This window comes from Rhopalosiphum maidis, chromosome 1 (genome assembly GCF_003676215.2).
Source record: "Rhopalosiphum maidis isolate BTI-1 chromosome 1, ASM367621v3, whole genome shotgun sequence".
In the NCBI taxonomy this organism is placed as follows: domain Eukaryota; kingdom Metazoa; phylum Arthropoda; class Insecta; order Hemiptera; family Aphididae; genus Rhopalosiphum; species Rhopalosiphum maidis.
In genome coordinates, this window is record NC_040877.1 from 74,765,277 (window position 1) to 74,906,175 (window position 140,899).

Below are 140,899 nucleotides of genomic sequence, written 5' to 3' on the forward strand. Positions count from 1 at the left end.
CAGTGATCAACTAATTTATAGATTTGATCTTCTTCTCTCCAAATTTTGGGCTAAGTACGCCACTGTTTTCCAGTTTCTGATAAAAAACGTACAATATCAAGTAGGTATTAAAATGTATGAGATTAATCGAAAAAAGTTTGGTATGTATTATAAACATGTCTTCTTATAAGTTATAACTTTCATAATTCGATATGACGTATAAGCTGGAATACTCAAACTACGTCATAGTTGAACAAATTTAAGAAAAACTAATTAAGTAAAAATGCATCTCGTTAACATAGTTTATTAATTTATTAAACCTACTATAATTAGCATTTATCAGTTTGATTTATTTAAACCATTTGGTTTAAAATTTAAATACACTAGCTGTGTAATCAATACAATAAGGAAACGTAGAAAACTGTAATTACTTAATTCAAATTATTAGTACCTTTTTATTTTAATCTTTAGCGTTGATTAAAAGTCAAATTAAAATTATTTGATATCTGTTATGTGTCTACCTTGGAAGTTCAAATTAAAATATCACATTAAAATAGTTATAGTTATTTTATAATAATACTTCATCAGCTGCAGGTTAAAAATTAAAATAATTTGTCCTTGGAGTAGAGGTATTTTGGCCGAATTAAATAATTATCTACACACCTATTATTCATATCACCAAAGTAGAACAATAAGTCAATAATTATTCAAAGGATAAAATGCCTTCTAGTTTTCATAACTTTAAAAAATCAAATGCTTATTAGTAAATATGTTACATGATATTTGATAGTTATTATAATCTATAAATAATAATTATTTACAATGCAGAAAATATGTATGATTTTAACAATATAATTTAAAATAAAAAAATATGTTTGTATTTGTAAATTCGACTATTATTTGAAATTATAACTTCTCCGATTTTTCAACAATACATACATAAATATGTCTTATAAATATATATAGTATAATATATTATTTTATTTATATTTGTGATGTTAATACAAACATAATAATAATCTATATATTATATAAAAATAAAATGTTCGTTGGTAAGTATATAACTTGAGATCGGATGGACTGATTGGGCTCATTTTTTTTTAATGTTTGTAATAGTGTGAATATGATTTTTATGGAAAAAAAAATGAAAAATTTTTTTGGAAGATTAAAATATTTGGGAAAAACTGAAAGTGTATATTTTCCAATGGGATTTTTGTATTAAGTCACGACCATATGCGTGTAATATGAATAAAGTTTGCTAGGTTAGCATCATATTATTAAATATAAGAATAAAATAGTTTTTGACTTGGCAATAAGAAAGTTTACTTAAATTGTTAAGTAAATATTTGTGTCGTGTACGGTGCAGATTTCTGATTCTGATACGTTTCTGTAGCAGTATTTCACTTTCGCTCTAATTCTACTTGACCACTTACGCTGTAATTTGACGATTGTCAATGCATATTGCCAAATTTCCTTTGGCCGGCTATACCACAATTTATATGGCCAGTATAGTCCGCTGGTGGTGGGAGAATTTATGTTTAAATGTTTTACACATGACACGTCAATTATTAGGTACGCCTTATCTGTTCGAGTCATGTCGTTTTATCAACCTAATGGTATTTATTAATTAATTCCATGGATTTTATTTTCTTTGAAGTGTATATACGAGTATATAATATATATCATATACTATGTACGGAATTCCTATATTGGCAGACTTTACTTCCAATCGTTTTTCTTTCATCGAGTTATTTAACTTTACTTTTTTTTATACTGATGCTTTTTACGCGTATACAATTTTTTTCACGTGTTTGAACATTATTAGGTTTTTAATTTGTTATTTTTTAATTTATAATCCAAATACTTAATTGAGTTTTTGTAATCCGTAGTATTGGTATCAATCTCTCGGTTTGGTTTGATATAATGATACGGTATAGAAATATTTACTCACGAACTACAAGATATTTTGAATTGCAATACCTATACTCTTGTAGATGCCTGCATATAACAGAATGAAAAATCTTAGTATATTCAATATAGTTCTAGGTTGAACTAACGACGTTTTGGAGAACTTATTAATTGTTATAGTTTGTTAACAGCTGATTAATAAGATATTAGATACTTTAAATATGACATAAAATTAACAAAATTTTTTAATTTTATAGATAAGATACTGATGATAATATACCTTAGAGTTGTCTCTCACTTTTCTTAAGAAACTTGAAAACTACATATATATTCTGTAATTGATTTGCTAAAATATGCTAAGCAATAGTCATAATTCATATATAATGGTTTTTGGAGGTGGTCCTAACTTAATAATAACATTCTGTAGCTTAAAATATTTTTTTGATAAAATAGAGGTTTTGCAATTTCTTAAAATTTCTTGGCAAATTTTTAGTCAATTATTTGTATATTTGTTAAATTAACATGAAAAATTGGTAGAGAAGAGAGTAACTATTTATAGAAGTGGTTATGATACTATACTAAATTTATTACTTATTGTTTTTATTCCATGTTAGAATAATTTTATAACTGTAATTATCAATTTAAAAAATACTATAGCAAAAGTACATAATAGTAATTTTATTATTATTGAAATATTGAGCTCGAGATTTTGTTGAATTATAATAATATGTATTATTTAAAAACCCGGCTTACAATTTATAATAATTTCCTATGTGTATGTGGCACTTTAAACCGTTATAGAATTTTGGTTTAGTGTCGTCATTAAAGTATGTTCACTAAACGACTTCCGTAAACGAACCATAAGCTTCCGCTAGTGTATTTTGGTAATTTTATTAACTCGTAGAAAACTAGGTAATATGGGCCATGAGTTATTAATGAGCTCTTGGACGCCTATATAAACATAAAACCTTCATCGCAAGAGAAATATGTGAAGGTGTTATACCGACATATCATATATACAAACAAATTTACATTAATTAAAACGTGACAAAATGTACATACAAAATATGTAAATTTATTTTATTTGTAAAAATAAATTTACATAAATGGATATCTATCAATAGTTTGAAGAATGAATAATTTTAATTTATTTAATTTTATTACGAACGCCCGCATATTTATGACTGTTGATGTATTAATAATAATTATAATATATTTTATGTTTAAAATAATTAATTAATAAAAATTACCTACCTGTGTTTCTTGAAATGCCTTCGCGTACTACTAGTAGGAACAGAAAGCTTAATAACCATACAGGTACATTGTTGCATGCATTTTATAGAAGCATTTTTTAAAAATGCTTGGATGACAAGAATAAATCTATACGAAAAATACAAAAGTAAATGATTTATCATAATCGGAAGGAGATATGACGATGTGTATTATAGCGTGTATACTGCGTAGTAAACCGCGATTTGACGACGGATTTTACTTTAGAGAAAAAAACATTTGCGTGAAGATAAAACTAGCAACGTATCGTTCGTACTATACAATTTATAACGTAGATAATAATTATTTATTACATTTATGAAAAAACTTTATCGTAATTCACTGTCATAGGTATTTATGTATTTTATTTTTAAACCTCTATAATATAATATTAATATGACAATGAAATACAATAAATATGTAAACATTAAAATAAAATATATAAAATTATATTAAAATATTATGTAGGTATTTGCTAGAAATTCAGATCCATACTAATCAGACAATTATTTTTGTTAAGTAAAAACTACTGTTCCCACATCCCAGTTATAAGTTTTAACTAGGGTATGGAGATTGGATATCGAATAAAAATATTTGAACATCTATGTAGATATCGAAAATGAAATTAGATGCAAACATAATTATCTATATATATATGAGTTATAAGTACATATTAGGTTAAAAAAACAAATCTTTTGTTAGTTATAAATAACTTAGGAATTGTAGAATTGTAAATTGTAATAGTCTCATAAAAAATATCAGCGCATAAAATTACATACAATTACCTATTGGGTAAAGGTTATATAGTAAAATACACTAAAAATAAAAAATGCGTTTTATTTTTCTTTATATTATGATATTCATTGTTGATACAAATTTAAGAAAATATTTATTATCATATAATAAATTATATGTTAATCTTTTGGTAAAAGTAGAGTAATAGCGTGCTATGTATGATAAAAAGAAAATTTTGGCGATGAGCAATGCACAGAAGAAAAAAAGTTCAAGAGTTTTCAGTAAGGATAACTGCACCCCTTGGTTTTAGTCCCTCTGTCATCAATGCTCGACAGTGACAGCTATTTTCTTATTACATATTAAGTATAAAACAACTTTACTTCAAAGTAATTTCATTGATTTTCTTTATCATACATAACATTTTAAATGCCATGAAATAATAAAATATTTTAAACCAATTTTACTGTGTTTTTTTCAAATAGACGATTCTAAATCTTAGTAAAAAACGTGAGCCGTGTGGTCTGACTGCCTGGGTTCTGCCTGCTCTCACTAAGAATGGTACTGCACACATTGGTAATTGAATATGGATAGAATTTTAAACAGGTAGTTTTACAAGTTGTCTGATTGTTTTAAAAAAATTACCAAGCTACAAAAACCAAAATACTTGTTAACAGTTTAAAAACACTATTACACTCGTACTATGTTCATGTCCTCAATTCACGTTACTATCCACCACACCAATTTATTTTATTAAATTAAATAAATATCTACAGGTATGGTATACATAGAATTTATTTACATATAATAATCATAATATACGATATTTCATAATATTATTGTAATTTTATTTAATAAAATAGTAATTATTAATATATTTTATGTCATACTATATTAATACAATTATAACTTGTTATAGGTACATAGATTTTTCACTGTGCTGTTAGATATTATACAATATGATTCCATATTATGAGGACAGAATGACAGGTATTAAATATATTATATAATAAGAGTTAACACAATGCAATTAATATAGTTCTCTTAATTAAATAAACAGTTTTTATGACCTTTTCTTATATTTGATTTGTTCTGACGTTTTTATTTTTACAGCTGCTTATATTATGTAGAACAACCGGTGTGAATACGAATCACATGCTATTCGTCTTCCGAGTAGATACGATTAGTTGCACACCACACACATATTATTTATATTAAACATCTTTCAATAAAGCTTTACAAAAATGTACATTTACATTATAAATCTAAATTACCATAATTTACAGCACGCAAACACGAATACAATTTTATATTACACTTTATTTTTTTTATATTACTAAAATTATTGTGTTATAAATAAAATATATCAATAAATGCCACAGTTTTGTAATTGGGCTATATACTCCTGTTCTAAAGATACTACTATCACCTAATTATTAATATAAGTTATAACACAATGTATTGTGCACCAAAATCAATAATAACTAATAACGATTTCATATAATAGCATATAAATTTATGAGAGGAAAAAAATATTTTACCATAGATTGGTATTTGTTTACATAATAATATAAATCAGTTCTAATTAAAAATAGTTGTTCAATTCGTTCGGGTTAATACTATTTTAAAACTAATAAAAAATAATAATTAAAGATTGAGATTGTAGATTGTATAGTATTAAAATCTCATTGTTTAGGTTTTCAATACAATCGTTGGGGTTGACATCTTATGAGTTATTTCTACTCTGTAATATATACTTTTATATCGATCAATATGTGATATAATTCTTGAAACATTACAAAATATATTTGAATTAGAATCATTAATTTTTTATCAGTAAAACAATATATAAATACCGTGGTAATGTGTTGTATTTTATATATTGACGATTTTAAACGTTTATAACATGAAAATAATATTATGACGCATTTTTATATGCAATGTGAATTAAATTGTTATGTCGTCTCAAATGTATCGAGATTTAAAATAAAAAACAAGTTACATTTTTACTTGTAAAGTTATTAGCCAATGTAATTTGGAAAAAAATTTCTCAGTTGGCATTTCAAATACTTTTGAAGTAATATTTAATAAATGTCAGCTATAATTGTATTATAATAAATTTACATTACAGATTATTACAGAAATAGAGTTTACAATTATTTAAAAATAAAATTTAACGAATTGATTACTTATCTATATATTGTATAAAATGTAATTGATTTTTTTAAACAATTTGTTTAAGATAATTAATAATTTCATTTAATTAGGTAATATTGTACAAGCATAAAGTGTGTCGTAATTGGTATGTGCTTTAATGACGAATTATAAAATGATAAAAAATAAATAAATAGTATTCACACAGTATTTATATAAAATATAATTGTACGGTAATTGCCTATTATTGACAATACATTTTTAAATTAAAATTCCTTTTAATGTAATGTAAGTGTAGCGTTGCGTTATAGTAGATATATATTTATTATATTATATCATATCATGATTATTTATTGGTAATATTTGTGTGATATAATAGAATTTCGAATATGATTTATAATGTGTGTTTATGTTGGACGCGTCCTATAAAACATTTTAACACAAATATTTATTTGTATGCAATGCAGACTAATATATTTTTAAACAGTCGCATATTATAATGCATTTTATAAATTTTATCGGTGCCTGATGGCGAATTTAAATTTATTTTCTTGTATGAACACACATGATATGTTATAAATATGCCTTGTGCGATCGTGTGAATATAGAATACCATAGATATTCAGCCTTTAGTATACATATGGTGTGCGTGGTGGCTTAACTTTTTATTGGAAACGGGACGTGGGACAGTATGGAATGTTTATTATGCCTTCGAGTCAAAAAAACCTTAGACAAGTCATATTCATAGGATGAATTTCTTTTCGAAGAACTAAAATTCTTAGAACTTAAGAATTATGATGATATGCTAGAATGAAAATTAATTTTTAATACAAATCTAGTTTAAATGACTAATAAAATAAATAATAATAGACAATACGAGTATTAATAATGACAACAATAACTGCACCAGTGTACCTACCATTTATTAAAATTATAATTTTTGGTATTTTAAAGTACCGTATTTTTAAATAGTAAAGAGTGTTCTGTAGTGTTACAAACTTCATTTTTTCAAAGTCAACACCACATTTGTATTATAAATTGTTATAAAAAGATGTTTTTTAAAAATTTTGATGCGCATAAATCGAAATTTGAATTAGTACTTTCCAAGTTATTAAACTTAATACAAATAAGGATAATAGATTAAGAAAATAGGGGTCTACGATGATTAGAAAATAATAGTAATTAATATAAATCGGTTATAATTCTATGATTTGTAAAAATTGCCCAAGTATAATAAGTAATAGCTTATAAGAATCTTAGACTAAATATTATATTTAGTTATTTATTTTATGTATTAAAATTGTTAAGCCATTAAGAATAAAGAGTATTATTTATATGATACACAATTAAATAACTCAAAAATTACTTGTTTAAATTTAAATTTAGAAACATCAACATTAAAAAAAAATATCTAATTAACAATTTATAGTAAAAAGGGTGTCCATTTGTATCACAATAATAATTCTTAAACGGCATAAAAAAATATAAGTTCTTGAAAAATATGGTATGTAAGTATACTTCAAAATTAAAAATATAAATATAATTTGAATAAATACATTATTAAAGGATAGCCTTTGAGTGAGTATGGTTGGTGAATCATCCTGTTTATGACGTTTTAAACTAGACCCATAGTTTTCTTTCCCTTTTGCATTTCATTATAAACACTAGTTCATTTGATCCCGCATATGACGCGGGTACATATGAAATAATGCTTGGTGGATTACTCTGCGTATATAGCAATAAGTTAATTAATTTACATTGACATTTTACATTAAATTAAATATATTTACCGATAAACAAATGTAATAATATTATAATGGTTTTTTTAATCAAGCAATGCAAGTTAATTTATTATACCTTTTAGATTTTGTATCATTTATATAATTATACAAAATGTGTTTTCTTGTATGATATATGTATACAAAGTGCATAGAAATAACTGAGAGATGAAAGTTATATTATAATCAATATGCCATTTTTTTTTTATTCCATTATTAATAATCAGGTATTTAAAAATATTGATTGAAACAAACTTTATTACAATATTAGTTAGTTACATTTATCAGAACTTTCTGTTACATCCTGTGTAAAGGTATACAGAAAATCAAAATAACTAAAAATAGGCAGTTATTGTAGTTTATAAATGAGTATTTCGTACAACTTAGGTACATCGTTCAACTACGACTATTCGACTATACGTTGATATTGTTAAACATTTTCATTGATATTTTTTCAATCTACAAACATATTGTGTCAAAAAAAACAAATTAAAATATTTGATTATTAGTGTTATTAGAAAAACGTTTGCTTACCAATTATTTAAATGCAATATTATAATTTTAAATAATATGGACACGTGTTATGACGTCATTGCTTATTAAATACTATCCATCGGTGTTATTTTGGGGGTTGGATTTAAATTTTAAATGTAATTTGTAAGACATATTTTTAATATTGCTTAAGAACACTATATAAGTGAAAGTAATTTTTAGATATTTTAAGTACCTGATTATTTTTATGTTAAACTGAAAAAAAATAAATTTTTGAGAACAGTTTAGGATGAAATGCATAAATAGTGCGGGTAATACATGTTTTTCTGCGTTAAGTATAATTATACATATTTTTTCATTGGGCAAATTAATGAAATATCAAAAACAACATTTAAAGTAGATAATTATTATGATATTAAAAATATAATGCATTAATGCATTTGTTTTTCAATGGAGTGGTTTAATGAAAAATTGTAATTTCACATGTACTTAAATATTTTTTATTTGGTCAGAATTGATCAATTGAACAATTAGGTTTATGAGAAATTAATTAAGTATGAGAATATTATATATAGATGGAGTTGATATACGCATGAATAAATTGTCTACAAAATCAGTTTAATATATAACTATGGATGGAATGTTATCGAGTTATTACGTATAAGTGTATAACGATAAATAATAATAATAATAATAATAATAATGATATACTATATTATACATTATACATAAACATCGCTGAAATGTCGAAGTGTGGCTTGAAGTACATTTAATTATTGTGTATCTAATGTAAAAAAGAGCGGTGTATATAGCAAAATCGAAATCAATAAATATTGCAATAATCGTATATTTAACATAATATTATAATTTTTTATATTTTTACATACACGCTATACCCACGCATAGATAGGTTGGTACTTGATGCGATTGAAGTTTAATGCGCATCAGTGGCGATATTTTTACAGTTACTTAAAATTGTTATTATTTCAATTTTTTTTTTATTGCTAACTTTCCAGACTAAGGGTTATTTTTTTTCAGAGGATTACTGCCAAAACTACTAACCATGGGTTTAATATAATGAAATATTTGTAATTTTGGTTATATATTGTTACGATGATAGACTATATTGGTTGATTTTTTTAAAAAAAAGTCTATTATTTTTTCAAAAAAATGAGTATTATTCGATAAAAGAATCTATCAGTAGATATAGTGTGATGTACTAAGCATACTTACTCTTTTAAAAACTTATTATTAAATATTCTAAAAATTGGAATTTTTTAGAATACTTAAAAATCATATTTCCAGATACTAGGATATGTTTTAATATCATTCAGAGTGTCATATGATGATAAGAATTTCTTTTTTTTCAAATGAATATTAGCATTTTTTTTTTTGTTAATTGTGAAGTACATGTTTGTTTTTAAGCTTTGATGCATGATCGAAATTTGAATGAGCAGTTTCTTAATTAAAATAATAATTTTTCTACTATATAAAAATGTTTCGTCAAAGGAAATCAATATTAGAGTTATTTTTATATTCTTACGATATTTACACATAGACACATAGTAAATTGCTATACGTTGAATTTTCACGATATAAAAGACGCAAGGTACTTAATTAATAGTAAAAATATTACATTTGATGAGTCATTACAGTAAATGTGTGTATTATATTTAAAATGTTAATCATGTTTATGATGTTTGCATTATTTTCATTTAGATTTTGTATAATAGAATTAAAAATTATCAGTTCTAAAAAAAAAGAATTGAAGGGGAATTGACGAGTGAAGTGAGTCTCCTAGCGGATTAACATAAAATATAAACAGCCTTTATATTTTTAAATCTATGATTTTTTAACCTTAGTACATAAAATTTAATAATTCAGAAACTACTAGTTCAAATTTTGATTAATGTATATCAACGTTTTAAAAAGAAAATAATTTATTTAAAAGTTTATGGTAAAAATTGCGGTTCTGATTCAAAAAACAGATGTTAGTATCGCGCTATCACAAGACACTCCTTATAAATGGCATAAAATATATAAATATTTGAAAATGTGATTCTATAATATACGAGTATAATTTAAAATTTCAATTTAAAATTTTTATTTGGCCTGTATAAAAGGTTTTCGACGACGAGAAGAGTAACGCGCGCAACACGCACTTATCATATGTACACGCACAATATTCTATTACGATTTCCGTCTGGTTCTGCCTGCAAATCCGCGTTAAATGCAAGTCTCCACTTCGGCGCAATGCGGGTTTTCGGTTTGTGTTTCGCTGCAGCCCTGCAGCTGCAGTTTGCTGTTGCAGTTGCCGTGTTGCGCAGTGGCGGCGGTGGCGGTGGGCTTGTTGTCTGAGCCCTGCACGGTCACCCTGAGCAACGTTTTGTAGCACTGCGCATTGCCGTTTACCGGTGAGATCATCACCAGCACGTCGGAGGCCGTCGCGGGCGGGCGGCCGACACTGCAATCGTCGGACGACGGTGCAGCCGCATAATGATGATGATGCTGCTGCTGGTGCTGCTGGTTATACGGTGGTTCGGTCTGCTGCAGGTTCCTTGTGGACCGGTGCACTACTGATTTGCGGCTGCACTCGGCGGTGCTAATCGTCGTGTTCAGCGGCACGGTCGTGTCCCGGAAGCTCGACTGCAGTTCCCGGGACATGCGGTTCCGTCGGTCACCCGAGTACCCGCACAGCGTCTCCCGGAATGCCCTCCTGTACTTCATCGACATCAGATTGTACAGTATTGGGTTGACCGTCGACGAGAAGTAATAGAAGCAACCGGCGATCGTGTATAGCAATTCGTTGGCCTGCGTATAGTACGGCGAGTCCTTCGCGTACAGGTAGAGCAACCGCTGCGCGTGGAACGGCGCCCAGCACAGGAAAAATGCGATGACCACAGCAGCTGCAAACCGCGTTATACATTATAATTTATCAGGTATTGAATTACTATTTTATTATTTATATATTGTGTATAATATACCTAATCTCACCGGTACTCGATTAGACTAAGTTTTCTGCTGACAAAATTTTGTTCTGAATTTTTTATGTTTGGCATAACGATATCAAGGTTTGATAGTTGTATCCCCTAGAGTCTCCTGTATTTTAATTAATGTCACTGTGTTGGGGTTCATAATAATTGACAAAAGTGCAACTACTATACTCTATGTTATTTTACAATTGACCAACTACGATAAAAGCATTTTAAGCGGGTCACTTGCAACCGAATTATTTACAATTTCTGGTGCTATTTCTGATTGGGTGTTCGAACACCGGAATTTAGTATAGAATTTGGGGCGCTCATAGTACTATTCGGCATGATAATACATTGGTTAATGTAGCTGTTGAATAGTCGTGTACCTATATGTAGGTACCAACTTTTTTGATTTATAGTAAATAATAAATTTCTTAGAAGTACGTCGTATTATTACAGCTCTTAAAATATTATTATTGGCAGATAGGCTTTAATGAAATGCATCATTATTAGTTAATTACTGTTTATTTTTATTGGAATAATTAAAAATAACCCATTCTTCCCAATAATATAATACGTTTTAAATTTTGTTTTATGATTTATTCAAGACGGGTATCAGTTATACTATGCCTATGTCTCCCTGCAATATTTTATTTTAAATACAATTTTATAATTGCTATTTATAACAGAATAGGTATTTATCCACAATTATTTTAATACCTTAAAAATTATCGGGGTAGTAATTATAATTTATCATGTTACTACATCCATGATATTATCGTTATTTTCATTAGATAACAATAGGCATAAAAAATACGACAAACGTGGGAGTTACAAATCGTTTTCATTTTATTTATTGAAAATCCACAACTATAGACTCAGGAAAGTACATTACGTTAAAATGTCACTCTGTATTATTTATAGTTTTGTAGAATTGAACGTTTTTATTTGGTAATTACAATATATATATATATATTATATAAACAAGTTGTCATTAAAAAATATGTCATCGTTTAACTTATTTAGTTTCGAATTGTAATTACTTTTCGAATTATATCGATTTTTAAAAATTCTCTAATTTCCTCCATATGAAAATATCGTTTAATAAATTGACAATCAAAACTTAATGTATTTTCAACCAATTATTACATTATAGAGTTTGGTAAAATTACTATAGGATAGCTTACATTAATTTAAATTTTTTAAATGAGTTATATAATCATTATAAAAATGTAGTTCAATGGTATATTTTATAAAAATCTCGTGTATAATTGTTGTTGACAAACCTCGAATTTCTGGTCGGATCAAACATGTATGTAATCTAATTATCTTTTATGTTTGAAAAATTAATAAATAATTGCAAAAGACGCGTGTATATCATGTAATTGTTATTACAATTAACGAGTAAAATTTAATTTTAATTTATCAAAATATTTATGTAATATTATTATATATTATGGATAATACTTAATATGTATTACCTTAACCTGTATTCATGAAGTAAATATAATTATTGATTTTTTTTTTTTGTTTCTTACAAATGTTTGAAAATAAATTGGTAATAATATATGGAAATATATTATATAATGACTGCATTGATACTATCAATGTAATGGTTTATTTAAAATAATATAGTTACCTAGCATCCTGACTATTGACTTTTTTGATTGAATTTGTTTGGTTTCCCCGTGAACGTTCCCCTGCATTTGCTTTCCCAGCGAGTGTCTAGAACTCTGTCTGATTTGGAGCCCAATGAGCACATAAAGCACAATAATGATCATCATCGGTACAAGGAAAAACAGCAGTGAGCTCAACTCGTAAACAGGCACTCCTGTCGGCACGTTCTTATCCAGCATCGCGCAGAACGCGCTCTCGTACAATGGATCTCCTGACCCTTGAATAATATATAATATGTTATTTGGCTTATTAATTATTATAACATTCTCGACGAAGTCTCGTACAAGCAATGCGATTGTTTATACACGGAACATTGCCATCTGTACTCATAATTCGTATAAAGGGATTTCATGTTTTGTTTAAATAATAATAACAAAACTGTTAACAACAAAATTTTAACACAAAATACGATAATGCTATAGTATACAACAATATGTTAGTGAATAGTAATATGAAGAGTGATAAGGAACTCAATAATGTAAGGGGATTGTTTTTTTTTTTGATCAATTCGTCGGTATCTATTAAAAATAAAAATTAAACTTCAAATTGGGAGTAAATACACACTTTTTTTTAAAGAGATTAATTTTAATTTTAATTTAATGTTTTAGACGTTTTAGTACTTTATTTAGTACCTTATATATTACGTTAACGATTTTTTTTTTATTATCGATATAAATTACAAATCGGCAGCAAGGGGCAAGGGCCCCTATTAACAATTGTTAACAATACTAATGAAATAAAAATATAAAAATAAATGTTTCCAGTCACATTTATTTTTATTAATCGAATTTCCGATTGAATAACGATCGCCGCTCGATATGAAGCTATATATAACCTACGTATTTTCATTTTTCACCCATATTGATTATCGTAGTTACTATTTATTTGGTAACATAATAATTTTATCAATACATTTTTTATACCAAAATAAAAATAAAATATGTATATTTCTTAATGTAATGTATATATATATATATATATATATATTTATACACATATTAATAAGAATTAATATAGAATAATTTGAATCGAAAAAAAATAAGCATCCCAAAAGAAGAATAACAGGACAAAAAGTTAAAATAAAAGACAATTATGTATAAAACAGCATGTATAGTCATCTTAGATTACAGGAGAATATATTTTTTATTTCATATCTCAAAATTGTTGTCGAACAATATTTTTATTTATTGTTTTTAAATTAACTTGAATAAAGACGTCAATTGAATGTTGGAGTTTTTCTTATAGATAAATTACTGTTTATATCTGTATTCTTTAGTATAATTAGTATAATATGTTATAAAATCAGTATCCTAGTTATAAGAAATTAAACATTAGATGAGTCTAATTAGTCTAATTAGTCTAAATAATAATATTAATAATAATAAAAATAAATAAATAATAATAACTGTTGTCTGATTAGTGGATTGTGGATAGGTATTTCCCACTCAGATTATCTTAATTATACTAGTTCAAAATAAAATATCATCGTCTAAGAAGCAACGAAGCAGCACCACCATAATATATTGCTTATATTTTGGTCAAATTGAAGTTAGCAATAATGTTTTGTTTAAAATTTTATGCGGAATTGACTAGTGTTCTCAGATTTAAGATAAAGTTAATAGATAAAGTGCTAATAAAAAAATTAATAACACAGCATATTTTAAATCTAAAGACAACTCCATGCAATTGAAATTGTGTCAATTAACAATAAAACTGAGATAGATGGTGTAGCTTATTAAGATGATATTATTATGTATATTATTATACATTAAACATTTTTCGTGGTGGTTTTTTAAGTATTAAAATCGGTTTATTACCAGGTGGATAATCCACATAGTCTACCGTAGTGAACATGGCGAACGGCAGTGCGGCAAAAAACGAAATCACCCACACAACTGCGATTATTCGGACAGCTCTCTTCAACCCGGACATGGCGTATGAATGGAGGGGATGACAGATAGCCAAATACCTTTCCATCGAAAATGCCACGATGGTTAACACCGACGTGTATGAAGTCCTGTACAGGTTATAATAATAATAGGTATTAGATGAATCATAAGTCATAATGTACCGTTTTACATTCATTATTATATGTGTTTGGGCGGGTATGTCGAATGAAAATATATATTATTATTACGTTGTAGATTATTAAACGATTGGAAATTATATGACACTATTATATCATACATCACGTGTAATGTCGGGTATAAAGACTCTTTGGTGGTTAACCGATGATAAATTGATAATTTTCAATAAATATATTTTATATTTGTTAAATATGTTAATACAGAAAGGAATTACAAAACGATACAATCACAAAAGAATGATAATACGTATGTTTTGTTGAAATTAAAATGAACAAAGTTTGACTGTATGGAAAAAAATAGTTATATTAATCATACTTCACAATTGAAAATTCAATCATTCTATTTATGATTAATTTTGGTTAGCTTTATTTTTGTCAACTAAAATGTATATTTAAATGCATTATTATACTGTACCGACCCACTTAGGTATTGACTTTTGAAATTTTAATCAATGTAAAATCCATACTTATAATTATTTAAACATTGGTCAAGCATAGACTTTTTTTGATCACATCGTTTATATACTTACATTTCTGAAACTAAAGCACGAAATTTACAGAGAACTTCACCCAACGGCCATGGATACTGTTGCCAGTATACGCTGAGATCATTAGGCAGTCCTGAAACAAAAATCAATCATAATTTTTAGTAAAATATTGGCCACAATATAAAGTTAGTAGCTGTTATTACAGCTGTGATTTTGATAGCATATCATTTTATTTTTGTTTTAGAACTTATACTCTTGAAAATATTTAGATTATTTTAATTTATTATTAAAAATGTTTAAGTTATGACGATAGCATATTCATCATCGCCGATGCGGGTGGGTGAACAAATAATTCGAACGAAGTCTGTTAAATTACCGATAAAAGACATTAATACAAAATAACGTAGGTAAATAAATATATAAGAAAAAAATGCACTCCTTAATTTGTTAAAAAATAATGGACAACAACGAATCGTTTTAATAATTTATTACGATAAATAATTATATAAACGACAATAGGATTCAACTAATAAATTATACAATTTATCATTTTTTATTAAAATGTGTCCAGTTATTATTAAAACGTTTATTGTGATTACGTATATTTATACTCGTAATAATACGCATGCATGCGGTATTTTTTCCGAATAAAAATGGTAAGTTCGCTTTATTGGACATAGTTACTCCGAGATTTTGTTGGACTTTATTTTCGCCAGTACAATTTTTTTTAGGTTTGTACCGCCAACAACACAGCTTTGTTAGTAAAATTTTACCTCAGTAAAAATGTTAAACTCGATACTGTTTGACCACATCATGAATAAAGTCCAACAAAATCTTAGTGGAATAAAAGTGTCTAACATAACGATTTCAACATTTTTTACTCAAGAAAAAGGTCATTGATAGTTGTGCTGTTGGATTATAGTTGGCAGCGTAAAAGTAATAAAAATTTTCCCGTTAAAAATAAAGTCGAAATATGTTCAACAATAGTTATATATTAATATTCCATATATTGTGTCTGTTAAGGTGGTGCTGCTAACTTTGCCATGGTTATTCATAGTATATATTTAGTTTCAATGGAGTGTGTGAACGTTCAGAAAATATATTATACGAGTAATAAGTTTAAGCTACCGTTTTATTAAATCCTGAGTGTAACTGTTGGTTTCGCAAGTTGTTGACTTTTCTTTTTAAAAACATTTTTGACGAAATTTAAAATGTTAAAAAGTTTAATTCGAAACACCTTTTTATTTACTTATAAGTTATGTTTTATATAACCATCACAAATTAGGTATAGATTCATCGATCCATCAAACAAATAATTTTTCTACTTTATTATGTATTTATATTATGATTTTGAGACAATATTGTATACAATTACTATGTATAAAGATAAATTCAAACCATTTGTATGCGTACCTAACCGAGCGAAAAAAAGAAAGTTTTTGAATGCTATAATTTATTATTATTTACAAATTTAAAGACACTACACGCTTGGTTGATATCATATAAAATACAGAAGAAGATAATGAGACGTTCGTGTTAATTTAATATATTCCCGTGAGCCTTCATTGATCAGTTGAGTAAGTGTTAACGGGTGGACTGCAACTGGTGAACTACCGTTAATTAGTATATCCATCATTACACTTCTGCTGCAGATATTATATTATACCTATCTTGAATTGTATAGGTAGTAACTAGTAAGTTTTAACTGTGGGCGTATACATTACTATTAGAACAATGATGGCGTAATTAGATATTTAACCAGGGTTCTACTTTTATGCACTAAGCCAGGGATTCTCAAATTTTTATAAAAACTGTACCCCACTTTATCAATAAATGTTTTTGGGTACCCCTTTTTAGTTACTAAATTAAAAAATATATAAAAAAATGTAAAGACTTACATACACGTTGGCCAGACTTGTACCCCTTAAAAAATTTTGAGTACCCCTAAGGGATACGCGTACCACAGTTTGAGAAACACTGCAATAAGCAAATACTAATTTTATGAAACAATATTTTATATTTGACGAGGAGTAAAATTAATACCTAATACAATTGTTTTATTATATTTAGTTACGTTCAGATATAGTATTTTATGGTAGTCAAACTATCATCATAATCAAGTCCTTTAAAAATAACATTAAAAAATATATTGTTAATATATTTCTTCCTTAAATCTTTCTCATTCTAGTATTATCTGCTTAGAACTGAATAGTTTAAAGTTTAATTAAGTCAATTGTTAAATTGATATCTAAAAATTTAGTTAATTTATAATTATAAAAATACAATAAATAATTTGTATTGCTAATGATTAATATTATGCATACATTATTGTTTTTTAATCTATACATTTATTATTGTATATTATTTGAATTTTTTTTTAATTTATATAAAATATTAATTTACTCAGTTAAAAAAAAATCCAATATGCATTCATCAATTTAATATCTTATATATAATTGTATAGTTTATTAAGCCTTGTAAGTGCCTAAATGTATTTAAAAAAAAAAATTAATTTAAATTTTAACCCCGAAAAATATTAAATTTAAGTATAATTACATGATTATTCGTGTTAAATAGTATTTGATTGTAAGTATTATTATAATTTTATCTAGTTAAAATAAAAAACAAAAGTATTAATCACAATACAATTCCACTTTTCATTTTTCGTAAACTAAACAAATATGTGGACGATATAACAATTGTATAGACCCGTAAATGGGAAATGAATATTTTTAGTTAAAAAATGTAAAGCAAAATAATTTCTAAATTGAAAAAAGTACATTAATTATAGTACAATACTATAATACGATTTGTGCAGGGAGACAAATAAAAAAAAAATTGTTTTTCATATATTATATTTTAGTATAGAATTCAATTTTCTAAGCGTATAAATGCCAAAAGAAAAAAAGAAATATTTAAATAAAAAAGAATAGCTCTTTTTTTAATTTTAACTTTCATTGTTAGTTGCTGTTTTTTATTATATTTCCGGAAAGTAGTGCTTTCGAAAATAAATTATTTAAGAAAATAATTATATAATTATATCTAAATTTTATTGTGAGCTCTATTATAAAATTAAAACCAAGAAGTTTGAAATTTTGGATACCTATCTTTATATATTTGATTTCCTAAAACTTTTCAACCCCATAGTTATTTTATTCGTAAGCTGTATAATTATGAAGTTTCATCATTACAATTATATATTTTTAATTTTTTTAATTTGTACATAGTCATAATACGGGAAGAATGATAATTAAATGTTGTATATGACTGTAGTGCTTATTAGAATTCGTTGACTAGACTATAAATATATTGTTAAATTTTTAATCAGTTTAATCGTAATATAGTATGGAGTAAGATGTAAATTAGAATTTTTTTAAATATTTTTTTTATATGTTATTTAGGATATTAAAAAAAGATATTTGAATTATTTATTTTTGGGTCTTAAAGTTTTTTTTAAACAGCAATCATTAGTTTCAGTTTTATAATTTTGATTTACAAATAGTCATTCTTGTATTACAATTTACATGTGGTTTGTTTATTTATTTTAGTGGTATTTATTATACAAATATCTAAATACAAAAATTAGTATATTTTTTATATGAATCTATAATTTTAACGATTTTTATTAATGAATAGGCACTTATAATGGTAAAATTGTTAATGTTTAATTTTTTTAATATTTTATCTAAACCATTATTACACTAACTGATAATTCTACATACAAGTGATCGGAATTGCGTTTATAAATGTTTGAACCGTATGATAATTTTTTTCCTAATTTGACGTTTAACTTCAATCAAATACTGAACTTAGATAATAGACAACACCGTATATCCGTTTTATAATAAGAACAAATCATGTACAACAAGGATTATGATAAATGGGAAACCGACCACCTGAGTACAGACGAATTGTTAGCATAAGATAATAGCAATAAAGTGGCCCGCACATATTTTTGTAAAACACATCCATCACTTTTATATTGTGCCAACTGAAACCTGAGATAGAATACGAGAAAAATAATAACAAATCAAACAAATATAATAGAAGTATTACTTTGTACTTCAAAACATATTATATACATAATAATATGATTACGATGATGACGACAATGATGATGATGTATTGTTTATTTCATAATAGAATTCGTAACAGTATATTGAATGCCACGCGATGTCAGCGATTTAAATTTCAAAACTATATTATTATATATTATTATGTCATTGTACAACATTCATATCTATAACGCCCGACTTGAGTACGTCGGTATACATTTTCAGCACGACTTTTCAATTTTTTCGTCCAGACGTTGGTTTTGACACTGAATTCATTTCCTTGGTATTTCGATTGATAGTAACACAGTATTTTATTAATTTATCGTCCAGTGCATATTCGAAAATATTATTATAATTTTGATCACACGGCGTCTAGAATATGCAATTTAGCTACATGGTAGTACGCAAGACTAATAATTTTCTGGTATTTATTTCCTTCCATTTTGGACTGACAGTTCACAGGGAAGATCTGTGGTCACATGACTTTATTACTGCTACTACCGTTTAACGTTAGAACATATGAAATTTCAAATGTAACACGTATATGTTCTGTTTATTTTTCTGGTACCACCTTATATAATAATAATAATATATTTTTATGTTTTTGATTATTATAAATGTAAGTTATTATTACTTTTATAGTTTTTATATTACAAACTGCATTGTGTCCAATGAGAATTTACATGAATTATGAATGATTCAATAATTAATTATATTAAAAACTTATTAAAGCAAAAATTTATTCTTGTCATATTGGTAATATTATTATTTATTAAACTACCTACGGATTTTTATGGCATTTGCTTTTTTTAAAAGTTCAAAACGAAAGTATATTAGCTCTAAATATGATTCATTTAACGTAGAAAATATGTACGTAATTTTATTTTTATTTTTTGATGTTTTTAATGCTTTTATAGGAGCTTTAATCAAATTTAGTGTACTAATTATTAAATACAAAACATGCTCGTAATATTTTTCTTTTTACACTTTTAAATGAAATTGAAATCGAGTACATAAATAAAACGTTGGCCTTTACTACTTTTTAGATTAAAGATAATCTTATTAAGTAGATAAAAATTTGACAAAACGTATCAACTTCCCGAAGATTAAATGTATTTAGAATGTTCCTTTTTTCTTTCAGTTGATTTACAATGTAATTTTTCAAAATATAATTGGTATATTAAATTGCTTGATCAGCGTCAAAGATTTGTATTTTGAAGCTTAAAAAACAACGTTACAGCCTAATGCAGTTCAGATAATTTATATATTTTTTTATTATGTATTTATTTGCAATAATATCATATTTTTACATATTAAATAAAATATTACATATAAATTTATAAATTAACAATATTGTAGTACCCCCAAAAAGCAGAGATTGCCCTGGAACAGCAAATTCATAAAAGGAAAAAAATGTAAAATATATTTTTTACGCTTAAAAAATGATAATTAAAAATAAAATTACGAAATAATTTAATAAGAGAGTTATCTAGACATTCTAGACTATACAAAAATAATATAATGGAGTATCTAATGGCGTATAAAATCTAATAGTATAAGTCCAATAAATAAAATAGATAGACAATAAGTGATATATATGAGATAGGTATAGTGTTTGAAATTAAATACAATTTAAATTTAATTTTTTTATATATTTTTTGAAAGTATTTAAATTCTTAAAATTATTTAAATGAATATTAAATAGAACACATAAATGAGATCCAAAATGTACTTTTTTGACCAACAATTTCAGTACAATTCGGTAAGTATATATTAATATTCCGTTTAAACATATATGAATATTATTTTAATATTTTATTTAAATTTATTAATTCATTGAAAATGTATTAATTTAAAGTTTAATCTTCGAAAAATAATATAGCAGTCTTGATATAAATCTCTTCGAGTATAATAAAATATTTATAAATTAATCAATAAATACTAATAACCATAATCCTAAATAATAAAAAAAACATTAAAAATAACCCCATTTGTATAGCTTTTTTTAACTTTTTTAAAGGATTTTGGTGATTGAATTCTTTATTTTAAATTATTTTCTATAGGTATAGATTTTTAGTACTTCGCAAAGTTCGTTTTTATAGTAATTTTAAGTACTTATTAATGATCCAATTTATCAAGTATAATATTATTATTATTTTTCAATAGCTCTACTTATCATTTTTTTTATTGTTCTGTATTTATTAAGTTTATTATAGTTACAATAGATTATTTAATTTGATATATAGACGAGGTATTATACATATATATTTTCGTACTCATAGGCGGAATAAAGATGGTTTATTATATATTTATTTCATCGCTCGTCAACATTTGCATCTTATCTAACAGTTTATAATAATATCACTTATTAGGGTGATTCGTTTCGAACACGATTTTATTCGTACAATGAATTATACGCGTAATTAAGTGGAAATGATTTAATTGGGTCTATTTGTGTTACAATTTAAAACTAATTTACAGCTTGACAATGTTACTCTCATTGTTACTGTTAGGATTGCTCTTGGAAACTCGCCAAAATCAGAGTGCCAAATTAGTATCTCGTCAGGTCCTGAACTAATACAGCAATTAGATATCAGCTTTTATCTGTGTACAATATAATTATCATTTCTAGTAATTTATTTTCATTAGTTTTTCTGGTGTCAGTGTGGCGTAGTATTTTCTATGTGACACATTTTGTTGCACATGTGATATCATAAGGTTTTAATAGTACAAAAAAAATATAATCTAACGTTATTTTATCGATTATTATTTATGTTTTAATAAAAATAATATCATATTAAAAATTTGAAATTGTTCAATACCACTAAAACATTATATGTATAACGCATATTGTACTTATGTGTAAGTTTAGGCATACGATATTATTAATTATATCGATTTTTTTAGCGTAAAAAACGGTGACGATAACGATATACCATATACATTCTAATATGTATCCCTCTCCATATTTGCTTAGGGTATTTTGTCATTTTCGCTACCGTCTGTTTTTTAAAATTAAAATCAAGGATTACAACTTGATTCGGCTTTTGACGAAATTTACATATGTTTACAACTAATGGATATACCACATTGTGGGAGAAAACATAAATGAACGAGTAAAGTACGCTATTATGTTTATCCTACAGAGTAAATGTAATAATATAACGTTGGTACCTAATTAAACATCGCAAATCGTAAAAGTAATTAAAATGTTAAATCGGCCGTGTATACTATCTATATACCTAATGCCAGATTTACAAAAATAATTGTATTTGATCTCGTAACCAAATGCATCACCAGCAGTGGTTTTTAGGTTATTATTAATTTATTGTCCCGTATTGTTATTTCCACACACAAACAATAAATAAATATATGAATGTATAATAAGCACATATTGTATGTGGATCCTAAACAATTTGGCTTATCTGCAGCTTATTCCGAGATGTAAACAATATGGTTTTGGCAATGTGATATGTAGTCCACTAGTCCCATTATGCGTAAATTATCTCAATAAAATTGACCAACGAGTATCTGAATAATTTATATTGTTGTGTTTTGTGATATTATTAATGATAAATCATAATAAATCGCATTGTTTTTTTAAAATCAAAACGCGATACGCTGCCCATAAACAAGAATAAAAAACCCATGTTTTATGTAAAAAATATAAATATTATATAACTTTTATTTTAGTCCTTATAATAATAAATCACTCATATTTTACGGAAACACAAATATTGATTACAATTTATAGATTGTTTATAAAAATAAAATCTACAAGGAAAATAAAAATGCAAATTAAATTTTTTTGATTGATATATATATCAAACACAACCAATACGCTTATTTTGATACAATTATTTTTTTCCAACAAGTTGTACTTATTGTTTTATACGATAGGAAATATTTGATTTGTTTAAAGGCAAACTCTTATTTTACAAAAAGCATTGAAGTTTTTGGAAATAATGTTTTTGTATACCATTTTAAATCATAATATTATATTTTTAAACAAAATATATTTTTATTGTTAGAATTTTTTAATTTTTATACTTTTTTGAACTATGATTGCATATATTTTTAATTTAATATTCTGAAAAACAGAATAATTTATAGTTATTAAAATACGTTAAAATCGTATTTCGAATAATAAGTTATAAGTTTTTAAGTGCTAAAATGTTTAGATAAACGGCGGGAGCACTGTACTAACATTTTGTGGGTATCCTTGTGCCACTCAACACAACTCGCTACGTCTTAAGCACCTATAAAAAGCTAGCAACTTGTACTTGTTAAAAATGTAATTTGTTTGCATTAAATTTCTTAAGAAAATATTCTGTAGCTTAGAAATATAAAAATGCATATGGTCATAACAATTATACCAATAAATAAGTGAAAACCACTTTTTTATAATATATGTATAATTAATAATACACTCAAATGTTTAAGTTAAATAATAAAATGTAAATATATAATATGTGAGTACTGAGTATATTTTATTTATTTATAGTATAATAATCTAGTTTCGCTCTCAGCCCTACGACTTAGGAATACTTACTTAATTATTTTGTCCTTTTAATGTTTAATCCTATTGTTTGTGTTCAATTTCTTTCCGATACGTTCACAGTCCTCCACTTATTACAAAGTTAGATATATCAAGAGGGGCGGATCGAGTGGAAACGATTTAGAGCACAAGCAAACCGAGTGAGTTTAACTATTGATATCATAAAATGGACCGACGACAAGAAGGTTGATGATTTTATAATACCCATTTGTATATACGTTAGGCCATTGACTAAGTAAAAAAAAAAGAACGCAATATGGCTTATAGTAAAACACAATTCGATATGTTTTAGTTTTTTTATAACTCGTGGAATTTATATGTTAAGCGACGATGCTAAATGTAAAATATTTCTATTTTCCGATGTATAGTAATGGATGTAATTGCCGACACGCCAAAACAATTATACATAATATGGTCTGTTTAAATTTTATCGTGCCAAATATAGAACAGACAATATGTTTTGGCCCCTCTTCCTATGTCATATTTGTGCGAGTAATCATTCGATGAATTCATATAAATTTCAATTACGCGTACATTTTTCCATTATAATACGTGCATGTAGGTATGCATAGTAAAATACATTATATATTTGAAAATAAGTGACACGTTTATAGCAGAATTGATTGTCTTTGTACAATGTTATATTATTTATTATACACCCTAAAATACTCATGGTTTGAATAATATGTGAGTGTGCATTGTTTTTATTTATACATTTTAAACATTCGACTACCTTTTGGGTTGGTACTATATTATTTTTAACATGATTACAATTTTAATTCTATATTCATATTTTATACCAATATATATTTGGTCAAAATTCTTTAAATCTCTATACATATCCATAAACATCTAACATAATAAATATACAGACAAAATTTATAATTTTAAAAATTATTTATGCAATACAACATATCAAATTGTATACTACCTTTAATATATGTTACTAATATATATATATATATATATTGTTATTAATAAAAAAAAACATATGCCAAACCTAACCTAATAGGTTTTTAGAAAATTTATCATACATTTTGCAAGTTTTTGGCGGTGGTTTTGTAGTTTTTATTTTTAAATTAAGAATTGAGACTGGAAAAATTAAGCAGAAATCGAAAAGGCACCTAATATCCTTACAACTCACATATAAAGAATTTTGTTTGAATAAGATTCAAGTTTAAATTTTCAAAAATCAATTTAAAATGTTGAAAATTAAAAACTAATTAAAATACGCGCAAATAATGAAATAATATAATACATATTTTTTTAATAATAATTTTAGTTGAATATTATTAAATTTAGTTTCTTATAAGTTTTAAAAACTGTGACGCTTGAATAACGAAAATGTCAGTTAACATTGTTCATAATTTATTTATGCAAAGCAAAAGACTTAGATTATGATGTGGAATGCAGTGATAGAAGGGGAAGAGGTGTTGGACTAGAGTTTTTCTTTTAAGAACAAATATCCATTACTATAAGATCGATGACTATTCCTTATCGAGTTGAGTCGCTAATAAATGAATAAAAAGGGAATATTTTCTTTTAAACTCACTTTGGTTAAAGCCATAAGTACGTGCGCTGGCTAATAATCGTTTTGATCGCCGCATAATAGCCATTTTGGCTTTTCGTTGACCTGCAAGTCAATCACGTCAGCCGCACCTGTGGTTGAAAGCTAAGTGATGTTACGACGCTTATGTATTTATTTATAATGCGTATATTTGCTTCGGAATTCAATTTTTTTTGATACCAATATTATATATATATATATATGAAACATTTTATTTATACTTTTCAGTCTTCAACTTCAAACTCATTTTAACATGTTTTGGTTTCATCATCTTTAATAATTATCGTATGTTTCTTAATATATATTGTCCATGGATAATAATGATAATATTAAAAATATAGAAGCATTTATTTTTATTTTTTCATGCCGTTTGGAATATAAGAGTCTATACACAAGAGACTTATAATTTAATTTTACTTTCTTTTGCTTTTTTTTATATGATAAAACAAACCATTTATAATATTTTTTTATTTTTTTACGGACATGCATTCATACAAGATAAGATCATTTTTAGCATTTTTTGTAATCGTTATAAATTAATTTTTTCGCATAAAGTTTTATTTTCTGGACACAAAAAGCTCAAAGGAAAATTTCACATGCATTACTAAAATCAATGCAATGAAAATAAATTAATGTTTTTTTTAACTTCTTGATCTGACCATCTCGTTGTTTTTTTATATTTTTTATAAAATAACAAAGACTATGCTGTTATGAAAAATTAAAATGTTAGCACAACGACAAAATTAATCGATGACTAATGATGATTGTTTATGTCATTAATTAGTCATTTGTTAATGTACAGTAATTTATTTATTTTTACATAGTTTTTCAACTTTCATTACTCCACTAATAAAATGTAGACATTCTTAATGAATCACAATATATATATTATTTAAACTATATAATCATGACGACCACGCAATTTACAATATTTTCTCTAAAAAAAACAAGAATTCGTCATTTCCAAGCGACAAACAGAGTTCGAAATGATCTTAAAAAAAGTATTCCATAATTAATTTATAAGTTACAACTCAATAAATTATTTTGATTTTGAAAAGTTAAAATTGTTGTGAAAAATTTAAATATTTAATTTATGTAATTTATGTACTATATACCTATTCAATAGAAACAATATTTCTAATTGAATTTATTGAATAAGTAGAAGTATTCGACTAAATCTTATTACGCTTGAAACACGTATATTATTAAATAATTTAATATAAACGTGTGACCCACGTTGTGTCATCTCCATATAATAGGACATTTATTCTCGAAACTATTGTGTAATATGTGAACTCCGCTTTAAGACATTACATTAGATATGAACGCCGTCGGGTAGACTTCGACTTAATTCATTGAATACTATGTGTGTTGTTTGTTGCTGTGTACTTTTAAACCAACTTATAGTAAGTTGTGCGAATTCAACAATAAGTAAGTATATTCATTCATTCACGCATACGATGTTCGATCAAAGGGCAATTTAATATTTACTCTTGTCATATTTTAATATAATATATACAATTGAACCCTATGCGATTATATGCTAATAACTAGGGTTGAAAATAGTGTATTGTGTACGAGTATAATAATATAACCGTGAAACATTTTAGTATATAATGTATTATATTGTAAATAATTTAAAAATAAGAAAATATTTATAAAAAAGAAAACACGTAATATGAAAAGAACGATTTACAATATTTATTTTATTACTGAAAATATTAATTTTTATATACTATTGCTTATAGTAAACAATTATTTTTTTACCTATGTAGTATTAGTTGAATAATAAATATTGATTGCGTTATGTGAAGTTGTATACTACAATTAGTTTACTACTAACCAATAGAATTCTCAGTCTTAATAATAACTATTATTTGTGCATAAAATATTTATACCTGGTCTAACACAGCCAAGATTTTAATTTTAGGAAATGCTTAACCAGGAATTATCCTCATAATATGTCATCAATTGACTTATGGTTCATAAATGGTTATTTCTTACGTATTATGTTCACAAACAACTTAGAGTTTTTAAATTTGTTTGATATTTTGGGGAGGGTTGCAACCACTTACACCTTCCGTCGCTATGTCACTGAATCGTGATATAATATCAACGCTAAATTTATATTAAAATCTAAAACTTGACTACTACGTTAATCTTAAGATTTCCATTACTGAGAAACCACGAAATTTGCATTACTGACAATCCTAATACAATTAAATACACCCAAGTGTTAATTATCATTGAGGCTCTGCAAACTATATTTTATGCTTAATAATCTGTCATTCACAATCTCATTTCATTTGAGCACATGACCTAACCTCTTAATCATCTACGGAAAAGGATTTCAAAATTTAAATAATACCAATGGGATTATTGAGATTAATTACGAAAATATGGACTGTTTAAAACAATTAACGATGGACTTTAAACTTTAAAGTTATTATTAATACCTATTAAAACTGATTACCAAAAGTGTTTTGGATCGATTAGTTTAATAGGTTTGTATTTGGTTTAAAATGTGTTTTAAATATCCGGAATATAGTATGGAATTTATAATATTTTAAGAAATTTAGGTTTATAATAAAAATAAACTATACACAATTCATGATGTTAGTTGCATAATACTTATATTATTATATAATAAATGGTTTTATTATTTTATTTTTCTTGATCGTATATATAAAAATTTGTGTTATTATAAAATGTTAATAAACAACAAAACATTTTTAAAAAATGATAGTATATAAGCATTTATAATATAGATCTATCATATAAACACTAAATTATTATAAAATAATAAACATTAATTATTAAATTTGAATTATACTTTTATTGTATTTTTTGTCTATACAAAATACAATTATTTTTAGATAGTTGGGTTAATTTTAAGAGGGTTTTAAAATAATTTAAAATTTTTTTAGCTTACTATATTATAAATTCAACTTTTTATAGTGGACTTTGGTCGTTATTTTTATGTGTACACAACTTTTTCAGACGTTTTTGATTTATCGCGTTCATATATTTTTAGATGAATTTTAATTTAAAATATCAACTGATGATCATTTTTATTTTACATTCGTAAATTAAGATCTTATTTATTTAATTAATTAAAATAAATGTTTTATACTTTTATATAACTATATTTGAGCCCTATATTATTATTACAATGATAATATAACTGAAATACGACTTACCGTGTTCCTTAAAATGTTTATTATAAATCCTATTTTTTTTTAAAAAAGGCTTTAGCTAGAATAAAAGTTTATTATGGTTAAATTGCATCAGAATCATTTTACTACGACTATGAACGTTGTAATTAATGTACAAGCATATTATTAACAATTCTTGTAAAATAATAACGGCTAAAGATATGAGATGTCACAGGGGTCTTTAAAGTTTTAGGTACATATTATGTATGTATAATGTTATATTATATGTATATGAGTATTTAAGTTTCTCATTGGTATCGGAAGTAAAGTATTTTTGCAAATATTTAATTAGGATAGAGCAGTGAAAGGAAACGGATAATATTTTTATAATTTTTGGTACAAAATGTGATAATATAAAATAATTGTGTATATATAGACGAATATCAAACGTTCAAAATCAGAATTAGTCACAAGAAAATCATATCTTTCACAAAGAAAGAACCAAGATTCATTTTAAGTTTTCAAAAAATTTAACAATAATTAGGTTATCTATTAGAATATCAGTTAAATTTAAACGAACAAAGAAGGTATAAGCTTACCTAATCCGTAAAAAATCTATAAGACGTCCAGTAAATAGAACATGTTGGTCTTTTTAACTTACATTTTCAAAAATACGATAAATTTATGTACAAACGTTTAAATTTAAATGCATTTTTAAATTATCTTTATTATTATTAGGTAGTTATTATCGCTATTAGTATTAGTATTATTCATATTGCTATACATTTAAACACTAAAACGTAATTCCTGTTTATGTATTTATACCGATATTAATGACTCTATTGGCTATACAAATATCGACGGTCATCGTCATCACCATGTCATCATAATTCTATGCGACTAAACATAACGAATAATACCAATAATTCTACCATCAGTAAATCTGCCGTTGAACTGACGTATATGCAGTAATATCTAACACGCCTTTAAATCACGAGTTATTACTTCGAGTCTTCTTTTCCAGCTTACTTCACTGGCACAGTGCCATCATTTATTCCACATGGGTTAGTTTAAGCCGGTTATAATATTTATTAGGTGGGTAAACAAAATTTTTATAACCTGTATTTTATGCATATAATTTAAAAATGGGTAATATTAAGAAATATTTAAGTAACACAGACACATTTTAATTAAATATTTGTTAAATTTTATTTGTTTATGATAAAAGGTCACAGTTTTATGGTTGATGATTATGAAATATAGAATAAAATCTGTGATGCATAGTCTTAATGATACACCGAGTAGGTATATAGTATTATTATTTATTATCAACAAGATTTTATAAAACTATATAGAGGTATTGTGGCTACTTGATAATAGAAATACGAGAGATAGACTATAAAAAAATAAAATGACTTTCAAACTTGCAGTCTTACTTAAAGTTTAATATAAATTGAAATGTTAAATTTATAAATACCATAATACATTGTGCTGTAGAGAGGGGGTGATGATAAGTCTTGGGAAAAATTCCCTCCTCTCTTTAAATTAATTGTAAATTAATACAGCTGATATAAATGCTATCATAATTTCTTTCTCGCATTTCTCGTATAATATCGGTTTGTTTTTATAAAACGATAGAATGATGTTGATGAATATTTGAGCTTGAATATATTATAATATTTAATGTTCATATCCGATAGGTCAGCTACAGTGGTGTATAGGATGGGGGATGGGTGGGTTGCCTTCTACTTTGATTTTTTTTTAGTGGTGGTGTTTTCATAACTTATTTATTATTCTTAGACCAACTGATAATATGTTGATGTTGTTGTCCACATTTCCAAAAAGTATTCATATGGATATGATGCTTTTTTAATGCAATCCAACTAGTCTGATCTTATGAAAATATATACATAGATATATTGAAGTCCAAGCTTTCATACACATTTATTTTTTAAATGCAAAAAAAAATATCTTTATTATTTCTTTATAAGAGTTTATTTCAAGATTTTTGTTTGTATGCGTGGGGAGTGAACTTTAGATAACTACGTTGCTGGGTCAATAAAATAAGCTTCAAGCGGCAATGAGTAGGTGGGATTCTTTTGCCTTTTTTGGCAGGAAAAGTTTAAAGAGAAAAATGCGTGTGTGTGTTCTGTGTATAAGTATAATATAATATAGGTATAAACTACAAAGATATAACTGCGGCTATAAAAATGTAGTTTTGTTAGGTGTGTTTCTTTTTGTATTTTATATATTTTTTTCGTGGGAGGGAAAAAAATGTATAATATGCGAGTGTTGAATCTGTTACACCACAAACAATGAACAGCTTCCGACGGGCGTACGACCATTATTTGTTATGTTCTCTGTATAATACGGCGACGGTTGTTAGTATAGTAATTAATTACAAATATATATCACCATGATCTCGGGTAATTTCTGTTTTTATCTTACTGTTGCATTTAATATATAAAATATACATAATATATAAGACGCTACAAAATAGTTTCATTTTTTGTCTTATGGTGTAGTGGGTGTATGAACTAGTAGAGATGCGTTTTTAATAAAAAAGTTCAACTAAAAATAAATTAGTAAATTGTCATTTAAAAAAAAGAGAATTAATTATAATTAGTCTATTTGGGAATGATTGTCAAACGTCAATAATATATTAGATATTATTTATGAAAAATGAGCCGCAGTATAATAATATTATTGTTATTTACAACAACCTAGGCGCGTTTTTAGAACTCGCATTTCCAGGAAGACAAAAATTTATTCGACTTATGTATTTTCCGAAGTGATTCATTTAACGTAATACTTATTATTTCAGAAGCTTTCGACAATATTTACTTTACATAATTTTAAGTCGTTATAAAAAAGCATTCCTGGAAAAAAGTTATATGTTAAAAGTTCTATTGTTAACTGTTATAATATGTTAGGTTGTTTACTTTTTTGAATAACAGCATACATTTTTAATTTCATATTATTTAAAAAATAATATTATACAGAGTATTTCTGTTCAACAAAATCAAATTTTAGACAAGTAGTTTATTAGTTATAAAGTTATAAAAGGCTATCACTGTTCAAGACAAAAATAAATTAGAAGTTGTGGAAATGTGGATTTGGAGGACAAAGGTACGTATAGCTGGACGAAAAGAAAAAAATAATACTACACATAACAACTAATGATAGAGAAAATAATGATAATAGATGTTTTAAAAAAAAAAAGTGGTGAACTACAAAGACACCTTTTAAAATATAATGTTTTCTTTACAAAAATAATAGAAATACATATCGATAGTTGTAAGAGGAAACCTTTTATTGTAGAAAAGATGATATATTGTCATCTTGGCAGGGCGCGATAATTATTCTGGTGTTAAGAGACTTAGTAGGTCGAGAGAAAAATGGAGAATAATATTTGCGCAGTGACAATACGTAGCTTTTAGAAGGAATAAGAAGATATTGAATTTTATCCTTGAATATATAATCCTAATACTGAGACTGGTCTTGTTTTATATTAAATAATATACTTGTACGTATCTCCAAGAAATAATAAACAAACTGTAAATAAATACGTGCGTTTACAGGCGTATAAATGCCAGAAGCGCGTTAAGCTCAAAAGGTCAATTTGCATAAAAGTATCGGACCACGTCGGTCGATCGTATACCGCAGCCTTAACGCAACGACTCGGCGAGAATTTAATATTATATATAAAACAGGGGTGCATGTATAGATGTAGAATTCGACCGCGGGTCTTTATATTAGTATTTTAGCTTTTGCCGGGCGCTGGATATTCCGAAATGGTAATCCGTTCCCGGGCGCCTGCAGAAAGCGACCCGGTTTAATTAATACGCACTTTAATAACTGCGGGCAAACACGACTCGTTTTGACAAAACCCGAAACGGGGAAAAAAATACAATGCATAGGTTGTTTTTGCACCCGTTGTTCGTATAATAACGGTAATTATTTTGTAATTTAACTCGCATTGTTACAAGATACACGGAGCTGAAGAAAACTTTAAACTAAACACTGGGGTTTCTTAAACCGCAGCGTCTGTGTGGAGTAAAGCGAATAGTGTAAATTATTATTATTAACGCACAGTCGCTTTTTTTTTACAAATTAAAGATTTTTGGAAAAATTGTATTTGTTATTATCTTCGAATGTACACTTGAACCGAAGAACATAATTTGTTGTATGAACATAATTCACGTAAGTTAACCATGTTAAGTTGCGTTATCTTGTACAGATTATACGTTTTGAATGGTTGAACGATAAGACGTTTAGAGTTGTGTGAGAAATTTTTTAATTTTTTCTTCAACACTAATTTATGTTCATTGATAAAATTAGAACAAATTTCGTTTTTTTAATATAACAAAGCTCTATGATTGAGATTTTTCAATGTCGCTTTTTTAAATAAAATAATAAATTTTAAACAGTTTAAACGCACCTCACTATACAAACTTTGATATAAAAATAAATAACGAATTATATAATTATTTTACATAAAAAAAAAAAATATCTGTGATATAGACTATAGTTTAAACAATTGCTATTATAGTGTTAAAATATTAATCAAATAACATTATACAGGTATCTTTGTATAAACAGGTATATAAATTATTAACTTTCATAAGAATGTGTATTTTATGAATCTTGTTGAAACCAATATTTTTGAATAACCTTTATTGTTCAAAATGATTAATAGATGTATTGTATTAAAACTGAAGCATTATAATTAAAAAGCATACTAAATCAATTTATCAAATTTTGTTTTTATATCTATATAAAATATAACATCGTTATAAGTCTAATTATCTAAAAGAAACCAGTCATATCCTATATTTTGTTGTTTAACCATAGTCACAGAATCAATAATAGTGTACACAATACACATATTGTACGAGTCAAGTATACAATATTTGGTAATATATTATTAGTAAAATTAAAAAAAAAAATAATAAGACCAATGGGTGGTTTTTATGTGAAACAATATTATTATAGTAACTACTCTTTGATATTCAAACCGATTTCATATAGACAAATTAACACATTGATGTCATTGTAGATACATGACATGACAGATTCCTCAAACATGCACATAATCATTTTTTTCTTTAATTACCAATTTATTACAGTTCTGAGATATCGAATTTTTAGCATACTTATAGACTATATTTCCAAAGACTTTTGGTGTTCAGTACCATTTTTAGAACCATCTATTTTTAATGTAAACTGTTAAGTAAATTATTATTATTATTTTCAATGTTGATTTACCTATATAAATCAAAATTTGAACGTATAATTTCTGAATTATTAAACTCTATTTAGTTACTAAGGATAGTGTGTATGACGTGATTTTACGTCCACGGTAATTGGATAAAAATATGAGAATTATCATGATTTAAAAATTAATTTAATTAATATTTAATTAATAATTGAATTTAAAACATAAAGATTAATAACTCAGAACTATCCGTTTACATCTTGAAAAATATTCAAAAAATTTTAACATTTAAAAAAAATAGTTGTGTAACAATTTTTTATAAGAAAATAATAGTTCTAAAAAAACTAAAAAATAAAACAATTGCACCTTAACGGAAGACGGGATACTCCTTAAACGTATATTGAAACATTCTAAAAATAGAAATTAGTTTAAATTTATTATTCAATGAATAAAAGAGGGGTAGTATGTTTGGTGAATCTTGCTACATATATGTATAAAATATAAATAAATTATGGTTACAAGCTATTTCTGTTGCACGTTGTTTTCGAAAATGTTAATCTAACCTTTGATCTACCTATCTTGCTGTTCTAAGAAGTTAGATATGAGCATATGACAGTTTGAAAGTGAAAATCATAATATTATCCTATAGATATTGGTAATCCTCAAGTGGACGTCGTACCTGCATAAGTTATCCTTGTCTTACTAGGCTTTTATTAATATTTTAATTTTAAACTGAGTTAGCTATGTAAAATATTAAAACTTTAAAATTCTCATAATTCACTTAAAAATTAAAATATCAATAAAAGCCTACGTGTCAAGTGTCATATAAGTAATAATATAATATATCCTACTAAATATTCTAGACTGACAAATCATCTCCTTTTAGAATTGTTTTTTGTATACAATGATACCAGTCATTGCATTCATTCAAATTTAACACATCCATAATAGTGGACCTACTCATCTCCATCTCTACTATACAGCAGAGCGATATGACCATCTTTTTTGGTAATTAATACAATATAATTTCTAATAACTTAATTTCTTCAAATTTAAAAACACATTAATACCTATAGGAACTAATATTTGCTGTATTATCTTAATAATATAAAAATAAATTATAAAAATCAACTGTGCTAAAATGTATTATCAGTACGCATTTTGCTTTTCCAAATACGCAAAACAAACCTAAGTGCGCTTTAGAATAAGCCCTCCTACGTGATACTCTAAATATTAATGTAATATTCTTACCTTTAAGTATGATAATAAGTCAATTGACTCTAATATTAAAGCTAACAGTATAAAATAGATTTAAATGAATACAAATTTGCTTTATTGTAAGTAAGAAAGACGGAGAAAACACATGTGGGTACGAAGTTTTCTTAAACAATTATTCTAAAAAGCGTTCCCATATTGGAAATGTAAAATTTATTATACGTTTGCTATATGAACCATTTAATATTCCAACGTGTATGCAAGTATTTTAAAAAATGTTAAGAACAACTTTTTAACTTTTATTTGACCAACAATTGGAAGTTATAAAGTTTATTTTTACCTTAATACATCATATAATACTAGATTAATCAGTTTTAAGATCATAAGAAACAGTACAATGATATTACTGAGTTTTAAAAATCGAATGAAATTACATGATTTTTACTATTTTTAGAAATGACACAACATTATAAATTATATTAATAAATAAAACCAGTGTAATATTTTTATCGATGAACTATTTAATATGTGACGAGTAACCTATGTCTGAAAATGTAGATACTAGCCAAAATATTTGTTTTTTGTCCAGTTTTTAGATGAGTTGAATCCCGAATATATTAAAGGCTTATCCAATAAAATAACACATACACAGAAAAAAATGGTAAAAATGTAATTTATCAAAGAGACTACAACGAGTTTGATAAAAAACAAAAATTGAATACAAAAACAAAATAATAATAATAAAAAAAAATGTTTGTCCTTTGTGGACATTTTTTTTTGCATTACTGTAGTGTTATGTGGTTAGTTGACTTGCTGTTGACGTTGTATTTCCAGGATAATGCTAATAAAGGACTGATATGAAAAAGTTATCAAAACGAGAATAATAATGTATCCAATAAAAAGTTACGGTGTTACCTAGTTTATAAATCTGTGATAGATTTAGGTAAGCTTTTTTAATATAACTATAAAGATATTACGGGTATAAATTCATTTAATGAAATTTCACGAAATAAATGTAAATATAAACCATACATAACCCAATTAACCCGATTTGAAATAATTAATTCACGTGTGTAATATAATTAACTTTGAGCGTAAACAAATTTATGTTAATTGTGTCCCAAAATATGTCAATCCAACATAATCCGAACACGCTCATTCGAACAGTTTTATTATTATTGAATCATGTTTTAAATGTAATTAGTTTAAATTTTCTAATTTATAAGCAATGGTAAATTTATAATCATGATAGTTTTAAAGATATGCAGTCCATAAATTCTGTAAGTCACAAATTGATGTAAAACTGTCCAGAGTTAATAAACATTTCATAGTTATTTATCTAAAAAAAAATCGTACTATAGTTGCAGTGTGATGATACTTATAATAGTTAATATTACAAAAAATATGAAACATTTAGTTGTGCCAGAGCTGAGAGACAAGGAATCACGTGGTTTACTAAAGTTTAACAATAAATATTTTAATAAATCGCTGAAAGCACTGACAGAAATATTTATAACGTAAAATATCAAGTATAGTTTTGAGTGTAGGTTGATTCAAAAAGATATTATACATGATAATACAAAGAGTATCATGCTTACTAATTAGTATTTACTATTTTTCATTTAACTATACGTTTATTAAAGCTCTAATTTTTGGAATATTTAAGTAAAACGTTAGTATGTTTTAAGAATTTAAAAAATAGGATATTTTTAAGCCCCAGATGTCTTATACCAGTTCAATCAGTGTCCTGTGTTAATGAAGGCTTATTTCAAGCTTGAATTACTGTTTTTTGTTTTTAATTTTCAAGCAGTTTCTGAATATTTATTTTATTGTGCGAAGGTTAATAATCTTTAGTTTGGAAAACCACAAAACACTCTTTAAATGCTATTAAACAATTGAAATAATCGAAATGATGATTTTCTTCTTGATACTAATAAATTTAAAAAATCAGGATTTTTATAATTTCATTGTTAAAGGAAAAAAATGGTCACGGTCGTTGAATCACCCTGTATAGCTGCTTACGTAGGTATATATTATATGAAATGGAACTTTGCCAAACTTCATCTATATACAATCTCGCATTATAATATTAATGTATACGCACACAGCTTGTGCGTTGCACATTATTTACGGATGTCTAGATCGCCTTGGCCATTAGCAAAACTCGACCGTCCCTGTTCCTCTCAAATTAATATTTTCCTTTGAATCGTCGTACTATACTTTTATCAACCCGTCGCGAGTGAACATTTTCCGGTTCCGAACGATTTACAATCATGTATGAGTATCTGACCGCGATGAACAACAACGGAATAAGAGACATTTATTTTTCAGTTCGGCGATTTGGAAATATTTTTAAGTGAAAAATAATGGACAGGTATATCGTCCAGAAGTTGTTATGAAAAAATATCCAGGAGGAGGGGAGTAAATTTAACACCATATGGCACGGAAAATATGTGAAAAAATTGTTTTTATTCTCTACAAGTTGATAACTATCCAAGTTAGTCTATCTAACATTTGGTTTTTGCTATATTTTAATTTTTTTTTTATATTCACTGTTAATAATTGCTTAAAATTATTATTGATTAATAATTAGGTACTTATTCAAAATAATAAACCAAGTCAGAAAAGGAGGTCAACACTACTACTATTTTATAATGCAATAATATTATTCATTGACCGTTTAGATTTGCTTAATCGCACAACAACCACAGCTGCAGATAGTTATTTTTTTTTAATTTTGTAAAACAAATATAATTTTTAAAATTCTGAATGAACATCGCACGAACTCATCTTGCATCTCAAACTTATGAGCTTATGAACATAAACTACTCTAACTTTAACTCTAAAATACTAACTAAATTTAATATTTTATTTAAATTTTGGGCTAAATATATTATACTCAGATCGTATAATATACTTTAAAATAAACGAATGCCAGCAATCTGGTTGTCTAAAATTATCTCGAGTGTAATAAATATAATTACATAAAAAGTTATAGATATGTGAAAATATTTATTTTATTCCTAAGTAATTTCATATTTGTGTATAGTATTACGGTTTTTTGTGAAAAATGAAAGTAATACATTGTTATTACATTCAAATAATAAAAAAAAAATATTCAAACTTTCTAAGGGAAGTAAAATATAACTTAACTTTTAATAAGCACGTTATACATTTTTTGTTTTTAGAATTTTTAATGAAAAAAATGTTATAAAATGTGGTTCTTTAATTTTATCGTGTATGTTGTACTCTACAAAAAAGAATATTACTATAAAAAAATATTTATAAAAGTAACAATATTAATTACTTATTAGTCGTTTCTTAGATGCAGTACGGTAATATTAGTGTATCCGAATCTCGTATAAATTAAAAACGAATACAAATTTTAAAAGTTGGGTATTATTATAGGGTAAAAATATATAGTAGATTTCAAGTGAAACTCGTTTTTATGTCAGTAGGTCGTTGAAATGTAGTGTAAAATTTGAAAAATAATTATTTTGAGCAGAGACAGTGTATATTAGCTTCTATTACTATAAGTGTATTTAATATTTTTTTAATATCACTATAATCTATTTATGATTAATTTATTCATTCAGTCGACATTAACTTACTGATCATATTCACACATCTACTCTCATAAATTTTATTGATTATAAGCATCCAGTAAACATAGTACCCATGACTATCTTTGGGGCAAGGAAAGAGATGCAGATCTAGCCATCTAGATCCTGGTGATAAATTATTTAGATTTAGGATTTCGCGTTCAAAAAAAAAAGTAGGAAAATGCAAGTATTTTAAAGACACTTTATAAAACATATAAATGTATGTTGGACTTTCAAATTTTACTAATTGTTCGTATGTTATTTTACTTTTATTATCGACAACATAAGTGCAATTAGTTAAAATTGAATCGCATACTTCAAAGTAGAATACTGAGGTTTTTTTTATGTATTTAAATTCGCTGGAAAATATTTTCAAAAAATATTAATTAAAAAAAAAAAAACAATAATGATAAAAAATAGTTTAATTTTTCTCAAAGATATTGTTTTGTTATGTGATTTAAAATTATTATTTAAAAAAAAAAAAAAAAACAATTTCTACAAATACTTAGAAGTATATTCTTCGGGATAATTAGTGTTTACTGTTTAAGCTGTTTCCTGCGCATAATCATTGTATATTGTTCGAAGTTATCCGTAGATATAATATTTTCATCTTTCTGTTTTGGATATGGTTATGTTGTGAGAACATCATATCTCGTATTAAATATAATTTTTAACCAACGATTTAGATACTGACAAAACCAATCAAGCCATAATCCCGTAGTTTGTGCTCGGAAGTTTTGACCAATTACTGTAGTTTATAATACGGTGTATTCACTGTCCACATGATGGTTATTTGTATGCGATATTTGGTAAATTTTTTAAGGAGCTGTTTCGAATTTTAAATGTAATACCTAGTCATTCGGGAATAATAAGTAGTGTAATAGCCACGAACAAGCCTCAATGGCCATAAATAAAGTGAAGTATATGGATGGCAAAAGTAAATCCTCAAACGAAAGGATAAAACTATCCTAAAAAAACTATGCATCAGTTACACACGTGAAAAATGTCGACTTATAATGTGTCAAATCTATGGAATTGAGCTTTCCCGCTTAACAAATCGCCGTGGACTACTTAAAATATATTCAAGATTGGATACAACATACGATATTCCATAATGTTGGCGTCGCACTTGGATCTAAACATGAACACATTAATTTAAAACTAATAAATGTCCTTCAAAAAACGTATATGTATAGCCTTATTTAAATATACATACGTATAGTAATTTAATTATTTATATAAAAATGATTTAAAAAATAATAGTCCACATTGCCGGAATTGTTGATGAATACACGACAAAATAGAAATTTTATTGATCATGAACGTTTTTAGTGTGTAAGTTTTAGTATAATATAATTAATAAATTATTCGTTAAGTCGATTATTTTATTTAAAAACCTTTGTTTTAATAATGTTAAGAAATTATATTAATTGGCTTAGTAATTTTCTAACAGTCCAAATGCTATAAGTATACGGATGTACGAGTAGTATAATATAGTATTATGTATAATAATAATACGTATGTATTTACATGCTTATAATTAATATTTTAAACATTTCATTGTATATATTAATTTTAAAATATATTTTTATATCAATACTCAACTCAATTATTATTCCAAATAATAGATTATTTTATACTTTAAATATTAAAAAAAAAAAAAATAGCCGCTTTTTTATTAAGAGACAAATACATGCGATTTCGTGTAACAAGATTTGTTCACACTGTTCAAATTTTTATTAATCCAATACTGATATCAAATATCAGATTTCTCTACAATATCTTCTATTTAATAATGTTCACTTATAATCTTAATTTTTTCTTAAAAATCATATATAGTGTACTTTTTAATATTTGTATGCTGCATTACACATATTGAAAATGCTGGTTTAGTGGCACTTGAAAATCTCCGTGAAAGGGCCAATGATATAAGTGAATCTATATATGGAATAAACAGAAAAAGTTTGTAACAATGTTCAACGGAATTTGTTTCATAATTTGATCAGTTTTTTTGATTTCTATGTAATGCTGTGTATGTTACACGTGAGAAGTTATTAAAATACCATAACCATTAATACATTAAATACCATTATCTGTTCATTCTTTATTATTATTAAATATAGTAAATAAATCTTGAATACGATTTTGGACTGAGTACGATTCAGCAGACTTTAACTGTAATTATTTGTTACTGGTTCTAATCGAACTGATTATTTGGATATGATATTTAAGAATATAATAAATTGCGGAGTTTATGTCGTACGCGATAGTTGGTGAGTTTTTGTACGAGTAGTGTGTTAACTTAAAAATATGAATTATTGCTACAAAATGTTTTTCCTAGGACAGAACGTTGATAAAATTTCAGCAAAAATGCGTATAGATTTATATTTGGCAGACCACCATCTGTGTAGGCGTATAACAATTATATTTTATAATTATGAACAACAATCAGTCATCACTCATTGGCATGGATTATTTTCATATTTTATATTATATTCATAGGTATTCGTATTTATTATTTTATATTGTATTCGTCTATTGTAGTATTGCCATGTATGCGACATCTGTGATTTGTAAATATAAATATATGTTCCTCGATGTTTACCTATGATCACACCCCCTCCCTCGTTTGCGACGCCAACGAGACGTAAATAAACGTTTAACGACGCAAACGCGTCGCGATCGAAATGTGATTGTTTTTATTCGTCCCAAACTGCCTCGAAGCAAACCTTCTGACGCGAAGTCGGATAAAACGCATTTATACGGCAGGCGCGGTTAGTAGCTTGCAAACCGATGCCTTCACACTTCCCAAAGAAGTGTATTCTATGCCTGTATGTTACTATGTCATGTACTACAGGTATGAACGAATCGTACATCTTCAAACGGCCGTAAATCTTAATGTTATTGTTCAATTACATGAACATAATATGTATTATAGTAAACGGTTAATATTATTATCAACCTTAAACGCAAATACGCAATAGTTTGCGCAGTTACAGTTTTTTTTTTTTTAAATTATCGAGATTAATTTTGATTCGAAACGTTGATTTTGTTTTGAATTTCCGATACACATTGCATCCACTGGTCTCGATTCGTTTAAAACAACAAAATTATTGTTAGACATTACCGTCTTGTTTACTCGTTATCTTAATTTTATGCAGTTTAAAGTACCGAGTTTTCAATTCGTATTGTGTTATCGTTTCGTGGATTCTTTAAGAATAATAATGTTGCGTGTTAGTTACTACAAAACGTTGTTTATACGTTGTACAGTGAATCAATGACAGATTAATTTGAAACGGAGAAATACGAGAGGATTTTTCTGCTACTAATGTTAGACAAGATACATACGTAGTTATGGCGATTACGTACAATAAGGTAATATGTTGGTCTAATACCTTTTATTTTACCGGTGATCCGATAGTGTTTAAACGAGATTACTTTGGCAAACACAGGTCGAAGGATTAGGTATTGTCATACATTTTGTACAGTACCTAATCAAAAATAGTTATGCCGGGACTTTGCATATACAAAACGAACATAAAGTGACACACGCGTCTGGAATTATATAATGTATAACATACTATTATGTAATGATAAAATATAAACGCTATTACGATATCGTCATAATGTATTAATGCAGTGCACACGAACTGTCGGGTAAACTTTATATTTTATTAAATCAAACTGTAGTTTGTACATTATTCGCGTTGTTATTAATCATCACTAGTATTTCTGAATAAAAAAAAGTTTGTTCAACACGCTGTTTGTTTTTCCCTCTGAGTGTGTTAAATATAATACTAGGAAATAAGTTTTCGTACATATTTTATCGGCTCCAAGTGTATATATATATATATATATATACACGTAGATATTTTAATATGTACGACGATATTATTCATTTTACGTATTTAATCATAACGATGTTAACACTTAATACACGTTGTTTAATTAACGTTCTTGTTAAACTATAAGTCTTTATATAATGCACTAAACAATTATTTATTATTTTGTTCTAATTCTGTATGTTCACAAAAAATATTTCAATTTCATAAATTATAATGCTTTATCGTGTAAAATATACCTACAATGTTATAAAACACACAGGGCTGTTATAAGTTCACAATTCATACGTATTTAGATGAAAGAATTACTATGTACACAACGATAATACAATTTTAATGATTAAAATGTTTGGAATGATTTCTTGTCGAATTCAAAACATATAATAATAATCCTTCGGTTTTTCTTGTCACGCGTCGTTTGTTCGAATGTGAACGGGGTGAAATGTAAGAAATATAATTACGTTAACAGAAAGCCGATTAGTAAATGCCTATTACAATAATAATGTGATTCGCTGGCGTTAAATATTATATAATTGTTCGATTAAAAATACTAAACTGACCAGCATAATTTATTCTGGAAATTTCAGGGATTATTGTTTTTTTTTTAATTTAAAATTAGTTTCAACCGATTAAATGTTTAATTTAAATAAGTATAAAAGATTAAAACGTTAATTTGGAAAATGCAAAATATATTCTAAAAAATAAAATAAAATGATTTAGAGTGTATGGTTAAATAATGACAGTGTGGGGGGATTAAAATATTTTTTTTTTTGGCTAGGTAATTTATATTTTTGTATAATATATTGATATGGGTGTTGGAAGATTTAAAAAAAATACTATATGTGTGGGTATTTGTAATTTGTTGCGGTGATAATTTGGTATAACAATTATCGTTATTGTCAATAGGAAGTACTTTAAGTATCTTTGATTGGTAATCAAATAAGATAGACGCTGTAATGTGTTTTGCAATAATATTGAAATGTTTGCAGGAAACAGTTGCGCACAATAATTATTTATGCGCATGATTATGGCAGTCATTAGATATATACATAAGATACTACATTATACAGAAGACAAATTTAATATAGTTTATCGCATAAACGCCTACAAATAACGGCAATAATTATTAATATAAGAATTAAAGGTCAGTGTTGCATTATAACTTTTATGGGCACGAAATCATATTTCAGTCAATTTCTCATAAATTTCATCTGATATTTAATATAGTTAAGTATATATACTTGAGTTATACACCCATCGAAATATGTCTGGATGACGACGTGCCTATATTAAGACTGAATTTAGACAAAAAAAAAAAAAACCATTTTTTAGTAAACGAAGTAAAATATAATGAATACCAAAATCGATAAACGACTTAAAATAAAAATATTGTTGTACTGAATACAATAAATATTTTCATCGTATTGGGGTTTGATTTTTTTTAACTTGAAAATGATTTTTAATATTATTTTCAGTCGATTAGGATTTTACTTGTATTCTCCATTATCACGATTAAGTACTTGTAGTGAGTTTGCAGTCGAACGGGTGGCATGACACTTGAAATAAATTAAGTCGATTAAACGCAACGATGCATACAGAAATCACTTGATTGTAACGATTTATATAATATAATACAGATAGGTAAATATTATTATAATTTCAAGTATTTTCATCGATAATAGCATCTCGTTTGGAACACAAAATTTATTTATCTTGCAAATGTAGATATTTATTTATATGTTATAGGTATGAAAATGGAACATTATCATATAAAATATTATTTTCAAGGGTTTATTATTATTGTTGTTGACAAGTCATGTAAGTATTTGTACGTTAAATTTGGTATATATATATTTGTATTTATATTACACGGTGAATGATGTTATTTCACTCATTTAACAAAATGATTCAATTATGTAGGTAAATGTTGTAAAAAACACGGTTTAAACTCAAATATACATCTTTTACCGTTCATTGACATAATTTATCAAGATTGGTTGTAAATTATGATAAATTTCAAATAAAACAATATTTGTTGTATTATTTAACTATCTTACTACTTTATTTAATGAAAACTTATGTTAATTTAAATTAATAAAATAGGCGCAAAATATAAATTATTTATTGGTACAGTTACGATTATTATGACATTTTGAACTGCACGACATTTTTGTTTGCATCGCAAGCACATTTTTTAATGCCACAACCAGTTGTACAGTTACTTCGATAATCAGCTATTCCTTATCCTGTGGCTTCGCGTAAAGTTATTTATTTATCTCATTATCTTAATATAATTAATACTTGATAACCACCTATATTTGTAACGGTTCATATTTAGTCTCTAAGTTTATTCTATTGTCAAGATTTCTAACACTAATCAAATCATTTTCATTCCAATGAGTGCTGTTATTAAATAGTGTTTCAATATTTTCTTTTAACTAGATTTTCTATTTCATCGTAAGAGTTCCTTACTTAACCTAATTATGTATTTGCTGTACAACCAAAAATTGTTTCAATTAAATACCCATTATTATAAATACAATATTCTATATTTCACAAAAAAAAATTTGATTTAATTAAAAATAAAATATTGATCAGTTAATAGTCTAATTGAGTTCAAAGCCAAATTATTTTGAAATTATAACATTGATTTATTAACAGCCATTCTAGAGGCTAATATTTTTTCAATGTCACTATCCGTTCGTTCAATAGATTCTTGGGTCTGGTTGTAACGAGGCTTGCCGTGCATAATTTTAATGTCACCCCATATTTTATTTAAATTTATAATTACATAATATAAGTGGAAAAACTTTAATTAATAAACTAATAAATCATTTCATATTATTACTTTGGTTATCGTTAGTTGGGTTTTTGCTCATCTATTAATTTTCGTCGTGATATTTCTAAGAAACGAAGCTTTGTCTTGTGTGAACTTATCACTGGAGTTATTGAACGTCGTTCACACCGACATAAATTAATTGAACATTATCCTCCAACTAAACTAGTAATTGACGTCGATAACCGGAAAGTGTCTACAGTTAGGATATTTAACAATTTTTATGTAATTTTTGATATTAATTGCTGTGTTTACACCATTTATCGTAACATAATATATTATATATATAATAAAATATTGGTTTAAAAAAAATATTGTTTATGGAACTTTTAAGTTTTTTACAATTGTTTGGTTTGCTTGGATTGTGGTTTGTTTAGATTTGTTATGTATAAAATAAAATTGATTGAACACAAAATTTGTTGTTAAATTATTATGTAAAAAGTTTGACAACTAAGACCATTAAGTTAAACTATAGTATTTACAAGATAATGTATTCTAAGATATTCCACGAAACTCTCGTGAATCAAAAGGGAACTTCCGTAAAGTTTTTATCAACTTCCTGGTCGGACATACGTACATTCAACTTCTATATTATTATGTAGTAAATCTATTACATAGGTATGGTCGATGCCGTTAATTTTTGTTCTTATTAATAAATAATGGTAAATTACCTACGAAATAGAAGCCAAAAATATTGAAACCATATTTTACCACATGTGCACAAAATAGTATAATATTACACCAACAAGTTCCGTTTTTATGGCTTTTGTGCCATGATGATAGTTATGGTAAAAAATATAATTAACCGGTTATAAACGTCCCTGTAAGACTAATACATTTAAGATGTGATGCCCAATTGCTATATAATCAATATTAAAATAATTTCTTTAACAATTTTCAACGGAATAAAAGTGGTTTAGATATTAATTAAATTGTTGGAGTAAGTACGTATAATAAATACAATTACAGTATAAAAACCTTATTTTTAATTCAACAATGGACCTTGCAGTGCATGGAAAATTTGGTTATAATAGTAATAAAACAACAATAATAAAATGTTAATAGATTTTATAAATTAATATATTAACTACTATAATTTTAAAATCATCATATGTTTTAAAATTTTTATCGTGGTCTTATATTATAAATATTATATAAAACTATAAAAGTAAATAACACAACAAACATAAAAATAATTATTGAAGGTTTCGATAGTAAGATTGTTATCTAGTAAATAAAGTGTGATACGTAAGAAACTACTTGTTTTCAATAAAATTTAGATAAATCAATATTGAAAAAAAAAAGTCATTTGTTTAAAAATATACTGTAAAAAGTAAGTTCTTAATATTTAAGAAAATAATTTTATATTACCACGGAACACTTATTAAATAGCTTACTAATTTAAATAATTTAATAAATGTATGCTCTAACATAAAAATTCCAAAAATCAGAATGTGAATAAATTCATTATTAAAGGAAACAACAGAGGGGAGAACAGTTTTGTGAATTTGCACTCTACATATTTGATTTGGATATATTCTTATAAAACTAATTTAGATCCAGGGTTTTTGGTGAAATTACCATACTATATTTGTTTTTTTCACGTTTTCTAATTAAATTTTAAAACGATCCTAAGTAACGACGTTTGATGTTACGAGAAGTTATCCATAATTACATCACAATATCGTGTGCAAAACCTATTTCTCGAATCTATTTTCACTAATATTATGTAAGTCATAATATCGTTTTCTACATCACGATGATGTTGTTGTGATGAGCAATTCCTATTTATACGATAGAGCATACACTATTAATCGGCTAACGAGTTTTATCCATATTATATAACTCACTAATGAATTGTTATTGTACAACACACCCGCTCAAGTGATCTATATGCGAGAAATAAGAGCTAAGTTCGTCACACCTATATAATATGTTTAATTTTGCATTTTATACGCGATGCCGTGCGTTGTATCCGTTATAAAATAATTAGCATAAAACGCATAAAAAATGTAATGAAATAGTTACAGTATATCATTTTTGTTAATATTTTTTCATCTTTTGTAGGTACCTGAATTTGTAGATTTTTTATTATTATTATTGTTTTGTCCATACTTCGAGTTATAGCACAAAAATATCGTTAAGCTTACAATCATCCATCCTGTTTTTAAAATAGATAAAGACTAATTTACGCTAGTAATAAACGATAAAATAAAACAATATTATACCTACATATTATTATTAATCAAAATATATTATTATATTAGCGTTAATCGCATTATCCTTCGAACTTAAATTCCAACTATAATGGGTTTTGTATCTCTTATTTTACATCACAAAAAAGCTCTAAATCCAATTTTCAATAATAAGGTTCATCGAATGATAAATATTATATTTTCTATAAGTCTATCTAACAGATAATAATTGTTTTTGGATTGTTAGCTTGTGATTATTTTGTCTTTACAAATATTTTTATTTTAATACCTACACTAATATAATATATTTTTTTTTTATTTTGCATGTAAAAAAAATTAAATTACGCGTTTATCAAGAACAAAGAAAAAAATTAAATGGTAAGTGTTTTTTTTCTTCTAACTTGTTAAAATGAAAATGTACAACTATAATTTTTTAAGCGTGCTTACCGAAGTTCGTAGAATTATTATAAATATAGGTATTGCATGCTGATAATAATTGCTTGAACGGCTGTGGACAAATAATTAAAGACTATAATATAATATTTAATATATTATGGTATAAGTATAATATATAACATTATGTAGCTCAAAATGTATCATTTTTGTTTAGAACTTTGTTTGAAAATTTAAGAACTCGAATTTGCACTTGAAGTACTATGACGTTTTGACCGAATGATGTACGTATATTATAATATTGTTTAACAAAATATTTAATATTTGTCGGTTCTTTTTTTGTGGAAATTAAATTTCAATATCAAATAAATAATATACAGAATGTTACATAACTTATAATAAATTATAAATAAATAAATTACTCTTCTATTAATTGTTGTCATCGGGTATTGAAGTGATGTATTGTTAGTCACGACTTGTGATAGATACACAACTGAATTTTGATTATTTACACCAATTGAGTCAAATGAGGGGGAAGGGATAATTTAATTTTTATGGATAACCAAACGATGAGAACAAATATGTATTGGAAGTGAATATAAATGTTTTATTTAATTAAAATTAAAACTAAGGTACTGCATATATAATGTGTAAGTACGAGTATGATATGTTAAAGTATATATATATATATATATATTACTAAAAGTACGAGGTATCAATAATTTAAATGTACAATTCAAAACAATTTTTATTTCATTTAAGAAATGTTATTGTAAATGTTATTATCCTTTCTAATGAGTATCATCATTTTTATTTTTGAAAATTTGATGTGTCTAATTTTAATTATTAGTTACCAAGTTATTAAGATGTAAAAAAATTTATGAAAAATATTAATACACTATGAATAATGGTCTTTGAAAATAATTTTATAAACACATATTAAAATTATAAATATATTGTATTTATTTTTTATTTTTTATAAAATATTAATAGATTAATATTAAATACTAAAATTTTTAAATAATGATAGCCTCATATCTTCCAAACTTTTTATAACTAATATGCTATCCTTAGTTCCCAAATTTAAATAAATCAAATATTATTCTATCATTGAGATTTTGGTTTAGATAAATAAACATTTTTAAAAAGTTATCTGATTAATAATTTAGGTTAGGTTAGGTTAAGTAAAAGGGATGGTTTTTTATTTGAAAACAAGAAACTGAAATCACCATAGGGCGCTTCTTAAATGCTATAAAAATATAATTTATTGAAAATATTGGACTAAGAGTAGCTAATTAAGTCCAAAAATCTGAATTTAAATAAATTTATTACCAATGGAAAAATAAAGGTTAGATATGTTTAGTTAATCATTCTGTTTGATATTCGTGATTGTTAACATGTCTTAAAATGTACAGATGTTATTGTAACAAAAACTAATACCGGAGAAACTATTCTATTATTATTACGTTTAAGAATGTATTAATGTATTAATATTATTAATATATTGAATATAATTGGTTGTTATTATTTTTTGTTCACTTGGTGAATCATTAAAACTCACTTGTTCGGATGTGCTCGAACTCCCGAAAATAGTTTATGATATCGCAATATACTACCGGTACGTACATAATAATATCACGCACCATATAAATATACGAAAATTACGAAAAAAAAAATAACAAATGTTAATTGAATGAAATTAAACGACAGGAAAGACAACAAACTCGCAGTAAATGGATACGAAAAAGTGGATATTTTTTTTTGTTTATAAAATTTGACGTTTTATAAGAATACCATTATAAAGTTTCTGCCTGGTAAAAGTTATATAACGCGGCTCGTCGCAAGATGATACGCGTGCTCGGAATATTATATTTTTGCCAGAAGTAGGTATTAAGTTTATAATATAATATTTTTCTTCGCGTGCATGTAGAAAAAAAAAGAAACAATTCGGAGACAATTGGCATCCGAGGTGGAAGAACATTTTAGGTATGACCATAAATATTTTTATGTAATATTTTATATATGATTTCATATTATAGAGTGCGTTTTTCCCGACGTCAGATAATCGATTTAAAAGCCAATTTTCGTATTATTATTATGCATGTAAGTGTAATAATATCATAATACAAAACAAGCGTTTTTAATATTATACTAAAGAAAAGATATTATATTTTATCTTATTACATTTGAAAAAAATGTTATTTGTAATTTGTTTTTAGCAATAGTGACATAACTTATTATAATAATTAAGCACTCGTGAATTATATTATACTATTGGTGAAAACAAGTTACAAATTATTTTATTTTTATAATGCAATAATAATTATAACATATTATATTAGGATTATGTAATTTATATTTTTTTTTCAAACCCAAGATTTGTCCAAAATTAATAATTACCTATCTCACGACCTCACTTAACAGATCACCTAATATTATTTTTTTTCATTTCTTGAAACCCTTGAAAAATTATGCTTAACGAGACGTATTACACGTCGTTACGTTTTAAACTCGTGACAAATCTGAATATACCGCTTATAGAGACATTAAAACGTACGCGCAGTATGTATTAAACGGCAGGAATAGCTATACCATTCGTGCGACATTCTGTTTTAGATTTACTAGCCCCCAGCTATAATATGTACAACACTCTACCAAAACTATTTGACAAAGCGAACGTTCGTGCCAAATGAATTTCTTCACAGTTCGTTTGGTCCATATATCTCGTGACATTTTTATCTTCGTGCCTGCCGTTTAGTTTGGATTTATGTCCCAGTATACCTAGTTGTCATATTCAATTTATGTTCGCCAAGTTTTCGCGGTATGCCTATAGTACAAAAAATACGCGTATAATATAATAGATACTTTAGCACAAAACATAATTGGTTCGATGATATTATTTCGTTATAATATAATGTCACTCTATAGGTATACGATTCATATTATTATTATAACTGACGACTAGTAAATTATGTCGTATTAAATTACGTGTTTAATATACACACACGTCGTGATTAATGTTTAATACTTTTGTACTGAATGAATCACAGAATACTGTTTTATTATATTTTTAATTTGATCAAATAATAGTATTTAAAAAGAAAAATAAACCTTATTTTTTTGTTTATAATTAGATAGTAGTAATTAAATAATATTAGACATTATTTTCATAATGATATTTTAACATTATTATATTGTAATTTTGTTATCTGGGATAATTTACTACTTGTTCAAAAATTTATTTTTATACTTTTAATTCTCAGAAACGTATTGTACTTAAGAATATGAAATTTAAAATATATGCTGTGACAGTAAACAACTTTAATAGTAAAAAATTAATTTTTTTATTAAAAATATAGTTTTATAATTATTACAAAATTTTTAAAATGTAATAAGTTAACACTTTCCAAAAAAAAAAAAACAAAAATAAAAAAAAAACGATAGTTTACATTTAAAATAATATTACTTTGAATAGTATGTATTGTATATTATAATTGATATTGTTTACCATACTCCACAATTAAATTGATTCATAAATAATATAGATATTATTCATTGAAGTATACCACTGAGACGAGTATTATAATATAGTCCCGTTGTATCCTTTCAGTAGTCTTTTATTTTGAATTTGTATTTGAAATGAAAAATAAACACCGCACATAATATATACGCAAGTTAAAATGTTCAAATAAACGAAAACTCGGAGATTCCAATATACATATAATATATTAATATATATATATAGAATATACAGTAACAGTATATACATTATATATATATATATATATTTGTATATTGCATTTAAAATAATTCGATAGAATCATTTCCTACTGCACGTGTGAAACAAAATTTTTTCACGGTTCTCGCAATATTATATACATATCACATTATATTATATATTCTATGTGTAGATTTCGAATCGGATTAAATTATCGTTGATATTACCGCATAGTATACTATACAAGTTAGTTTAGAACTATTAAATCTTTTCCATACGCTGCATGTTTTCGAATTGTTTTCAATGTGCATATTACAATATGTGTATGAGAGTATATTATGTAACACAACAGTAAAAGTTTGTGAGATGGGTATCATGTCAAAAAACATTTTGGCCAAAAAAAAAAATCACAAATAGACGAAAACTGAAATTGATATCTGTAGGGCAGCGGTTCTCAAACTTTTTTTTACGTACCATTTAGGTATATTATCGATCAGTCGCGTACCACTAATGACTAAAAATTAAACGATCCTAAATCAAAATTGTATAGTTAAACACATTTTTTTTTAAATAATAAGGCAGTAAAATATTACAACTATAGTATAATTATTTTTTATTAATTAGTTTTTTAAAATAAGATACGAATGATATGATATTGAATGGGTTTATTATTAAAAACGCCCCTCCCCGCGAACCACCATGCAGTCTTTCGCGAACCACTAGTAGTACGCGTACCACAGTTTGAGAACCGCTGCTGTGGGGCTACAAGGATGTACCAAACTTTACTGGGTACGAAAAAAAAATTGATAAAAAGGTCAAAGCAACAACAGGGTTAAAGTTAAGATTAGAGACGCGCGCCATTCGTATTAGCCACTATTTGTTCACTGTCTAAGTATATCAATGGTTTTTAAAATGTATTCTGTTACAAAATTTATGCAATTAAAATAATAGAGTTTTCAGCGAAAAAATTGTTTAAAAAGTATAGTAAATGTTAAGTTACAATAATTTTAATTTAAAATATGTAAAAAAAAGAAATGTATTCGGAAAACAAAAAAGTTGACTGAAAAAATGAGTGTAAAGTAATATGTTTAGGTACTATGTTTAAAGAATTTTCCTGTAGGTACATATAATTTATTTATTTATTCTTTCCAAAGAGCTAAAGCTATAAATACGACTTAACAAAAATTGGTTCTTCTGCGCCCCCTTGTGTGACATCCAGCCATCAAAACTGATGTAGCTATTTACTACAGCAGGATGTCGTGTAGGAATGGACGAGATCTCTCGTTGGACAGAACACGGTTTCGCATTCTCATATTATGTACATGTTATATCAAAATAAATATGTACATCACACATGTAGCCATGATAATAGTTTTTTCGTTACTATACATTAATGGTTTTGTATTACGTGGTAAATAATAATTATAATAGTTATACATAGGTATATTGACTATCAAGACGATTGTTTTAGTGTATTATTTGTCGGTGTAGTCATACACAATACACAACATACAGTCGGTCACAAAATGCTTACGATTTATTGGCATAGTGATTGGTGTATATATATTATAATATATATATATAATTAGTGCTTATATAATAGTCGTATTTTGACTCGTCTCGCTGCTACAGCAGCGGATGAGATGGCTATAAATTCAGTTCCGACGCAACGTAATGTACGAAATATATATATATATATATATATGTGTATACAATACTACATGTACAATGTACATACCAACATATATACATAACACGTACTCAGCAGCAGCAGCAGCAGCAGCACGTCGCCCGTGACGTGTGAAGACGGTCTCGCGGTATTAGCGTCATCAGTGTAGCGTCCGTATAACGAAATATATATTACGCTCAGCTATATATTATACATACACACACACATAAAAAAAATAAATATATATATATATATTTACACATGTATCGAACGCCTGTACGCATGTGACGTCGACGACGACGATAACAAATATCCGGTGAAATTAAACCGCCACCACTGCCCCGTGCGCTAGAGAGATCGAATGACGATGACGTTTGTTTTATTAGAAAACGGCATTCCTCCACTCATCTGCGCGCGTAAATCATAAACTACCATTGATTCCGTTAAACGTATTATACTTATGATTTTTTTTCGTGAAAGTAGAAAATATATTTACAACGTACAACATACATAATAGGCACAATTATTAGCTAATGTGTCGTACAAATAATTATTTCGATCAATTGTTACGTGAATGTAGGTAGCGTACCGTTTAGTGACTTTGGATAGAACTCTAGGTTTGATTTAAATTTGATTTTTTTTTTTTCACCAAACGGTAAAGGGATTACGTGCCAAATTTATTTTCACACGAGGATGATTATTTGATGACGTGGGCGAAGTAAAATAGGAAACACTGGGAAACACGAGGGTTTGGGAAACTGTGGACGCTTTTATGAAATTTTTCATAGTAAATGAGATGCGAGTGTATGGGTAACGTTTGGCTGTTGAGATCATTGTATTGTGTGTGATAAAGTTGATTTTTAAAGTTAAGATAAAGTTGAAAACGTATAACCATAGATTCTTTAATTTTTCTACGAAAATTGATATAATTATTCTCAATGCATTATATAATTTTCCATATACATAGTGTCCCTCGAGGATTTAACCATTGCAATATCTCCTGAAATAATGAAGATATCACGATTCTGATTTTTTTATAAGATTCACAGAGACAAGAACTACAAATATTTCATGTTTTAATTTATTTTTATGTTTTGGTAAAAAAGTTAAAAAATGTATTTATTTATTTAAAACAAAATGAAGATAGCCATTTTGTAGAGTTTTTTTTTCTGAAAATATTGACGTTTTAACATTTTAATTTCATAAATTTCCTGATTTTTAATATTTTTTCTAGTTTCGAAAAACCTGCGAATTATTTAATACGATAGTACCATAGTGGTACATTGTATCAAACATGTGGTCCGCGTGCTCGTACGGCTGGCGAACGTGTTTCAGTGAGGCTCGCAATAAACGTCATATTTTATTTCTTCAACATTGTTAAATTTTTAAATAAAGTTAATAAATATTGTACAAAATATCAATATGTACATTTTTGTTATACCTAGTATTAAATACGGTTATATTTTAATAATTATAATAAATAGATAAAACAAATGTATTTTGTTTACTTTGAATTTAGTAAAAAAGGTATTTTGTCCGCCAGCGTATAAATACGTAATAGTTATTATTTTATGGATTGTTGGTAACTTGAGTACGGCATAGTCCACAATTTAAATACCTAATTTAATGTTTTGATATTATTATCTTGTCCCACTTTTTGGCAAGACATAAACATAATAATAATTTCGCAGTTTTTTCGAAACTAGAAAAAATATTAAAAATCATGAAATTTATGAAAATAAAATGTTAAAACGTCAATATTTTCAGAAAAAATAACTCTAAAAAATGGCTATCTTCAATTTTTTTTTAATAATTAAAAAAAAAATATACATTTTTTAACTTTTTTACCAAAACATAAAAACAAATTAAGACATGAAATATTTGTAGTTCTTGTCCTTGTGAATCTTATCAAAAAACCAGAATTATGATATCTTCATTATTTCAGGAGATATCGCAATAGGGTAAATCCTCGCGGGACACCCTGTACATATATAGGTATACCTATAAAATATGCAATTTTTAAAATTAAGGCTTGAAAATGTAAAAAAATTCTTATAAGTTGTTTATATTGAATCTTAAAAATCTAAAAAATTTATATGCGTCATTTTTATTTGTTATTAGCATTTTAAGTTTAAATTTTTACGAAATTACATATTTAATCTGTAACGATATTCATTATTTTGTTATAGTTCAAAAGATTATTTGCTGGGATATAAAAATGTAACGTATATTATTATATTTTATACACATTGTGATATTTTAATGCGATAAAAATTAATTCAACCTATTCCATTACTGATAGTAAAATAAATTATTTTACTTAATAGTGATATAAAAATATATTACATTATATAATATTTATTGACATGATGGTCTAGTAGACTATTTATTTATTTTTTGCTTTGAATGGTACATCAATATATCATTGAATTCAAATTTAATAAAACTATTACAATGATTGGCTTGCTACCTATCGTACAGCAGAACGGTATCCAGTTGCCTACCTTTTTATAATTTTTATTTGTTATTAAAATATTGAAATTCAAAATTTCCAAACTATCAAGAAAAATAATTTACAATTTTACTTCATATAATGATTAATGCATGACACGGCGCGTTATATAGGCAAAAGTGGTACATTGTTACACTGAGAAGGCCCCACAGAGGAGTTATATTTCAAAATGTCCCGGTTTTTGTTATGAGTTATTTTATTATTTAATATTATGGATTTATATGATAAATTATTTGAATTTTGTAACTTGGAATAAAAAATTGATTAAAATTATTCTCAAAAATGCAACGCTCAACCTGGTCCAGCTTGCCCTATGTTCTTTTGCAAACCATAACCATGTAATAACTTATTTTTATACGTCGTAATTAATAATGCTAAAATATTATGTAATATGCGTTAAGTACCGTATATACCCTACTCATAGCCGTATCGGTCATGATTTTATAAAATCTTAATGATATTAATTATTGTGTCCCACGTTTTATCATCTTGTTCTAATCATAATTACTTTTACTGCCCGTTGTGTTTTTTCATTATTCCTCCAAACCGATTAGTAAATATTATAATAATATAGTACTATAATATTATTATACTTAAAGATATAATATACGTTTTAACTTTAAATGTGTTATAATTTATAATTATTTATTAAACTGGAGATAATCCAAGATTAGGACGAGAGTTTGAATTATTTTCCGCACTATTCGGCCATAATTAACAACTGTCTTCTAATCGTATTCATTAGTGATAATTACGTTTACAAGTAAATTTCATACTTATAGTATGTATTTAGCGACATTATGTTTTATCTTAAGCTTTGATATCATATTATATTATAATATATTTATAATTATATGGTTTATTCGATTTTATAATATGTGATTAAATTTATGGTGTTAAAGATAATTTTCCATCGTAATTTTCTACAAGTTCAAATCGTACATGCACATTATATGTATTCGTGTTAACTAATTAACTCAAAGTTTCCAAACAAAAATTAATATTTTGAATTAAAATCGCTTTAAACTTTTCAGTGGGCTGCCTATAATCTACAAACGTTAGTTTCCTATTTTTGAATTTACTGTTTAATTTGTTAAAACGTACATGCGCGTGGATGTAAGGCTAATACACTTGTTAGTCTTACTATTACTATAGTTTCTCGTGTAATTGTTATAAAAATGTACACGATTATGGACTGTTCTATGTATATACATATTATATTAACATACAATAATTATTTAGCTATCAAATTATTTTCATATTGTAATATTATTCAGAATAGAAAAAAGAACGGTCTCTCATAATATTATGATATTTGAACTTAGTATAAGTACTTAAGCTCTATGTTTTATCATCAGTATGCAGCGATAATGTTAGAGCAATATTTCAAAGTCAAAAAAAGCACCTAATATATCATTATTATTCATCAGAAGTGTAGGCTGCAGGAGACATTCGTTTTTAACGTACAGAATATAATGTATATATATATATATAATATAAAATGTTTTAAAATTGCATACATCTACCTGTAGCGTTTATGAATTCTATAGTTTGACTATACCCAATAATAATATAATGACACTTGAAAAATTCAACGAACTTTTAGTGGGATTATAAATATATTATCTAATAATATATGCATATAATGGCTTCAGTTAGTACGATGTGTTTTTAATTAACTACGAAGTGCGTTTATTTTAGTTACTCTGTTTGTTTTTATGATGTATTTCGAGAATACACACTGAGTATTTTGAAAATATAGTATATTTTATATACGTAATAAGTAATAAAACTCATATATAATAAATATGTATTTATTTTTTAAATTTAATTTTCAAGAAGATAATGTTCCCCACTAACTATATTCCTAGTATATAAATGAATAATACGATATTGTTCATTGCTATTTATTTGATCATGTTTATACGAAATCATTTTGATATTAGTTTTGTTTGTTGTAGCAGTTTTTTCGAGTGTTGAAAATGTTTCATGGTGAACAATCAGACAACCTAGGTTTATTGCTGATTCGACTTATGCATTTCGGTACGTCATGGTATGATACATACCCGTCTATTAATGAATTACAGCATAATATCGAATACGTATATGTGCATATTATGTATTATTAGAGTGCGCATTGTGGGTTGGGTTGTAAAATTCATTTAGACACTATATTTGTATATTATTAACACCGGATTAAAAACTCGAGCATACATATTTCATATATATACATAATATATGCTATATATGGTACAACAAGTGTTAATAGAAAAACGTTATTTTTTCAGATAGTATTATAATATAGCGCTATATAATATTATAAAGTATTCAATTGTAAACGAACAATCTACGATATTGTATATGCAGAAAGCTCGAGTAATCTGTAAAGCGCGGAAATCCTAAAATAGGTTATATTGTATAATAAAATAACATTGGAAAATTATAATATTATTTATGTTGAAAGTATAGCGATGCATGTAAACATTTTATTGTATTAGTATGGGAATTTTGGTTCAATCAATTTATTGTATATTTGATTGACAATAGTACCTACTTGTTTGAATTTACAGATTTATTGGTTATAGAAATATAATTTGTTACTTCTTCATTTCAGTCTATCTTGAATTTAGAACAAAGTGTTAAAATTAAATAGACTTAAAAAAAAACTGGTGAAAACAAATCTTGTGCTAAAAATAGGATTGTTATTTAATAATATATGTTGAAAGTGTTAAGAATTTTACAAAATGTGTATTTCAGTACCTTTTTAAACTAACGAATGATTCAAATTTTAGTTTTCTATAAAGAGTAAAATCGCAAATTGAAATTTACTTAAACCGTTTTTCAGATTGTAAAATACGGTTATAATATTAAATTGTACATTATTTATGATCATATCCAGTGATACAAACAATAGTGTACGTACAATGTAACATAAATTACCAATCAGATTATAAACAATTGTTTTCGACCCAATAAACAATTTTATTCTTATGATGTCAATTTTTTTTCTCCGATAGACAAATGACTCAGTAATCGAGTTAAGACTGAAATAAATACATTATTTCTTCTTTTTTATTACAAGTTATGGTTATTTCAGTATAATGGAAATAAGAGATTTAATAGCTACTTGAAAAAAGATTTAATGGAAATATTACATCATGGGTAAAAAAGTAGTTAATTTAGTTTTTAGTGTAACAATATATACTATTATATGTATTATTGCATGTGTAATGAATAATTTATATTATTTATATTTAATACTTTGCTATTTAGAATTAACATGATCAAGAGTACTTTTAGTTTAATAACGATAATATATTTAATTTAATATTTTTGACAAGTAAATAAAAAGCACACCATAAATGGGGTTAAAAATTAGGTATTTTTAAAAGTATATTATATTGACAAGCGATAATTTATAAAGTAAGAATTTAAATATTTATATTAATTAAGTTTGAATATATTTTTTTCCTATGTATATTTAAGAATAAAATGTAAAATTATAAAAACTAAAATCAAACGTAGTACGGAAAAAAGATGAGTTATCATCACGTTAAATAATTTTATCGAAATTTTTTTTCTTTATATCAACTAAAATTATATAAGTACCCTATACTAATATACGTTTTGAAGTTAAATTATTAAGGGTGACATAAGATATATATATATATAATTATCAATTTATTTCTAAGTTGCAGAATTCTACCTAAAAAAAGTTTTGATGCTAATATAAATTAAAATGGCGATATAGTTACAGTGATACACGACAAGGGTGGGTCACTAAGGTAGCTGTCTTAAAATTTAAAAACAATGATAAATCATTGCCCTCCAAAATTAATTTACATAAAGCTTGGTTTACCCAAAACAGATACGATTTTTTTTTTAAAACAAAAGAATATTTTTATTTTAAATTTGTTCATTACCAACAGCTTTTGAGTTCAATTAGTAATAATATATTTTGTCTACAATAATACAACATTGGTTTTTTTTTCTATTTGTGTGGATATTTACTTATGATATTATTCGTTATTTTCATAATAATGAAATGCCAATACTAATGATATTGTTAATAAATTGCCGAATCAATTGTCATAAATGTATTGTATTATTAATACAATTTAAACTACTATTTTCGTTTTTCACAATTATTGTTTATTATATATTTCTAAGATAATAGCTTTGATAAAATAATTATTATTTTACTGAATGTACATTTTGTGATTACCATATTATACTTAACATGAAATCAAAATGTTTTCTTCAAAATGGTAGGAACGTCCGACATTATATTATCACGATTTGAGAACGGACCATTATATATACATAATACATCAAATATATAGGTAGTGATTTTTATTTTGACAATCATTATACTAATAATTTTGAAAAATTGAGTTCAACAATAAATCAAACGTTTTGGAGTGAAAAAAAAATATCAAATAAATAAATGACCACGAAGAATGGAATGAGATATACCCGAATTGGAGAAATGTATAACATTCGGCATTTACAAATACAGCAATTGTGCGTATTTTATACACATCTATAATAAGGTTTTTTTTATACAGAAAGTCAACTCTGAAAAATTCTTTGTTCACATTGTTTTTTGAATTTAATTAAATCTACTCTAATCGTTTTATTACTCATTTTCCACGATGGCTTTTTAATTGTTTTGAAAATTCTCGTTATAATACCTACGTGCGTACGTTACATGATATCAATTTACGCTTTGAGAATGACCTCTCCGACCCGACCTCGATTTGTGTTTAATTTACAGCGTTGAATGTAAGTACATATACAAGTATTCATTAATGAACCGTTGTAATGATGTATTTTATCTGCTGAGTTTTCTTTAACCATTCCGGCAATTGTAAGCAAAAACAAAATAATAAATAATTTTTAAAATGTGTATTTTGTAAAATTCGTATACTTAGCATGCATAAAAAAAACAAATAAATAAAAAATATTTATTATAAATAATTAATAAAAAGTTTGAAAATCTATAGTTATTCTTCTCGTAGTTCCAGCATAATATTTTCCTATTTTAAGTAGCTGTGTAGGTGCAGTAATTATTACTGAAATTGTAATATATAATATATAATATATATATATGTGTTAATGTCGTGATATGATGTTATGGATCTTTGAAATTCACCCGGAAACATGCTTAAAGCTGCCAAAAATTAAATTTAAAGATAACTGTCTTTGAAACATGTAAAATATTTTATTTAATATACATATAAACAACAACAAAAATATTCCAAATATGTCTTTGTAATTAAATTGAACTAATGCCTATTTATTTTTAAATTTTATCGTATTGTAATCGATCGTATTTGTAGTTTAAATGATTAATTAGTGAAGCCTATATGTTTTTTGTTGTATATAACTTATTCTTGTATGTAACATTTTGCGTTTTCATCTATTTTTTATTAAATCATTTCTTTGGGCTACAACTATTTATGCATCTTTACTGACCAATAAATTTTGATATAATTTCTTGTGCAAGTAATTTCTGCATTTTTTTTCTTTCCTAATAATTTTTTCTCTACCAATTCCAAAACGGCATTCAATTAAAAAGGTCCATCGGGAAATCTGGTGATCTTCCAATCTATCATAAACTGACCCTATATAAGTTAAACAACACGAGAGATCAATTTTTTCTCCCGAAAAAAATTTATCATATAGGTACTGCTTGAACGTTACTTAAACTGTACATAAATAGTGCATGTAAAACGTATGTATCGTTGAAATTCAAAAAGTTTAATTATTTATTTATTCACCGAACATCGCACTCGAAGATGCGTTTCTAACTATAAATAAATTGACGTCAAATAAAATATTCAAGACATTACGTAAAAGTTTCCATTTATATGTGTATCGAATGAAATCAAATAGATCTAGTGTTGTTCACCTCATCCTGTTATTCTTATTTGGGTAAATATACTGTTATATTTAACTGCTATATACTTGAATACCTATGATGTATAATATGGATATTACCTTTTTGATGCTTGTATGGATTATGGTTGTGTATAATTTAGTATTTACTGTAACATGAGAACCAAATTCGTGTACTTTTGGAGGCTGTAGGTTTATAAATGTCGATTTACCATAAAATGGTAATTATAATATTATGATTATGTCGCGTTTTCATATAGTATTCATGTAAGTATAAACAGCTGTGTATGTAGTTGTAGTGTTTTCTCTTTTTCCTATGTTATTATTTATCAGCAAAGCTTAAATTTTATAAAATTTAAAATCGCATAAATATGCGTTATTTTAACTTAAAATAAAATTATCTAAACATTGTTAAAACTATTATAAGATTCAAAGTGGTAATGGACAAAAAACACCACCTAAATCCATGTAGTCATCATAATCTATTTATTTTGAAAATTATATTGATAATAATTTAAAAAAATGTTTATTAAAATGTAATTTTTTTAAATTTCATAAATTTTTATAACAAAATAGGTGAAATTGCAGAAATATCTTTAACTTCAAAAATAGCATTAAATCGCATATGTAAAATTACATTTTTAATTTTAGTTCTCTGAATCATGAAATACATTTTGCAGTTTCTGCTATTTTTTAAAATATTTATAAAAAAGTATGTAAATGCAATGAAATCCTGACCCTGCATAGATATCTTATTATGGTTGAAAATGGAAAAAAGTGGTATTACCTCTGTCTATCAAAGTTAATCTGAAAAAGGAATTCGTTGACGATTGATGCGAGATAATAGAATATCGATAACATCACGAATGGTCGACGACGACGAGTAAACATTATGTATCAAAAGTAACCACAAATATGAAACCAATAGTTTTCTGATTACAAACAGCTGATTGTCAAAGAGAGAATCATGTTGGGTTGAATGTAGATAAGTGGTGGTGGTGCAATAGTTTGGTAGAACTAGTATGCAGTAATGTCAATCTTCCAGTACAACATATTAAAAATACTTTTTAAATTGCAATTTAATTAAAATAAATTAAAATCATTATAAGAAATATTGATAATTAATTATCATAATAATTCTCACGGGTTTCAAAAGACTGACCAGAGACTCAATAATTATAGTGGCATTTCGTAACCTGTTTATTTTAAGCCATGGTACATGACCATATTTTGTCGCTTTTTTTTTCAAAGGTCGTGGCGGAAAGATAGGTAGGTACATTTTAAAGGTAATGCATACAGTTTTGCACACATAAAATAATTAATACATTTAAAAAAAATCATATAATGTAAAAAGTATACTTACATATTATATGTGATAATAATTGAATACTTGTCAATTTTTATTAATTTGTATTGTTTTCAATTTTAAAAATGTTATGCCCTTCGGTATTTTCAAAAGGTAATGTTGAAAATGATTGTCTTTTGGGGAATTATCGTTTTTCATTGGCTCCCAAGACGTAACAGTCTCTATCCAAAATGGTTAAAATGTTTCAAAAATGTTTCCTCTGGGATAGGTGCTGAATCTTCGCAGAGTTTTCTAATTTATGGATAGCCCGAATATTTGAAAGTTTTCGACTACTTTTGCACAATAATAATGATAAATCATAACTTCCAAAAATTCGAAGAAAAACTACTTATTATTTATATATACAATTTGTACGCATTTTTCGTTTTGCACATGGTCCAAAATATAAAATGTAAGCCTGCGTAATGAAATGTATTTTATACTGTTTACTCATTTGCATCATGAATATTATGACGTATTAAAAATTAAAATAGTTTAATTCTGCACGACATGTTTTACTATCGACTAGTAGTATTAACCTATTTAATTTTATAATTATTGTTATTCTATTGATGAACCAAAATAGTTTTGAAGGGGTTGAGGCCGAGTGTGAAAAATACTGCAATGGTCGGTTAAATTATGTGTATATTATATCAATATCGTAAATATACGGTACGGTGTGCAAAAAAAAAACCAGCCGCCGACGAGGAAATAAAACGTCTCCTCCTCTGTTAGATTTATTACGCCCAAATATGTCTGCATGTAGGTGTGCCTTTTCGAAATTGGTTTAATGCGTAATATATTATAATAATTACTCACCACGGCGTATAGTGTATAATAATATAATGATGTGATCATCATAATCACATAACCATATTATTGTAAATAGCAAATGGCCGGTGTTCTATATAATTTATAATTATATAATATATAATTTATACGAATAGGACTCGGGTAACACAAGTATTATACAACACACTGGCTACTGTATGCTGTAGTGGTTTCGATTTATGGGTTCTATTGATACGCACGCGGTGCACCACTTCACTTAATCGATATCATTGGTATATATAGGAACAATATATTTCTATGGGCTCTGGCGATATTTCGTAATACAATTTAAACTACATAGGGTCTTTTAAATTGTACGTTAAAAATGCGGTAGAAATTTCAAAAGAATTTAGTAATCCAACTAAACTGTAAAAAAGTTTTGTAGTTATTATATTATTATATTGTAGCACACAAAATTCAGTAGAGCCAGTAATACATAAATATAATATCTAAGGATTGAATTCTTCAAATGTATAAGAAAAAATTATTTCAAATGTAATAACTTTAAATAAATTATCAATCAAACAATAACACTATCGGAGTTTAGTTTGGCTATAACTTCAGCTTAAACACACGTAATTTGTTTTGTTTTCGTTCCATTATCGCTGCAATGCTCTCGTTAATTTATTATGATCAATATCGGCGGTCTTATAATTAATAATTTCTTTGAACAACAAATTTCGTATAGAGAACTATGTTTTGCCTAGTGTACCAAATTTTACTAAACGTGACTTGTTAAGTTCATCTGTAACACCTTATGATGACAAGAAAAAAAATCAAAAACTTTTTAGTTTTTAATGGTCTAATTACCAAAGATTCTATTTCTTTTTAGTTTTTTTCGTACAATTTGTCCTTGTATAATCTTATTTATTCTACTACATATCATACTCTCATTTTATTTACTTTGTTTCATTATAAGCTTTAATTAATGACCATATTATCATATAATATACTTGTGATTGATATATTTTGTATTCTATTATACTTTAAAATTGTTGAGCTATCTTAGTAAATACTTGTAGCTATATAAAATTAAAAAATCTATTGGAGTAAGAAAATTTTTATTTATATTCAATATTAATATTAATATTGAATAATTATCGTCTTATAATAATGTTTTAGTTAAAATTAAATTATTTCTTTAACTTGTACATGTGTATTATTTTAATTGCTAATGTATAATCCATGGAAGTTTTTATAAGTTATCTTGTCTATCGGCCCTATGTTATTCTCTACTAATGGACGTTGCGGTATTATCAAACAACATATCATTGTCTATCGTTTTTCAATTTTGTTTACTCTATTAATATTACATTTTAATCATGGATAATTATTTCTTGAATAATTAAATAATTAATAATTAATCAAAGATTTATTTGAATAATAATGGTAAAATATTGATGCTGAAAGAATATTCATTATTTATTCTAATATAACAGATGAAATGAATATTTTATTTATAATAACACATTCGTATATTTTTTTTTATTTTACATTATTGAATATTCATTGAATAACCCGGATTGAATATAACTAACACATACTTAATTAAGAATGCTTTATGAACAATATTTATTATCAATATATTATCAATATATTTATATTGAATATTTTTCTAATATTAATACATTCATATTTGTTGGGGGGTGAATAAATGTTGAAACGTAACTCGTAACTATTATTTTTATTACTATGATTTTCAAATAAAAATCAAAAGTCCTATTTACAATTCCAATTAGAAATTCATAACCCACATTTTGGATGACTTTGGTATGTTCAATAAATTGTGGATTTAAATATTCATGACCCGGTTTCTAAAAACGTACAATACAAATAATGTTATATTTATTACTGTTATTACATGTGATTATTATACATCGATGATAATTAAAACGAAAACGATATACACATACCATGATATTATGATTTAGTATGTATTCGTGTTATAATCAATTCGATAGAGTGCGGCGTGTATATGTATGCTCTATACATGTAAGTATTAACAACAAGAATTATTGTGCGTGGTTTGTGCGTGTATGTAAATTCTACATCATAGTTCATTGGTCGGTTTGTTTATATATACTATATTGTTTTATATGTAAACAATGATAAACAATGGCTGCAATTCACTCGAGACCGTTTATGTAATATGTATTATATTATACGACCGTTGTTAATGAATTCAGCAGAGAGTTCAAATCGATAGTGGCTGTAGGAGTAGAGGGGTGGTCTTAGGTGTGTGAGGGTCGTCTGAAATTAGATGGAAAAGTGTGAATTTTCATACAGTAATCCTGTCTTAGACCGTTCTTTATAGCAAGTCCTTCGTGTACATACATACATACATACATACATACATACATACATACATACATACATACATACATACATACATACATACATACATACATTCATACATACATACATACATACATAAATACATACATTTAAAATGTTATTTTTTCTCATAAACATATATAATATTAATATTATACTACTACGAAGATGTGAGTATGATTGAATATGATTTGTAACACGCACGTACCGGAAATCTAATCTTACCCACGCATCATTGCTGGTATATTATACAAATAAAGAGGCTTAAAAAATAAAATTTTTTGTTGGAGGGAGATGGTAAACATTATATTTTGATAGGAAACATTTCACTCGGTAGCGATTGCATACCTCTATAATCCTTAAATCATAAGAAGCATTTTTTTTTACCTAGATAATAATTTTATACTTTTAACGACAAGCGTATTTTAATCATACTAAACAGATATGTTTAATTTATTTTTTTTTGCTGAATTTAAAAAAATTATTTTTGTATGTTTAAACTTAGATCTAAAACTATATTATAATCGTATATAATAGATTTGTTTAAATATATTTAAAGTATCCGTAGATAGAACATGATAGACCATGCCTATTGTATTAGTTGAATGATTTCATAACTCAAATTATAATATTCTGTATTAATTATTAGTAATAGGTACTATATTAAATAGCTTTTGTATAATACTATTTTATTGTAAGGAGACACCAGTATTCTTATAAAGAATATTAAGTGAGTGGTTGGTAATAGAAAAGAATAAATGAAGTTATGATAGTTTAGCATACATCTATAAATTAACAATTAACTCACATATACTATAATAATATTGTATACATTATATATCTGTAATTTATTTCCGTTTCGAATAGAAAATTTGTTGAATTAATACTGAAATCAAAATAGCTAAAAAAACTAAATTATCTATCAATATATTTTTATATATTACGAAATATTATTAATATGTCATATTTTAACAACTATAATTTACACTTTACAGTAGTTCCACCTTCTAAAAACCTATAAATATATAAACGCAATTAAAAATATACCAGAAAACAGTTATTATCGTTTTTACTTAAATTATTCATACAATGTATTGAAATAATTGAATCATAATTAATAACTATGACAGTTTTGAAACATATGTAGATAAAGAACGTTTTTTTATTTTTGAAGTTTAATTATATATTTTATAAAAAAAAAATTAATATATTAATCACTGATTAAAAATTTTAATGATAATTTATCATAAATATTATTTTATTCTTTATTTTTATAGTTTAAAGTTAAAATTTAAATGCAAAAGCTTAACTTGACAGTGTAGATATTACTATTATTAGCAAACAAATATTAATATATTTGAGAGGTTCACACATATACTAGGGATAGTCGCGTTTCTTCAATTGTTTTCAAGGGCTGAAACCTTTCAACAATTTATCCGACCTATTTAATATAATATATTACTTAAAGTATTTAATTTAAAATTATTACAAAAATAAATAAAATAAGAATAAAATGAGTGTTTCAAAAGTTTCATTACATTATATAATAGTTTCTTATCTCCCTCGATTAGACATATAACACAAATAAATAAGTCAGTTACTCTTGTACAATTACCGAGAATACGAAAATATATGATATAAAACATGTACTATTTGTTGTATTGTTTTTCAACAAAATAAGTTCTAATTCCTTTGACGAAAATACATTACTAAAAAATAATCCCTAGACACTTATAATTTTAACAAACAGCTCATTTTTAGCATTTCATGTGTAATATTTGTTTAATTTTACAGTTAAAAAAGCCTCTGTTGTAAAATTAAAGTCTTAAATTATTTATATTATCACACCACTAACTCGGGCAAAAGCTTTATTTTATAACAACGAATAAAGAATAATTAAATTCAAAACTGCTCTATTGGCTGTCTGTTATAAATGGACAAATGACACGCGCTGATGGAGAAATCTCGTTGTATTTTAAGAATATAAATAAACCTACAATAAAACATGAAATTACGAATAACTTTATCAAAAATGTTTTTGCTATTTTTGATAATTATGTAGATAGTAAAGTAAAGTCTTTTTTAGTTTAGTTTTATTATTTAACGATGGAAAATAATTATTGTATTAAACTTTTATATTGTCTTATTATGTTCCTTAAAAATTCATTTATGTTTTTCTATCATTATAGGTAACGATTACAAATTTGATACAAGTAGTTAAAATAACCGTACAAAAAATTTTTAAATAACATTTTTTAATAAGATATTGTGTTACATTGTTAATCTTAGTCACAATTAAACATATTAAATGTTTATTATGGACTATAATGTATTATTATTACATTACTACTTACATATTGTATTATTGATCATGGTCAATATAGGTATATAATGTTATTATTATTATTTTTGGATAAAAATGAATAGTTGATATAATAATACACTGCTTATTTTGCTATAATATTATTGTAAATTAAAATCACTCATAGACATGGTGATAATTATATAAGACGGCACTCATCATTACAATAGTTAAATAATAATATATTTTAATTAAACAAATGGCTAATTATATGGGAATTCATAATACTATATTATGTACATTATATGTATAACATTATTTTAACATTGATCAAAATTAATATGATACAAATTAAAAGACGTAAATGATCAAATGGACAGGATACTGTAGCTAAGATTTTAGTGGCAGTCAGTCATGTTTAGGTAAACTTGGTATAAACCAGCATCTATAACAAAACTATATGTCATATTATAATATTAGTATGAAACAAACCTCAAAAACAGTAATTCGATAGTCTTAATTAATGATGTTTCTTGAGTCTTAACATATTTGAAAAACCTTTCTACAATAGACTAGGGTGGAAAGGGAAGCTGTATTATTAGACTTTCTAAAAAAAAATACTTTATAATAAAAGTACTAGGTATGTTAAAAATAATTTTCTAACAACAAAAGAAAAAAAAATACCGCGTTGTAAAAAATATATATCGCTATACTCGTTATTTTAAATGAACGTTATCAATAATGTCACGCTGAACACATATTTTAGTTAATTTCACGTATATAATAAACAGTAATTTCATTTATTATCAGTATAACAGAAATTATGATTTATAATTTATCGTAAAGGAATGGAGAAATTGCAAGATATTTTTCATCATAAGGATGCGTAGGAATTATCTGATAATATGCTATTGAAACGCCTCACAAAATATTATTTTTTATACCATAAGCTTTCTAACTTTGTATTTTGATACAACAAACGATAATAATATTGTAAGAACGTCAAATATTAATATAATGCGTTATCTCTTTTCGATTTCTCGATACTGCTTAATTCCGTTAATTATGTAAATGGGTATTAATAATAATAAAATATTATTATCTCATTTATAGGCTATCAATTTATAATAAAAACAACATTTTGTGCTATTTAGCTATATTTTACAAATGAAATATTTCAATGGGTCATTAATATTTTTATAAATTAATGTCATTACATGGTATTCTCAATATATATTATACAATAACTAGTAACTACAATGTAGTCTACAATAAATAATTTATAATTAAATCTAAAAATTGACTTTTTATTAAATAAAAAACAAAACTAAACAACTCCATAACATAATATCTAAATTTCAAGTACAATATTGGTAGGTACAATACATGGATACATTAAAATATATTAATATGTTTTAAAGTTTTATTTGAAAAATACCATACAAATTTATTTATTTTTCCTAATTTGAACAAAATAATTGAAAAGTCGGGGTATAACTTTAATCTGGGTTAGCGGGTTCTGTTGAATAGTCAAAGACATTTCTCTATGCGATTGTATGTGAATAGTTGAAACCCGTCACAGACCCGAGTTCCGACTCTCAACTACGCGTCTACGTTACACAATGCCACAATGACATTAACTCCAGTTGATATATTATTCTCGAGGTTAAATGGTTGTAATTTTAATTTCAATGAAAAAAAATACAGTAATACAGTAATAATATGACACAATATTCAGAATGCTGAGTATTTAATCGAGACATGAAGGTAAACAGTAGTAGATTTTTAAAATATAGAATTATCTAATTACTAAAGTTTTCGATTTGTGAAAAATAAATATTTATCAGTGAAATTTCATTGAATCGTAAAATATATAAATATGTAAAATCAAAAAATATACCAGGTCATTAGGATGTTGAATTGAATACTAATTCAATAAACTAACAACATAGTTACTAAACTAGGTAATATCATAATATAGTTTAAATTATATTACCATTACCAGGTATTTATAAGATATTTAAAAATTATTTAGCTGTTAATTTCATTTACACTTATAGTGTTAACAGTTTTTTAATGGCACCAAGTAAAAAGGTCACATTCAAACTTTTTAAATTATACTTAAAACTGTTCTATTAATTATAAAATTAATGAATTATTTATGTTAGGTTTGGAATTTATTCTGTATCACCATCGTAAATGCGTGTTAGTGTCTATTATGATATAAAAAACAAATATGTCCAGATAGGTAATAAACAACAGCAGTTAAAAAGTAGTAAACAGCAAAAAAGAAAAGTATTTTAAAATAATTTGTCTAAATATTATGTAGGATGGGAACCTAATTTTTAACTAATACTTGTAAATTATTTGTATTATAATATTATAAAAAATTATAATATATTACAATTTTTCATAAGATATAGTGCCCACCCTTAGCAAAATTCAATTTCCTACCACGATGGTTGCAATCGACGATAAAGAACTAAATAATAAATCGTATTTTCATCGTAATCGTTGTAAATTTTATGTAGATAATGTAGTGTACAGGGACGTTAAACTGTAAAAGTCAGAGAGCTGTAGTGAAGAGCGTGCACAGACCTGAATTTCAGCTGGTGGTGAAGTACAATATTTTTGAGCATTTTTATTTATTTAGACACACTTTTACGTTAATGTCTAATACGAGTAACGTCAATACATTATTACGTATACATGTATATGTATAAGTATTGATTTATTTTATTTTTTTATAGTTTATTACAATAACGTATAATATTCATATATCATAATAATAACAATAATATTATTTAACAACAATTATTTATTATGACCTAACCTATGTCCATTACTTAAATTAAAAAACAACATTTCACGTATATTACAATTTAGTAAATTTTTATCTTTATAACTGTTTATAAATTATTACTGAATTTCTTCTAAATAGCTGGACCGATTTCGATAATATTTTTTTGTATATTTAATTGGATCCATGTATGTTTTTTAGATTTATAATTAGATCCAGCTGGTGGCGCTGCAATAGAAAATGTAGATATGGATATGTCTTAAATAAATAACACGCGTGTGAATCTAAGATGCCGATGATTTCGGGAATAGCTCATTCGATCATTGTGTAGTTTTTTTTTTCATGTATGAGCACATTGTGGATCGAGTTTTATGGTCCTAAACTTGTGCACGAAATATTAAGCTATAAAATATAACGTATCAGTGGCATAATTTGTCACGAAAATAAAATTTTAATTTAATGAAATATGGTAAAGTTTTTTTTGCTGGAAAAGTCGAGATTAATAAAATTAAAAAAATGATCAATATTGTATTACTTACAAATGTTTTCAGTTAATTTTAAAATAATGGTTATAAAAATCTATTAAAAAAATAACGATTTCTAATCAATTTCTAAATGATTACATATATATGTACATATGTGTGTATATAATATAAAAGAACAGTCCATTTTTATATTATATTTAACTTTTTTCCATTTTTTTACCGAGTCGTTTCAAATACTCTCCTAAGTGTCACCACATCGCCCGATTTTTCATTTTTTTTTTGTCTGACGGGGTTGAGGCCTGGGGGATTTATTTGTATTTAAAGATTACGGGTTTTTAGCGTGTCATTTAATTAATTAAACGATTTTTTTTTCACAAAGTTCTTCCAAATATTCCTACGAGTAAATCACTTAATTACAATTTAAATTTATTTGTCATTTCAGTTATAAATATTAAAATATCACAGATAAAGTTAATTATAAATAATATTATATATTACATGGCTAGGCTTTAAATAATTTAATTATAATAAAAAACCAATTTATATGCGAATCGATTATTTAACACACGAGTAAAGCCAGGTTATTCAGCTAGTTGATATACTAAAACCGAGATACGACGATTTAGTACCACACGTTCGTTCAGACGGAGAAGGTTTTAAGCCCATTTTTGATTCTATAAGTTAATTCACAATCAAGTTATTAATTTTTGAAATGATTGCCAAATTCACACATAAAGGTATAAAAGAAACGCCGTATTGTTAGTGAATTACTAGTATAAAATAAATACCGAATTAAATAAAGTTTAAATCACATAAAAGAGGCATATTTTCAACGAATAACGAGTATAACTGCTATGTTACTTGATCCTATGCAAGCTCAGAATACCATTTATTATAAATCCATGTCCCTGACAATAAAAAGGAATAATATACGAGTAGTTTACGATGAAATATTAAAATATCGATATTAACTTTGAACTTTGAAGAATACTTTTACTTTTAAAATAATTTTCAAGGGAAAAATTGGGAAAGATATAACTATGTTAAGTTGATATGTTAGAGATTATCACTTATATATCAAATCAGAGAATTAAAAATATTATTATTACACAAGCGTTACACTAAATGTTAGCATGAGGTAACCAAATGTAACACGGATGTATTTTGTTCGCCAAAAGAAGTTCACGGATACAGCTAGTATTATAATAGAAATATTTTTATTTTTAAACTGTAATTGTATATTTATAACATTATTTGTACTTACTATATTGCTAACGAGAGGTTTTTTGCTGTTTTTAAATCCGGAATTTTTCACTGTGCTATAACTTGTAGCTTAAGGATATTACTCAAACTATATGTATAGTCGAACAATTTACTATAAACTTTAATTATAAATAAAACATATCTAAACAAAAAAACTTTGTTTTATCCATTATGCTACTGTTTCTTTAGGGGATTTTTTTATAGGTACGGGCACTATTTATTATTAAATGACTATAATCTGAACATTTTTCTTGATCTCTTGACTTCTTAACGTTTCTCTACTTTCTCAATAGTAAATTTGAATTTGGAAAAGTCCTTACTTTTTTTTTATTCCCATTTTTTCAAATAGTTGTCTAAATTAAACTTATATATGAAGAAGGAGAAATCAAATTACGTGTTTATTCTAGATTTTTTTTAGCATTAATTTTTAAAGAATTTGAAAACGAACCAATTAACAAATATATATTGTAAATTTTCAATAATAAATATTTATTCATCTTAACAAGGAAACAAATTTAATGAAATATTTTTAATTCATTGACTGTACAATGTATACATATTTATTAAAATCAAATCACAATTTTGGAAACTAACATGTCATATTAGAAATGTTTCTAATAATCAATTTTTTGATTACCTCTATTCAACATTGTTAGGTAAACCTCTTTATTGTAATTTTTGATTTCTTTTTAAATTTTTGTATCGTATTTACATTTCAATAAGTCATAAGAGTACATAAAAATAGTAAAAAATTAATAAGATTGCCATTTTCATATAATGGGAATTATTAAATAATTATCATAATATGTAATATATATCTACGTTAAATAATAAATATTAAAAAAAAATATTTAAAAATAATAGTTATTTCTATTCAAATATGAAGTGTTTATGCATAATGTATTTGCTATAGAAAACTACTAAATACATGTATGTTAATAATTTAACTATTTACATTTTTTTGCAAAAACCATTATACCATCTGTTAACATTAATATACAATCTAACTGTTGGCGATGTTTGTAATTACTATAAATACAGCTTAAATTATGGTTACTGTGCCGTTACAGTAGTTTTTAAAATTCATAAAGTATTACGACAAAAGTAATATTATAAGTATATTGTCATAGCTTTTTATAATAAAACACTACATATGGTTTAGAATTACTTTAGAATTGATTTGTATATTTTATCTATGTTCAATTTAGTTTATATGTATAATATTTTATGTATCTTTAGGCTATAATAGATAAACGATTGATATACATACTAACCATATTACAATAAAACTGTGTAGGTACCCGAGCACGCTATATTATGTTAATGGAAAAATAAGAAAATTCTCATTAAGAGATTAGTATTGTTAGTTAATATTAAACAATTATAGACGAATTTTGGTTCTTATGGATTTTTGTAAAGCTAAGCAGTATAATATACGTATGAGGAACCGTAATATCGTATGAATATTTATATGTTGATAGATGTTTTATAATAAAATGTATTGTTTCTTACGTGAACTTAGGTATGAAATATTATTAAAGAATGTGTTACAACTGTTCGGATATATGGGTGAATGTATAAATGAGTGTTTTGTAAATACTACTGACGCAAATTCTACGCAAAATGTGGCAGCTTTAGGGAGAAAAATGTTTTTTTGCAATTAAACTATTATAAGATTAGACAACATTTAACTATAAGGCATGTGTGAACATATTTTTAAAAATATTATTTGTATAACGAATATCAATTTTAAAAAATATGTAAAACTTGTTTTAAAGTTAATGATATTTTAAACGATGAAATCAAATGTAAATATATTTACTCTTTAACTTAAAGTCTAAAAGGACAATATACTTTGAAAGTTGCATAAAATACGAAAGAATTTAAAAATTTTCAATAGAACTATTGGAATTATTCGATTTAGGCCCTTTATGCTTTTACAATGGAGTCTATTAATATTTAGGTATTTTCAAGATAGTCGAATAAGTGATAAGGATAACCAAACCCAAACATCCAAAAAATATAATAACGAATAGCAAATATAGAGACACGCAATATTAAAAATTATTTTTTATAACCACTTTTAATTATGAATAGCTAGATTAAAATAGCCAGTATAAATAATAATACAATGTAATTAATTCAACATCATTTTTATTTTTTTATTTCACATAATTATTATGAACCCCATACATCACTGAGAAAAACCTCTTAAATATATCAATTTTCCATAAATAACGAATATTTGTTTTAGTGTAAAATACTATTCAATATGTATAGATTTTTATTATAACTCGTTATGAAATAATAATAAAAAAAAAAATTATATAAAATTTGTTCACAGTGGTTTGATTAAATTGAACAAGAGAAGACGGCTACTAGCAAGGAAAATAATTCAAAATATAAAGTGATACAACAAACTAAAATTGCTAAGTAATATTTAGTGGCGTAGTCAGGGGACCACAGGGGCCATGCCCCCCACATTTGCCATATCATATATTTAAAAAATAATACGCAAATTATGGCTATGTACCGGTTTGGATTTTAAATTAAAAAAAAAAAAAATGTTTATTGATTATTAGAATTCTGTGGTTTGATAAGTATCACATGCATGAACTACAATCACCATTACAGATAATATAAAATGTATAATAAAATCTATGTTATTATTGGTAACAGCAAAAAAGAGAGATTACAAATTTACAAAGTACAAAGGTATCAACGGACGTTGGATTTGTAAAACGTTTAAAACTTACTATGAAAAGAAGGGTACAAATATTGGACTGGACGAAATAAAAATATTATTAAAAATAGTGACTCCCAAAGGTTTTCCATGAACTAGTGAAGTTATCATATTAGAAGGCTCCCAAATTTATTTTTCGATACTTAATTAAATTAATTTTTTTTCTACATGCTACAGATTATAAGCTTTAATGTATAACGCATTAATGCTTATTAATTTTTCATGTTTTATTTACATAAATTCAAAAATATTGCAAACCCATAGCTAAAATTGTTTTTATGTATGCCTCGGAACCCGCATGAAACTAGTGCAATTACACTTCATGGGCGCTACCGGTTAAAAATATTTGAAAAATTAAAACCACTGTTATTTGAATGTTATTTATTAAATTTTTTTTTTTTTGGCTCCTTTCCCTTTAAGAAATCTTGGCTACGCAACTGGTAATATTATAATATAAAGGTAAATTTCGCATGGATAATTTATAACATAATATAAGCTAATACTAATATATTTTAAAAAAATAATTTGATTATGGAATATAAACTTTTTTTAAGCTAATGTTAATTTTGATTTAAAAATTACGTTAATTTTCAATTATTCAATGTAATGCATACCAGATGTTTCATATCTTAGAAATTGGCAGTTACTATACTTATCAATTAAATCAAATTTTATTAACAGACTACAAACACCATACACAAAGTAAAGTATAAAGAAGACAAATGGTATCAAGCGCACAACGGAAAGATGATGAATAAAGCTCAATGTATATTGTTTTTTTTTTTATTATTATTATATATATTATTTTTTATCGTTTCATAAATTCTTGTTCACGGTAATTTAGCTGTAAAAAAGATAATTCAGTGACTTACATGCCAATCTATTAAAAACTGTAAGCAGATTTTCTTTTTAAATTAAATTAAAAATAAACTTTTAAATTGAGAATTGATAATAATAAGATTGAAATACTAAAAAATATACTCAGCATGTTCTCTATATTCAAAATATTATGTTGAGTACCTACTTATATTATAAAAGCGTATTTTCATGTTTTAGGTTTTTTACTAATAAGATTGACAATTTATTAAATTTAATATGTATAGATTTGTATTATTAATGCAGTTTTGTACAATAGATAACCGTACTAATGATGAATTTTATTTTATGTCCAAATTTGAATTAAATATGAAATACTGTTTATCAAACACTTTTAACGACGTTGCAGCATATAGTTTGAAATCGAAGTTCGGTACCTACACCGGCTATACCTAGTATATATATATATTATCATTTTAATTAACATATGTAAATGTGGACATCAAGTGGTCTTTTACGCGTAGATGTATAATATTCTAAATATTTTTAAAGAATATTGTAGCAACCTATGAAAAGAAAAAATAACCGTGCGTGAAATGTCTTTGATTATTTTTAGGCTAACTACTAACTAGGTTCATGTTCTTTTATTAATTATAAGAGAAAAAAATGAATATTATACATCATATTTTTTACTAAATTTAAATTTAAATTCAAATATAATATTTTAAGGAAGCTGCGTCGAAAATAATTTAAAATTAATTTATATACTAGCATAATAAATTAATAATTGTAAACGGGTTTTAAAAAGATCCACGCTTGTGATTATTTTTTAAAGTTCTTTCTTATTTGCCATATAGAAAGTAACTTCACTGAAGAAGATTACGCAGAAAATATTATTGTAAAAATATTATTTATTTAGAGGATATTATTTGTGTTTTTTTAGACTGTCCAGAATACCGGGATTCATTTATCATTTTCGTGAATAAAGGATGCCATTTATACGCGTCGACAAACAGCTTTAAAGAGTATTTTTATTAATCAATGCAATCAGCTAGATTTAATACTGTATATTTCAGAATATCATTCCAGTATGATATTATTATATGTATAATTTAAGATACTTTGATAATGTATTAAATATGTGTTTTTATTTGAACAATTGTGTATTATACTACTATTGCTATACAATATAGTATAACTAAATGATTAAAATATTAGAAAACGCTTTTTATTATGTTTCATTATTGAAATAGCAAAAAACGTAAACAGACACATTTAATTTTAATTTTTTTTATTCTATGCTCTTATAAATTTATACATTTGTAAGATATTTTAAAACCGTTATAGTCGTATACTTTCAAATATTTTTTAAAATGTTCTTAACCAATTCAAAAAGAATCGCTGTTGATTCTGTTATATGACGAAATGATAGCTAAAAAAATATATCGCCATAATTAAAGTGATTTATCTATGAAAAATCGAATTATATTATTCTTTGTTCTGGTTCACATGTATGCATGACTATATAAATGCATAGTTTATAGCTGTTTTTGATTATTAAAATTTACATTGCATGCACATGGCATATATTATGAAGATATAATTATCATTTTTTTTTCTTAATGTTGAACGTTTAATACTATACCATGCAGTTTAAATTTATGGGAACTTACCTAAAAGTAATAGTGTGAGATCGGATACAGCCAAGCTAAATAGGTAGTAGTTGGTGGCCGTGTGCATAAAGTTGTTGCGTACAATCACTACGCAAACAGCGATATTGCCAATCACCCCTGTGACAAATATGAATACATAGATGACAGTGATTGGCAACACGATGTTTAGCGAAAGGTGTTTGGGCCCTCGAGTTCGGAGCAAATAACCCTCTACTGTTTCGTTTGCGGTGTCATCGAGCTGGACCATGTATGATCCACTCGTCGTATTGTTCATGTCAGATGTATTGTCGATACTGCGCCTTGAACACGTCCATCTACAACTGCAGGCAAAACGCACAGTTCACAAACTAATATAACGATAATAGTAATAATTATGACGAAGATGATAATATAACAATGACGTTAATCATATTACGTCTTTAATAAGTAGCTACTTTGGCTATACTATACCCATACACGTTTTAATTAAAATTAGATTGTCGAGCATGTGTTCACGCATGATTTTAATGAGATAGGTATATCTAACTATTATTAGTGGTTTTCATTAGATAGATCATTTATGTTGAAATAGTTGAAATATATATATATATATAATCAAAGTGATTTTGTCGTAGAACAATAAATATTCCTTATTCTAATCCACAAAGTTAAAACGATCCTCTCTTCTATACCTATTCATTAAATGATCATTGATACACTGTTTTTGTGTAGGAAAAAACCGTTGACCTGTACCAATGGTTGTATAATATATGATATTATGAATACTGATCATCATAACTTCGATGAACTAACAACTAACAAACTAATAAGTAATAAGTAGGAAAGTTAGTAACTACATGCAGTATTTGTTTATAATATAATATTAAGCAAAAATACAATTCATATACTAAAAATACTAAAAAAGAATAAATTTATACAAATATTATTTAAAAATATAACACAATTAAAGAATTACAATGTATCACAATTGAAGACAGATCTGAAAGAATAGTGCTTATGTCGAGATGGATGTCATCCGAGCCGAGAGAATATAACTGATATAGATAAAGGCATATATAATAGGTATATAATATTAAATATATGTTATAGAGCATTTAACTATTTTTAGTAATTAATTATAAAAATAGGCTATTATTACATTATTTTGTTCAAAATGTAGTATAAAATCGTATTTTTTCATATCATTTTTTTTTAATTTTTAAAAAATATCTTTAAAATCGATTTAGAAAATGTTTTTTTATGATAGTTTTATTAAGCAATGAATTATAAGTAATCTTTAATTTTTTTTATTTTAATTGTTTTTTTTTACTTAGTATAATATATATATATATATATATTATAATATTTTATGCATAATATCATATTTGTAATTTATATAATAGTTTTACGTGATAATTAAATAAGAAAATAATAAAACATGTTTTATGGAATCAATCGTTTAGTGTTAACAAAATAACCTACACTAAATCGAGCACATTAATTGGAACTTCGTTTACCTTCATACCTAGTATAAACATAAATACGTATATTAATTTAATACTATATAATATTATATATTTATATGGTATATCATGAACAAATGTCGCCTAAGCTCTGGGAGTATAATACCTATATTATGTTCACCTCTATATAACTTTTTTTTTTTATGTAATATTTATTATTTATAGTATTTTATTGGTCAGTTAGATTTGTTAAATAAAATATCGATTTTTGTGACATGTTTTTTTTATTAACCTTGTGTATGCAGCATTTGGCGAGGTGATGCAAACGAGTTACCCTATGCACCAGACCAAAATCCCGGTCACATGAACTCAACCATGTTTGGACATATTATAATACATAAAGATACGATTGTAGTTTCTAGCCATATAACAAACTAAAAACCTATTCACATACTAAGTATACATTCATAAAGTATATGTTGAAAACTTAATATTGCACCTATCATGCGGCGTTATCATATATATATATATATATATATATATATTAATATTAAACACATTTTTTCGTTATTTTAAATTTTTCAACACCCTGTTTGGTTACGTGGATTAGAGATGTAGCATAATTAAAATTAATAAAACTGAATCTCTTTGTAAAATTTTTTAGTACCAGTTATATTTCAGATACCAGATTACTGGATAATATATGTCAAATTATACGTGACTATATATGATTTTTAATATGATGTCCACTTATTAGGTTTTTTTTGTTTAATGTTGTAATGCTATTAGGTGATATTTTTATTTATAATTATTTTTATCAGTTTATAATATTTGTTTTACCTACATATTATTATTATGCATATAGTTTTCAAATAAAAATCTGAAATATTATACAATATAATTGTTATCATATAATATTATAAAACCTCAATATAATATAATAACCATTCAAAATAAACTTGAACTTTTAAATGGTTTTGAAAAAAAATATTATTTGAATCTTGATTTAAAATAAATATAGCTTTTGATGAATGTAAGAATTGAAGAGGTATAAATCAGTATGAGATAATAAAAAAATATTTTTCGTTTTATCCAGATAAGTCACACGTAGTTTTCAAACGATATTAACTAAGAATTAAGGTATTATATAGCTAATAAGTTTGTTTGTAAATGAAAAGTTGAAAAAGTTTAATGCTTTATTTCGTTTTCGTATTGTCGAGAATGACTTTAAATTTGAAAATAATTAAAACAATTTAACTAGATTCGTATCCGTTTATTTATGTAATGGCTAACAATTGAATAATAAATATAACTAATTCAAAAAAATTTATCTTGGTTTCACGAGTGTAGTATCATTTGTCTGTTCAACTAAAAATAAAGTGATATTGTTACAATTGTAATAAAATAGTCAATAATTATACGTACTATATGAAAATATATGAAAACAATTCACTTAATGTATCAGATATAAATTACTGCGAAACAATGTCAAATCTTCTTTTTACGGTTTTATAATTTAATTTTTAAGCATTTTTAGATCACATACTAGACAAAATTAATGATTATGTTCGTATAAAAAAAATACTACTTTTGCGTTTTTCAAGATAATAGGGATCGTTATCACCTTATATCATATATGTATAACTATATATATATATTCAATGCGATACATGAAAAAATTGAGCATTTGAATTGCAAAAATTATTGCCATCAAATTATGACACACTTTGTATCTTATGTGTTATGAAAAAAAAATTTTATATGACGTATTCACACGACAAATTTCAGACACATATTTACTGTAAAAATGTGTAACAATTATTTTATTTTAAAGATGAATTGTTAATTAACATCCTTAAATACTAGATTATATTGTTGAATTTATCGATTTTTGTAAGTTAATTCAAAAGTACGCTAAAAGCAGTATTTTCACAGGTCTCTATATTAAATATATTTAATTAGTCAACTAAATGAAATTTAGAACTTTAAATTAAACAGTTGTAATAGTATAAACAACTAGTAATATTTGTTTAGATATACCATATGAATTGTACGCACATGTCTAGGTAAATATTATTATTTTACTTACATAATTGAGAAAATTTTAAATCGACGAAAATATAAATAAATAAAAATATTTTACTAAATATCAATTATCAAATCAATTAATGTAAAAAATATCAGGGAGTATTCGTTATCCAAATATGTTTGATTTATTTGAGTGATTGGATAATTTATTAAATAGGGCTGCAAAGTAAATTACAATCAAAACATGACGTATTCTTATTGTTTAATAAAAGTAACAATATTCTAATCTATATACTTCAATTAATGTTAAGACGAAAATCTATACTTAATATTTTACCTTATGATAAAAATAAATTTATCTAAAACAAAACCTATGAATACAAATAAATATGAATTCTAAATAGTGAATAATTAATAATTAGATGTAGTTGTAAAAACAATAATAATTAAGTGAATAAACATTGATATTAAAATCATTAAAAATTAATAAAAGACAACATAGTGAAAAAAAATGTTACAGTTGTCTATAATTGTTAAGGAAATCATTAATGTATAATATGTATTATCAAATTAAGTTGTTTTTAATAGAAAAATAAATTAAAAATATAACTAAATTAGAGAAATATTAAATAATAGGTATATATAGGAGGTATCAATAAATTAAATATATTATTTATAGTCACTTGAAATGTTATAGATAAGTAAATTAAGAATATGCATACATTATATAATGTATACTGTACTGAGTGTACATACATATTTTTCAAAACTATTATCATAATAATTATTATTTAAAGGGATGGAGAGTGCGTAGTAAATTTGATTTTATAATTCCGTGTTATCATCGCATTAATCATGACAACATGATGTGGTAGATTAAATTGACCTCGAAATATCGCGCATCGTTTAGTTATATACATTAGTATTTTATATACAAGTGATCTATAATTATTTTAAAATTTACTAGTGGGTTAAACAACTATGATGGTTAAATCAGATTTTAATACACAGTATACGATATACATCATTACTTTATTATATAAACACAGATTAACCATTGTGCTTTAAAATTTAAATGGTAATCGAGAGGTATTTACATTTTTGCGAAGTAGTGTACAAACTACAAGTGTACTACATATATCTACTATAATTAGTACTTGAAATGAAAAGGGTATTATAAAGACGTATGCAATTTTAATAGAAATTTACATAATTAAAGATGTTCAAGAAAATCATGAGTTGATTTACACACTTTTTATAAACATTCGAAGTTTAGTTGATCTGAGTCAGTGGCCCACTATAAATTATGAGAGGACATCACTTGGCATGCTACAATTAATTCACATAAACACTTTTAATGTTGATAAAATGCTAATATTAGTTAAGCATTATATAGGTATTTTAAAAATATCGGTTAATTAAATATCCAATATTTATAAATTAACATGTATTAATTTAAGTATTCTTCTTCATAACGCGAAATCATACACTTATACATCCAGAGCCGGCGCAAGCTATTTTGCCGCCCTGGGCTAAATTATAAATGCCGCCCTAATCTGTTGTAATTCGAGTAGTATCTTAGCTAAAATGCCGCCCCTGCTTTCCGCCAACCCTGTATACATCTATATGCATTCATACGTTATAACTCAAAATTTATAAATTGTAAATGAAATGAGTTAATCAGCTATTATTCAGTATTCACGTATGCATTATATATTCACGTATAATAGTGAATATTGTATCATAAAATAAGCCATCATAAGGGCATTATAAATTGTCACTTTATTATGTATTTATAAAGTTGAGTGTATAAAACTGATTCATCACCATGTAGATAACAAAAAACAAAAAAAAATTATATAATATTTCTTTGGGCAATATATGACATACCCAATATTGTAATAATTAAATCGTTTTGAAATCCATACGGTGTACAAGCGTACCTATATTATTATTACATATTATATGTGTACCGTGTATGTCGTTTCGTGCGTCAACGCGTCGAGAATAATAAATAGTGATAAGTGCGGAACATCAGCAGCAAGTGAGTGCATATTATTATATACACTCGGCACACATTATATCAGTCAACATAGATTATACGCGCTTTAGACAACTGTACCACGTTGAAATATGACTTTTGCGTAACGATATTTGATCAAGGATTTTTATACGTTGGGCACTCTGTATTTAAACGTACAATTTGTTGTATAGTGTATACCTACTTGTGATTTTTGAAATACACCAGTTTTTGTGGTATGTTTTAAATCAAAATTTTTACTACTTTTTATCATAATGATAGATTTTATTTTATTTTTTGTAAATATATAACACTACTATAAAAATATCAAACTACATACTCAAAACAAAATTTGCCTCGGAAAATACATATAGTAAGTTAAATAAACCAATCCGTGCATAGGACAAGGTTGTACAGTGTGTATACACACTGTACAATATACATATACTTATTCTATGGAAATACTAAATTACTGTGCTAGACGCTAGTTATAAAATATATAATTTACACACAAAACGCGAGATCGAATCGAAATTTTTCTATCTGACGCAGATCTATGAAATGCGTGGTAAGTGGATGCCTACAATTCTTTAATCATATGATCTAATTATTAGGACTATGTCCAGATTTTGTAATATATTATAAATTATAATAAATAAAAACCAATATGATGTAATTTTGAAATGTTTAGTTTTATAAAAATCCAAAATCAAGTATACGATACATTGATAATTAATTTTGTAACTAAAAATAATAATAATAATCGTGCTGGTATTATTTTTCCCGTAAAGAAAATAACAAATGTGTATAGTTATCATTGATATTCTGTATATTTATGTACTTAGTATTACATTTAATCGGTTTTTCAATATTTGTAACTTTATTAATTGCTTTTATTGTTAAGATATTGATATAAATAATAATTAATAAAACTAATGGGTAATGAGTTTTTAATGCCACTAGTGTTAGTTTTAATTTATAGTTATTTTAATAGATTTATAAATGTTTTTCGTATAGTATTATGTTATCGATAACGAGAGCCGCAAAAAATAATGAAATGCACTCGTATATTTCAAAACATATTTTTAGAACTGAAAAACATAGACGCCCGCATTAAATTAACAATAAATAATCGTCACCCATCTACCCATGTTAAAGCTATAAATTGCTCGAACAAATATTTGTTTGTAACACGTGGGATTAAAATAAAATGATATAAATTAATTATTGATACGTCAAGTTTATTACACCAGCACTTTGACTTTAAAATTGTTAACTCAGAATTAAGTACTATTTTGTTAAATATTTAAAAAAGTTTTGTTTTCAATTTCCATGATATTTATAAAAACAGTCACAAGAACTTACAAAATTCAAAATTTGATACGTAGGTACATAGCTGTAACCATAATTTGTATCACAGCGTTTGCGTAGTCCATGTATAGTTAATTATAGTATAATTTCCGCATCTTACTAGTAGCTCTAAAAACTATTCACACTATGTTGGAGTAGCGGGTAACTAAGCTAATAAAGGTGTACAATCTGACCATTTTTACTTAAGTAGCTAAATATAAAAATTCAGTGAACCAAATTCGTTAGTTTTAATTTGATTTTTTTCGATTTAGTGGCACCGCCAATCATTATTGTCTAAAAACTACTCGTAAAATAGTTTTTTTGATTAATTATCCATTGTGTAATAATTTACTAATGAATGCTTACTGTACTCACTAATGTACTGATATCTGTAAACTTTGAGCTACTAAAGCGTTTTAGTAGTTATTAAACAACTTCTTGTTTGACCTAAGTACTAATATAGTGTGAACTAGGCTTCGAAACCAATGTGCAGTACATAATGGTAAGGTTACCAATAAAACCTTGGAGAATTGTTGTTTATGGCGTCTGGTAGATAACAAAAATCTATATTTACCACACAAATAAACCACACTAAATAGACCCTTACAGTAAAAAAATGATTTGTTCGTGTTGATACGACGATATCTCTTCCAATGAGGGAAGTTATAATTTTAATCACTGAATACTGTTGTGCCTTTACTTATCTTCTATATTATTATAGCAATATTAAATTGCTTACCGTGGAAATGCAATGAATAATGCCGTTTTTTTACTAGGTATATAATTGTGTAATATTAATTTTTACTTTCAAGAATAGTGTTGGAGCACAAAATTCTGAATAAGTTTCTGCCAGCCATAATTATAATATTATAGGGTATTTAAAGGAGTAAATCCTTAATCCGCAATAAGTAGATATATATTATATAGAAATAAAATAAAATAAAATCATACAATAATATTAAACATTTTTATCTATTTTTATTTGTGACCTGCGGATTTCATTTTAAAAATATTAGTTTTTAATAATACATATCGATTTCACAGATACAATTTACGTACACCGAACTAAATTCTAGGTACCTAGTAAAGTAATTCAAATTTGCACATAAATATGCATTTAATATTATTGTGATTTATTACAGTACAGATACATGTTACTGTTGTTACTTTAGGTAAGTATTTTTTTTAAACTTATTCTATCAACGTTCCAATAATAACACTATTTTTTATACATATAAAGTGATATTTTAAACATGCTCATCTTTTTTTTTTTACTGAATTATATTTTATATGATAAATCTACTAAAAACTATCTGACAGTGACATGGGGCATAACATTATGACTACTTCACCAAGGCTTAACATTGATTTTACATACATTTTTCATATCACATCATATTTTAGTAAATATAAATTACAATAAACGAAGCGATAATAATTCACAGTATATAACAATTTATATTTAAATATTATTTTAAAATTTTTAATAAACTAACAGACGGTGGCGATATGGTTCATAATGATACTATTATGCCATTGATTAATTAATAATTATACAAAAGTTAAAATAAGATTTTAAAAATAAATCAACGAATTTTAAGTACCTATAAACACTAAATATAACACATTCTAAATAAAACCAAAATTGGTCACAGAAGCGTATGAATAATCGTAAATAGTATATCCCTGCAACTTACCGGCAAGTAGGGATCTGTGAAAGATATAAATTACGTTATATGACGTACGTCTATTCCCTGGTTGTATACCTATAATCCTTGGGAAACGAGCGACACGTTTATGCGATGACGGCGTTCACAAATATACGTATAATAAGAATCTTTACGCTTGAATTTCATTGCACTGAAAATTAAAACACGCTAATATTATACGTTTTCACGGACGACAGCGAGAAAAATGAAAAAAAAAATTGATTCAGAATAGAACTACGCGATGGACGCATAAACAATGGCTGGAAAATATCGTATTTTTGTACGATAATGGAAACACAATGTTCGCGGGTTCACCATAATATATATTATGTACAAAAACATGGATGCTGAGCTTATACCGTGGTCGAGGTGACCAACGTCAATGCGGTCACGTTAAGTTGGTTTCATTGTTTATATGTCATGTCATTCTGCTCTTATCGTATTTTGATTGGCTGTGGTAATTATGGTATTAATCACTAACCATGATTTGCCAGGAAATTTCCAGAGTTTGGTTAAGCTCAACTTTTTGACACAGCACGACCGAAGAGTGGACGTGGACTTTATTGTACACGCTCGTAAATACGGTTGTACCATACATGCCCTTTTTGAAAAATATTCTGGTAAGCACGGTTAATGTTGTTTTATACCCGTCTTGCGCTTTCTTCTGAATAAATAAAAAAAAATTGTGATTGCTACTATCACCAAAATTAGACCGGACGGACGGAAATAGTTGAACTAAGCACTAGATATGTAGTGACTTTATAGTGCTTTATCTGAACTAGAACTAACTTCATGGTATTGTATATACTTGTGCCGTGTGGTAAGAACGTATAAACTCTCTGATATACCAAAAGTTTACCATATATAGTGTATATCAACCAATCATAGAAAAGTATTTATATGCACGTACACGTATGTAGTGGAAACCGTCTCGTGTATCCCATATCATAGACTACCACTATATACCATGAATAAATTCTGTCTTCACTTGCCATCAAAACTTGGTCTAATCTTTTTTTGAATATAATAATATGTGATAATTAGGGCTCGAAAGTTGATGACCTTAAAAACATTAAAAAATGACTTAAAAAATTAACAAATATTTGTTTTAAATTAATAAAAATATATCACTGGTAACTAATTATCACTATTAAAATCAGTAACCACACGTTGAAGAATTGAATAATTTCAATTTCGTGGTATACGAGGTTATCTCATGGCTCATGGTAATCGTAGTTGAAACCATAAAAATAGTGATATTAACCAAATCATACCATATGGTAGGCCGAATTAGAGAATGGCAACATTTTACGACACGACAGGATATGGTGTAGTGTTTCTTTAAAAGAAAATCCGGGTAGCCTAACAATTTCCTTGGTCCAACCGGTGCTCGACGGCTTTTATTTTTCAAACCTCTTAGCACGTACGTTCATTAGATAAGCCGGATAAACGAGTATTATGTATGTTATTTGCAAGTCTTACATCATTAATCGTCTGACGACACACGTGACCCGTTTCCCGAAGGATTACCAGAAGTGTTTAATGGTAAGTGCACATTAGTAGTTACCTATATGTTACTTATATATTAATTGGTTTCTTTTAATATGACATTAGGACGACGCTATAGGATCTTTATTTAGATTTTATTGTAATATCACAAAATGTATAGTTTATACTATTAGCGTAAATATACAATTTGTAAGGCAATAGCACCGATATGTTTTGTATTATATGTAACTGACAGTATAATGTAAATTATGCACATAGCGTAATACTTGCACTATAAATATCAAAAATACTGAAAACGAAAGTGTGATAATGATAGTCAACTTGTTAACTCCACTAGAAAAGTTTCAATATTTTGTTGGCTTTGAGACTTATGTAAGGCATATAATATCTATATAGTTTATAAATTCTGATTTTTTTACGATCATAATATGATTATTTGCGTTTATTTGTTTTGGTGTATTATTTATAATTGTGTTGGAAAACTTTGGGTATAATTGTACGTGATGCGTGGCTATTAAGTACAGCGTTGTGCTCATACGTAGAAACGTTAAATTGCAAACTCCGGAAGGATATAACTTCCAAAATAATGATTTGCACCAATTTGTTTTTTTGCATCACTGTTCTTAACTTGTTGTTATACATATAATTAAGAAAAAAAAAATCGAAAAAACGAGTGTTAGCTAAACTGCAATTGTTCCAAACTTTGTAGTGAACAAAAAACCAAAAATACTGTGCTCAGAAACAAATACACGTATTTTTTGATTATAAATTGTGTTAAATTTTTTTTTTATTTATTTATTGTTTATTTGTATAACATGTATACAATTATTTTTTTTATTTAATAGTATAGTTTCCAATTTGCTATTCTTCAGTTTAGGTAAGCATAATAAGTTATGATTTATGTGTCGAAATATTAAATAAGTAATACATAATGACAGATATTTTATAAACTGCTTAAAAACTGACTTTACGTCGGATATGATATTTATTTACGATGTACATGACTATTATATAAATAAAAATATTTTTATATATTTTATTAACGATTTTAATCAGATTATTTTCTTCTAACGCGATGAACCATATTTAATTTTTGGAATAATATTACAATAGTTTGTAAAAACAAAAATATTGAATCGATTATTATTCACTAATACTTATTTTATCATGATTATATGTATTTTAAAAGTAAACAATAACAAAATATCGCAATTATGGCGTGACTAAAATATCAAGGAACAAATAAATATTACTAGCATAAAATGTATCAGAAAATTAATTATAATATAATATATAAAACTCAAATAGACAGTTGTATATATTTCAAAGCATATAATGTTGTTAAATTATTACGAACAATAAAAATATACATAATATATAATAAAATTGATATAAGTAACAAAATATGTATACTAAATAATATAAGTAGATATTAAATGTAATACCTTAATGGAATATATCAGGTAATACAAAGCTATTGGAATAAAACAAACAACACATGTAAAAGATTTAACAATGGATTTGCTCATTTATCTTTTCCACATTCTTCAATCTATTAATTTATAAATAGTCTAAGATGTCAATTAAACCTAACTGAGATTTAAGTAAAAGTTTAGTATAAAATAAAAATAACAAAGCAGCTGGTTGGGTTGAAAGAATAAAACAAATTGTTAGAGATTATCCAAATCGAGAGTCCGAAGATTATCTTCAAAGTATTACATTTAATATCCACTTATATAAATTAGTATCAGTCTAATTAAGTATTCAAAAACTTATATTTAAATACTTTTTAAATAGTTTTTGACCAATGCATTTTTTAAATACTTAAAAATACTTTTTATTTGTATTTTTATTCTAAAATACTAAATACTTTTTTCATTCTAGTGTTCTACTCCAAATTCCAATTACCAATATTTCATTATGTACTGTTTTAGATTTTATTTTTAAAATATTATTTTATATAGGGCAATATTTTGTCGGCGTATCTTTTAAAAGTATAAAAAAAAAAGGTTCATAGAATAAAATACTTTTAATTTTCTTTCGAAAATATATTATTTTCCTACAGTTTTAAGACCATACGGTCTGTAAATGTTTAAATAACGTAAACGCTAAAAAATATTTCTATCTAATAGTATTTACTTTTATTTGTTTTATTATTACACTTTCTATTTATTTAACATGTAAACTATATAACTATTTATTTAACATTAAAATATTACCGGAAACTTTTTATAAATTACGAGCTTATATTATGCTGTGGTAAACATAATATGTATTATGTATGATATATATGCTATTATCTATCTATTATATAATTATACTATAAATATATCTATTTATAATATAATATTATAATAGATGAGTATATATATACTAGTATGAGTATATAGTACAGTACATATAGGACATAGATACTCATATAAATACGTTCAGCAAGTAAAAATGTGTAACAACTAAATTATAGAACCATTGAAGCAGTCTAAACTAGCAGCATTTGTTTTAATAGAGTCACATACAAAGTTAGAAAGTAAGTGTATAAAATCGTATTTTAAGGAAAAATTTATTTCATCGAACTATTTTTTCACCCTAATCCATACAACCCAATAAGTACCTATTATTTTCTAAAAAAATTAAAATTACTTTTTCTTTTTTGTTTCATGTATTTGTATATGCATACGATTTGGACGCATTTTTTAACTTATTGTTATGTGTTACTTATACGTGGATTATCACTATAGTCATCACTTGGCACTTACCAAATGATAAATCTATTAAATTAAATATTGAAATTAGTTTTGATTATTATACCCGCCGTATATATAATCTACATCTGTAAACCTATAAACTAAGTTAATAACTAAATTAAATTTAGTTTCTTAGTATTAGTTAATTGGCTAATCAAAAAATTGTTTTAACGGATAAGTATCTATATTGTTATAAGATTTAGATTAAACTATCTGTGAATACGCACGATTTCACAAATTTAATGGTTGCAATAATTTTAATTGTAGGATTTAAGTGTTTTCGACATCGGTACCTAATTCAAACGCGACACGCGTACTGAATGCAATCTGCGATTACGGTTCACTGACAGTTTAGGGTTGGATTCAATTACGGCGATTGCCGCTAAACGTGTGCTCGCGGCTAAGTAAGTAAGACGCCTTGTGTTGTGTGTATATATATGCAGCAAAATCATAAGGTTTGATGATAATATTATAGTATGGGCATGGACATATATTTGAATAAATAAATAAAAAAATATTTTATTTTGTCAAAACAATCAAAAATTAGTAAGATAGTTTATGTACCTATATCTGAATAGAAACTTTATCTTAACAATTGATGATGTGGTTGTAATATTATTTAACTCTTGACGGTATGATTAATTAATTGTTATTGTTTAGGTGTATCCAAAAAGGTCGGTGGGTAGAAATGTATAACTATAAAGTATATAATGCATACAATAGTAGGTATATACCCAATTTTCAATCTATAAAAAAAACTGTACTCTAAAAATATAAATTACAGCAATATAAGATTATATTTATATTATATCATATTAATAAGTACATAATAATTGGTTTTTAAATTATGATTATGAATTAAATATGTAAATAATTAAATGTTCATCGAAGTTCAATATTTTAAAATAAATAGAATATTAAAACATTTCTTAAAATTAAATTAAAAACAACTGTTTGGAAAAAAAAATCAAGACTACCCTAATAGTAGACAGTAGTGTAGTTATCATTTGAAACTTAAAAGTAATATGTTAAATACTATTAATTATAAATTAACAAAAAAACAACGAATTGATTTAGAAAATTAGTACAGTCGCTTAAAAGGATGACCTTATATAAAAACTGATAAAAATTAAGCATATATTATTATCTTTATAATATAATCATAACAACACCATGTTATATAAACAACACTTGTGCGTGCATCAAACGTAGATTTAAAGAAGGTTTGTGCACAGCACGTAATAGCCACAAAACGAATTTATCGTTACTTTATAAAATATTTATATATATATATATATTTATACACGGATTATTATTATTAATAAAGGTACCTGGACTATAAAACCATTGAATCGTTAAATCGCAGAGGTATTATACATATACGCACTGCACCAGCTATATACTAAAAATGTGTTCAGTACTGCGAACCATACTATTTATTAATAATAAAAAAAGATTTAAAACTCCTCGGTGTAAGTGCGACCTTTTTTTTATCGTGCCCGCTCTATTCGTATTTTACAGACACGTCCCAAATTGCTATTATCAACAACTATAAATCAAATTGTATGCGCGCGAGTTACAACCTACAGCAACGTCCTTACACAAGATATATTCCCCCGAAGTTATATTATTTTCGTTGTATATGTATATACATAAAAAAAATAAATATATTGGGTGTTGAGAAGTGCTTTTCGTGTCACAATCAATATTGTTGTTCATCAACCATTATTACAATGGTAAGTATTCGAAAGTAATTTCACAGTAAACTCGCATTGACGATTTATTTGAAATAACGGTCGCGTGAGTTATTATATTTATATTTGTATTTTTTTTCAAATAATAATAATATATATATATATTATCCAAAATAACGATAGCAATTTTAAACAATTAAATTCAGATAAATTTTCGTAACTCTCTGTTTATCGAAATAAAGACGAGATTCACTGTAAATATTTAACTGTACAAAATAAATTATATAGAGTTGACGATGATATCAAAGGATTATGGTTTAAGGATTTTAAATAACTAGAATATATCTTTTAAAATCTATGAGTCATTTATTTGTTCAATATAACTCTAAAGTAAGGATACTTTAGTCTTTAGATTACTTATTACTCTGAGTACCTACAGTAATACAGTATAGATTGAGATATATATTATAATGTTAATACAAAAAATGTCAAAGAAATAATACAAGCTGTGTTTAATATATTATAAACCGTTCATTTTGATAAACAGTCATACAAAAAATGTATATATGACGTGGGACATATTACTATTTTCTTAACAAGTCTAAAAAAGTTTCCAGACGGTGTGTATGATATATTTATATGTACTGTTTTTGCGACAGATCAGCGTTAACCACAGATCGTTGTATATATACGAATAATTAACCAGTAAAATTAGCAGTGAAATGCAACTTATGTATAATTTTAATAGAATACATTAGATGGACACATTTGGTATCTGTAAAATACATGAATTCAAACATTCTGATTTAGCGCCCTTATTTGAGATTAAAATAGAGATATTTAATTTATTATTGTATATTCAGTTGTATTCATAATATTATATTGTATTGAATCATGTACATACTAGTATCCTACATACTACTGCTGCAGTTGAGTTATATTATATTTTCTATTATACAAAACATATCCCGTCATAAAGATAAAATGTCTGGTGGTGAATAAATATTATGATCAAATAATTAAAACAAAAACTTGTGGAAGTTGATAAATTGTGTAGTAGGTTTTGAGTTATTTTCATATAGATGTGTTGAAACTTAAAATTAAAAAAAAATGATAATTCATTTCATATAAAAACTATTCTTAATTATTCTATTGAAAATTATACTGAGGATATTATATAATTTACTTATATTAGTGTAAGTAATTATTTTTTTATAATTTATATGATATTCTGAACAATTTTTCTTAAATACGTAGTTTATGTTCTATTAATAATTACATTACAATTCATTTATTAATGTTATTAAATTGTATTAAAACAACGGTATGAATTGGTAAAAAAGGAGATATAAATAGTTTATAATATCAAACTAAATAAATATTGAAAATTCAAATGTGTAAAAAAATAATATATTACATAATATTGAACCTTTCAACTCATTACGATTAATATTTTTTAAATACAATATATAAGGACAAGATAATTTGAGGAAAATTATTCAATTTCGTCAAAATTTTAACCTAAAATATGTAAAAAAAATTCAATTTTTATTTTATGTATATTTTAATTTCTATAAGTGCATAGATACAAGTTATGAAAAATGTTGTATTAAATTTTCAAAAATTTTTACTGAGTACTAAGATTTTATTGGTATTTTCAGAATAAAACTTAGGAACTTTGAACGTGTAACATAACATGTTAAAACCAATAAGGATATTTTGAAAATTGCACTATGGATAGAAAAAGATAGTTAAACTATTAAAGTAATAGTGAAACGTTTCAGTTATTACGTTTAATATATATATACATTTCTTATTTATATTTAATATAAATCTTTATTATATGTATGAATATTAAACGTCGTAAGCATTTAAACTTAACATGCTCATAAAAATATGTGCGACTTCATGTTAATTTTGTTCTTATTCCACTTATAAATATTTAAATTGTGTAATCTTAGATATTTAAATTAAAAATTTCACAAAAAGTTAACCACAAATTTCAACACTTTTTGAGATTTAAACAAAATGTTATAAAAATTTGAATTTCAAATGCTAATTTACTATCAGAGATCACACTTAAATAGTAGAAGATTGAATCATTTTACTGTCTCAAAAGTTGATAGAGATAAAAAAAAAAATGATTAAAGCTATAATCAATATATTTATCGCTCTATTTTAAAATACTCTATAAACAGTATGTTCGTTTAATAACAATAGTAAAGAATTGAGGCTTATAAATTAAAATTATTCTCAATATTTTAAATGCAATTTGTATACGTATTTATTAATTAGGCATATCATAATACTTTTTATATTATTAATTTAGGCTAAAATCTATTTTCAAAGTTGATGTATACAAATATTGTTTTCAAACATAATATTATTTATATAGGTACTTATTTTTATTTAATTATCAACTCTGATTGTAGTTATTATATGCAAACAAGTAAAACACATTTTGTGTCTACAATGAAATATTTGTGTGAAGTACAAATAATGTGAATAATAACTTATTTTAAGGATTTTATATAGGAATAAAAATAATTATGTACATATGTGTACTATGCTTGGTACTTGATAGATTTGAAATTGAAAATAAAATCCAATTTCAAACTAAATATTATTTTGATTACTTCTTATATGAAAAAAATGTATACAGACATTATTACTTTAAATTATATTACATACGTCATTATTATTATATTTAAAAAAGTTGTTAACTTATTGATCAGCATATTATAAAAACGTTAAGTTTTGGAGGTTATCAGGTATATATGGTTTAATATATTATATTGCTATATTTTAGAATCACTATGGTTTTATTTCACCGTAAAAACTAAATGACAAGTTTAATTATGTATTAATTTGTATCACACACACACACTAATTATTTCGTCTACTGAAACGATAAAGTGTTATATGACTGAATTCCAATTTCTAGAGTAACCAATAAAAATATGAATGGTTAATTTACTCGGGCGTGGTTCTTTCGGACTTACCAAGCATACATTAACAATTTTACATATTATGAAAAATAACAAAGTCTTTATTAAATTAAAAACACAGTTTTTACATTAAATATCACATTCGTATTAAATAATATTAGTATAAAATAAACGTCTCTTATTTAATCGTTTTATAAATATCATGTACAGATATGCCTAATATAAAAACTGGAAACTGTGGTTTGTGTTATACGCAAATTTAAATATATGTATATTTGTCTTATTTAATCGAACCCTGCAGACTTGTGAAATCGATTAAATTTTAATATTAATATTCCAATAAATAATAGATTAGAATAAATTAGTAATTATACGAATCAAAACAATTTTCAGAAAGCATTTTTGTCAACAAAATATTTGACCCACTATATTGACGGTGTTTTTAAATAGAAAACTTTATTTAATTAGGATCACTTAGGAAGTAAATAATAAGCAATTTTCTTAATAATACGAAAAAGTATCAGGAATATTTACGCAACACTAGTTTTAAATAAAATCGATTTCGAATTAATTTAGTAAGGAACAACCATAGACTTCAAAATTGCACTTTATATTTATTTAAGCATTCTTTAAACATTATAAAATTTATTTTATATATATTTATATATACTTAGAATTTTTTACATTTTTAGTTTTTTTACAACAATTAAAAAATATTTAAAATACATAGTTGATATTATCTTATTATACTGTTTATAATTTCAATTTTATTTTGTTTATTGCATAAAAAAACATTAATCGTAGTGACTTGAATCTTTTAATCATTACTTATAACTTTATAATTTAAATTATTTACACTATGCTATGGTAAGCGGATATATTAGCTCAAGTTATTTGCCATATTTTAGCCTAAAATTAGTTTCACGTATTGAAATTATAATTTGGAAAATATTAATGATGATATAAAAATATGTTTAAAAATAGATACTAACTTATCTCCTTTACTTAGAGTTGTGTGTTAATGAATTCATATTCAATACAGTTACAGTAATGAGTTATTTGATTAATTTAATATACGTTCTATCAAAACCAATGCTAGATCGTACATGTCTACATGTCATATAGCAGACTAACATAGAAATAATATACGATATATAATATATTTTTTATTTATAAATAAAACAAATCTATCTATATATTTTTGTATGAAAGCAAAACAATAAATAAAAAAACCGGAACAATTTTTGTTTTAAAACGAAGCGACTAATTTTGAGTGAAAGAATATCTAATACGTAAAAATTAAACATTTTAAAATTATAGTGTTAAAAAGTGAAATATATCAATGTTTTGACTCGTACATTATTGTAAGAAAAACTTATAAGTCATTTTTTCTGTAATGATTATCAAATAGAAAAATAATATGGATATATTGCTTTATAGATATAGATTGTAAAATATTTAAATTCTTCTACTACCATTTACTATGTTTCTGTATGTATTACATTTAAAAACTGAGTATGTGTGTTAAAAAAATATATGTGTATAAATTGATTGAATGGAAAAATTAATGTAGTTTGAAATTATTTTTATAGAATATATATAATAAGATTAGATATAGAGCTAAATATAAGAAACCATAAATACATCTAAGCGAGATTATTTTTGCTGTGATGGAATGTACAGAATATATTAAGCGAGGTGGTTTGAGCGCGTGAAAAAGAAAGTTAAAAGAAAAATAGTTTGGGTTGAAGATAAGTGTGGATGCTGTCAGGCAAATGTAAAGATCACAGTAAAGTGGTTGAATTGGGAGAGGGTATATAGGATTGTGATGCCATAATTTCGCTTGTTTATGTTGACATACTAATTCATCATCTACTAAGTTTTTTTTTAAATGTTCATCCCTTAACAATAAATTATATTTCTCTAATTAGTCTTAAAATAACTAAGTGCTTTTACTATTGGTATTATAAAACATTAATATAATTATAAAACTTACACAATATCAATATGCGTAGAATTTAATCGTATGGTTATTAAATTATTTGAATACCATTACAGCTTCCTAAATAGTCTTGAAATTATTTCAAGTCGCTTTGACAACTAAAATAGACAAAAAAAACAATTATTAGATATTTATGTTTTAAATAATCTTGTAATTATCTTTTGAATATATAAACAAAATATATTTTATTTAAAAAGTAATATATTTTACCCAAATGGCCAAAAATTAAAATGGAAATTAATGAGCTAGAAAGAGAATACTCAAATACAATTTTTAGATCAATTTTAAAATAAATTATCTTCCAAGTTCCAATATGCAAATACTACAATTTTTAACCTTGAGTGTGGATTTTGATAGAAAATTGAATTTACTGTGTTCTTTAGTGTGGTTAAAATTAAAATAAAATCATATTTATTTTAACTTTAAGTTAATGTAAATTAGTCAATTTTGAAGGTAAAAAAAGTTTACGTACCAAAGTTACAAGAAAAATAAGGATTTTTGAATTTGGCAATTATAATATGTGTTATTATTTTAAAAAATATTAGTTTTATTGAGAATGTGTACATCGAAAGAAAACTTTTTTTTTTAATTGACCCATAAGATGAATTTTATTATCCATGAACTTTAAAACAAAAAACCCATTTCAATATATTATATAGACTTTTGGCTGAAATGTGTTGCGACTTTGTGTTACTTATTTGGATGAAACAAATTATATACGTATAAAATAATTAGTGTGAATACAGTAAATATACCAAGTATTAGTTGGTCATCTACCTACTAGTTTCACATCTAAGTTCAGATGTTTAAACTGTAGACGTTGGTTATATTTTTGCAGTAAACTATAAAATATTGGAACGATCCCAAAATATAAAATATATTACCTACTTTTAGTAAAAAAAAATATTCGTTCTCACAAAATGATAATACTACGATGTTGTGTTGTTATGTGATAACTGCATAAGGACAATGTAAATGTAGTGGAACATTATTGACTAAGTTCATATGATCAGTAGTTGTTACAATTTCGATTTTAGACACGATAAAATATGTGCTCTCTTAATGTGATTAATTAATTTTTCTAGCTACTAAATACATTGTTATCAAACTATTATAAACACAAAAACCCTAGGAATAATATTTTTTGTAATTAATTGAATTTTTTTGACCAAAGATAAAAATGCCAATTTCGTTCTGGGGGGGGACGTCGAACGTAATAATATATCCAGCGAGATTAATTAAACATAGTAGATATGCTCATGACTTCATGAGTATTATGCTTGTATATTGCAGGATAAGTGGGTCGTGTTGAGATATTATGTGCATGATGGGGGGAAGGTAATCGATTTACATAAACCATTGTCACGACACGTGTACGATGCCTTACCATCATATAAAAGCAGCTGCTGGTCTAAGGAGAATTGTCGATATATGAAAATGAAATATAATACTTTAAAATTTCGATATCAATGGATTCGTTCGTCTGACAAAAACTATTATATATTATCTGATCGGTCCTTCCATTTATAACGAAATAAATAAAAGCAGAAAAAAAACTTTGCACTGACGTTGATTGATGCAAAACGGATAATACTGCTCAATTCCCATGATTTTGTAGTACCCGTATTATATATGTTTATATGTTTGGTAAATTACCTGGCTGCCGTCGAACCTTCGCTCAAGATTTCTATTTTTTTTTTTTAGGTACAAACACTACAAACTGTAGCCATGTTGTGGTTTATTGTATGTTTTACATAAGAGCAACATCCGAGTATACAAATCAATTCATAAAAGCATCTACAGGTACTCCCATCCCTTGTTTCATCAAACAACTGAAATCTTTTTGGATTACTGTTGACTAATTACCATATTATGCTCATGTCACATTATTAAGTTACAAATAAAATGATAAGCAATAGAATTATAGAATTTAGAAATTTTTATCACTTGTTAGTAAATGATTTATGACTAATGTGATATGCTGTGTTAATATCTGCAGCTATAATATTATTATTATCAAGTTCGGTGTTTTTCTGTCGTTTAAGTTAAGTTTTTGAGAGAAATCTCGTTTTATTGAAAATATAATATAATTATTATTTTATTTGAATTCAAATAAGATTAAATAAGAATAATTGAAGAACTTAACTCAAAAAATATGTATTATATATTGTAATTGTATAAAGGCAATAAAAATATTCTCGTTCAAAGTTTGATATTTCTTCTAAGTTTTAATAATGAATATTATAGCATTATTTACTCAGCCTTTTCAAATATTTCAATATATGTATTAAATAAATTTAATAAAAATATTTGAATTGAATATTTTTTACAAGTATTTGAATGGCTAAACAATTGTTAATTTGGGATCTAGCTAAATTAATCTTAAATACGATTTTTCATGTATAAATCATGACTTAAAAAGCATAAACATAATATACTCTTTGTTACACTATAAATATTTTTCTGACAGTTTCAATTCAGTCCAAATAAAAATAAATAAGTATTAAGTAGATGTTATTAAAAATTTAAATTAAACTATAAGTTTTTTAATTGAGTAGATACTTGTAGACTGTAGTGAATATATTACATATTTTATCTGAACAAAATCCCGAAAATACGAGTACACATAATAGTTATTCTCATTTCAACAAATGCATGTTACTGCAATCATGAATTCTGTTGTAAACATCGTTAGTACCAAAACTCTTACTGACCATTACTACGTGCATACATTATCCTTTTATATCAGACAATTTCCGAATAACCTCATCATATATTATGTTTCTCAAACAAAATAACTATTATGTTTCACTTGATTTGGGGTATATGAGCATAAGACTTGTTTAAATAAGATTCTCGTACTATTTTGATAGAACGCTGATTATTATTATGTTCATTTAAGTTTATCTTTCGTCATAGTTAACTAAATTATGATATTATCTATTTATTATATTAAAATAAAACTAGGTATAATGTTAGGTACATTGCGTATTATTTTCAAAACTTGAAATTTTCTTTCATACATTTGTAGAGCAAACAACCGCTTTGTTTTTATTTAAACGATTTGATATTCTAATGTCAATACATAATAATTTAACTAGTTTAAAAATAATGCATTATCAATTATATTTTTTGAATTTATTATTGAATAAATAATATATTAATTTATTATTTAATTTTGTGTATATTATTGCTTTGGTTTAAAAAAAAAAATCTTTTTTTCAGAAAAATATGGAACTATGACTTTTTCTGTAAACATTAAAATAATTACAAGTATATATTTATATATATATATATATACATATATCATATTTTTATTTGTATGTAAGTCACAGACGGTAGATATATATTTTGTTTATATGTCTGCGATATACACATACCTACAAAAATGTATAGAAATCTATATGAATGATAAAAGTATGAATATCTATGTAGATATTTATAATTTGTGATCATAATATTATATACAACATTATTCATTAAAGATTCCATTTCATGTTGACAATAACGATTTAAGATATTTAAATATGTATAGGTATTAAATATATATAAGCATATTATGCTCACTTTCAATACATACAAATTTATTATAATTCATCGTATATGATTTTAATAGAAATATGTAAGAAATGTGATCCTTTCTCTACTTATTTTTATAAATTGATATATAAATTGTATTGAAGAGTTTATTGATAATTATGTACATTTTTGAAAACTTTTTCACATCTTGTTTAAATCTATGCTCATGTTAGTAAAATATGTATTTAAAAAGGTATATAATTATTAAATTTTCCAATAATGTTTCTTTTGTTTGTTTAAGAATTTATATATGTATACATACCGTTGTTAAAAAATATTAATGTAATTATTTTAGACAATAAATATAAAGAAAAATCTATTAGAAAAATATAAACTGTAAAATTTTAACGCACATTACGATTATATTAATTCTTTTCTTAATTAAAATGTGTAATTAATATACCTTTTAATTGTAAAAGATTGTAAATAACAAAAAAAAATTGTTACGTAATTATTATTCTCTAATGTTATTTCAATAATATTTATAAAAGCAAAAGATATTCAGTCTATAACTATTGGGCATAATGTTTATAAATATTGACTTAAGATCTTTTTTTTTATTAAAAAAAAAAATAGGATATATATATTATTATAGTACAACTCAAAAATTGCAGAATTTAAAAACAGTTACCCAGTTAAACTAGCCGTTCAAATATAAATATTAAATTAAATATACGAGTAAACGTTAAGAGGTCTATTAAGTCCAATAATTTGTACGTTAAGTGAATATGTTAATTTAAAATAATATTATGTACCTATACTTTTCAGTAATCGTATGTATTAATTAACCCGTAATCGTTATAATATTATAAATTTATAACCAATACTGTTTTAATTAATTCTTCAAAGTAAGTAACGGTTATATTATTTATTGATTATACCAAATACTATCGTTTTACATATATACTTATGTAAGCAATTTCCTTATTTTAATTTTGTAAATTATTTTACAGGGCATATATTGTAAATTGTAAACCATTAAGTTTAAAATATTTCGATATGCTAATTAATAATTAACGGCAAATAAAGGGAGTATATTGATACTCAAGTGTTGTGTTGTTAATTCTGTTAAATGTTGTGCGACTGTGTAAACTGCAACGGTATAATTATAGCTAAAGTATAACTACCTACGCGCATGATGGTCTAAAATAAAACCATCAACCCGCATTTACGTTCAGAATAAAATAAGTCTATCAAATAATGACAATAAAAAACAATTTTTAGAGTATAAAAACGTGTATAAATGGATCTTAAACTATAACTATTTAATTATATTAAATATGTTTAGCGTTTATAAATATTAATTTAAAATTACATTTTAGCGATTTACTTGTATGAAACAAGTCATAAAAGTATATCGCTTGAATTTTATCAAAACAAATACATTGTTATTAATATACTTGACAATGTATGTAAAACTTATGCTACATTGCATAATTTAATATTATTATACGAGCGTATTATTATCACGACAATAGCCAGCTTGCTTCTAGTCACGAACAAGTATGTGTAACACATTAATATAATTATTCATTGTTCTTAATAATTGTGAATCTCTTTTCTCGCAGGTACACAAACGGAATTTCAATGGTATTTATGATATGTATTATTTTATATCTTTCGTTCTTCTCTATTATTTCTGTAACATAACGTCGTCGAGGGATCAGTGGCTGGAACGGCCACAATATAGGCCGCGTCGCGTATTTACACAAGGCATATTATGTTTTGATGTTTTCCACGGTAAGATTTGATAATAATATAATCAATTCGATAGTCAGGTGCAAACACTGCGTGACGTTATTATCGTTATAAAATTACATATATATTAAATTAACACATATATTTACTTATTTAAGTAGGTACCAAGGTACCATGATATTATGTATTGCGTAAAAACAATTTTGTTGTACGAATATAATATATACGTACCACGTACGTATGATATGTGTATTATACATTTTAAATAACAATTCTGATGTATTTTTTTTTTTATGAACCTAAATTCCAAAAATATAAAAATATAAAAAGTTTTTAATGGAGAAAACATAGTAAAATATCCTGTTAACACGGGTAATATTCAAATCTACTCAAACAAAAATTAAACAAAATCTAATATTAATATATATATATATATATATAGTCAAAGTAAGTTCAATACATTTTGACATAATGATCTTATAAAAAATTGTTTTAAATCAAACGGATATCAAACAATAAGTACAATTTACTGTTCCTGTGGTTAAAAACTATATACGACAAGACATCATATTAAGTTATTTGTTTTAAATGTTTTATGGTTATACAAATATTTACTTATATTATATTAATATTATGATATCTGTATTGTAATATTTGAACGTCTTATAAATATTATTTAAAATTTTCTAGTTACATACCTACATATTAAAATAAATTGTACATTTATTAAAACGAAAAATTATACATTTTAAATATAAAAATTATTAGTTTTTAAAATATGTTTAAGCATAAAAATTTAGTTTAGTAGATATAAATTATTTTAAAGATGCAAAAATAATCTTAAATAATACTATACAATCCTCCGATATAATATTAATTTGATATATAATTAATAAATACGCTTAGAATAGATATAAAATAGATTTTGAAACTAGTTCGGAGTTATTATTATTTTAAACACCAAAAAAAAAAAAAAACTAAAATGTAATAAATAACATGTTCAAATGAAAATAGTTAATATTAGAGTAAATGTATATTAAGTAAATCCTTTAGAAATAATGCAATATTTTAACAAGTAATTGTATTTGTAGTTTATTCAAGTACCGTCATCCCGTGTATATAATATATACCAAATGTCTGTACTTGAGTAGTGTGAAAGTTACTTTTGCAATCTCTAAAATGGTTAAAACGAAAATTCACTGAATAAATGGCGTGACAAGGGAAAGAAAATAAATATATTATGTGTATATTATATGTATATAAAAGTTGAATACGTAAAGAGAAATGTCATAAAATAAAAGTCATTTTAAATTGTGAATTATTAACGTCTTCAATTGTTTCAATTTTTTTTTTTCGAATTCGGGTAGATTTTTGTTTTGGAGACTAAAAATAAAACCAAAAACGTAGGTATATAAAAAAAATGAGTTGTGAGAATGTCTTAGCAGGTTTTAACATATTAGATACCTGCAACTTTTATAACCATTATTTATATATGCTAAGGGTAGCGATGAATCTATCGATACTAAAATGATCTATTTTTTTTTTATGTTCGTGACATTTTTTTATTAGACAGGATTTAACATAGTGATTTCTGATAGAATATTGATCTAGTTGGCGCTTTGATGGATTAACAGTAAAAATGTCTAGCATTTATCAAAACAATTAGTAAAAATAATAAAAAACAGCAATTTTTATTGTTAACCAGTTTGCGCAAAGTCGATTTTGTTTTATGATGTAACTTAAAGTAAATTACTATGGATATTTGAAATATATCTTAATATAGATTTCATACTGTGACCTACATTCATACTATGATTTATAATATTTTCATTTAAATGAATATTATTCATAGATTCTTGAAAGTTAATAAATATACTTATCGTGTATTATTTTATTTTTTATATACAATGATAATTTAAAATGTAATGTTTTTGGTAAAAAATAATTCAATCTACCATATTATTAATTATAAAATATATCATTAAATATATATAGACCGACAGACCAGACTGTTTTCTAAATAAAATTTTCTATAGAAAAATTAAGATCTTTATAGCAATGTTGTCTACAAGTAAAATTGTATTAAATGGAAGCAAACTGCCGTGAAAATAATAAAAATTATAATAATTAAATAACATTTATTAATGCGTTTTATTTTGTAGATAATATCAATCTGGAAAAAAAATATTGATTATTTTTTTTATTGATCTATGTTATTAAGTACCAATTAGCCGAACCCTATTTTTTTTTTTTTTTATATATAATTGTAAAATATTTGAATCTATAAATATAAAATTTAAATAATTTTTACTGAATAAACCATTATTATAACAAAAATATTAAGAAGTACCTTTATTAATTAATGTAAAATTATACGATTGGATCTATTTTTATTTAGAATTCAAGTTTTATATAAATATAAATTAAAACATTCCATTATAAAAACAGACATTGCAATAAAATTTAAGGAATACAAATTAAAAACAATTGGTAGATTCTTAATTTATAATTCATTGTTTGTACAAATTTGTAAAATTTAAATAATAAATATTTTAATAATATAAACATCAAAAGTTTTTTTAAACTGGAGTTGAACGAAAATAAAGCATACCGAATGAAAATATTGGGTACTTTAAATCACTAAAAATATTTTAAGATATTAAAACCTTCATATAAACATTAAAATACACTTTTCAAATTTCACAAGCTTATCACCATTCATAAAATACAATTGCATTCATATTTAAATAATCGTGTGGTTTTTATATTTTTAATATATTTGTGATTTATGTATAAAATAAAGTTTTATTTAACTTTCCAATCGAGTTTAATATAACATTTAAAATTGTCATTTGTATATTCATTTACTTGTGAATATAATACCGATACTATGATGAACAACTATTTATAAAAACCGACTTTATAATTATTATAAATTGCCCGTTTTATTTTTCAAAACGAATAATAATGTTATTGTTTTAATTGATTTAAACATATTTTTTCACTGAAAAGTTTTAACGTTTGTTTTGATGATTTCAGAAAGTTTCAAAAACAAAATTTGATTTATTCAATATTAAATGAGTCTTGGTCGATTTAGTTTACTTTTTCAAACACAATAATAATTCATTGCTTTCAATTACTTATATAGAATGTCCACATTAAAACTCACTTGAACCACTACACCCATAAATATTTACACATTAATCCTGTTCAAATGCAGTGTTGTAGTTACCGTAGAGTACAATTTTTGTTTTTCATTAACGCTAAAATAATGAGTCTTATAGTTATATCCGTATACATAAATACGCTTTGAGACTTTTTTTAAATAGTATATAATTACACACTTTTGGAAATAATTAGATTTCTTAATTTTGTATTTCTTGATTAAATATTGTGATAAATTTAAGTTAATTTAACCTTACAGAACTATAGAATAGTACTGTTTGATATTGTATTATTCTTTCATTCTTTCTTATAATATATTTCATAAACCTTCACATCAACAGCTGTCACAAAAAATTGATGTAATGTTACCCTAACATAATAACATTCAGTTTATTTTTATCGCTGTCAATTGATCATTAAAAACAAAGCTATTGCAATAGAGTCAACTATGTACATTGTGATAAAGATGATTATAATTTTTTAGAATTATATGTTTTTATGGCATGTAGGTACAACACTTGAATACATTTATATTAAATCATTTAATGTTTAACACAATTTTTGTCTTATTATAAAATTAAAAATCTTACCTAAGAGAATGAGTTCAATACTCATAAAATAAAATATTTATCATTTTCACGTCATTGATTTCTTATTTTTCGTAATATATAATTTTGTTTACTTTGTATGATAATGATTTTTTAATGTTATGTTTTTTTTAAATGTATATCATTAAAATAAATTCTAAATTAATATAACAAAAAATAATGATTTTGATAGTTACAAGAGCATACTCAGTGTGACAGATGGAAACTGTGATATTGATATTACACAAATGTTCAACAAATTACACTGTCAAAAAATTAATATTTCATAATAATGTATTCTATTAAACAAATTATTGCGATATTTATTTAGTATAGATATTACATTTATTTTATAAAATTTTATGTATGACACTATTAATACGTACTTGTAAAAAGCATATTGTTCATGTCTGTAACTATTGGGATTTAAACGTTTGAATATGACCTCTATTTGTATAATATTATTTATGTTGAATTTTATTTTGGTATTCATGTTTTGAACTTTAACATTCAAAACTTATAACATGTGCTTTTTTTATGTATGTATAGTAGTTTCATATTTCGCCACAGTCCTATGAGAAAATCCTAAATATGACACTGACTTGTTGTCTTCCAAACTTTCTGTACATCTATTATTATAGCCATCAAATTATTTCCAAATTGAAATGTTTGAATATGTTTTTTGAAAGTGACACTTGTCCTTTTTTTTACGTAAAACAACTTTATCGTATTAAGAGAATCTGAAGAATTGTTTCTAAACTCAAACATGCCACAGGTCCGGTCCATGATGGATTGAACGTTAAATGTCGTCCTTGACCCAGTCATCTTTAAACAGTTTTATTTCAAAAAAATAAAAATAAAAATAAACCAAACTTAATCTGACATTTTCTTAAAATATATGGTTCGATCAATCAAAATAGAAAAATATTGACGTTTATCAGGCTCCAGTTTACAAGTTGCTAAAAAGTATCATAAGGAAATTTTTTTATAGTATAAAAAAGGTTATATTATTGTAAATTTTTGTCTGTATATATTTGTATAGGCAAATTATATGTTTCATCGATTTTTTATTCTGTAAGCTATCTTACACGTTTCAAATGAAATCATACATCCAATGATTTGATTGACGTACTTAAACATATTGAAGTTGTTGAGTTATAAATGATCGAAATATATAGCATCAAACGAATAAGGTTTTCAGTTTTAAATACAACTTACTCATTAATTAAATAGATAGAGGGATTTTAGATTAAACTCTAATTATTTTTATGATGGATTATTGGATACTAAACATTTAAAAAGAAGAACATTTCAACATTTAACTAAAGAAGACTTAAAGTCTCTTATTTTTTATTATAGGCTAAAAAACACACAATATTTTGCAATGAACTGTAAGTTTTAAATTATTGTTCATTCTATGTGGCGTCTTTTGAAAAAAATCCAAATAGCTAGTTATGACTCAATCATCCGGCTTTTAAGATTTTTTGAAATTATTCATTTAGAAATAATACAATTGTCGTTTGAACTATAATCATATTATCCATTAGAAACCATTGGTTCTAAGACATTATTACTTATTATAATTTATATTTGCGCTACTCTTAAAACGATTTAATTTTTTAAAAATAAGCGATAGATATTTTGCAAAAATGAGAGATAATAAATCGTTCAATGAAGTATGTAAATAAACAGAAATATATCAAAAGGTGAAACTTTATTTTACAAGTAGATACATAGGTATTGTACGTATTTCACTGTACTTTGTAACATTATAATGTTAAAAACATCTATATTGTGAGGAAAAAATTTAAAGTAAAAATATATATGATAAATGCGTCTTATATTTTATGACGTAAATATAAGACGTATATTTAATAATCTATATAATATGTTTTTGCCATTTATATTGAAACGAGCTATCTATATAGTTTAAGTTTTCCCATTTATTAACGACGGCTATAATGTACGTGTAGTACCTAAGTATTAAGTTCAAATACGGTGGATAGGTATTATAATATTATGTAGGTAACTATAGAGTTAAAGAAAGGTTTCTCTGTATTATAGAAGTATTTTCATTAAAGTTATATGCAATTATAAATAATTATTTGCGTTTCATACTTATTTAAACGACTGAATAACATGATATAATTAAATAACAACAATACATCAATAATTGGGGAACAGTAAGTTCATACAAGAATTGATTGTATATATATTTTATTAGACATGTAAGTTTTTAAACGAGATAATTTCAATTAATATATATTTCCTAAGTTAAACAGCAAAAAATAATTTTATCCAAATTTAGGAATAACAAAATATGGGTTATTAAATAAACATGAAATAATAGAAACGATTATCTCTTTCTCTATATTATAAGCAGTTTTATTATAGTTGTTAATTTTTATTGAAATCACTGTGATTGAAAATCTCGGAATGACACCTTTCGTGTGTTTTGCGTTGAATGTTTTTCGAATATTTACTCACTTCAAAGTACTGGGTGAGAGCTCCCAAGTGTACCAAAAATATAAATGCCATAACCGCAGGACTTTGAATCGGCGAATCCTCGTGGGATACTCCAAATATACAATTATACAAATGCGTATTCGTATATTATATTTTATAAACGCGTGGGAAAAACTTTATTTTCAAACCCTCCGATACACGCTTCAATTTCGGGTATTCTTGATGTATATATGATTAAACGAAACAAAATGTTTTCCCTAAACATGATTCGAGTTTAATGTGGAAAAAAAAATCAAAAAAATATCGATGACAAACCTTGTTTGGTTTCCGTTATAGTATGCGTAAATTCATCTCGTATATTTTTTTAACCAAAGTCATTTCAAACCCAGTAGTGTCTAAACAACCGTACGCTATTACACGCATTTTGACCAAACCATTTTTTAAAACTAAAAAAAAAACAAATGACATGTTTTGATTTTGAGTGGTGTGGTATGAAAAAAAAGCCATCAATTGCTTAAAAAGTTATTAATTTATAACCACGATAGTATATAATAATATATAAATATATATGGTGCACTGTCTGCGTACCTAAACGCGGTATTTTTGTATATCTTTATAGTTAATGAAGCTCGTTAAAAATTATTACTTCCTTTAGATATTATTGTACCAATGAATATTCAGATTCGCGAAGTTTGCGGGATCTTTGTAAATGTATTTAGATACTTACCGGTTTATAAATAAATAATTACACGGATCCAAAACTAAAACGAGAAAATTAAATCACTAGTATTCCAAGACATTTCTTCATCAATATTAAAACAAAATCTGTTTGCAGGATCAAAGGAATATGCAAGGATAAGCGTTGGAGTCATTTAATAGACTATAAACAGTAGTAAAACGCTTTGGATGTATTCGTTGTTTGAATACGACAGGAATGAAAAACATAATTTATCGAAGTTTATTTACATATACGTAATAAATTATAAATATACATTGATAATTGAGGCAATTATAGTTATAAACTTGTCTATGATTTGTAGGTATGTGGTATCATTTAAAATAGAGATAAAATCCCAACTTATTTTTCATAACTAATTTGGTATCGCATAATACTGTATAATATTAAAATCATTATAATTTTTTACAAAATAAAACAACGTGATGTGTATGTTTGATTATACCTACGCCTTAGCTATATAATAGAGTCTATATTATATAGACTCTATAACGTTCTCACGGGAGAGAGGTACTGGAGGATAGATCGTTCCCCTCCAATGACATTTTTTATAATTTCAAATGATAAGTACTTTTTAACTTTGAGAAGTTTTCATGTAATTATTGTAAGTGACAAAATATTATAATGATTTTATGTATTTTGTGATAATTAATAAATAATTTTTGATAAACCACATGTAAAACTTAATAAATCGTAACTTGATTAATAAGCTGGAATTCTACCTGCTATTGCCAAACTAATAATATGGAAAGAAAAACTAAAATCAACTCATACATTTCTTAGAACAGCCATAGATACTCTGTGTTTATGTGGTCATAAATATATGTTTACTATTACTATAACAAAAACATAATGACGTCTGTTTTTTAGAATAGTTTATCAATGTCAGTTATCCATGCATGGTTATTGATCTCGAAGCAGATCTTGATGTAATTTCTCGAAAATAAAGACAAATTTTCAAATATATTATACTTATAAATTTAAAAAATAAAATATTTTAAATGTGTGAGGAGGAAGGTATATTAAAAATAATATTTATTGATATTTAATGTATACTGTATCTAATATCTATACTGTAATTTTTGAAGCGGTATGAGGGGGTTCCAACCATGTGGAAAACTTTGCAATTAAATTTTCTATTTCCTTCCATTAAAAGAACACCGAGAATGCCAGTCAAAAAAGTCGAAAGCTTCTAGAGGGAATATCAGTTGTACACATTTTTGTAAATTCAACCGTTTCACACGCGTCACATTGGTTAAAATAAAATAATTAAGTCCATCCGACCCCATAATAAAATTATAAAATAGTGGGTTTGTGTTACCAAACATTTTAATATTATTATTCAAAATCTGAAATAATCACGCAAATGAGTATAATAAAACGTGTAGTGTATAGGAATATAGAGTATATAACATTACAATTCGTGTATAATTAACAATAATAGTTATGCAAATAAAAGACAGAAATTACACGCGTGACTCATCTGAGTATTACACAACGTATAAAAATGCGATACGATACCATAACTTGGCTATAAGATCTGACGTTTCGTTAAAAGATCCAGTGTTCAGAATAATTAATTTACTTAGCAGCACACGCATGTAGAGGTACAGATGCGCGTCTTAATTTAACACGGGCGAGGTGTGCCGAAATATTTTGTTGCCGAAAAGTACCTATACATAATATTATATAATATATGTGTGCGTCACTAAAATAATAATAATGTACGTTTTATCGTTTTGCACACCAAAATTGTAAGTTTAACAGTTAAAAACTCATTCGGATTAAATAAAACTATTTTCTCTGATGTACCAACACACGGCCGTAATTTATACACGCGTTGTATAATTGCTTTAATTATAGGTACAATTGTATTTAACGAATACTATACCTTACAATATTTAAAATTCGATTTATGTTGAATCAATAAATATTTAATATATTTAATTGTACATAGATTTCTAAGAATTGATGAGGATTGGTTTTTTTTTTGTTTTGTCAATTTATCACTAAAACCTATCTAACTGCCACCACGGTTGCTATAAACTACAGCAAATCGTATTGTGGTTATCTGAAACTTTTTATAATTTATTGATGTCATAATAAAATGAATATTAATTACAAGATTGATCAGCATAATAATAGCTACCATCTTAACTCGACGGATCATACAGTGTCGGTTATTTTATCTTTGGCTAACACATTCCTTATTGTTTCCTATTCGGTATCATAATTAATTTTTTTTTTGGATGCGCTGTGTGGGGTGTGCTGTATATATGCTATATACTTGAATGGGGTGAATGCTGTGAGAGCTCCTGCACCCCCTCTCAGGACATGCTTCAGTAATAATGCAAGTGTATCAATGTGACTAAAACAACTTATAAGGTGCCCATGCCTTACAGGTCTGGTTGGCGTGTATTTATTCAGTCAGTCCCCGCCTTCTTAATTAAAAAAATTTCGATTGCACGCTACGTTGATCTCATATTCTGAACAAAACGGTGACTACTTCTATAAGTATGCAGTAGTTATTCTCGTATATTGTAACAGTTTTTTGAGTCTGATATTCGTATTGCTAGCAAGAACAACAATAAGTGACGATCTAATAATTATTACTACACGCAACAGTGTAAATATATTTACTGTTAAGGAATAAATTTGCAATCACGTGTAGAGGTAACAGGTTATTGGATTGGAAAAAATAAAGTGAGATTTTTTTCCTCGTCTACGTTATTTTGGCAAACATTATATTATCTCAGGCAGGTGCCAAATCAGCTTTTGCGGCAAACCGTGCAAAAATTATATGGAGTGCCTATTTATAACACTTGTACAGTTTATACCCAGTATCTCGATTTCATTGTCACTGACAGCCAATAAATTTTAGTGAATGTACCTATTGGGATTTGGGATTTTTTTCCTTACCTCCTGAAACCGATTTATGAAGAACGCCGCTGTCAGTTACATTGTCTTGCTGACGGTCGGTCGCGTACAATTCTATAAAATCAGATAAGCATTTTGGCACGATCAACTGCTATTTGGAAATTTACAACCACGAAAAAAGTACCCGAATGTGCGGGATTCCAAGGATTTACTATTAAATCTCGAGGATAAACAAAACTCCCACCGTCTCAATGGACGCATCTAAATCGATTCCAAATAGATTTAGATTAAATTATAGTAGATACTTCACGTTAAAAAATAAAATAAAACTAAAAACATATATTATCATTTAAAACATACACTGAACCATTAGTAAAACATAAAATTTTAAAAAATATTGATATTTACGATATTATTTTTTGTTTGATTTATCATGTATTCACAGAAGCACACAGATATAATTTTATGAAATATTTTTAAAGATAGGTACGTACTTATATATCTATATGCGAAAATAATAAAAACATATGTAGATGTATGTACTGATATAAATATTAAAAAATAAAACATGAATAACAGCTATTTGCATTTACAATTTAAATTCGTTTACCCATTTGTAAAATCAAAGCAAAACATTTTTGGTAAGCTATTCACATTTTCAAAAACTTTGGTACAAGCACATTTCGCGTAATGAGGTCAATGATATTAAAAAAAAAAGATGTCAGTGTATGTAAATATCTCATCGTACTCACATTGAAGTCATGTTGATAAAAGAGAGTATTATCATTTCAAATGTTTTAGTTTGTCTACGATAAAAAAAAACAGTTACAGATAAGCTATAGTAGGTCACCTATAGTTTTGTACACATTTTGTATTTCAAAAAAATCTAATCCAATCAATTTTATTTTTTCTTTGACAGTAAATATACGTGGTTAATTATACAAATTAATAATAACGTTATACTATTACTTTTATAATTATATAGTCTAGAAGTGTATTAAGTGAAATTATTTTAACTGTGTTGTTTCTTCGGAATATATTTGATTTCGTTTAATTTCATTATATACGTATAAATAGTCATTTAAAATGGAATAAAATATAGTTGGTTTCCAAAAATGTATGATTGCGTTCTAAAATTATATTAAGTCTTGCGATTTCTGTATCATATTCTACATAATATTTGTAAAATATTTCCACAGCGCTATTTTTACTGTAAAGAATGTGTGTTTTAATTAATAGCTATGCATTTTTGGAAGTTTTTAATTTAGAGTTGTATCAGTATTTACGATTTGTTGGATTATTTCAACAAAAGTATGCTAATTTTTAGTACACAACTTCAATTTTTACATAACCTATAAAATACATGATTGTTGTTAAACTAATTAAATGTTTGATACCCCAATTTTAAGGTACCTACTATACATTCATAGTAAGTTTATAATAATTTTAGTATAATTAAAATGAGTAAAATTCTTTGGAAATACCAAATCACCAAATAACATAAAATAGCTTGTGACTTTCAAAAACTTAAGATACGAATATTTAGTGTGTAGAAATGTAGAATATATATATATATTAATATACAGGCTTATATACAAAATTGTTTATATGAATATAGTGAAATGAAAACATCATAAAATAAATTCTAGGTTAAATCTATATAAAAAAAATCGTATTCACTCATTTCACGTTTATACATACGCATTTGTCACTGTACAAACTGCGAACTTCATCCTATGATAGCATCTAGATATACTTAATTAATGCAATCGTGTTATTATACACGTGCGACTTGATTAACAATAATTGATGGAATGCCTAAAGCTACATAAATTAATAACCATGTTCTTATAATATTATACTTTAGTACTCTAACAATGTTGAGCACAAAACTTGAGACTTATACACATAATACAACATAACAATGTAGATGAAACTTTGATATTTCAAAGTTTTAGACGAATGTGATAACCCGCCAGAAGCAGTATAAATACTATAGGTATTTGTATTTATTAAAGCAAAATAAGTCATCGTATTGGTGTGTTCTATAGAAGCAGAAAACTTTTTCACCTAACTTATGGTGTTTGAGTTAATTGCTTATATTAATTACATATATATATTTTTTTATCACATATTATACCATAAATTTGACTTTGTTCGAAATAATTTTATTATGTACCACTTACAAAAAACTATTTATGAAACTCGTTATCTTTACATAAAATAATTGAATAACTTAAATCATTTTAAATTTGTATATATTATGTAAGTATTTTCAAACTCACAACAACAATACAGTTCTGATTCAATTCATGACAATTATTAAACACTTACTTTATTATTACATATAAAATTATATTATAAATTGGCGTAGGTATTATGTATATTAGTTTCTACTAAAAAAGAAGTTTTTTATTATCAATTTGTAAGTTTTATTAATTTTAAATAAATTAAATGTAATGTCTTCAAATAAAAAATATTTGGTTATTAAATATAGATTAAGCGATGAATAAATAAGAAAAAAAAATCTCATGTTTTTAATTATTTAATTTTCACAAATATATAAACATTGAATTAATAATAAAATTAATTGAGTATTATAAGCATAAGTTTCATAAAATAAGCTTAAAAATACTCATTAAACGATCTTTTAAAACGTGGAAATAATATGATAGTCATTTTTGATAAGCCATAATAATTATAATATAATGTATTTTTAAGATATTGTGAAATTTTTCGTAGTAAAAATTTATTAAAGTATTTTTTTTTTTATACGTGAATTCCTAAATTTTTATTGTAATGGAAAAAAAGTCAAAATCAAATCTTAGTTATATGCTTACTTTTGAAAAAGATAGACTTTTTTATAAATGAAGTTTCCTTTTATATAGTGAAAATTATAATTATTTTTTTTTATTACGTTCAAATAAAAATAGAATAATATACATTTTACTAATATATGATTTTTATACCAAATAGTAGATTTTAAATACATTTTATACGCCAGAAAAGTATATCATACAAATCAAAACAAGTAAGTATATATTATATATAAATATATAAAAAATGATAGTAATAATAATAATAAAAAAAAAAAAAACCGTAGTCTATTATTGATTATTGTTCTGAAATATTAAATAAGAATGTATAAAATGTCACACCATAGTTTACATATTTTGTATTATTATATTGCTAGAAATAGTTTAACGTTACTGACCGTGTTTTCTTTTCAACCGCTAAACAACAGCATATTCCGTACGAAAAGTCTTACGCGTCACGCAAAATATAGAAATGAACGGAAAAATCAAATCGATAAACCATCTATAAATACGGACGACGAGCCGTGTTCGTAAGACGAATATCAAAAATATTACATGGTGGCATATTGGCACGGAGAGGACACGCGGACGATCGGTAGACGAGTTTACGGGAGTAATCGCGGCACAGACTAAACGCGTGCCGCCGGCGAAAAAACGAATCCGTCGACAGTCGGGCGCCAAAAAAGTTACGGCTCTCCTCCAAATAGCTCTTCCCGCGGAGCACATGCGCACGTGTCCGTGTCGTATTATTATTACTATTATATATACGAGTCCGAACGTCTAATTATCAATTTGCACGCTGTAACGATGATTGTGAACAGCTCTTATTATTATTGGAATGCCGAATGCTCGCGTATAATACACACTACAATATCAACGTGTGATATGTTGGATCGTTCGTGACAATTTTCGTATCTATTACTGCGGAGGGGCGTTGGGGTAGGTCGGGCGAACCGAAATACTATCGATATTTTTCCTTCCACACACACACACACACACACTTATTTACCGTGGTTTTAGTCTGATAAGGCGTGCAAAAGTCATTGCGAGACAACAACCGTTCCGCGTCAAAGAGATTTCGAGGAGTTTAAGGTACCATCACGCTATTCGTTATTGTCTTAAACTTGACTGCCGAAAAATTCAGTAAGTAACAACAGTCCGGAGGCGCTGTCACGAATTCAGTAGCACAAGGCGTGTGCTGCCGGCTGCTCGCATTCCGTCAAACTCGGGACCCGAGTCAGACTACAACAAACGACGAACAAATGACGAAAAAGTTAGATTTACTTTTTTTTTGTCACAACTCACGTAATTCGTATACAGCAGTTATATACTGTGTACGATTGATAAACGAATTTCAATACACTTCCGTTGTTTCGATTCATTTAGATCTATACTACAGCCGTTATAATAAAATTATATTATAGCTAACTATACTGAAACAATTAATTTTCTAATAATTTCTTAAGACTTATTAAAGTGAATACATTTTTAAAAATAATGTTGCCACCTTACAATTAACAATATTATAATAATTTATATTAATTATTCATGACTAAATCTAATGATACATTGATCACTCCAAGACAGTTGAATTTTATTCAACGATGTATAAGAAAATATTATTCGCCCACTCTTATAATATTATATTATATCAAGCAGGGATCATCATTTCATCAAAAGTTCGGACTTGGACTAATTAGATTTGGCTTTAAGACGTGAAATTTATTTTTTAAATTATTATTTTTAATGATAAATTAAATTAATCTTTTTAATTTTGTTTTAGTTTTTAATTTTACCTTGACTTCCTTTTCAGATAAACATTTACACATTTACGTACATTTCATTTCAATCATTTCCCCTCCAGTTCCCAGAATTACTAAAATAATATTAATTAGTGATCCCTGTATCATATACATATCTTCTATTTATCTCATACATTAGATATTATATTATATTAATTTAATAGGTTACAATTAGACATTGATACATGTATTGTTTTTATTTTATTTAACTATAAATTTTTTTCTAGAAAAGAATGCGAGAAAAATAAATAATATACATCATATTTTAAGGTACTTAAAGTTAAATAAATAATGTTATCATATATGAAATATGACTACCTTTGATTTTTTTTTTCACAAAAATACGTTATAATTTCTTATCTCATCATTCTAAAGTAACGATTTTTATGAGATACTTTTACTTGCTTATGTGGTAATATATTGTAATACAATTTATTATTTTTTGTACTCAAAATTATTGTTTACATCATGAAGTTAAAGTTATTTGGTGAAACGTTTGATAGGAGTATAGCAGTTAAAATTATGAAGTAGTATCAGTTATTTTTTATTAAAAATATATATATATTTTAATTCTTACGACTTTAAACTTAGTCATACTATAGCTAACGTATCAATGATTTAATTCTTAATAGAACAATAATATTACACATAATGTATTATCAACAACAAATATTAGTGTTTTCAGACATTATTGATTTCTCTTTTAGGTGACCAGTTTGTTAAGGGATGCACTCCACTTATATTAAATTATTTTAATTTTTAACTGTGTATAGACTAGTTTAATTTTTAAAGTTATAATACAATATTAAACATACATATCATATATTATACAAGTTAGACCATTGTATGGCCTATCGCGTGAACAGGTGAGATAATCGAACGAATGTCATTTAACGTTTTGAGTAACACGTAGAAAACTAAATGAATGTATAATTTATAAGGTTCGGACTTAGACATATTGGTCAATGGTCAAACGAAAGGCTCTTTATCTTTATTAGTATTATAAATTGGTTACATACACTATACATATATCAGGTATATATAAGATATCTGAAACTATTAAACAACTGTATACCTATATACATACATTCGTACATATATATATTACTACTTACTATTAAATGGCTGGCTCTTAATCAACCTTGTAGCGTGCGATCAGCCCACCACGGGTGTGCGTTATTTTTAAGCCATCGGTCGCACATAATTCATAAACAATAATATTATATTCTATGGTGTGATATGGACGCGTATAATAACTTACGATTGATAAATAATATTTTTACTATATTTATATATCGTACACGAAAACCTATATTTTATTTTGTGTCATTCGCAAACATTTTATAAGTGTAATCATTATTTTCAAGTTCCAAACAGAGCAAACGCTTTTTATTATCATTATTTTATTTCTACGTATTTCTACGTAGTATTGTTTTAAACGTATTTGGCAGTTTGTTGTTTTTTTATTGTTATTACTTAGTGATAAATATTAAATGTACATCAATATTTTTTTGTTCGATACGTCCCATCGATCGAAGCGATGTATAGATTATTACTCATAATTCGTTTAATAGGTATATGCCAACGTTCTTGAGAAAACTATAAACAACGTTAATACGAGTACTTATAATACCACTATATTATATTGTAAAACGGATACTAGATGATATTCGCGTATATTTTTTCTTTCGATTTCGTTCTAATTGAAAAAATATTCATCGTTAAAAATACAAAAACTTTTACTTTCAAGGACCGTTAAATTACTTTTAAAATTTAATTAAATGTATAAAAAATATTAATCGTTTCTATTATCTTATACAAACATGACTTTCAATGGCGTAACTAGGGGAGGGCGGAGAAGATGGTCTCCAAAAGGGTCACGATATTTTTTTTTTTTTGGATTGGAGGCCCCTATCAATGTTATAAAAATATAAAAATATTGCTGGTATTCCATACAAAATAGAAAAATAATATTTTGACATGACTTGTCCAGCTCAAACAATAAATATTATATTTAGCTTGTTAAATATCGTGTTGAACGCATTAGTATCTTGCCGATTATTAATGATAAAGATACTACAATATAATTTATATAAATAAAACATAAAACTAATGTTAGTCTGTAACAGAGTTGGGAAAAATATTATCTAGAATCTAGATAATTAATTGAATAAGTATATTGTATTCGAATAATTTGAAAATATTATTATTCAAATAAAAAATTATTCGAATGATTTGTTTTATAATCATTTAAATAAAAATGTATTTGAATAATTTTCAAACATAATGCTAATACAAAATACAAATATATTCGAATTGTTTTACTTTCTAATTTCTTCTTTAGATAGTTCTATATTTGTTTCATTTATAGTGTTTTTATATTTATTTCAAATAAAAGAAGATTTACAATTGTGAAATTAAAATACAATGCTAACTACTGTTTTTTAGTATGTAAATGTCCTAGTTATCAAAACACTAACTAATATCCACAACAGTTTATATTTATTTATTATTAATATTTATACATGAGTGTCGAGTTTGTAATATAGCGTGACGTTTGCGTAGTAGTGTAATTAATTGTACGATTCGATTATAATTCGTTCTCAAAATGCAAAAAAATACTCACTCTAAATTTATAATTCTATTTTCTTTTTATAAAAGATATTTTGTAAAATATGTAAATCGGTATTTCTTATAGAACAGAGTAGAGGTTCAGTCGTTCAGATATAAAACAACATATTTAAAAGTGAAAAAAACATTTATTGGCGTTATCAGTTTCATCAAAACACAAGTGTCCACGAGTTATTTATGGTCAGCCTAGTAAATCAATAAATTCTAGGATATATAATAATAATTGTTTGTAATTATAGTACTTATTTAAAACATATAATTTAATTATAAAAATGAAATATTAATTGGTATTTTAAAACTTTCCTTAGCTTATTATTTTTTTTTAAAGTTTTACCTAAATACTTGACCCTTTCAGAGTTTCATGGCTTATAAATTGTATTATATTTCTTCCTTGATTTTATTTTTAAAACAGTTGTTTATGATTTATCGTTGTCTGGGGGCCTCTCAAAATATTTCCGCCTTGGGTCTACAGAGACACAGCGACGCCACTGATGGCTTTTCATATATTATTATTATCACTTATAGGAAACAAGACAAACTAATATATTCATGAATATACCAAGATAAATTACCGGATAATAAGGTTAGTTACTGATTTGTATGTTTATAATTAAACATAAAAATTTAGCTTGGATAACAAATTGACTTTATAGGTGTGTATTGCAAGGTTATTGTTTTTTATTAGAAATTTAAAAAAATGTATTATTTATATTTAGTATTACTAAACCTTTCAAATTATTTATTTTGATTTTCAAATGAATGTTAGTTTTGATTATAAAGTTAATTTTTTTTGAAAAACGTTAAAATTAAAATTAAATTTATAAAAACAATTATTTTTTAAAACCAATCTCCACTGGTAAATGCTTTTCAAATTTAACGGTTTATTATTTTTTCCAAATTATAATAAAGATACGATACAACAGATGTATTCTTCACCATGATTAGTGTACTAAAATAATTTATTTATTTACTATACGTCATCTTTTATAACATAAAATAATTTATTTCAAGTTTTTCTTACACATTTTAAAAAAAATGTATCTTGCTTAAAAATAGTATTGTATAATTAAATCAATTGTAAAAAAAAAACGGAATAACTGCCAGATAGTTATAAGAAAATTCGAAATGAAATCATGATATTTGGAAAAAAGAAGCTTACCCCCCTTGCCGAAATTAAAAAATATACATAAGTTTTTTAAGTATTTTTTTAAGATATTGGCTATATAAATATGACTGAAATAATTAATATACTTATATAATATATATTTATTTAAATTTAATTAAAAACTTTATAATTTACTATATTCAATGTTGGCTCTTATCCTAATATAGTTATTTTCATGAATACATATTATTCATGAAATATTATGAAAATGAATACACAATTGAAAATTCTAAGCAGTTTAACTTAAGACATAAATATAAGATAATAACTTATGTATTAACCTTATTTTATATAAACCTTTCTAATGACAAAATATATACATATAACATACGCAGCATAATTAACTTAACTATAACGAAAAGTATTTAATATTTTGTAAACACACACTATATTATATATATATATATATATATATATATAGAGAGAGAGTTTTTTTTAATAATATATATTATACTGTAGGTACACACTGTGTACCATAAATAAATTACAAATGTTTTTAATTGACTATAGGTATGTTATAAAAATAGTTTCAAATCAATATACATTATGTATCATATTTTTTAAGTATAAAAATACTTATAAAAATAAAACGTTTAAAACAAAAAACAATATAAATTGTTAAATTATTTTGTTATAAACATACATAATATGCATAAAATATATGTTATTGAAGTAAAAGTATCTATATACTTTTTAAACTTTCAACATCAATGTGATTTTAAATATTTACATTAATATAAATTTATTTTTTTTAATGAGGTAAATAATATATTATAGTATTGTATTATAACATAAAAATAGATTTTGTGTCATTATTTATTGTCCATTTTAACTGTTTAGGATATCACTAACTATTAAGCCTAAATTATAATAAATATTACTATTATTATTTATAAAAAAATTGATTTATTCTTATGGGTTAAATATATTGTTATTTTCTAGAGACTGTCATTATTACTGTGACGAAATGAATATCTGGTTGTGTATGTTTGTTTTTGTTTTTTTTTCTTCTTTATTTACTTAATTACACATATTATGTTGTATATGTTTGCTTAGGTAAAAATGTTTACTTACTTGTTTTTATCTTTTGGTAATAGTGGGTATTAAAAATGAATCTTATTTTTTAGTTTATAATATTATAATGTGATATAACAAGAAGCACAGTTCTGTACGTACACCATGTCTGGTATCTGTTTAACTTAAAACATATATAAAAACATTAATATATTTATATATATTATATAAATTATTTATAACTCTTTGTTTATTGAGATCAAATGAAAATCTTTGTCGTTCTTCCTGTTTTCAGTACAAACTGTATAGTAATATAAAATCAGCTTAGGGATCGTAGAAAAATAAAAAGGTGCGCTAAATGCTAAACATAATACACATTTTTCTGAGGGCCAACTAAACGCCTACATATCTTTCCCAAGTCTTTGATAAAGAAACATTATAAATAAATTAAATTTTAAAATTTGATTTATCCACTGGATAATAGAGATAATAGATATATAGTTTCTTTCTATATAATGACAATAATGTAAATTAACTATTAAGCTGTCTATCTATATAATATATATTATAAATAAGTAATGGCTATTACATTTTGAAAAATGCAAAGCTTTGAATTTCTCGATGTACACATAACACACCACAACTACGATATTTACAATCTCCTGTTATTTTGCGAATACAATTTTTGTGATCTAAGTGTATTTTCATATCTTCAAACTGAATCTTTCTACATAAGTACTTTTTATACATATATATATATTAACAATAAACCTTTTTTAATATTAAGCTTTATTACTAGAACTTGTAAAGATTTCACAAAACATAATAAACTAAAAATTTATTTGTGTCATTAGTCAGATTAAAATTAAATATAATTTAGTTGTTTGGTTTCAACTTGAATTCACATATTAAATACGTGGAAAATGTTTAAAATTATTTTCTTCGTTACAATTTTAACCAATGTAACATTTTCATGCACCTCATTTTTATCATCAACCATTATTATGTATATTTAATAATAAGAGATAATAAATAGAAAAAAAAAATTTAATATTTTTGTTCAAACTTCTAATGGATCCGTAATCTGTCCAAAACTTAGATTTATTTGATTTTTTTTCCTCTATATAAAACTATATTTTCTAATATATTCTATATAAAAAGTTATTAATAGAAATAGATGTTCTTATTAATAGAATTATGTCTATTGAAAATTATGTACTAATTGATTTTTTTTGTAATCTATTAATTATTATTGTATATAGTTGTATACTAAATACTAAATATAAAATTAAAGTTTTATTTATTATTTATCATAGTTAATTTATATACATAACAAACAATTTGATTAACCTCTACAACCAAAAATTACTTTTACACTTAATTTATTTATTAATACATTTCTTGAATTATTTCATAGATTAATCATCAGCTTAATGTTATCAAATGAAACCGTTTATACCAGGAGTGGCGAACCTTTGAGATCAAATGCAAAATTTTCTCTAGGTTTTGAAAATTTTTCATTTGCCCAAAAGAAATTAAATTATCTGAGGATAAAAATAAAGTTACTGATTTATTATATATTATTATTTTATTGTATGTACATCTTTTTTTTGTATTTATAATTTTTAAAAAGTATATAATTTGTTTCTTTGAATTTCTGATAATAGTTACTTGTATAATCAAAACTTTATAAACAGCATAATTTTTAATGATTTCAATTTTTTCACGTGTCATTGAAATTTGATCAAAGGTGGCACCCTTTGACACACATGCCGTAGGTTCGCCACCCCTGGTCTATACACTCTTAAAAACAAAAATTGAACAATTTATACCTAATAATCCTAGATAAAAGTCTTAAGTAAATATAGTAATATTGTACTCACTATACTCATAAAAGGGATTCTTGAATATTACATACGACAATAAACATGATAAAATCTACAGTCATATAAGTTAGTGACTCTAGTAATAGACTTCAAATGACTGACCATTTTCTATTGCCACGAAAACCTTATAGAAAACATAACAATTAAGCTAGAGAAACCATTAGTATTGATCACGAAAATTTGATTGGTTTGTCCTATTGTTATACCATGTGCATAGGTACTTTGAATTCAAGACTAAGCAAACGTCTAATGGTTTTGCAATTACTTTTCTTTTGTTGACATTATTGATTAAATGGTGAAAAAACCTAAAACTATGTAATGTATTGTAAAATGGCTACAAGTACATACAGGTAGTATGTATCTATTTTAAAAAAGTATTTTTTTTTTTTTTGGCGTATAGTTTTTTATAAACAACTCAGTAAAACCACACTAAAGTTTGCAAGTTTGCACTCTCATAAATCTCCAAAAACAATTTCAAGAAAAAATTTTCGAAAAATGTGAAAAATTAAGTTTTTTTCTATAGGCAGACAAGTTTCTTTATTTATTTATATTTTACGTAAATATAACCATATATTATTCTATGTATTTCAATAATTATAAAATATTTGTATATTATACAATTTTATTATAGCATAATATTAATAGTCATTAGATAAAGACGTACCGTCAATATTTTAAACAGAATAAAAGAGTTATTTTGTTCAAAATAAGTACTCATATGACTATAATATAGTATATACTATTCAACTACTGATAAATACTTTCAAAGTAATTTTTAGATTCTAATAAGTGATAAGAGATAATTATGAGGAAAAAAAGTAACACAAATAGATGATTGATTATTTATTTATATCATACTAGAAACTCCAACAAAATATTCATAAAATATACTTAGCAAATAGATCCTTTTTTATTTTAAATAAAAAAACGAGACGGTTCCAAAAATCACATAAGCATTTCAATATGTTTAAAAAATAGAAATATTGATATATTTTATAAATTATATTCAATTGATATTAATTTATTATTAACAGTTATAAATTATTTGTTGGTTTACATTATTATTTAATACTTACAATAGTAAATGTTAGTCTATTTTTTCTTGTCAGGTGTCACTAATTTCCAATTTGTGCCTTCTTACTCCAAATAAACATCAAGTAAATCTTTTTTTTTTTCTGTCATTATATATACTGATTGTATTAGTAAATACACATTGTGTATAGCTTAATATAAAATTATAATTAGATTTTTTTTTTTTTGTATAAATGCAATAAAAAAATCAGAAGATTGTAAAGGGACGTATCGATTCCACCATTACAGGTACATAATATAAAAAATATCTAAATTAAAACTTGATTTATGTTATATATATATTCTCAAGGAGTACAAGTGATTTTTAAATTGAAATTTAACAAAAAACTTGAATGAATAAATGAAATACACTATTATTTAGCCTTATGATGCGTAAACTATAATTGATTTCCGCAGTTACTGTATAATATCTGTGAATTCCCAAATGTCTCAGAGAATTCCCCATTCCTAAACAGCGCTAAGATGCATTGTACAAAATACACAAAATGGAGAAATAATTAAATATTGACCATTTTAATCTAAGCCGACTAGTCGCGCTCAGAATAATTTGTACATGCCGTGCAATGATTGAAAACCATCCAGTTTTTAGTAAGTCTACTAACTCTGACATCAAAATTGTAAGTATACATTTATAAACAAAATTGTTTGAATGGGCTGATAAATAGTAATATTCTAGTAAACATTAAAAAAGGATTTACATAAATCCAAACATCCTTTCACAAAAGGATTAAATATACATTTATAGTTTATACTTAATCGTTAATTCACATATGATTTAATTTTAATTATTATTAAAATGAGTGTTACTTTAAATAATATATTAGATGCTTAACTATCATATTTTAAAACTTTATCTAAGGAACACTAATAATTTATTTTCGCCTTCCAATCGATAGTATTACTGAATAGTTAATATTTTTAATATATGCGAAGAATATAATATTTTGATCCTTGGGTGGTTCAGCGGGTACCGTCACAGTGTAGATGTCGATTATGGACGAATGCGGACGTATTGAAATCATGACTCGAAATTGTTGAATTAAATGAATTTCCATAATAGTAAAATTAATTCTATGCAGGTAGATGTATAATATATGTATAAAGATAATAGTAATGGTATATAATAAAACGTAGTCATTTTTTTTTAAATACGTATTTATAAATTTTTTATCCATAGCTTCTGCCAACGAATTCCATTAGACGTGACTAAACGTTTTATTGTAATAAATATATTATAATCATAGTATTTTCATAAAGTGGAATATTTTAAATAGAAACAATAAGGGTAAAAGAGAAATTTAAAAACAGTTTGAAGTCCTAAAAATTAAAAAAAAAAAAATCTAATATTAAAAAGAAGTCCTACACCGAGTAATGCGAGTAAATACGTTTATGGTATAAAATGTGACGTACATGTTCCCGACCACACCCATTCAAAATTTTGACATTTTTTTCAAGTCAACATTTAGCAGTCAATTAGCAATAATTTTCAAGTACATTTACACAATTTGCAAGCTTATTTTTTAATCGAAAAAAATAAAAAACTTAGGGTGGGGTTGGAGATACATATCCCCAGCCCCACCCATATCATTGAAATCATATTTTCAATTTTTCTCGAACTATCATTTAGCAGCCAATTAGCAATGTTTTGCAAGCTAGTCGTCAAAATTTACAAACCAATATTTCGCCATTAATAAACTTTTTCGCAATTCGCGCATGTCTCCAACCCCACCCCGTACCGCGGTTTTCGACCTGAGATTCATATGTTCGCGAAGTTGCCCCCCGCACTTTAACCCAGAAACTTCAAACCTCTTAAGAAAAATTGCTACTAACTTTTTGTTTTTATGAACATTTTTATTCAAATTACATTTTTTATAATTACAATAAAGATTTTTGTCCTCAACTAAACTTATTACACCTAACTTCGCGAACATATTATGAATCTCAGGTTAAAAATCGCAATATTTGGGTACGGGGTGGGACTGGAGACATGCGCGAATTACGAAAAAGTTTTTTACCGGCGAAATATTAGTTTGCAAATTTCGACGACTAGCTTGTAAAACGTTGCTAATTGGCTGCTAAATGATGGTTCAATAAAAATTTGAAAATATGATTTCAATGATATGGGTGAGGCTGGAGACATGTGTCTCCAACCCCACCCAAAGTTTTTTATTTTTTCTGATTAAAAAATATGCTTGCAAATTGTTGCTAAATGACTGTTAAATGTTGACTTGAAAAAAATGTCAAAATGTTGAATGGGTGGGGATGGGGACATGTACGTTAAAATGTGTAGCATTTTAAAACACTACGTGCTGTATTATAATGTATTATTATAATAATAATATGTATGTTCAACCCATTTAGGCAAGAACCTACGTTTTACCTGTAAATTTAATAAGACATGAGATATTCTATTTCTTCCAGTCACTGCCTTAATATTTATTATAATAGTACATAAATTACACACTATAAACGATAACTCATAAGTATGCACACGTTCGCTTAAACGTATAATATCTATATAAATCAATTTTGGATAAATGCGCTCTCGCGACAATCGTGTTAAAGGCTTAAAGTGACGTGTTCATCAGATGAGTATACGTTATAGAAGAGGAACCGCCCTTATTCGTATAAACTGCAACCATATAACATTGGAGTTATAATAATAATAAACATATTTAGTGGGTTAAAAATTTTCTGCGCGTCTAAAATTTATAAATTATTTATATGTATAATGTGTATATATTAAAATTTATAAGAGAATGAGGCTTTGATATACGCATGGCCGCTGCAGTTCTGCGACAAGAATGATTTAAAATGTTAATATAGTTTTTATAAGCAAGATGGCCCCAATATAGTTCTTAACCATTCTACCACAACAAAAAGAAGATGTATTGTTCGTTTTATCGATGAATATTTACGCATGTATAATTCATATACGTTTTAAATATAATTCGTCGATAAAGTGACCGGGAAATATTGCTACAGCCCATCTAACTTTCATCTTATATAATATGACACGTATTTAAGCACAATGTGTTGTATTCATCTGTATAGTGTAGTTATTTATTTGAGTATGACGAGGTTCACGAAACATGACCTATGTTATATATGTACAATATAGTATAATGTATTATAGTAATATATCACATACATATGTAAGTAGAATGATAAACGACACGCTATGACAATAGTTTCAGATAACATTAACACATTTTTTATTTTGGTTCTTTATTTTTTCATTTTACAACCGTTTATTATGACGAAAAGCTCACGTGCAGAACGTGAAAAATTGTTAGAATTTCCGTTCGGTCGCTGACCGCGTTCAGCTCAGCTACATGGTAAGTGTAATTTCAATTTTTAATCGCGTGTTTTTAGTAGCATGTCTTATTGCGTAAATGATATAATATGCACGATTACGTGTTATTATTTATAATAATATGTATGTATATTATACGCATAGTGTACTTCATATTTATATACACACACATAAACATATGCACGCTCGCTCATTTTTCGTATACAATGATATAAATATGCATAAGTTAAACGAATATAGAGTTATATAATATTTCGAGGAAAACATGGACATGTTTTGTTGATATGTAAAATTATATTGATTTCTTGTAATCGATTAATATACCGAATTATATCCGTCGTGTAATTAATCCATTTATACATGTACTATCCACAAATACGATTTTTTTCTACCCCAATGACGCGATTACACTCAATGAATTGCGTCATGGGTAAACTATACGAATACTGATTTAACACGTGTCCGGCCATATGCACGCATGGACTGCGCGTTTTCTAATAATATTAGAATATAATTTAACACGGGTAAATAGTATAATGTTAAAACGATTTTTCAAAATAAATTTAGTGTCGTGTTTAAAATAACTTTAACTCCGCTTGCCGGTTATAAAGTTTTCGAGAAGTTTTACCGAGAGAAGTGTATTAAAAACAAAAAAAAAAATTCAGGATATTTGTGTACGCTGGGGAATCTTGTATTTGCGTGCAAGTTATTTTATATTCAGTCGCAGAACTAATATGATAAATGATCGTAAAAGTTCACGCAGTTATACCAGAAAATACAACAAACTCACTTGTTAGATATAAGAGCTGTGCAATATGATTATTTTAAATCGATTAAATTCATATTTCTAAGAATTTGAAGTTGTATTAGGATTTTTACTATTTGTAAACTATAATGATGCTGTACCTAGTTTGACTTGTGGAGCTGGATTAATATAGGTGCAACAGGTCTTTAGTGTGGAATATTTAACGGTTAGGTTATTAACGGGAAATCTAATACTGATATTTAGTCTATAACTGTTAAATTTCATCAATTATTTTAGCTATCAGGTACCTATTTCACATATATCGATTCTGGAATTTGTATTATGCTGTTGTCGTCTACAACAAGAGTACTACATTGATAGATTATTAATGATAATCTTCACTTTCAATATGATGCAGTGATAGTATAATTTAAATTTAAAAATAAATCGATTAGGTTACCAAGGCTCGTGACACAAAATTAATTTTTGGTGTTTTAATTAAAAGAGCGACTTTTATAAATTAATTATATAGGTATACTGAGAAATCAGTAAGTAATAGTTAATATATATATATATATATATGTATACTTTAAAATATAGATATAATAGTACTTTTGTTCGGAGACAATGAAATTTGAGATAAAATCCTCTGGAAAAAAGCTAATATAGCTAATATACTTAAAGTTACAGTGGTATAAAAGATAATATTATATAATCTTGAAAATAACGAAATATAAATATCGTCTGCAGTAATCATACCAAAGCCGATGTTTAAAATTGGTACAGTACAAGACGACTTTTGTTGGTTATAGCGAAGAATTAAAATTATTTAAAACCAATGAATTAAAATATTTAAATAATTTTGAAAGCAGCTAAATTTTGATTGACCAAAAAATGATAAATATTTCATTAAAAACCTAATAAAAATGTTTAAATGTATACGCCGTTTTAGAATACTATTTTCAGCATTACATTAGGTACTCAATGTTAAAGCAACTACAAAGCATATTCAAATTATTTTCTACTCAAAAGTTTCAACTAAAAAGTGATTACAAATATAATTGTGAACCCATTAGCTCAGTTTCTCTGATGATGATATACAATTGTAAAACCACTAATATATCATCGTATATTTATTGTACATAATATTTTTATAATATAATATTATCAATTTAATTGTAATTTACTTTTAAAATGATAAAAAGCTTATCTGAAATTATGACAGATTAGGAATTTAACTTTAATTTTAATCTTCACCACAATTTCAACATACTTAAATCATGTTATTATATCATTAAAGGTATTATCCAAAGTATAAAAATATATGATTTACTTTTGAAATACATTTTTGTACAAACTGCATTGACGTGGGTTAATATTTTGATTATTCTTATAATTTCTAATGCATAGTAATATCATCAATTATAAAACTATGGTAACACGGCGTTATGGATAGGCATTTTAGGTTCATTGTTGTCAACAGTCTTTATAAGGTACCTCAAAAGTATAGTCGGTTAACAATATTTAAAATGGTGAAAATAGATATAATTTTAAAGTATCCAATATCTACGAGTATAGTATACAATATTTGTTATTCATTTAATATATAAACGTAAAAAAATTGCTAAAAATAAACAACGAAGTTAATTGAATAACATACGTAAGAGATATATTATGTAAACATATTTAAAAATATGAAAACATATAAACGAGAAAAATATATGTATATTATTTTGCGTAATAAGAATATAAAATATAAAATTATAATCAATTTTTTAGAGTATATTATTATTAGTATAAATTATTATAGTAATATAGTATAATATATGGTACGTTGGATAACGAAAATTGATGAATAATGTACTTTACGACATTTAAATTATTCGTCGTAACATATATTATATGTATATGACTTAAATAATATTCGACAAGGGTATAATCTACATCTTTTATTTTAATTCCCAAATATTATGTTGAATTAGAATACCGAACAGTTAAAAATGGTCAAATGTTCTGCACCAATAAATGTAATCTCCTTTTATATGATAAATTATTCGTTTACTGTTGAAATGTTCAAAGAAAAAAGTATTATACAATATAATAATATATTGTATACTTGATTGTTACTTTCAGTTGTCTATTTGTTATTTATTTAATTTAGAGTGTTACTATTATATACAAATGTAATTAGTTTTACTTCATCGTATTATTATATTATTATTATTAATCACATATAAAAAAAATGTAATATGTTCTATAAGATATAAAAATCAAATATCGTGTAAATTGTCTTCATAAATAACTTTTTTCCGCATTTAATGTTTTTTAAATAGGATTTATCTGAAACAATTATCTCTGTATTATAATAAATACATATACACAGTATAATATGTGTAGTATTTATTGGTTAACTGTATTCTTGAATACAAAATAACTTAAATCTAAATTTTTTTTCAAATGATTTCATAAAATTCTGTAGTATATACGTTTTAAATTTTAAGTAAGAGGTGATAGATGAATAGTATAGTAATGTACTAATAATGATAGGTATATCGGGTTATTTAAAATTAATTAAGAATTGAGGTGGATTTATGAGATCTGTACACGAATGATATGTTTTATAATTCTGTATACGAATAAATGTTTAATTTATCTAGTTATTACGATAATACGTTATACGTATAATATGGCCAGACAATCAAAATTATTCCAAAAACGAAGATACAAATTAAATATTGTTTTGAACATTATAGACTGTAGTTCACTCGCACGCGAGTCCAGGCTTGCAGATTATTGCGTTTGAATAGTTACATAGTGGATACTGCCACGGGGTCGGCGGCGTCTTTTAGAGTTCCCCCTGGGTAATGAATGTTTAATCATCGCACATTGGACATATTGTTATACGCCTTTGATTGTTATTATTTTCGTATACATATGTATATAGCTGAATGTATAGGTACGATATAATAGTAATAACATTAAACGCGTTTATGTTTACGTTTTCCGGTACGTATACCAAAATAAACAAATTTACTATATGTCAGTGGCCCCGACGGAGAAACTTGAATTGAATTAATCATCATCAGCTATGCGGTAAGCAAGTAGGTTACTGAAACTATCCATTAAACAACGGAAATTGAGTAATCGAACAGCGTCATATCCTAGTCAACTAGAAAAAATTCACTAAGTATATTATTATATTATGCTAAAAACGGAATAATCTTCCAACAGTTGCACGTGTTGGTTAAACGAAATAAGGATTGGGATATAATGGTTTCAAAGAAGTTAACTGGGATATTTTTGAAACTCAGAATTTGAATTTTAATATAGGACTTATAAGTTATGGTAATAATAATCTTGTTTTGTCCCACATAATCAAAACATTTTGAGATTTCGACGAATTTTGTTAAAAAAATAATTTTAAATGATTATTAAAAAAATATTGTTACCATACATTTCCGAAATTTTTTTTGAATACTAGATAATTAACAACTTATTAAAACCTTGAATTACATTTTTAAGAATTTTTACATTTTTTCAAAGTTATTGAAATATGTTGAAAATTATTTTATGTAAATAAAATTACCATATAACCATTTTGTCAAAATTTTAAGTTTCTACAGTTAGTTTTTTTTTCTTTATCTATTTATTTTCAAGTTACATAAAAAAAAAAACACTAGTAACTTTTATTTTTATCTGTTTTAAGTAAAGTTAGATCCAATTTCTATCTGGAATAAACCACAACAATTAAATTGAACCAGTTTGATCGTAGCACATACACACAACACATATGGTTGTAAAATTAATATATTCATTGTTTTTTTCAGAATCTAAAATTATCTTTAACACTTATTGTCACTTAATATTATTACTTTGATTAATTTTGAAAAAATTGTTTTTATATTATCGTCTATGCTCTATTCAAAATGAGATCGTGACTCAGCGGCGACCAGTTTTCGTCGAGCGGGGGTCAGACAACACTCGTTTGTCAACCCCACCGAGTCAACTATCTGTACGCCTGCCGTGTAGTAAAGCCGCAACCACGCGCACAAGTGGGCCGCCGAGTCACGATCTCATTTTGAACAGAGTATTTAAGTGTGTAATATTTGAACATATTGGGCAATATTTACGATGAATTCCCAACGGGATAATTCCTGTATACAGCTTTACATATCTACAGATATAATATAGTATTTATAATCGATATGATATGAAATTTGTGAGCAGAATAATTACCGGTCTGCTAAATCATTTTTCAGAGGATTACAAGTCGATTGCGTGCGTCAAGGTAAGACGCACATCATATTATAACGTATAATATTGTTCATAAGTTCGTTGTAAGATTATATAGAATTCATATAATTCTACGGACAATAAATTGGCATTATTTAGAATTTATTGGAATATAATATGCGTTTTACTTGGATCAATTTTTAAACTTCAAGCTAAAACAATGTTAAATAGTCACGTAGTTCATCAATTTTTAGCGGCTATAATATTATATAAAATAAAATGTAATAGATGTTTTAAAGCATAAAAAAAAGTGATAAGCGGGCTTTTAAAATCACCTTATATATATAGGTGTATATAAAGTATTATTATTGGAACCTTTAATATAGAAAGTAGAGATTACTTTATATCTATACATTAATAAAAATGATAAATATCAGCCGCAACTATAGTGAGAAAAAACAAAGTCGACAAAATATGAAAATAAATCATTAGGTTATTATATTTATTTACTGAATCTCAATAAACAACTAATCAATTGCCGGTTATTGTATACTTGTTAGTTATAATAAAACCAATGGTAATTCAATTTTAATATGTTCAATGTATACCTAATATTATGTGTGTAGTAAAATTAATTTCTAATGTTTAAAAAACTATCTTGGTAAATGAATATTCATAATAATTATTCAATAATTAAAAAACAATTAAAAAATTATAAAAATTAATTAATAAATAATATTATTTATTCATTAATATTCAATATTTTTTTCAAGTATGAACAATAATAAATAAAAAAAGCAAATATGTCCATGGCAAAATTGCATCCAAATAAACTGTGTTATTTTAAGAAATTCCATCCGTAAGTCGAAAATGGGTGTTTTTTTTAAACGTTTTGAAAAGTATTGAGGAGCACAGTTATGTGATCAAACTTTAAAACATTTAGTTTGTGACATTTCCTTTTAACTACATTTATATACATTTTAAATACTTATCAATAATATTTCTAAGTAAAAATATAGAAATAAAAAACATTTATCATCTAATATTTAATATTAATAAATTAAAATGTTTAAAGAACTATTTTATTTCTAAACGATGTAATTGAAAAAAAAAATAAAAATACATAGACACTAAAAATATGTATTTTTTATATTGATGTTTGTGCGTAAGGATAGTTTAGAATACTGGACGAATTCTGGCGTAATTCGAGTATAAATCTCAAAGACACGTGTCACGATGCCGGCGGATAGGCCACGCAAAGGTAAGAAATTATCGATTTCAAATCTAAACTATATATATATGAGATAAAGTCCTCGGAAACGGGCTATTCGTTTATTTGTCTACGCGTTCGGTGTTTGCGCGTGCTCTAAACGATATCTTAAATGTTTATGTACGATGGACTATATCGACTTACATAGGTACGCCACGATGGCGCCGGAGTAAAAATGTAAAGGTCCAACAACAAACTGTTCTCGATACCACCAACGCGCTGCCACTTATAAATCACTTCGATTTATCACTGGCCCACGCGCATAGTCGCTGTTACCAGTCAAGATCGTGCATAATATACTGTAGTATATCTCGTGTATCTATATGTATATATATACACTAACCTTTAAATTCTATAGGAGATTTATCAGGTTACAGTTCCAGCAGTAATCAAGTCCAAATTTTGTATTTGTATAAATCGACGTAATCTTTATTAAATTACAATTACAGGTAAATAGTAAATAAGTACAATTTAAACTTGAAAAAAGAATAATTTTTGGAAAGATATCGAATTGAAAATATAATATTATGTTATTTTTTCATTTTAGAAAATTATTTAAAATCCAGATAAATTGTTTATATTGTAGTACCTTCCTAGACTATTTTGTATACGTCTAAACTTTGGAAATAAACTATTGATTCAATACAATAAACACATATTGCCCACCATATATAAACGGTAAACGCTATTCGTGTCACTATTATACCATCACTATCGTACTAACGCGAAGTATTCGTATACGATAATATATTATAATATTTTATGTTCGATAAACCGTATAACGATAAAAATATAATATTAATTAATTATATTGTGCGCATACTTATTCGATAACGATTTTAATATATATTTTGTATACATTAATAAAAAAAAGTATATAATATGTATACAAAAAAATAAATTAAATTCCCCTTGACTATATTTACAATAATTAGCATGCATCGAATTATTAAAGATATCTTACCGAGTAGTAGTGCAGTAGAAACTCACGGAATCGTATAAGTTACGACGACAAAATCCTTCCGACCCTCTGACATTAGGTTCATTATTACTGCATACCGCAATCCGTTTCTTCTTAATTACATATATTGTATATTTATAAAATATAATGCGATAATTATAGTATTATGCGAAGTGTAGATCTATAATTTGTTAGTAACTACAATCAGTGACGTTATCGGGATATTATTTAGATACTAATAAGTAACTATTATATTGTACATTATTTTATATTCTTATAAATTAAGAACGAATAAGGTTTTTGAAAACGGTATATGTTTATGACAGCGGCAGGCATACAATCTAGGTATAATTGGCATACGCATGTGAAGTATATCTTTGTATACCTGGTTGTTAACAATTATTACACCCCGAATTATTTATGATCACATTAAATATATGCTAATAATCGTACGACTCATGTTAACGATAAGTACCAGAGGGTTTGTGCGACAATCGGCTCTAGCTACGGGGTGCAGGTATAGTATGGTATAGGTATCGCGGTGGCTAGTTGTTTTGCCTGCCCTTGTACATTTTTTTTTTTTTCAAAAAGATAAAAAAACCAAATCTAAACCGTTTTTCTTCGCAGCCTTACTGTCAAGATAAAAATGTATTATCCTACCTACTATTAATTTGAATAGATATCATTCTCTGGGCAAGCATTTGTATCTATATATTTTTATGTATACAGAAAAAATGTCAACTATGAAATAAGTTAAAATTGAAATCTATTGTAATAAAATATAATTATATATTAATTTATACAAATTCATAAATATAATATAATAAACTAAAATCAAAATAAACAATAAATAATAGGTATCGTACATTTTTTTAATTGCCCGTATGTTATTCTTATTTATAACGAAACAAATCATATTATTTGTATCATTAATAAATAATTATTATACTTACAAAAATTGATGCATGGTTTTAATATTTAATGGAAAATATATACGATTCTAACCAAAAACATGGGCAAGTGGGTATCAGTAAGCTGGATAGTAGATGTCGAGTAACTCGGTGAGTTCACTATATTGGATGTATTTAATTAGAATTCAATGATATAATATATTATTGTGTACGAAAAAACGATTCTGAACAGAAACGGCTTGTCGGGCTAAACCGCTGAATAGATTGCTTGATAAGTATTATGGTAGCTTAATTTAATTTGTACTGAAAACATAGCATTTATTATATTATTAATATTTAATATTTTTTTACTAAATATATATATACCAAATTTAATTATTATTATTATCTTTTGACTTTTGAGCCAAACACCATCTGATCGTAAAATAGTATGAAAAGGTTGGTTGTATAGTTATTTTAAAATTTCTTTACCAACTTATCGTGAATACAGACAAAAAAAACATGTAATTATAAAATCTACACGTTCATCGGTCCGTTCAAGATTTAAAATATAAATTGCACAAAATTAAATGAACTTAATCGTTTTCTAAGTATTTAGGAAATTTTACTATGCTTATAAACTATGATAGTATGTATAAATATGTATGTTAAAAATAAAAAAACACAAACATTGTAAAATCATTACTTTCATTTCTTTACACGAATCTAAATAAACAGTCAATATTAAGTGTATATTTTTGTATATGTAAACATCAAAATGCTTTTCGTGTTTAACACCTTATAGTAGCATAAATAATTGAAAAAACATTCGTGCTCAAGGAATTTATTGGTTTTCACAAGATGTGAATAGTTTCTAAGATTAGCCGTTAAGAACTTGCTTCGTTCTAATAATGAATTTTCGTAAGTTATACTAAATAACTATTGACAACAATGTTTTGGAATGAAGCGTGTATAGATATTTACATATCAAAAATGATCGGTGGAAAATAGTATACGTAGCACAATTTTTTTTGGTGGGAGAAATGACCAGTTGGGAAAATGTTATCTTGTTTCTTTGAATGAAATAGCCACACCCCGTTGTGTCTAGTCCTCCCTATGGGTGCAGTTTTTGTCCCAAATTCCAATCGAAATCCATTTACAATATATATCTTATTTTCAATAACTATCGACGTATTATTCACAACGTGACATTGCATTTTAAGTCGTTATGTAATATATGCTTGTTATCACAATGATTTATATGCAATTTTTGGTTCGACAAAAAAATAAAATATTAAAAGTTAAAAGTGAAAAATTATTGTTTTGGAACACTACTAATGGAATATTATTGGATACAAGCTTCAGTTCAACAAAAAACACTTAACGTCATAATATCCGATAACTATTGTTTTAAAAAAATGTTAAACATTTTGAAAAACCTTTTACATTAATTGTAGTCTAAAATTGGTATGCCATAATGTTTTTCTTTTAATAAAAGGCAATTAAACAATTGTGCTAAACAGAGTTTCACTCGGAGATATTCCATTTATTCCATACATTTCTATCTAAATTTATTATACAGTTATGGAATTAATAGTGCAACACTATACTGGCAAGTTATGATGCACGAAGTGAAATTAAGTAAGATTAAGTAATCTGTCGTCAACCGAGATGTTGATTAAAAAATGTTTAATTGGAGCAAGTAATAAAAAAAGCTCAATAATAATTCATATGCACATCACGTATAAAACAAAAAAAAAAAAACAAAAAATTAACCAATCAAAAACCGTTGTTATAATTTTAAATTCAAAGACAGTGCGGTGTACCCAGTGTATTGTGATATAGTGTAACTATTTTTCGACAGAATTATATTAATATTAGGACGGTTCCTCCCTCAGTCTTACGTATATAGTCTTATAAAATATTACGATACGACGTGTTTGACCATAACTCCGTGACCTATATGCAAAATACCATCAGTGGTCACTAGAGTTCTCAGCCGTGGGCTATAGTTGCGTTCCAACGGAAAGTACGTTTTAGTAGTGGTTAAACCGTGGCCGAGGACATACAATTGCAATTACAATTTATACCACTCATGCCACGTGAATTGCGTAAATAATGTATACGACTGCTATGTGAAATCGTTAAAATTTTTAGGGAAAGGACAAAAGCACTGTAGAATCTAAGTCCAGTAAGTTATTATGATACACGGATTATACCGATGAAAATATATTTCCATATATATTTTAGATTTCTCTGCAGTTTCAGACACAATTTAGACATTTAATAGGCAAAAAAATAAAGGCTGTTGGATTAATTTTACTATCTGTAGTATTATAATAAACAATGTTATAGTCTCCAAATTGTCAACAATATCTTTTTCATTTATAAATGATTTTTTTTTTTTATCAGATTGTCCAACGGTGATTTAAATTTTAGAATAACATTTTTATCGTACTCGTTGTATCTACACGTTTAAATAGACAATTGTTCTAAAAATGTGTACTTACCTAAATGTATATAATTAAATTAAAAGTTTCTGAACTGTGAAATTGTGTATACTAATAAATAATAGCTTATGATAAAAATAAATAATAATAGTAAAATATAGGAAAAACACTATGATGATAATATGAGTATTATAGTTAATTAATTTTAATTCACTAACATTTAGGTAAATGTGTAATTTTCTTAAGTACATTAAGTACTATATACATATAATATTACATTAGGGTGGTTCTAATTTGAAAAATATCACGTTTGTATTGCTATAGAATTGAATACCTGCAAATTTTATCTTAAAATATGGTCCTAAAGAATACGAGTACTTGATGAATGATTGTGGTGAACTACACTTTATATGAAAGTACATTATGTAAAATTTAAGTATTAAAATCGTTACTAAAATAAAAATCACATCTAAAATTTGTAGTGCGGGTATTATAGTTCGTTTCTTAAAAACATATTTTTTGTGGCGATTTCAAGTCATTGTTTGCCAACGAGTGATGTCTATAGGAAAGAGAAGAAAATCGCTTACATTCATGCAGGAATATCGGTAATATCATATCACATTTATAAATTAAAAGTCTGGTGGTCGGTGGTTGACAATATAAAGATATATGATAGCAAAGAGATGACAATAGGTCATACGGACTGCTTATAAATATAATATTTTCGTCTATATTTATTTATAGTCTAGAATGATGTCTGTATACCGTCTATACCCAGTAACTTTTTATATTGTTGAATGGTAAAAAAAAATATAAAGTTGTAGCATCGTTTTATGGTTTCATATAAGTTTAACTATAGAATTTATGATTTTCTCTTCTTGTTCTGTGTAAACGAACGCTATATCGCATCCTTATATTCATCATTTACATGTAAATTGTACTCAAATACGAAGACAATATTATAACTATCTACCTGCATATTATAATCGTCGGCAATTTCAACAAAACTTTGGCCGCTTCGATGATAATTATAAATTATAATATTATCTTAATTTCTTGTTCAAATAAATAATAATAATATATAGCGTGTGTGTGTGTAAATGATATCGTTTGTTTTGAAGAGTTGAAGAGTATATTATGATAGTAATAAACTCGTAATGTTTGAAACAAAAACATGTACCTAATTAAAAGCTAGAATATGGTAATACTATAAGCACCGGTTTATAGAATATATAGCATCTTTTTAGGAAGCGGGCCAGTTATTATTTTTAAAAATCTCGTGGGCCGCGTTCATGACTAAAAGGTATATTAAATAATAAATAATGTATTAAAAAAAAATACACGGTACATGCTTAAAACGCGTTCGAGGGCTTCATATAAAAATGTGGCGGGCCGCGGGTTGAAAAGCCTCGCCTCGCACTACGCTCTATAGATATGTGTTAACATTTTGTATACCACACATTTCGGCGTGTACATCGTGTTGTGTCTATTTATAAATAAAATATAGC

General features: G+C 25.5%; 1 protein-coding gene across 3 annotated transcripts; it reads right to left on the reverse strand.

Annotated features, from left to right (window-relative positions):
- Nucleotides 1-9,653: 9,653 nt before the first annotated feature.
- Nucleotides 9,654-116,550, reverse strand: LOC113560910 (neuropeptides capa receptor-like). 3 transcript variants are annotated; one of them, XM_026967034.1, is made up of 7 exons: nucleotides 116,335-116,550; nucleotides 98,007-98,110; nucleotides 78,567-78,886; nucleotides 15,581-15,671; nucleotides 14,782-14,981; nucleotides 12,927-13,181; nucleotides 9,654-11,218 (listed from the first exon to the last, which is right to left on the reverse strand). In XM_026967034.1, exons 3-7 carry the CDS (start codon nucleotides 78,838-78,840, stop codon nucleotides 10,539-10,541), a joined length of 1,500 nt encoding a protein of 499 aa, XP_026822835.1. In that variant the 5' UTR covers nucleotides 78,841-78,886; nucleotides 98,007-98,110; nucleotides 116,335-116,550; the 3' UTR covers nucleotides 9,654-10,538. The 3 variants fall into 3 exon arrangements, with proteins under 3 accessions (XP_026822835.1, XP_026822837.1, XP_026822836.1); XM_026967036.1 differs by lacking the exon at nucleotides 98,007-98,110 and having other exon boundaries at nucleotides 10,539-11,218; nucleotides 78,567-78,880; XM_026967035.1 differs by lacking the exon at nucleotides 98,007-98,110 and having other exon boundaries at nucleotides 10,539-11,218.
- Nucleotides 116,551-140,899: the final 24,349 nt, after the last annotated feature.

Coding starts and splice junctions, on each gene's coding strand:
- LOC113560910 (XM_026967034.1), bottom strand. CDS start 78,840: ATGAACAATACGACGAGTGGATCATACATGGTCCAGCTCGATGACACC. Junction 15,672..78,566: donor TCTCACACTATTACTTTTAG/GTAAGTTCCCAT, acceptor TTTTTGTTTCAG/GACTGCCTAATGATCTCAGC. Junction 13,182..14,781: donor CTATGTGGATTATCCACCTG/GTAATAAACCGA, acceptor ATATTATTCAAG/GGTCAGGAGATCCATTGTAC.